Source organism: Macrosteles quadrilineatus, unplaced genomic scaffold, assembly GCF_028750875.1.
Source record: "Macrosteles quadrilineatus isolate MER2022 unplaced genomic scaffold, UCM_ALF_1.0 Scaffold_1__1_contigs__length_201487025, whole genome shotgun sequence".
NCBI classification, from domain to species: Eukaryota; Metazoa; Arthropoda; class Insecta; order Hemiptera; family Cicadellidae; genus Macrosteles; species Macrosteles quadrilineatus.
The window spans coordinates 9,186,105-9,330,283 of record NW_026542594.1 but is presented as its reverse complement, the minus strand read 5'-3'; the positions used below and the strand labels follow the sequence as shown (position 1 = coordinate 9,330,283).

Here is a 144,179-nt window from a genome sequence, read left to right as displayed (position 1 = left end):
ATATACATTTCTGGTCTTCAACTCCAAATACATTAACACTTATATTATTCTGTCTTTCGAATTTATCTATATCAGATATTTTTACGGGATATTTTATATTTGTCATATTCAACTGTGTTTCATAGGGTGCATAGCTAGAGACTCTTTTAACATTTTGATGTGTATTATTCATTGGATATAAAGCTGCTAAAATTGACCAAAGGAAGCATTTATTGTCTGAATTTTTTATATTTAGAACTGCTTTTGTCAATTTAATACTTTCTGGTGTGGGGATATATGACTTTGGAGTTAGGGGCTTATACTTATAAACATGCAGTTGCCAATATTTAGTATGATCATATATCCATCCACTGCCTTGGGCTTGATATTTGTGCATGGATGCATCAATCTTTAAAAGTGCATTTTCAATTTGGTGTATTAAATCTCTTTTCTCAATAGTTAAGGTGGTAAGGCTTCTAAAATCTGCAATACATTCTTTTTCATTAACTAATTGCCCATTTTGATCCATTGAATATTTTATAAATTTAATTCTCCTTACTAAAGTCCATTTTATCGGAAGAGGACAAGACTGAAGAGTATTTTTAAGTTCAGTTCTAATCGATTCACCAACAAATTCAATCATTGTATATGGACAATTATTGCAAGAATTGACATGTCTTTTAAAATGACCAACCACATTTTTCTTACAAAAATTACAATTCTTATGACTTTGTAATATATGCGATTTTAGAACCACATTATCATCACAGATTAAATCACATACCTTGCACAGTTTCACCTTCATTTGATGTACTAGCTTGTAGTGGCGGACCAAATTGCTCTTCTTGGACAGCGAGGCGGAGCAGTGTTGACAGGTCGGCATCACGCACGAGAATGAAATATCACCCAGATGCCACTTCTATATATAGGCTCATCCCCGGTGACGTCACAACCTGGGGATTCCCCAGTCGCATGACCGCTTCACTTGGCCCTTGTGACAGTGCCCGTAAAACTATCTAAAAACGCTTATATCTCGAAAACGGCTTGAGATACGGCAAAACGGTTGAAATTCTGGCAAACGTAGTGGGTGTCAACTTTTGATTATAAACAATATTACAACATAAAAAAATCAAAAAGTAAGAAAAAAATTTAACATTATTTTATATGGGTACAAATAAAATTTACCATGAAAAATCGTCTAAGTCCGTAAAAACTATCTAAAAACGCTTATATCTCGAAAACGGCTTGAGATACGGCAAAACGGTTGAAATTCTGGCAAACGTAGTGGGTGTCAACTTTTGATTATAAACAATATTACAACATAAAAAAATCAAAAAGTAAGAAAAAAATTTAACATTATTTTATATGGGTACAAATAAAATTTACCATGAAAAATCGTCTAAGTCCGTAAAAACTATCTAAAAACGCTTATATCTCGAAAACGGCTTGAGATACGGCAAAACGGTTGAAATTCTGGCAAACGTAGTGGGTGTCAACTTTTGATTATAAACAATATTACAACATAAAAAAATCAAAAAGTAAGAAAAAAATTTAACATTATTTTATATGGGTAGGAATAAAATTTACCATGAAAAATCGTCTAAGTCCGTAAAAACTATCTAAAAACGCTTATATCTCGAAAACGGCTTGAGATACGGCAAAACGGTTGAAATTCTGGCAAACGTAGTGGGTGTCAACTTTTGATTATAAACAATATTACAACATAAAAAAATCAAAAAGTAAGAAAAAAATTTAACATTATTTTATATGGGTACAAATAAAATTTACCATGAAAAATCGTCTAAGTCCGTAAAAACTATCTAAAAACGCTTATATCTCGAAAACGGCTTGAGATACGGCAAAACGGTTGAAATTCTGGCAAACGTAGTGGGTGTCAACTTTTGATTATAAACAATATTACAACATAAAAAAATCAAAAAGTAAGAAAAAAATTTAACATTATTTTATATGGGTAGCATGCATTTTATATGTGGGAGCACGCACGAGTTCGCGTGCAAACCTCACACTGTCAAGTTGATGATTTTGTGAATGGATGTGGATTTGAAATAGTAATAGTGTTATACAATGGTATTGAACATTTATATAGGCTTGTATAGGCCGAGAGCTGGATTTTTAAAAAAGTGGTCAAAAAAAGCTCACCATGTTATTCTTATGGGGAAAACGTGCCTAAAGTGTCATAGGACCATCATATTGCCACTACTACAGTTTAAAAACTAAGCTTTTCTTAATATTAGAATAAATTATTGTTAGCGAAACCATGGAAAATAATTTTATCGAAATACATTTTTACCGTTTGTGTGCATATAATTTCACAGCAACGGGAATTTATACAATCCTCGTTTTAAGGTCAGGTCAAGTCGTATTCATATTTTACGCTTTTAGATTGTTTGCATTGTTCATTGGACGGTGTTTAGCACTCCCATATCTTCTGTAAATTATGTATAGGCCTTCAGGGTGACCCAGAACTCCCTGGAACCCTTTTGTATATTTGTTTCATAGGCCAAAACAATGGGAAACACCATATAAACGTGGGTTTAAGATGCCTGGTTCTCGGTCTTTGGGTCTGTATATAGTTTTCACATTGGCCATACACCAATTCTTCTTGTTCCACTTTTTTTATTCTTTGACCACGATTTTATTATATACTAATCTAAAAATATGCTTAAAATAGTTTAAAGTGTTTTTGTTGTCACTATTATTAAGTTACCGATAATTTATTTCATATAAACTAACCGTTTGTTATTACTATTGGGAGTAAATAAAACCCCAAAACTTGATTGTTTGCACAGTTGGTTTCTAGCATTAAATGACAAGTTGTAAAAGTAAATTGAGCCACGAAAAATTGCTTATAACAGTGGCCACAGCCTTTTCAAACACAGCAGTACAAGTGAAAAATGTCAAAAACAGATGTGAAAAACTTCGTTAGAAACGATGATTTGTTGTGACGTTTTACTTATTTTCCGCGTTTAATTAATATTTACACGGTTTGTATTGATATGTTTGATTACCTCTCATATACCGGTAATGTAAATATGGTGACGAAAGGTGATAAAAGTGTTTACTGCTTACACGTTTAGATAAATATAATTTAACATTTTTTCAGGTAACCTAATATAAACCAAACTTATTTCCTAATTTGTTGTAGAATTACGTAACCCCACGAGAAGACAAATAGACGTGATTTAAAAGTTTTATGATGTCTTTGTTTACAGATCCCCGCAATGCGACTGGTGTAATTTTATTTGCTAACTGCGCAGATCCTGATGCGTTTTGGATTTATTTTCCTTTCCCTTAATCACGTCTTCTGCTTTCTGTCAGGTACATTAGGATAACTAATTACTTTACAATAAAAATACGACTGTGGTTATTTAACTGACTATCTTTTAGTGAATTTCCATATAGGGAAGTAGCTATTACCATAAGTGGCACGGTAAAACCTGGAGCAGGAACCGATATAATTTTTCATTTGATGTCCCTAGAAGCCAAAAACATGATTCGTTCAAATGTTATATATATATGAGAATTGTTGTGATTAGGGGTACTATTTTGAAACATGAATACATTATTAAAAACTATGTACCCGTTTACAAACTCATTTTATTGAACAATGACTAGTTTGGACAGTAGTGCCGTAGTCATGTTGTTTCTATTTTTAATTATATACAGAGTGTCCCGTAACTCTCTGGACACATATATATAGCGTTATTGCTTAGGTCAAGACATTGTGCTCAAATCTTTATAAATATAAATTTACTAGCAGAGTACTCGTCCTTCGTAAGGGGTTGGCGTATAAGCATAAGATTGTTATTGTAGCTATACTCGTACTTTGCGTTTGTACTGGAGAGGACACAGTTTAAGAAAAATTTGTCCTTTTAATTTACGGTATACTATAGTATAGCACATCTACCATAGTTATAATGTTCTACCACTGCACCTAAACAATAGAAAAACACTAACACGGTCTCATTGTGTATCTTTTTGTTTTCTGCTTAGTTCAAATTAGCTGTTGTCATTAATTCAAAAAAGTTAACAGCGCTGTACCCTGTTGGTAAACTTTATAACTGTATAATGCTATTGAATATCATAAAACAAACTTTTGTGGATGAAACAGCTGATTAAAGTCTTTAAATCCTTTTAAATATGAATACTAATAAGGTTAACATGGGAAACTTCAGAGCCACTGGGGCAGAGCCCTAAAGGAGTTTTGAGATAAGAATCCATCTATATGTTAATCGGAAACGTGAGCTATCATCGTGCCAAATTTCAGCCCAATCCGACCAGTACACTACTCCAAAACCTAGCTTAATTGCTTTGGTTGTTGATTTATTTGAAGAAACTGTTTTGACTTAAGTGGCAAGTGGCTTGTAATTGGACTGATTAATGTTTGTAGTAATTTGTTGTTATATTTTTATATTCTGAATTTTGTATGTCGATTTGATAGTGTTTTTACTTTAAATGTAAGGTATACATGAAATGTTAGGTTGGTTATCGGAAGGTCAAGTATAATTTTACTAAAACCTATTCACATTTTAATCATTTACATGTTACTTTACTTGTTGTATAAGAACATTGATTAGGCATATACCTCACGTATGAAGATTTTACTCTTTCAGTTCATAGGTCATAAAAAATAGTAGTTTAGGCAACAATCGCCTAAGGATAGGCTTAACGACAAGAACAGAAAATTAAAGGTACGAGCCTTAACGAGTGCTTCTAAAACTTCTACGAGTATCGTTAAGGCTAATTACGCGAGTTGCATACATTAATTTACCTACGACCGTTTCTTAATTACTACAAATCACTACTCCTAACTTTTGAGAGAGGTTATGTTTTGTTTATAACCGCTGTATTGCCGCTTTATTGTCCCAGCCACTCTCTCAATGTTGTATAATCAATTAAATTGGTCTTAACAGCTGATAAGTTTACGTTATTTTACCTACTTCTTTTCTCTTAATTCTTGTAATAAGTCCGCCAATTTAAATACAGATCTAAATGTTTATTTTTATTCTCCTAGTGCCAGCTGATGTACTCGTGCCATAATGGGTTACTTGAATAAGAGGCACTAGAGGGTAGTTCATTATGTCATACGTTTTTGGTACTTCTAGGGTGAATTAAATGAACGTTTTAATAAATGCCTTAAGAACTGACCAATTAATTTAAATGTCAAATATTTGTTCCAAAACTAAATTATAGTTAAGCGACTTCTTTTGTAAAATGAATAAATACTCGTGTTTCTAAACTATTATCATCACATCAAATAATTTGATTGTTTCAATGTAAAAAAATATTTTTTTACTAGCTGTCTATGCATAATTATACTGTAAGCCTCATTACCAAATATTTTCCACATTTTTGGCATAACTAAGAAACTGTGATAACGGACTAGGCAAAGTTTTTTAATAGAATTCTTGAATAAGTTTAAAACATTGCATAATATTTAGGCATGCATTATCAAAATGATCATTACGTGTAAATAATGACCCTCGTCACTTCTGCAACATTGGACTCGTCAAACTCCGCGGCGCAGGCACCACTCGGCAAGCGTGTCAAAGAACAGCACGGAGTCGTGTTTATGATGACCCAGGAGCATGACGTGAGGGAATCCTCGGGCTCGTACTTGGACCAGCCGAAAAAAGGAGGCAGCGACATGGTTAGGCAGTACAGCCAAGCGAATACGCAGGTCTGTCGGTAATGAGCACTTTAAAAATATTGTATTAGTTTATACTACTTGTACATGTACACAAACCAGTCTCTGTTTTATGGGTGGGTTTGGTGACTGGTGGCCCCTAGTGAATGTCACTGTCAACTAAGCCACTTTGATCGGAGTAGGCTTAACATTTTAAAATGCTTTGAAAGGCCTGAATGACAGGTAACAAGTAACCGTTTTTAGCCAGTTGATCTATCTAGTTAAATATTTCACAGTTGGTGAGTCAATAAAGTAATGTGTATTTAACAATTCCACGGTAAAAAATTTCTCGGAAATTGAGTTCCTGAAAACTGCAAAACACAGCTGAATCATAAAACCGGATTATTATTAATATTGAATAAAGATAAAACACTTGTAACTCTATCCATGCGACTCATTGAATGTATTAACAAGACTATTAATAAAAATTTAAATAAAATCTTTCAGTTTTTGATAGGTTAGATTAGTGGCTTTGCCGTTATCTACAATACATGTATTCTAGATGCTTTACTTGTTGCCTCTTAAAATACCATTGATATTTTTTGTTACAAACGCTTCAATAAAAGGAGAATAACCTCTGCTGTTGCCAGCATATGTGGTTTTATGAGTCTTTCCACCTGATCTTACTTCAATAACTACATTAGTACGATATTCATGGTGACCACTATTATTCTAAGTGTGCGATAATTTTGATTTCATTTACATTTAGGCCTACAACAATTGTTAACTCTAGTGTTAACAGGATCTTATTACTCCAACTATCGAAAATCGCAAGGGAGGTATAAATAGTGTTTTATTGATCCTTTACTATATTTATTGATAGGTAATTTAGACTTTGGAATTTTTATATACCATTATACCTGTATTCATTTTATTCTTAAATTCGTTCAGTAGCCTACTCCTATAAAAACTACTATCGAAAGTTTATTATGCTCAATAAAAAACTGTATTTATTATTATCTAAAATAGTTATTGAGGCCATCAAGTAGATACAACCAACAAAATTATATTGACATGGCTGTTGACTCAAAAGATGGTAAATACATATGGTAGCATACATATGGTACATATGGTAAATAAGATAGGTGGTGATCATTTTCGCTAATCGGGTCTTATCGAAATTGATCACTAATCACCATATTTTATATTTATTTGCCCGTCTTGTAAAATACATCCACAAACAAGCAAAATACAACAGTTTATTTGTTCCGTAAGAATAACATAGACATTGTAAATGTACACGTTTTAATTTTCCCTGTAACATTTAGGCATACAGTAACGCTTCAATAGACTAAATTATTTATTTGTTTAATTTTTACAAAATAAACTGAAAAGAAATTGTAAATTTGTTAGATTTTAGGGTAAAAAATGGGGAAACCCAATGTTTACCCATTAAAACCCCCTTTCCCATTGTCCGATCATGCTAGTTCGCGAACTCTTTCGATTCGTCGCTCGTACTATACTGTCATATGCAAATGTTGGTAGCCCTAGTCAGCAGAAGTCGGTGCGTGTTAGGACGTAGTTCAAGCATGACCCAGTAGAGAGCGGCCCAGGCAACGGAATTATAAAAAAAATATTTTCCAACGGTCGTTTCAAAGATCAGTCTGTAATGGTCTATTGTCTCTGGTAGAATCCACTGTTCAGGGTTGGATCCGATGGCTTATCATTTATTTTTTCCATACGGAGAACAAAGTTGGTTTAGAGGGATGTATCAAATCAAAGAAATGAATCGGTCCAACTTGAATTTAATTCACACAGATTATTCGTAAGGCAACAATTTTCTTCACTTCTTCATGCTAGAAAAACTTTGTAGCAACATGTGTTGACATGTTCACACGAATTTAAACAGAGCATTTAGCTTTCCTTAGAAGTTATCAGTTAAACTGAAAGCAGAAAGGTATGTGAACCTTCGTGACGCAATTAAAAATATACACAATAAATTTCTTAGAAGTTTTCAAACAGCTCTAAATATTTTACTACAATTACCTAAATATAAGTACAGAGTTTTCCTCGATTTTTTGTCTCATACATGGGTTCCCTAGTTATGTATACTATACAATTATTTATAATTCAACCTTCTTATTTACAGCGCGAATATCCACAAATCTTAAAGCCCTCGGAATTGCGTGAAAAAATGACGAACATTCTTTTGATGGCTCTAAAAAACATTCTTCAGTTATTACACACGGTATTTTTTAATAAAATTATAATGTTATAAATACAAATGTAAAATAGTCAGGGTGGAATAAATTATATATATATATATATATATATATATATATATATATATATATATATAGGTGAAGTATAACATAAAAAGAAACACAGCGAACAGTTTTTGAGTTAAAAACTTATAAACTTAAACAAAAAAACTAAACAAACCAAGCCATGCAATAGTTATTTTTACAAGCTATAGTCGCCGGGAATAGCTATTCTAGATATAAGAAAGGACCTGTTCACAGTTGTATCATTGCACCATAGACGTATCACTAGAGATGCATACGTCCCTCGGGGTGAGCATAACGAAGACTGCAAGCTCGACACATCAAGACTGTGTTACTGGGGCTGATGTATAACAATGGTAATGACGTGTATCTTGAGATAGTTCGGTGAAATGTGTAATTTGTTTCTACTATTATTATTTTTTAAACTTTATAAGTAGACAAATATATTTTTAAATGGTTTTACGAAACTAAACAACTGTGACATGACTTACTTCCTTGTAATATGTATCGTATGTAAATAAAAAAAAAATTCAATTAGCTGTTTTAATTTATACAAACTGTCAAAACAATGTTTATACAAGTACAGGCATAATAAACGAGTAATTTTACAATCGACTGTAAAATAAATTAATGAGTTGTGTATGGCCAGGTTTATAATTTCCATTATTATAATTTGAATCTTAAGTTGAACTGTTAAGTTGAAATAGCGTAGTAGTCATCACTAGGGTGCTAAGTAACTCTTTTCTACCCGAGTCCAAGTTTCGAGTCATAGCCAAGGTTGGAAAATGAGCGCGGGTTGAATAGAACATTTTTCCCGTGTAATGACCAATATTTTTCGTCGTGTTTTACCAATAATTAGGCAATCCAAGTTAGAAATCACACATCGTTTCACGTTAAGATAGTGATAGTAACGACTCAAACTGACTTCTTGCTTGTTTTTATTTTACGTTATGCAAACAAGCAGCTGTTAGTAAGCAATTCAATTATTCCGACCAGCCGATTAAAACGAGCGAAATATTCTTTTCACCACACTATGATGTTTTTGGCTGTATTGCATACGTTAATTGGGGGCTGAAAGTTACGTTTTGCTGGCCATGTCAGCTGTCATCGTAATTTGGGGACCGAGCAGGTTTTTACAGGCCGGGGCCGCAAAATCAGCTGTCCGCTTACTTACTTAAAACATGAATGCATTTTAAATACACAATCAAAATCCATAGCATTGCAATTGAATTGTGTTACTGTCACCGTTGCCTAGCAACTATTTATTTTTATTTTTGCTGATTCCTCAAATTATTTCTTCACATAACCTTAAAGTTGTAGTTGTGTTGACTATCAGTGAGCATTATTATAGTGGTGAATAGTGGTAATAAGTGTGGTGAAGTGTGGTGAAAAATAGCGTTCCTACCACGGACCGAAATGGCTTTACAGCTCTCGATCGATTTAAGTTCTCCACTTCCTCACGAACTTAAAAAACTATCTTGAGCCGGCAAAACCTCATTTTCGGCCCTAGGTACGAAATATACTATTTGATACCTGCGATTGCTTGCTTACAATCGAAGTTTGCAACTGTATTTACAACAGCTGACTTTACTCCCTGGCGTCTACAAATCCTCATAGGGCGGAAAGCATTACGTTTGACCATTCCCATGTCTGTGGTTTGACCTATGTAAAAATGTGCGTATTTTCTTTGTCTCGTATTGAATTTAAATGTATTATACTACGAGGAAAAGTAGTGCATTATAGTATTTACGCTAAACTACACTATTCCCACGAAAGGATTTATTCCAGAGAACAGCTAATTGCCACCAGCTTAATCAAATGGAATGTTATTACTTACTACTTACTGTACTGTAATGAATTTTTCCTACAGTCACCCGACAAAGTTGGCTTCCTTGTACTGTTTATAGTACAGAAAGCTGCTAATTGCTGCATATTTATACTTTTCCGTACGGTTTATACTTTACCGTACGGTTTATACTTTGCCGCACATCAGGATTCCAACGAAACAACACAAAACAGCGTGGTTCCATTATGCACGTAATCCGTGTACGCTTGGAAATAGGTTGGCAACACTTAAAGATAATTATACTATGAACAGCTGATTGACTATTATAACTACGATTTAACCTGTCATTTCGTGTTTATAGTTTCGGTATTTCTGAACTTTCTGGACTTTTCTTTTAAACGTTTTTAAAACCTTCCTACGATCTTAATAAACAAGAAAATACCTTTTAAGCATTTTTTTAAAGCGCGGAAACCACTTCAAATTACAAAAACATACGGAACTATATTCTCAAAACGCGGAGCACATTTCTTGCCGAGGAAAAATAGCGGAGTGATATGGACCGCGGGTACTACTTTCTCTAGGGCACCATTTGTGTTGCCAGCTGAACCTAAAAACGTGTTGCATAGTGTTTGAAGGACTAATTATTTATATGCTTTATAGTTACTGTAGGAAAAATATAATGTGTAACACGAATGAAAAAGGCCTTTGCTGCACTCGAGATCATTCCACACTCGCCTGCGGCTCGTGCGTAAACATTGCTCTCGTGTGCAGCAAAGTGCCACTTTCACCACTAGTTACACAAATAACTATTTACAGGACACCAACAAGCTGATTGTATTTGGCAAATATTGGTTATAAACAAAAACTGTTAGTCTTTTAGTCGAAATCATTTGCATTTATTTAGCTTTAAACAGTTGTTCCTGCTTATTGTCTTCAAACTATCAAATTCTACAGTATATTTTCAGTTAGAAATAACACAAACGCCATTTTACTGTAAATAGCAACTTCCTAAGGACATAAATCCATTACAGTGGAATAAAATAGTAAAATTGTGTATAGTTTAATAGTTTAAAACATGTTAAATATCACAAATAAAAATTTAAACAGCTTTGTGTTCAATGTAAAGTATTACAGGAACAGATGATATTATTTAATTTACAATATATCACTTGACTTGTATGGTAAAACTTGGAACAAAATTAGTGTAATACCGCGCAAACCTGGGCTTTTTAGTGTTGGTTATTTTATTTACAACTAGTGTCCCTGTTCCTCGAATTCGAGCAATAAATTGCTGAGTATTACAGGCGTTATTTTAAAACGAATAACAGTCATAATTTCTGATTACTTTAAGAGATTCGGCTCAAAGATTATGGAAATACTCAAGATGGACATAGCAGATCGATAAAATAACATGTTTTGTAAATATCTTATCATTTTTCAAAAGCTGATCTTGTTTTTTAGCGTTTTCTACACTCATAGCCGCAGTAGGTTGTCCATAATAACGATAATAAATTCTAAAAAAAAACATTATTTCTATTTCTTCTCATTGGTGGTGTACTATGACTTTCCTATGTTTACATAGTTTTCAAATCGGCTCTTTCAATGATTACTAAGAAATGCTAAACAGTGGTAATTTAGTTTTCTTTTTAGTATATTAATTTATCCAGGCTCTTTTCCCCATTGTAATATTGACGCCAACCCAAATTCAATAGTAAATATTTCATTTTATTCAAGTCAGTAAATGTTTTTGTAGCAAACTCTGAAATTAGCAAACTTATTGACTGTTTACAATTTACATATTCAACTAACATGTTCTTCTTCTCGTTTTTAATGTCTGACAACAGCTGGAGTTTCATAACAATGTTTTTCCCATGTTAATCTTATGGAGAAATAAGGAACTTTAAATGGTCCCAGGGCCTCACTCTCTAATTATTTCCTCAAAATGAAAGTTTCATGCACAACTTCAGGTTACGCTATTTCCAATGACACCAAAGAGTAATTGTCACAAAAAACCTGCTTGCTTATTAATAAGTATAGATTAGTAGGCATGTTTCAAGTTACTAAAAACCTTCTCATGTATGTAGATAATACATAAAAAAAGTCTCATCATGATCTGTTTTGTCGTTTTTCAGGAGTCGGCCACAAAAATGCCTTCTGGGTCATGACATACAGACAGCCAGACAAACAGATATACGGACAGAAATCGAGGTAAGACTTGTTTCGGCTTCTTTAATGAATAAAGCGTAAAAATAACCAAAAAATATATGGTTCTGAGCAATTTACAGACAAAACTCAAAATTCTTATTTTTATAGATAATTAGATTTCAAAGAGGCCAAATAAGACATGGTCCCAAACAACCCCTGCATGTTTTCAGCCAACTGGAACTTTACAACGAAGGAACAAACTTCGGTTTCAAGGGATTGTGTGGGTATATGCCAATTTTCCATTGAAATTGTTGACATAAAATTGTTTTCTTTGAATAAACAGCATAATAGTCCTCACTATAGCAGACTTGAGCAGTCGGATACCCAGATAAATAAAATTTACAGTTTAGAAGAATACGAATTGTAGATTTGTTGATCAATCACTCAATAATACAATGCTTAGGTTATACAGTTCTACTTTCATTATGTAGAAGTAACTATATGGGTTAGCAGAACTTAAGGTATCGTTAGGCTTTTTAAACATTCTTGCTCCCATAAATCTCCACTCTTCAGGTTGATAGCAAAGAAAAAGTTTTTTATCAAATTTACAAGGGAATTAATATAAAAATAAATACTTTGCAAATAATTCCCTGGTATTCTAGCTGCAGTTTATAAACGATAAATTTGAGGTTAATTCGATGGTTCTATAGGAGGAGCTATGTCAATTGAATAACAATACTTAAAAAAACAGTTGTGTCAAAGCTTAAGCAGTAAGCACTCCAATTAGGTCCTCGTAAATGTTATATACAGTTTATTAAGGCCACCTCACTCATGAGATGACGTTTATCGATTGACTTTACAGCAATGGCCTGGACTTTGCTGTGTATTGACCCATATGTTAACGTTCAATATGCAGTACAAGATTTTTTAAATTTTAAGATCAACTTCTACGTTAATGATATTAATGGTTTCACCTCCATTTTATTTTCGGAATATTAAAATAATATTTATTTTATCACTTAAATATTATTAAAGAAACAATTTTAATCAATATTCTTTCTGGGTTAAATATAGTAAACGATCCTGAAAATTAGTTTTGGTTCCCAAAGAAAACATTCAAAAAGGGATTTAATTGCATTTTATAATCTAAAAATGACAAAAAAATAACTATACATGTTTTAAACGGATGAAGATCAATACCCAACTATTATCCAGTTAAGTTACAAATTATTCAAACATATCCTGAATAGGTGTTTTTATTATCTAATATATAAAATTCTCGTGTCACAGTGTTTGTCTGCAAACTCCTCCGGAACGACTTCACCGATCGTTATGAAATTTGGTGTGTAAATTCTGTAGGTATGCGAATCGGACGTAAACTATTTCCCGTTTCGAAATTCTTAAAAGGGCTCCGCCCCAGTGGCTCTGGAGTTTCCCATGTTAACCTTATGAGAAATGGAATTAATGAATCTTAACAGCTGTTTCAATTAAACAAGTTGGTTTTGTTCTATGATGTTCAATAGCATTAAAGTTACAAGGATTACCAACAGGGTGCAGCACTATTATTTCTTTTACATTTATGACAACAGCTAATTTGCAACCAAAAGGTGAGTGAGCGTAGCGAACGAACTTGAACCTGGAGGCGAGTTAGCGTAGCGAACGAGCTAACCTGAAGGCAAGTGAGCGCAGCAAACGAGCTCCAACCTAAAGGTGAGTGAGCGTAGCGAACGAGCTCCAACCCAAAGGTGAGTGAGCGTAGCGAACGAACTTCAACCAGGACGTGATTGAGCGATGCGAACGAGATCATCTTGAAAATTAAACGTAACGGTACTTTCTTTCCATCGCTTTGTCTTAGGGGAAACCTATAACTTAGGCGATACGAAGTTCGCCGGGTCAGCTAGTTTCTATATAATAATTGAAGCCTTAGTTTTCAAACTATTTTAACCTATTCACTATTATCATATAAAGTATACATTGTATTGTTAACAATATTTGTTATACCTTAAAAAGAAAAGGGATTATTATTACTAGAATTGAACCCAACCCGAGATTATGAACCTTCATATAACAAACTTTGTGTGGGATAAAGTCTCGATAAGAAATCCTGTTGCGGAATTCCCCAGAGAGCGTCGCTATTAAAGTTCTCCTTCCTTGTATCGAACAGTAAACTACGAGATTTTCAATAGCACCACTTAATAATGAATTAAGGGGATGTTCAGTAAAAGAAAAAGGACGTTAGAACGGAAAAAAAATTTGCTACATTAATAATTACAATGACGTAGCTTATAATTCTGTTAGGTTAGTACAAACATAAATAGTTTTATGATATACATTTTTTAATTAGGCCCAAGGTTGTTTTTTACTTTATTTCAGGCTAGGCTTAAAGGTTGAGGCATTATCACTTAGTTCAAAAAAATCTATTTTCAATATTTGAACCCGAGAACTCGTGGCCGAAGTCACTTGCTTTAGCACTAGAACAGCTTGCTCCCACGATTTAAGATTTATATTTGTTACACTGATTTATATTTATTACACTGCCAGTAAAGGGGTTTTTCGTGATATAATATTAGGGTAATTTATAATACTTCTTTACGTCATGATAAAATAGGACTTTGAATGTTTAGTTGTAGTATTGATGATATGAACGCAATAATATCGAAGCCTATACAAAGTCTATAGGGAAATTATTTTCATTTATTAAACTTAATAGCGCATACGCATAATAATAAATATGCACATTAGCTACAAAGAGTCATATGCCTAATATAGGTTTTTATGAACATAATGTAACATTAGGTAGGTAGATTAATTGGCCTTTGGAACTCCTATTACGCTTTTATATTGTAAAGTGAATTACGTATTATTTAAATAACTTGTTGCATAACCGAATTGACTGCACTTTTTAGGTCATCTCATTAAATCTGAAATATAAATGCATCAACATAGATGAGAATGTAAAAGTCTACCTACATTAACGATAGTTTTTACTTTAAAATACCTCATTTTCTGTAATAAAGCTGTTAAAATTTTCCAATTGTTATTATTTATTTTTACGCTATAAAATACTCTTGAGTACTTATACTGTGCTTAAAGATAAAAAAAAACAAATGATTCAACAACGTATGGTTTTTTTTTTGAAGCTATGAACTTGTTAAGTACTATTTCTCGATATTAATAAACAAGTTGGGCTTACACTCTGGATTATCGCACAACATACCAACTGTGTGTGTGTTGTTCTATAATTTACAAAATACAGTAGATGTAGTTAAGTCGTGATTTCCTAAAAGTTTACTGTGTTTGTTCATGTTGTTAGAATGCACAAGCTTATGAAGGTAAGGACATACTAAAATGGGGACAGGATTGGAGGTGAAGAAACAACAAATTCCAATAATTTGTATTTCGAATTCAGCCAAGAGTTTTGTAAGTCGTGTACAGACAAAATACTGGAACATAAAAAAAACTCAAAGTTCCATTATATTATCGTTTCAATAACAGGTTTGTGACCCTTCAGTGATGGCAAGACTGGTGTAATCCTCTTTGTTATCAAGTTAATCTTAAAGGTTCTTTCTTTCTAAACTAAATCTTTGATATTTTCTTGATAAATCAGTAACATTTATTTAAATTTAGTAAAATGTATTTTAAATAAAATTACAAATACCTAATTGTACACATTGATAAGCAAACTGTTAGAATACAAGCGCACTATTTGTTTCCTATATTACTGATACTTGGTGCACATTGAAAAGTTAGTTAAAAAAAATAATAAAAGGAAGTCAAATACATCTACAGTTCTTCACTTAATTTATTCAGTGATTCAATAACTAAGCTAAATGAGATAACCTTTTTAATGAAAATAAGACTTAATATGACAGAAAACATGTCTCTGTTTGTCAACGCTTTAGTGAAATTGTTTGTAACTTCCACTTGACAGTAAATTGTGCTTACTGTTTTTATCTGTATTACAAAGTCGCTTTTATAGGCAAGGCGTTGTTTAAAACGTCTAATTCTTTTGCAAAAGAATATAAAATTTACAGTTTGTATAACAGTAAGTTGGCATAAAATAAGGTCTGTCAAAAAATCTTATAGTATTTAAATATTCTTTTGTAAATAGGGCTATTATATTTAAACTTTTTTCTTGACATAAAAACGATAGCAAATATTATAAGTAGCCAGTTATAATATTCAATAATATGTTACCGTTGTATAAAGACAGTACTTATTGTTTAATTTATATGTCGAGAACATGACTTTGGGAATTTAAGATATCTTATTGTCTCTAAGATGAGCGTACATGGTTTCTACCAATCCAATCAGAGACTGTGCAACGGTCTGTGAGATCATCTTCATAACTTTGAGAGTTCCACCTCTTCATTTAATTAACATAAATAAATAGCGTGGATAACGAATTTACTATTAAATAGCACATTTGATATCAGAACAGACTACGTAAATGTATTCAACGAATATTAAACGATTAAGTTTTTAGTCTATGTGATACATTAGTACCGGTAATTATAATTATTTTAGTCATGGATATCAGCTACATTTATATAATACCCCCACCACATCAAACCTGCAGACTAAGCGAATTTCCATTTGCCTTATTTGCCCTAAATCTAGTTTAACGAGTACCTAAGTTTGCTGCTACAGAGAATAAAGTGTGTTTTTGATTAGATAACATTAGCTTAGTATGATATAAATAAATTTCGCAAGACTGATCAAATTTATATCTATAAAAGAGGACCTATGTATGTATGTATGTATATATAGCCATGTACCTTAAGGACTCATAAACTGCTCGACAGATTGTAATAAGACATAAGATCAATTTATTTCCTTCAGAACTTACAATACACAAGTCATTGGAAAACGTCAAATTATAGTTCATTATTAAATATACAGGGTGTTTTTTTTTTTAACTTGCATCTTTATTTATGTAAAACCCGCAATAGATAGAAATATGCAGTTTGCGGGAATTATCTATTGACGTAAGGGGCCCAATTGTTTTGAATTCAACGATACATTCACATTCCCCCCCTTCCCCCCCCCCCTTCCCCCCCCTTCCCCCAACTTAATTTTTTTTAAATAGTAAGGTACCCCTTGTGACATATCAAATAAAAGAGCATGAAAAAAGAAAATGTTTGATGAAAAAAAAAATTAAAATCGGTTCATAAATTTGCGATATATTTCCCCCCCCCCCCACCCCGGAACTTAATTTTTCTTTGTCGCAAGGTACCCCTTGTGACATATCAAATGAAAGAGCATGAAAAAAGAAAATGTTTGGTGAAATTTATTTTTCATTTGATATGTCACAAGGGGGGGTACCTTGCTATTAAAAAAAAGTTATGGGTAGGGGAAAAGGGGGGGGGATTATCTCACAAATTCATTAGCCGATTTTCAATTTTTTTCACCAAAAATTTTCTTTTTTCATGCTCTATCATTTGATATGTCACAAGGGGTACCTTGCGATAAAAAAAAAATATTTCTGGGGAGGGGGGGGGGGTGGAAGTATCTCCTAAGTTTATGAACCGATTTTAAATTTTTTTCATCAAACATTTTCTTTTCCTATGCTCTTTCATTTGATATGTCACAAGGGGTACCTTGCTATTAAAAAAAATAAGTTGGGGGCAGGGGGAGAATGTGAATGTAACGTTGAATTCAAAAGAATTGTGCCCCCTACGTCAATAGATGATTCCCGCAAACTGAATAATTCTATCTATTGCGGTTTTTACATAAATAAAGATGCAAGTAAAAAAAAAACACCCTGTATATACAGATTTATGAATAAAAACAATTCCTTTAACATCATATAATAAGAAAAGGAAACATACATAATGTGACCTGTAACTCACCCTGCAAAGAATGAACTTAAAAAATTAATGAAACTTTCGGGCATTATTAAGCATTATTCAAGGATGGTGTGTGTGAAGGTTAGTGCAGATCCGTCAAAAAGGCTCCGCTCCAGAGGGTTTTAAGTGGGCCAATGTCAGACGTTTTGAACTACAATGTTTACAAATAAATATAAAATAAAAGCATATGTTTACTTACACCAACTGTTTTGTAGGTTTGAATAATTACAAAATTCTGTATTAGTCATGATTTGAAATAGTGCCACAATGTTTTCTCAGAGTGCAGTACAGAAAACCTTTTTTACTTTTGAATGAGTCCAAATATATTAAACCCCAATCGCAGCACACCCGTGCACTCAACAACGTTTAAACTAATTAAATTAAACTAATTAAACGTTTCTCCACTATTATAAATATGTAAACATAAAAAGTCAAAACCTTTAACCAAGTATTATAAAAAATGAAAAGGGATGGCAATGTGTTAATAATTTTAACTTTTGTTCTATACCCACAAAACAAACAATAAACAACAAACAATAACAACAATAAATTAATTATAATCGTGCTTGCTATCTCAGGTATTCTAATGCCTCTAAATGTGTCATTATTCCCCACATTACTGTCATTAAAAGAAGGAACTCCAATAATACTAATGTGAAACTTAAATCCACCGAAGCTGTGCAACGTTACCAGACTGACGTAAAAAAAATACAACAAAAATCATTGAAGCAAACATCATTAGTGGTAAGCTTAAAGGAGAAATAGTTTTAATCCCAATTTCATCCGAATTACCCTCGGAGTTTAAGCAACTACAATTCCCTTTGTGTCTTCGGAATTATAAGGCACTAGGGCAACCTATAACTATCATCGGTTTACATATAGAAAATGCATGCTTTTCATAAGGACAGCTGTATGTTGCGTGCTCACGTGGTGGTAGGCACGCCTAAAAACTTATCTATATATATAAAAGGCAAAGCCCTCACTGACTGACTGACTGACTCACTCATCACTAATTCTCCCACTTCCCACTTACCTAGAAGGCTGAAATTTGGTACACTGATTCTTTAGGCATTAAATAGGAAAACTAAGTCGTTTTTATTCTGATCGAACTCTCGGGCTCCGCCCCAGTGGCTCTGGAGTTTCCCATGTTAACCTAATGAGTACTCATATTTAAATGGAATTAATGAATCTTAACAGCTGTTTCAATTAAACAAGTTGGTTCTGTTCTATGGTGTTAAATAGCATTAAAGTTACAAGGATTACCAACAGAGTGCAGCACTATTATTTTTTTTAATATTTTACAACAGCTTATTTTAAACCAAAAGTGAGTGAGCGTAGCGAACGAACTTCAACCCGGAGGCGAGTTAGCGTAGCGAACGAACTTCAACCAGGACGTGATTGAGCCATGCGAACGAGCTCACATATGAAGTTAAACGGGGCAAAGCCCGCGGGTACAGCTAGTATATTTATAAACAAAAACATTGTTTATCCACTGGCAATTAAGTAAAATATTCAACTTTTGTTTTTGGTATACACGTTTATTATTCATTGTAAAGTACTTATTACCTATCATTTAAAATAATATCTGTTAAGGGCAGCAACGCGCACCGGGTAACTGCTAGTATATCCATAAAAAAAAACTACAAAAGTTGACTTGTTCTCTATAAAAACAATATAAGAATTTCAAATTGACAATGTTTAAATGTTTTTCGTAACCAATTATCATACAAATACACTTAAATATACAGAATAATTTGTTTTTTATGCTATTCAAAACTATTAAGAAAACATTTCGGAATTTTATATTTTGAGGGTCAAACTCTAGAAAAATCTATATTTACTCTACAAATCTCCCCACAAAACTCAGTTCACATGGTCCGATCATGCTGGTTCGAAAACTTGTTCAAATGAACGTAGTTTTACACGTGTATCAACCATAATTCCAACATATCTTGGAAACAGAATAAATATAGTAGGCGTATAATGCAGTTGTCCGCTTGCAATATAGAGCGGAGCTAGCATATTAATATAATACTTTTCCAAAGTTAATGCTACATCTCGTTAAGGTTAATGGGCGTTATACTTGAAGCACAATAAGTCACTGTTATTTCTAGTTCACGTAAATGATGTGTCTTCTTATAGTATCCAAAGTAAATTGTATATCTGCTTCACATAAATGGAATGTCTACTTGTAGTATTCAAAGTCAATGCTTCATTTGTTTCTCATAAATGAGATCTGTACTTGCAGTATCTTAATTCAATGGCACATTTGGTTAACATAAATAAGAAATCTTAATCCACTTGCAGTATCCAAAGTCAAGGGTGTATTGCCTAATCCCGGCAGCTCTAATTGGTCATTCATTATGTAGTAAAACAATCTTTGTTTTCCTGCAGGTAGTTTATATGTCATATGTAATATGTTCCGATAATTGGAGGAAGAAACATGCCATAAACATCATAGAATACATTGGTGCATTTAAGAAGTCTAAATTTATGGGAAGACAAATTGGCTGTCGATGGTTAGTTTTAAAACAACTCTTCATTGTAAACATTTTAACTGAATGGATGCGATAGAATCTCAACTATTGTATACCGGTACTCGTTATAGCCCCATAGAGTTAAGAAAGAACATGTTGTTTAGCCTTCCCATAATAGTAAACAATAGTACAATAATTTTATTTCTGATACTTATCACCCAGACATATTTATTCTACCATGTGAATACTTAAAAAAATATATTCATAGACTTTGAAGAGTGTTTTAGATATAATTTGGGATGAGAGTATGTGGGTAAAATATGATCAAACTTTATTTTATGTTGAACACATCTTTGGTCAATAATTTAACACAAATAATAGTTGAAGGTTAACACTGGCTAACACGAGGTAGGTGAAAGCAAACTCACCGAGGTGGCTTCCCTATTGTAACGTGTTATTTTAGCGCAGCCAAAATATCAACGCATCATCCATATATTCTGCCACAAGCCGGATTATTTTTTTTTTTCAGAAAAAGTGCTTTCTAGTAATTAAAAGTTTTTTTCTGAATTTTTTTATTTAAATAGGTAATTGTTTATTTATCGCCATCACTGCATTTTGAAATCAGATTGACTTTTGCATACTTTTACCACTAAACTGTATGACTGAAAATTACAACAGTAACAAAACAGGAATAACTTGATTAATAAACACAAAATTTGTCACCGTATCAAATGTGAGAATCTCTAGTGCTATTAAAGATTCTCACATTTGGTACGCTGACAATTTTTTTAAGAAATAGTGGAAATTTACTGTAAAAAATAACTGGTTTGATGTGATTGTTTAATGTGAATACAGTTTCTACTTACGTATATTTAAAATGTTTTCGATTCAAGGTATAATCTGTACTTAAGGATACGAAGTATTAACAAATGTGTTCTCCATCCAATGAATCACAATAGTTCCAGAGCTGCAGCCTAGGCTGCTCCACGAGTCAGGTGCTCTCTTCAGTCGTGTCCATTCAATTAATTAACTATAGCTAAACGTTTTACACGTTTGGATAACTAAGTTAGTTAATCAGTATCCAACCAACCAATACAATCATAAATGATTATTTCCTTGAACTTTATATCCACAATAATTAGTCCTTTGACAAATTATCATGAAATTACAGATGTGACAAACCACAGTAATTGGCAATCAGATACCTTTTGACTTAATATATGTTGTAATGCTATCTTTGATTGCAATCAGTGGCAAATTTGATTCTCGGAACCACTTAAGACTCTAGAAACGTCTATCAGATTGGTAATCGAAGTAATAGATGCTATATACTTTATATTCTTCAAATCCCTATACTCCCACGGTACATGTAATCCCTACCGAGCACATTTATGGCTACTAACAAATACTAAAATATGGTAAGAATATGAGTGTATTTATTAATTGAATATGGACACCAACCCGCTTGAATGTCGAAATTAAAAGACAACTGCAATAAAATCCAAGATTTTAATTTTAAAAGCCAAACGATCCTTATTTGGAGGTTCATAATCAATTGTAGGAAATGATCAACGGAAACAGAGTGTTGTTGCTTATGCATTCCTAATTAAATTTAAAATGTATTTGAAAATATATGTGTGTAACTTAAATGAAGCATAGGTTTACTTGTCTATATTGTAGACCCATTTATATCAGTCGGTAGCGTCACTGACATCACCCAAGGTAGCGATGTCATGGGTTCGGATTCTGGTCACTGCCACAACATTTTATCAGAACAGTTCACTTTAGTAACTGTACTGGCTTAACCATTGCTTTGCTCGATTGCTGGATACGTTCCTTGCACGGGCAGTTAGTCTATGTGGACGGTCAAATGCAAAGTTAAAAGAGGCCGCCAACCTCTTAATATATATATATATATTGCAGAATATGTTGCAACGACGTTTCTCATAGAATGTCAAAACGAGGTTTCACGTACGAATGTATTTGTCTTTAGGCTTGATAAGTAATATTCATTTAAACGGCACTTTGTAAATGAACCAAATTATAGGTAGAAAATGTTCAACTACCTTTGGTTTCACGCTAATACCTTATTCAGGGTTTTTTTTACGAAAGTGGTTAAGGCACAATTCATTATTTATATTTTTACTTAATAATATTTGGTTTGTTGTATTATTAAATTTATTTATTTTACTTATTCGGCACAACTTTAACTCATAGAATATGCTAAAAAAATGTAGGCCTATTAAACATTATCACTCCTTAAAATCGCCGTATTGAGTGACCCACAATTATAAATTTGTTAGATAGTCACCGCTTGTTAAACATCTGTGGATACGCCAACATCCTGCGGTTGAATGTTTAATATTTCATCATCAAATGTGGTCAACACCAAAGAACACCTGTCATAGCCTCCTTTGTGGATCAGTTGAATACAATGACTGTTATCCCATCATGTTGATTGTCATCATCCGACCAACATAATGTTTTCAGTTATTTGAATATTGTCGTTGAATAAATTCATGTAGTTGAAATTGGTTATTTTTGCTATAACGACCATTTTATGTAAAATGATCAACTCGCAAAACTTATATAATTTATTGTATATCAACCGACAGAACAAGTAAAAAATCAATTTATGCAGAACATATTTGACACATAACCAAAATTATGAAACAATTAAAGAGTTCGATGAAAAGTTTTTGAATATGAAGCAAAAGGAGATATGATGAATGTTAAAGAAGAATTGCACTTTTATCTAGCAAACATCAGCAATGAATGAAACCATAACCTCTCTTAGAAGTTAAAGAGTAGTAATTCTTCGTAATTTAAAAACGGCCGTAGGTAAAGTGGTGTACGCAGCTCTTGTAAATAGTCATTATGACACTAGTAGACGTTTTTAAGGCACGATACTTAAATTTCTGGTCGTGTCAAAAAGACTCAACAGTTGCGTTAACTACTATTACCTGACAGCTATGATAGAGCACGCACACTAATTTTGACACATTTGAGTTAAATTAATCAATAAGCTATTTACAGTACATTGGAATCATGGCGTTTCCTTAGATTATTTGCTATTTCTTAGTGTGATGACACTAGTCTTGTCCAAATACAAAAAAATTGCTTAAACAACAGTGCAAATCATAGGTTTCTTATAATTAGTGATAAGTAAACAATGATTTTACGATGTCGGTAAGTAGATCTGCTGAGGCACGTACAGTGCTGCCGCAACGGACAATAAATGTTAAATGCCTTGAAATGTACAGTGCTGCCTTGACGGAGAAACTTTGAGTTACAAAACCATGCAGTTGTCACAGAACATCATTCAAGTATTGTTATGTTTCACGCACTTTCATATCAATTTGTTTCTGTCGTGTTGAAATTTAAATTTAAAGATAACATAGTAAAAACAAATATTATGTATATTAATACAATTTTATAAATTCAGAATAATTTTTTTTCAATTCGGTTACCCTTTAATTCCAAGCCTTTTTAGTGCAAGTTAACGATGCAACATTGTTTTATAATTGGGGATTGTTTATTAGAAAATGCAATATTCTGCAATATAAATTAACATCGTTTCAAATAAAGCATGTGGTTTCCTACTATACCAGAGCATGTAATTCCCTAAACCCCACAAGACTCAGAGTCTACAAAATGTCCAATAAAACACATGATGCCTCCTAACAAAAGAGGTAAACTTATATAATCCACATGTTAACACCAAGAATGTATACTTGTTTCCCTTCCTTCCCATGGAATTTTAGTATTGCAGATACAGTAATTTAACTGCCACAAACGGTTCCCACACTCTGCACTGCTAGCCTTCACTACTTCCTTCACCACTTCCTACGTAGTGGACCTGTTTCCCTCCCTTCCCATAGCATTTTAGGATTGCAGATACATTAATCTAACTGACACAGACGGTTCCCACAATCCAGACTGTTTGCCTTTACTACTTCCTTCACAACTTCCTTCACCAATTTCTACGTCTTGGACCTATTTCCCTCCCTTCCCATAGAATTTTAGGATTGCAGATACATTAATATAACTGTCACAGACAGTTCCTACACTCTGCAATGATAGCATTTACTACGTCATTCACCACTTCCTACGTCGTGGACATGTTTAAGTTTGCCATTTATGAGATGGGTCATGGATGCCCATCATGGATCATGAATGTGATTCACCGACGAATTGTTTAAGATCAAATGTTATTTGTTATAGCCTTATTAAGCTACGTAAATCAAATCTGTTAAATACTTAACCTAAGAAAGTATGTTTTATCTATGACTGTACCTATTCAATCAGTAGTCGTTTCCAAATTGTGACTTTAAAAAAATGTTAGATAGAAGGGAATACCCTCTGTATTATTTGATCTGTTGTCATCATCCGATTTGTTTTCTTTTGTACTGTGTTTAGGTCTATCATATGAAATGATTCTTTGTTTTGTTTACATTTACGTCGTTATTTTGTAACCATCATGGCAATCCAAAAGGCTAATTTTAAAATTTAAAACCTTGAGTTACATTTAAATAGTATAGGCATTATAAAAATTTGTAATTGGTTACGTCCAAACCATCCAAACATTTGACAAAACAACATAAGTAAGTTTGGCTAAAATTGTTCAGCCGTTTTTGAGATCAAGTGTTAAGAAGATTGCATTGAAGTTGATCCCAAAGACCTTCGCTTCCCTCCGCTCAATAAATTATCCTGACTGATGAAACATCTAACTTCTGCTGCGGTATATTTATGACTAAAATCTGTTAATTACATATTTATGTAATTATATGATTTTAGTCAGTAACAAAGCTACACAGATCATCATACACCACTCTACACTCATCCTTTACTCATATTTGGGTTAAAGTACTACTAGGTGGCGTTACCATCTCAAAAAGTTTAATTGTATTGAAATTGAATATACTATCGATATTTCGAACCTTTGACAAGAATGCGGCAATAAGATACAAGCAATCAAGATACATGTGGTTGCTTGGAATAGAATCTTACAACTGTGTTTGAGACAGACTCTTACTCCATAGGGACAAAAAAAGGCTTTTACGCCACACTACACTATTTTGACGAACTTCCCACGCAAGGATTTAGTCCAAAAACAGCTGTTTGCCGCCATCTTAATCAAATGGGGTTTCATTGCGTACTACTGTACTGTAATGAGTTTTACCGGACACCAATCAGCTGATTATACTGTATTTGGGTGGCAATTAGTAGTTATTAACAAAAACATTACCTCTCTTAGAGGTTACGACTAGCGATTTTTAGTCCTTTAGTTGGTGGTAATATAATATATTACCTAATATAATATATCCTTATATTATAAGGATCTGTACAGATTTAGTAGTACGGCGTAAACTATCGTACGTCACTCGTCCAAAATGTGTTTACCGGACTCGTATGGTTATCCCGTAATCGACTTCGTCTCGCACGGGAACGTCTACACTCGTCAGGCAAACACTTATTTTCAGGACTAGTAACGTAATATACTATTTCGTCATACTGCAGCAAAAACAGCCGTTTTTAATGCATGCGTTTCGGGTCTAAAGTAGAATTTTTACTCTCTAGGGGGTAAAATTCATTTTTAGTCTCTAGTGAGCAAAAATCTTCTGTTATAAACAGTTGTAAATTTTGATTGTGGCTATCGTATTTATCCAAATTATTTATCGATTGATTTATTAGGTGATGTTTTAGCCTATTGTTTTCGATCGCTCGACATATCAATGGTATAATGTACTGCAACACAATCCTAATAGGCAAAACGATTGAATCACTTACTAAACAGCAGAATTTAAAACTAGCTGGAAGTCGTATTAAGAGATTATTTTACATAAACATTATTTAGTTTTCTAGCTTAGTTTGTTAAATAATGATGCAGTATGACACAATATAATTCACTACGCGGGAAAAAGTGTCACTTTAGGCCCTAGTTATGAAATATACTATTTTACGGGTCTAAAGTACCGTGTCTATTTAAGTCTGGGTTAAAAGAGCTACTTTAGACCCACAAAATGTATTAGACACTGCTGTTATCGCTGAAGTATGACGAAAAAAAATTTGCACCACACTATGATGTTATTAGCTGTTTTACATACGTTAATTGGTGGCTGAAAGTTACGTTTTGCTGGTCATGCCAGCTGTCATCGTCATTTGGGGACCGAGCAGGTTTTTACATCCCTAGGGCCACAAAATCAGCTGCCAGCTTACTTTCTTAAAACATTAATGCATATTAAATACACAATCAGTATCCATGGCATTGCAAATGTACTTGCTTTGGCAGTGTGCATTATTATTGTGGCGATTAGTGGTATAGTGTGGTGAAAAATAGCGTTCGTACCACGGACCGAAATTGTTTTGCAGCGATCGTTTTAAGTTCTCGACTTCGTCTCGAACTTAAAAACTATCTCGAGCCGGCAAAACTTCATTTTCGGCCCTAGGTACGAAATATACTATTTCCACCTCTGATTTGGTTTCTGGAACAAAAATATATTGATTATTATACATATTTAAATATAACGTTGATTATATGTGGTTATAAATTGATAAAGTAAATATCACTCGATCTATACAATGATTATGGTAAAGCACTTTTGTCAAAAAACAAAGTTTGAAATTAGTGTTTTTGGAAAAAAATTTACATAAACTTTGTAGGTTTGTAAGAAGATAGATTGCCACTTGAATATTTTTTGATATGAAAATATTTCAATATATTGGGAGATATAAAGTTTATTACAAATAATACGTTATAAAAAATATGATACAGTTTCCTTGTAGTAAATAGTAATGTTTTATTCAAGAGCAGGGAAATAGTTGCAATGTATTCCAACTACGTTGAAGCTAGTTATTTTTTCCCAGGACGCTAGGCACGAGCATGGAATTGTTTGTCAAATTAGCTAGTTAATAGAAAATTTTTGTTCTGCATAAACAATAATTAATTTACTACTATACTCACAATTTTAGTCTAAAAGTTAACAATAATTGTAATAGCGTTTGTGTGCATCGGACAATTTAGGTTCAATCGGGTTGTTAACATTGTAAATTACTTAATACATATTATATATTTGTCGAGTCATCCACTCTTGTAGTTTACTCGAAACTACGTATGAAGAAATAAATATCCTGCATTAAAAATTGTAGATTATCATCCGAAATTTTATAACAAGCTTTTTAGAAAACTAGCATTTACATTCCGCATGTTGTACACTGTTCATTATATAGAACTTACACAATGAACTGCTTCTAAGTCAATACTGTTAGTCATAACATCGTAAGATAATAACGAGAATAGTGCATGGTCAATCACTATGGCGTTGTTGGGCCTAGTTGTATTTGCAGCACGACATGTGAGTCGTACACAGGCACAGCAGCCATTTAAGGAAGCTAAGATGTAAATGTTCACTGCAACTACGTCCAGGACAACAGAGTTGCCGATCTGATAACATTGAGTACGCACCTACTGGAATTCTTTGTCTCTAAATGATATTAGTCTTTCAAATATTATACTGTCTTATAGTATTTTGCATAGTTAAATTTGCACTTCTAAAAGTTTGTGTTTTCCTTCAATGAAAATATACATAAATGGGTATACCTTGCTTATGTGTAAGGTATGTACTGTATACAAACAAATTCTCGAATATTTGTATGTACATTATCTTAAATATAAAAAAAAATGGTTTTTTATCCGAGTTAGTTTGGCTCTTCTACCCGACCGATTTTCATTATTGAGGTCTCAAATTGAAGTTATGCACGCACAGATTTGCCATCAAGCATCGGCATATAATTATTTCTAGTCTCACTCGGTTTATTCGTAAACGAAATTTCCTCTCCATGTATTTCTTATGGGAATTAAATTTGGTTTCTCTTTTCCGAGTTCTTTTGGCTCTTCTTACCAGCCAATTTTCGTGATTGAGCTCCCAAATGTAAGGTATATTCACTCACAGATTTGCCATCAAGCATCGGCATATATTTACCTAGGTACGATATTTCTCGACCAAAACGTAATTTTATTCTTTTTAGAATTCTTACCTCAATTTAAGATGTATTTAACCAGCTATATAATTTTATAATCCTATATATTTTGGTCTAAGAAGATCCTTCAGTGAAATACCGGCTTTCATTTAAGCTATTTTTTTTTTATTGGACGAGTTTCAAGCAAACGCAAGGTAAACAACAAACATTAAAATTAATTTCCATAAGGTATTTCTATGACAAAAAATCAATAGCTCCAGTATTGTTCAGGTTTTTTATATGTTTTAGACTCAAAATAATCTAATTATAGGCTGTACTTTGAGATATTAATCGTTTGAATCAGTTAAGCTCAATCTACAGTATTACTCGATCAAAAATCATTTATTTGATTATTTCTCGGATATTATATTTATTTTAACACTGTGGAGCAGCATGAGTCCTCTAGTATTGATTAAAATGAAAACTAATTTTTTTAGCGCGCTTGGTTTGTGTTCAAATACGAAACAAAGCTTTATATATGCACATTGTTAACTTTATATATTTAACTTTAGTTTGCTGTAGAAATGGCATTAAAACGCTTTTTAAGAAAGAATTATTGAGATTCGGATTTTCCATAAACAAGTGTATTGTGTTTGAATGGTAGTTATGCTCTGTGCAGCTAGTTCACTACGATTCGCTCCTGATCGTATCACTCACATTGTGTTCCGCCTCATTCATTTACAATCAACTAATTGCATTGCTTGTTGACGCGGAGTACATCTCCACTTAATTTTCAATAACGTGTTTTGAATGTGTGCGGAGGCTAATGACTAGGAATTATAGCGAAACCTTATCAACGAGTCATATAATAATTTAAGATGGTGGTATCCACTTAGGCTGCCTCTAGAAGCTTTGCGAAGAACCTTCAGAGGTATTAAGGAAAGATACACGTTTTGTTATAACTTAACTGTTAAACACAATGGCGATAGTTACTTGACCTCAATTTTTCTGGTTATTGATCTTTTGATGATGGGTCCCATAATAGGGTCCCATAATCCTTACCTATGGGTAAGGACGGCTGGTTATGTTAAAAGGCTATCGTCTCATACAATCATCACTCATCCTTGACGTTAAATATAACAGACTGCAGTTTGCACTGTGTTGGCATCTTATTAATTTAATCTAAGAGTATACAAATTTTCGTATATCAAACGTATCCATTAGGATAGATCTAGTATAGACTAGTATAATATAATTGTGTTTTTATGTTACTTTATTTATGACTAAAAGTACGAGTTGTGGAAACGCTTTACGCTTGTTAGAACACTGTTTTGAAAAGTGTTGCTAGGTCTTTTAAAAGAGTGTTATTGAATAAACGGGGTTTCAGAGCTCAAAGTGAACCAAGTTAAAGCGCTACACAAAGGCAGTGCTCTTTAAAGGCACTGACCAGTTTGTACAATAGCCATGTTTAAGTAAACCACTTTAAGTGGTACGAAGTAAATGTCTTGTTTTAACAATGAATAAACAAATGTGTTTTTTATTATAGCCTAATGTTTGATGATTTCTGTCTACACAAATTATATTAGCGTTAAAATTCATATTAAAAGCAAACAAATTAAATTTTTATCAACATCCAAAAGATGTCTTTGAGAACTTTTTCTCTGTGCGTAAGCGTCAGTCCTGCAGAGAGTACTATGTCAATTCAAAAATATTGACTTTTCATTCCATCTACATTCTAAAATACCCCCGCCACAGCAAACCTGCAGCCTAAGCGAATTTCCACTTGTTTGATTACATTTTTATTAAAATATTTCCATAAATATGACATATTTATTCCCAATTTAAATAGCATTAGATTTAACGAGTGCTTAGGTTTGCTGCTACGGGGTAAAAAGTAAGGTAAAGTTAAGTAGGATAAAAAGTGTTTTTTGACCAAACGTCAATAGTGTAGTATGAAATAAATAAATTTGCCAAATTTTATCAAAACATCTGTACATAAACAATTTATCCATAAACAAGTTTACTACAACAGTTTTCATTTTCTCCATTCCTTTTTCAATTTTTTGAAATTTTGATTTTCAATGGGGATTTTCCCATAAAAACCCATAAAAACCGAAAAAATCGGATTATCTCAAAAATGGCCCAAACGATTTTGAAAAAAAAAAACTAGTATGTTGTAGCCCTTTAAATTCTGAATAAAATGGTACAAATTCAATTTCTGTAAAAATGTTGGTTCCAAAGTTAATGTAAAATATTTTATTTTCACATATAAAAAACCCCATAAAACAACGAAAAATAGGATTTTAGAATAAAATCCGGTTTTGATGTATGTTATGGTCCTTACAATTTTAATATTTTTTCATTTTTTAGAAATGTTTATTTTCAATGGGGATTTTCCCATAAAACCCCATAAATAACGGAAAAATAGGATTTTCCCAAAAATGACCCGAACGATTTTGATAAAAATTTAATATGTTATAGTCCTTTATATTCTGAACAAAATTGTACAAATCCCATTTCTGTAAAAACTACGGTTCAAAAATTATTGTAAATTATGTTATTTTCCCATAAAACCCCTATAAAATAACAGGAAAATCGTTTCCATGGTACGATCATGCTGGTTCGCGAACTCGTTCAAATAAATGTAGGTTTACACGTTTATACCAAATTTAATCATAATCGGATCATTTTTGTTTGAGTTATCGTGCTAACGGACACATGTACATATATTTCCATATACAGTTTATGTATTAATATATATAATATATGAATTTAAATGGATGGTGTTTTTGGCCTCTACGGACCTCAAAAGGAAAAAAGTAAAATCAGTCCCGGGTCCAGGTCATACCATGAGACCTACAAATTCGCTAAAACCACACATTGTACAGTGGCATAAGGCTTAAACTAACTTCCATTATACGTTAGAACAAAGCCTAAAAAAAAAAAAAAAAAAAAAAAAAAAAAAACTGTCAAAACATCAATTGCTAAATATAACCTGTTAAAGCGTCAAAGAATTTCTTAAATATTTTTAAAGCTCTAATATGTAATTATTGTAAATATTAGGATTGGTAATTGCTGTATAGTATAGTATTTTTGTGCCATTGTGACCTGACTAATGCAAACTGTGTTATTGTTACTTTGACCCAATAAAATGATTTGATTTGATATATCATAACAAGCAAAAACTCTGGACCAACCGAAACATATTTTTACAACAATGTTAAATATAGCCTGCAGTTCACTGTTTAAACACACCATTTTAACACAGTCGTCAGCTGTTTTGAAAAGGTAACATGTTAGGCATTTCCTTTATTTATTTGGATGCTTGCCTGGCCAAACGTGACTAATATTTACTTTGTAGGTTCGTTAAGAGCCCACCGAAGAAACTTACACTTCGCCTTATTTTTAAAGTGTCCCAACAGTGAAATCCCTTACGGGAATCCAGCTAATTGTCTGCACTCGATCTGACTGTTCTCTGGTCCTTTTCTGTAAACAACGACTTGCCGTCTGCTAAGAGTACAGGAACCAGCTGCTTAATGTGTAGTATAGTGAATGAACAACAACTTGTTGCTATGACGTAATGTTTATCCATTTAAAAAACATGTTTTAAATAATTTAAACATTTTAAGATAATTGTACAGCTGCTATAACAGCTAACAAAAAATATAGCGGTCAGGTGGTGTATCCCATCCCGAAGCCGAGCCATAAAAACAATATTAAACTCTATCCTGTGACAATATTACACCGCACCTCGGTCGTCCGGTGTCTGTAGTGTAGTTCACCACATCAGCCTGTTACATTTTTACAATTACATTATAGATTAAAAACTTAAAGTAAAATATGTTATATTCAATCATGTAAGCACATCTCATAGAATATCGTGTTATGTAATCTTATGATTTAATTAATGGTTTGTAAAAATTACTTAATATCACATGAATTGCTATAAAGTATCCTAATGGTGTAAACTTTTGATACTTTATGTTACGCAGACACAGCAGATACAACAACTTGTCCTATATTCCTTATGTTCTAGTTAAAAATACTTTAGGAATGTAAACGTATTTTAAGTAACGTATATTACGCAGTACGTATTTTACTTACTACGTAAAGTAAAGTACGTATTTTAGGGTATGATATATACATAAATTTAATATTACAAATATATATTTACAAAAACAATGAATCTTCACTATTAATTCCATAATCATCATGACAAGCAGGAATATAGGTAAATTATGTTTGAGCACCTCTTTAATATCAACCATTTCACTAACCAGCTTTATACAGGGTGTCCCGTAACTCTCTGGACATATGTATATAGCGTTATTCCTTAGGTCAAGACAAACACATTTCACCATAGGAACATGGGTCTGTGGGGTCTAGTTTACCGACTGTCGGTATTTATGTGTTTTTTACAAAAAAACTAATAACTCCTAAACGGTTTGAGATACAGCTTTGATATTTTACAAAAATGTTTATCTTATTAAGACCTTTTATCGTTAGAAATTATACTAAAAAATCATTAACCGTTTCAAAATGGCGGCCATTTAAAATATTTGATGCCAAATTTCACGAAAACCGTTAACTTTACAAAAAAAGTGCAAGAGACAAAAAAGTTTGTAAATTTTATGTAGTTTTCAATGATACCTTATTTGTTAAGATTGGATAAATAATAACAGAGAAATGTCTTCTTTTCCAAATGCCTGACCACTTTTCTCACATTTAAACAATGCTAATACTCCTTTAACGTTGTTTAGCATTGTTTAAATGGAAAAAGGTGGTCATACATTACGAAAACAACTAGTTTCTCTGTTATTATTTATCCAATCTTAACAAATAAGGTATCATTGAAAACTACATAAAATTTACAAACTTTTTTGTCTCTTGCACTTTCTTTGTAAAGTTAACGGTTTTCGTGAAATTAGGCATCAAATATTTTAAATGGCCGCCATTTTGAAACGGTTAATGATTTTTTAGTATAATTTCTAACGATAAAAGGTCTTAATAAGATAAACATTTTTGTAAAACATCAAAGCTGTATCTCAAACCGTTTAGGAGTTATTAGTTTTTTTGTAAAAAACACATAAATACCGACAGTCGGTAAACTAGACCCCACAGACCCATGTTCCTATGGTGAAATGTGTTTGTCTTGACCTAAGGAATAACGCTGTATACATATGTCCAGAGAGTTACGGGACACCCTGTATAAACGTTCCCTATCATTAAAGAAATATTTAATACATTTTATCTCAACCCTTTATCCATCCTAATATTGTCTCATTACGTTTACACTAGACACTACCTATACTTGCCGTCAAAAATACACTCTAGGCCAGGTCCTTTTACGGAAAAAAATTAAAAAGTGTCATTTTAAATGCATTTAAACATTAGGTTTTGACATATTTAAACAAACGATAACTATTGGTAGTTAGACTATAAAAAACTGAAAAAATAGGTACTTAAATAAGAAATAAAAAGGTTACCAAACTATTTTTAAAATAAGTTTAATAACTTTAAATACGTTTTAGGATTGTTGTAGTGAATAGTAAAATTGTAAAAATGTGTTAATTAAAGAATACTAAGTACGAAATAATGGTCTAAGAGAAATAAAATCAATATAGTATTTTATTTTACGTAAAGGCATGTGTATGTGAACATGTAGTTTGTGAGTTCGTAAACGATCAAGTCCCTTCAGATATTATAATATTGTGACTGACAAAGTAAATACATTGGTTGCTATGGATTAAAGCATATAAATGAAGTTAGTACGTTATCAAAGGAAAATAAAAGTAAAGGCTCTGACATCAAACAAATTTACTTTACGTAATTTATTTATGGAGATCCATTTTATATTCAATCTCAGGATTGTTTAGAACATACGCTTTTCAAAGTTTGAAAAGGGCAAAGAGGATTGCAAAACCTATATCTATATCTCCAATGATTGAGGGGATAAACAAATTTTCGCCGTTAATAAGACTTTTTTTATTTTTTTCTCTCAATGTCCCACTTTCACATCCGGGGGTCGCTAGTTCTAGCCATAGATCTCTAAATAGATATATATATGGTTCTAGCCTTTAACTGTTTTCTCATTACTTCAGGCTAGTCCTCGTGGGTTGCGGCTTTATCAAATAGATAAAATCCATTGGTGATCCTCAGGCACTGAAGCCCCGCGCTCTACCACTAGACCAGCTCGCTCCCAATTTTTGAACTATATAGAAGGAGATCTATAAACAGACGCAGACAATGTAAATATCTAAAGTTCGCTCTAAAATATAAACGTTAAAAATCCAAACATAATTAATTTGGAAGGGGTTATTTTGCTAACAAACCCCCTCCTACAATTTTGAAGTGGTTTTGACATTTTAGACCAATATACTTTTTTATTTTGATGTCCCTAGAGGTCAAAAAAATATTTGCTCAAATTTGTATACGTGTGTATGTATTTTTTTTATATACGTCTGTGAACGTGATAACTTGAGTATTTTTTTCCGATTTTGATGAAATTTGGCTTGAAAGTTTATGGCGGAATAAACTTAATGGAGTTGGCGAAGCAGCATGTCCATGGGTTAGGGTCTTCTGAGGGTTTTACCGGGTAAACATTAGGTTTTTCCGTTTTTGACCCTCAAAACATACAATTTGCCAATTTTTCTTTCTAAAACATTTTGAAGAGCTTAAAAAACAAATAATTTATTTAAAGTGTCCTTTCGAGTTATTGGTTTCGGAGAAAATTTTAAAGATCGATTATTTAAAATTTTAATGTTGTTCTTATGAAGAATAAGTTAACTTTTGTAGTTAGGCTGTTAATGAATATATTTTGATCAATCTTAGTAAATTAATTAATTTTATATGAAGCTATCAATATTTTACTAGCAACACACTTTATTACTCTCCCTGTAATAGCAAACCTAGGTAGTTGTTAAACCTAATGTGTAATAAATAGATTTAATTCAAAATCCAATCAGTAAAATGGAAATTTGCTTATTCTGCAGGTTTGCTGCGTCGTTGTTTTGTGAATGTTGTACGTGTAAAAAGTTAGACTTTTAGATTAATATGTCTTTTAAAAATCTGTTTTCAATCCTAATAGACGAATTCAAGAAAGCTTGTAATATTTAATCCGTTCTGTTTCACTAAATCTTTATTAGCTGTATCAAACAAATTTGAAGAAACTATACACAAAATTATGGTAACGTTGAAAAGTAGAATTATGCCACCTATCAGAAGAAAAAGAGCTGTTCGCCATTTAAGAAATTATCATCGTACCACGAATATTGTGAATCGTACCTATATGAGAAACTAGCCGATAGACTGTGCCTTTCAACAGGATTGGTGAATGATGAACATCTAAAAATTGGTTCCTACAAGCGGGAAACGAGAATTTCTGCCGAACACACACAATTTTCATACGGAAATATAATCTTGTAATAATTCCAGTGGGAATCACTTTAAATCTGGAAAAAAACTGTTACGTTGATTAAAAGTTACATTGAAGGAATACCTGCTAAGGGACCGTTAATTCAACTTTAATGTAAACAAATCTAAGAACTACCCCATAAACATCAGATACTACAACTCCGCATTTGCGATGATGAGTTCCAAAGCACATCAAAATAAATCCGTCGTAGAAAGTTGATGTAACTTTCACAAATATTTATACACTTGTGTAATAATTAGTCTATCAAATTGGAACCCAATTTCCTGCAGAAACCCCTAAGTACCCCCAAGTAAGAATATGACCGAGGTAATACTTAAACCGATCAAAGAATATCAATCGAAGCAAATACAGTTTGTGACAGGCAGCTAATGCAGGAAACCGGCGATTTCTCAAGTGATAGTTCCTGAGTCTTCTTTTGGCCCCTCCAACTATCATCCTGATTGTTTGTTTTTATTTTCCAATAGAGGCTGATTTAATAGCAAGAGTTTTTCATTTTCAGTTAAAATAACATGCATCAGGTATTACAAAACCCTCTTATTTTGAAATGCCGTTGCACTGTTGCACACTGTTACAAACTCTATTTAGTAAGAGTTCTACTCACAAAATAATCCCTAGGAATTTAATTTTGTATCTATAAGATTTATAAATAATAATATTTTTCTTCGTACAAGATTAAAATAAGTCTTGGGGAAGGCTATGTAAATATATATACTGACGATTAATTTTAAAACAAATAATAATAATAAACAATCAAACTTAGTCTTATAATACTCCAAATTGTCTTTAAAATATTGCTCTTTTTCAAGCAAAAGCTTCCCTAGTTACCTTTGGACGATTCTATTCAATGGGGTTATTTAAGTTAACGACTTTTCTTGCTAAATGAGGATTTACCAAAAACGTCTCCTGCATAAATGAAACATTTGAAATTTTCAAAATGATTAACAACTATTATACATGTCTATAAATTTTCTTCGCCAAAAGTCAAGCTATTGGCTGTCAAGGGCATATATCAACAACGCTCTAACTTAAAATACGCATTCTATTCACAATCCACGTACAAATAAAACTTATAGTTTTTTTTTGAATGGGGTCCATCCTGTGCATGCTATCGTCCTTATCGGAAAAAACATTCTCATTACGTGTTTGATATTAAGACACTTCTTAATCTTCGTGATGGACTCACTGTAAACATATGCACTAATTACAGCAAACATGCATGTTTAAACAAATTCCCACTGGTAAACTAAATTATCACCATAGTTAATTAAAGTAATGGCAAATATTCAGAGTATTGGATAAAAGAGTTGGAATCTAATCAATCACTTGAATGCAAAACCTCACCCAATATAAAAATTTGTGATGGTTTTAACATTAATTTTGTTCCTTTGATTTGAATTTAATTTAAACGGGCTATTTTAACTTGAATTTTCAAATTTGAGTTGAAATGAAATATAGAATTCACTTGAAGGGGACTCAAAGACATATTAAATTATCATTTACTAATAACTAAATTGTACCAATCTCAATAAGAAACATTTTCGTTTTTATTCCTGATCACGTTTTTATAATCATTGGAGCAATTTTAGAAGAGCTATCGTGCCTTCAAACAAACAACTTCAAATGTGAGATTTGTTACTGAAATCTTGCCATGACGAATAAAGTAATATCTCTCTCCCAATAGAAACATAGACTCACTACAGAACTAAGACTTTCTACGTTTGAATAATCATAATATGATTTTTTTAAATCTTATTTCAATTTTAGAAAATGTATCACTACATTCCAGGTTTTGTTCTAGTTGAATGGTTGCCCCTGGACCCCAAAAAATGTTTTTCGAAGTGATGTGTGTGTGTGTCTGTGTATGTGTGGATGTGTTCATAGCTATAGACCACACCTGTAGTCAAGTTTTGACGAAATTTTGTATGTAGGTACTAATCCATGGTATCTCCAGGCGTCTTTTCAATTTTTTTTTGAAGTTTTGATTTTTAATGATGATTTTCTCATAAAACCCCATAAAATAACGAAAAAAATCGGTGGCCGGAACGATTTTGATAAAAACTTAGTATGTTGTAGCCCTTTAAATTCTGAAGCAAATGGTGTAACTCCTATTTCTGTTAAACAAATTACAACAGAATTACGGCTCAAAAGGCATTGTAAACTATGTTATTTCCCCATTGAAAATAAAAAGAAACCCGTATTTTCTAAATATCCGGCTCTGATTGAAATTAGTATGGATAATCCTTATAATTCATAACAACATAGTGCAACCCGCCATTCCTGTAAAAATTACGGTTCAAAAGTAAAAAGTTAATGCAACTTTTGTGATTTTACCTATTATATAGTTTCTCTTATCGCTTAACCATTATAAAGGTTGTTAATAAGCTAATGGGAGAGAGTATGTGACGAATTCCTGATACCATTTATTTCAAAATGCCATCAAATTTGAAAATAGTAAAGCTGAGTAATTTAAGGTCTTTTAAGAATGTAGATACAATTTACTTATTTACTCTTAGCATTTTTTCATAAAATATAGCATCTTAGATAAGAAAAATCACATTTGGTGGCTATATTAGAAAAATGGCGGCTAAAAATATTTTCTGCTTGACCAAATTTAAAAAAATCCAAGGCAGTTACAATTTAGTTTTTTTTCTCTTATAACTTTTGAATAAAAGAGCTGGCATACTTATATCAACCAATCACCTATCATACATTCCAATTAAAAGAACAGCAAAAAAACTATTTCATTAGAGGTCAAAAACAGATCAATTATCTCAGAAAACATTCTAATTACATATAAATAAAATCATAGCTACAAAAATGGCAAAATTGTCTGGAAGATGGGTAGGTAGCTTTATGAGTTATAATTTATTTTTGTAAAAAAATACAACCAACTTCAAACGCTCTAAAAAGAATGAAATAACTTCAATAAAGTAAAAACTTTTGTATTAGGCAAGCTCACGTATTTTAAGTCGGCGCGGCTCTATGATGATTTTTGATGCAAAATTGAAAGAGGTTGTCCATATTGCAGGTGACTATCTATAACTAAAGGTGTTAATCTGCATGTCTTTTTCATAGTTATGCGTTAAGTGTTATTTTATTACCGTAATCAGAGATCGGTATTATAGTGGTATTAACGAGTATCTTTAAAAAGATTATAACGCATTTAAATGTTTCTAACTTGGAAAAGTAACGTTTTAATACTAAACTAGCTTCTTTTCCCTATCATAATATCAAACTAAATTATTTTCCTATTCATATAGAACATTTGTGTGTGTTATTTTAATAATGCATTTATTCTGAAGTAAACATAAAATACAAGAAAATATTTCCTTTAATGTATAAACAATAAAACAGTTCAGTATGTTTTTTTAATATATTTATGTTATCCAGCTACAATTTATTGATTTTCAAAATACACACACATCAATCATATTTGCAGTTTGAGCCGCGCCGACTTGAAATACGTGAGCTTGCCTAATACAAAAGTTTTTACTTTATTGAAGTTATTTCATTCTTTTTAGAGCGTTTGAAGTTGGTTGTATTTTTTTACAAAAATAAATTATTTCATGATTTTTAGTGACTGTATATTTTTTTATATATTAATTACTTGAGGATTTTCGATAAGAAAAACTGTTTGAAACAATCAAAAGTTCCAGAGAACAATCATTATTTTAAAACTGCTTGAGTCACCTGTTCAGGTTACATAATCAATGGGTATGGAAATAAACATCTTTAGATATTCCTTAAGAAAGAAAGAGTTGTCCATTACATTAGGCCTAATGAAAAACTAATTGTCTTTTCTAGATACATTGAAATGTCAGACATCATCGTTTCCTGCAATCGGTGTACTTCTACATTATAAAAAGAAATACAGTAACGTCTCAAGCCTTTTGGAACAATATGAAAGTTATTCCTCAGCTACCAGCACTAAAAAATCTCTCAAAAGTGGAAAATTGGTCGTTAACACTACAGTACCTTTCGTATAGTACCTTTGGAAAATATTATATGAAAGATTGGTTCAACTAAAAGTGGTGTAAGTCATGTAGGGGGTTTTGTTTGCTCAAGATATAGAATAGTCGAAATTGCAAATCATCTTCCTCTAGGACTTTCCGAAGCAGGCATAATAGTATTGATATGTTATAGTAACTGGGTAGAGAATATTAATAAACATTCCACATCTGCAAATGAAATATGTATATGAAAGATTGGTTCAGCTAAAAGTGGTGCAAGCCATGTAGGTGGTTTTGTTTGATCAAGATATAGCCTAGTCGAAATTGCAAATCATCTTCCTCTAGGACTTTCCGAAGCAGGCATAATAGTATTGATATGATATAGTAACTGGGTAGAGAATATCAATAAACATTCCACATCTGCATGTTGCATGTTTAGTAATTAAAATATTTAACACTTTTAAGACAATTGACGATTATGCACTGTCACACTTCTTAGGTCGTGTAAGGAATAATTGCATTTGATTTATATTTAGACCTGTTTTACGAATGCTTTGGTTTTCACAATACACCTTTATTTGTCAACAATATCATACAGCTATTCACTGAAACATATATGTTTTTGTAAGTCAGAATATTCAATACTAAAAACAGAATTACTGTATACACAAATCAGATAAAACGTTAAAATACATTTTTTATAGTAACCAAAACAAAATGCATTTTTCTCAATGTAATTCATTTAGGCTCCATGGCAAGAAATAGTTTATTGATCAATATGAAGCAACTGTTTCATGAAAAATTGTCTGTAGCTTCATTTAAATGGTTTCAACTAACAGCTGTAGGAATGTTATTATGATTTATTGCCTTCTCTGCACAAATGTAAACAATCTGCACAAATGTAAACAAAATAAATGTTGAATATTTAAGGTTTTCAGAATTTTTCACCGAAACAAATATTATACTGAAACATAATATATAAGGTACCAAATAGAAACTCTCCTGGTTATTTTGGTGGTGGAACCACACTGATCGGTAAAAGAATCACAGAGAAATTGGTGAACATACATAGAAAAAAAAAACATCGCCACAAACAAATTGAGAACCTCCTCCTTTTGTTGGTAGTGGGGAAGTCGGTTAAAAATAATCTGATTACGGCATAATGTGTCTTTATTGTTATACTTTTGTTTATTGAATCAGAAATTACATAACATTGGTTTTCCTTGTTATTATTATTATTAAATTATGTAGAGTGATTGTGTTCAAGGGTAGTACAACGTAGTTTGAATATAAGATAAGCATGAGGCCACCTCATGAACGTTATTGAACGTTTATCCAAGAGGGCGAAAAGATCAAGCTGACAGATCTGTAAGTGCTTCCAACTCACCACTAAACTGTGTTTTTAGGCAACATCACAAAACCTTCCCATATATTTACAATAGCATAACATATATGAAACCTATTACTTGTATTTGATTGGCATGACTAACGATAAATACGATATACTTCAAACGTGCGTATTTAAAACTTTAATGATCTATTTATTTTATTATTGTGGTAATTATTTTTTAATGGAGCAAACGAGTTTGTAAGATAAAAGCTTTCCTTTATTCGTGTTACGTTATCGAACTAGGAAAATGTGTAAGTTAACAATCTTAAAGGAACATATCATTTAGGTCATATTATACAGGATTGTTAAACTTAATTTTAAATCTTGGATGACCATTTATGTCTATGTGCTCATTGTGCAATCTAAATGAAATAGAATCCATTTTTCATTTTGTGTCCGTTTGCCCAATGTTAGGTAATATAAGGAAAAAATATTTGAACTTATTTAGTTTAAGCAAATGTTATGAATATCTAAAGTGCAGAGATTGACTGGTTTCTAACGGGAAGCCTGACAATACAGATGGGCTCTCGTAGAATAATTTAATTTTAAGTTTCCCTTTTATACAAGTGCCTATTCAATTCTGTGAATTTATTTCCTTGAAAATATATTTTGTATTTATTTTTCATTCAATTAATCGAGCTGTATTGTTTTTAGTTATTTAATGCAATAAATTGAACTATATTCTTTGTTTTTCAAGTAGCTTTTCGTTGTTTTTCTCAATATTTATCGTGTTATTTTGTTTATATGTTATATTTATATTTATTTTAAGAGTAAATGTAACTTTGTTGTTTTACGTATTATTGTGTTGCCAACCTGGCCGACGGCACTTTTGGCCTATGTCTATCGTGTTTTGTTAGGCAGATACCCTGCGGAATTTGGTAATGTAAAAACAAAAGCAACAAGAAAGTACTTATTCATTCATTCATGCATATTATATAGGATTTATAAATATTTAAAAATGTATCATATAAATTCAACATTTGTTCTGTTATTAGCTTAAAAGCATTAATACTTTCAATGTCACTGGTGTTAATATGATGACATAGCTAATTATTAAGGTAATACCATATAATCCTTAAACCAACTATTAAAATATTTATCATATTTGTCATACTATGTTTAGTTTTGTATGTGATTTTCCGATCTTGGTAAACGGTTTTTATTTTATATTATGAGGGACATTGTGCCATCAATAGATTTGTTAATAGTTGAGGATATGATTAGCATAATGCACTTCATCATGCTCATATGACCAACTCCCCTGATGAAGGTGATTATTATTGTTTACCACGTTATGTGATTGATTGTGTACAATAAGTAACAAGGTCTACGCTGTTAAACTGATTGAATCATCAAGATACCATATAACAAAATCAAACATAGAAAACCCCTTTAGAAAACCCCCTACCACTGCATTGAAATTATCACATTCCCATACTGTCGACAGGGCTCATTTACGCTTAAGACTGGGAATGGTTATTCCCGATCGCTAAATTAGCTGATTTCACTGTTTTCGTTTCTACACAAGCCACAGCCGCGGATGCGGTACGTTAACATAAAACAGGTAAGCAAATAACATAATATATAAAAGTCTAACGTAACCTTAACGAAATTTTTTATACATCTAAAAGTTATTCCTTGTAATGTGATACGTTAGTTAGTTATTGTAGTATGAAATATCTTGAGTGTATTAGACCACTAACAGTAATTGCCGCTCTAAAAATGTTGGCAATGACGTACTTTGCGCTCTAATAGCTATACTAGTAAGTTTTACTTTGTAAACATACTAACCACGTAGGTTTGGACGGAAGTATATTAAGATAAAGTAAGGTGTTGTCTACGTTATCCTTATGGGCAGTAAGTAATAGATGCATCTTCTTGTTTATTAATATAAATTTGTAACGTTAAGTAAATTTAATTTTTACAGCTTTTCAAAACTACTGTTTTGTGTTCCTTGTTAGGGCAAACAATAAATTAGCACCTAATAGTAATGTATACATCGCTTGAAAATCCAAGATACTCATATTTTTCATAATCATACAGTTTAATATGGATTCTATAACAAATATTACTACAGCATCTAGAGGCCTAAATATTTAGATCGCATTGTATACTGTAAAACGTTAATTTTGTATCCTGTTTCATGATTTATTTGCAACAACAACTCTTTAATAATATTATAGAGTTTATTCGATGGCTCAAACATTTCATTCACGCGTTTATTAAGCAACAAATAATAATCAAATATTTTTTATTCAGTCGATTGAACTAATTCAGCACACAACGTTGTTTTAAGCATCATAATAACGTTAAAATATTTGTAAGATAAAGTTTTAACAGGGTGAGATTTTTGTATCTAAAAGTTTGTATTTAAGAGGTAAAGAACATTAGGAGATGTCGCTCACCGCAAGAAACGCTCTAGGCCACCGATTGATTCTCATGGTACTGACAATCTTATCACAGTGGGAAGTCTTCTTTCTATCTTCTTTTCAATTGAACTACTTTGTTCAAAGCGATCAAAAGAAAACTATATAGTAAATATAGTTCAATTTATAACTTAAAGTTATTCTATTATTCTACGTTGTGTATTATGTTTTATATTTTACAATAAAGTATCGACTAGGCCTACATTTAATGGGTTTAAATAAAAAGGTTGGAATAGAACAAACAATACTTACCAGATTTCTATGTATTTCTCAAATAAAAAAAATCATTGTACTAAAGTCTATGAAGCCACGAGAATGTCTAAAAATGTTAACATTAGTATCCTATATGCTATAGGCAGGCATGTTTCTTGAAAACATTTTTTCTCAGCTAGCGTGCATCGCAGGAAAAATCTAAGAATACTGTTAGAAAGATAGTTTCCTGTAGATGTGCAGAATCCCTTTATAAATTTAAATAGACTCAACAAAAATCATGAAAAATGAATTATAAATTTTAAAGAATTAACATGGGCCAACTGGGTTGCCATGCTGGTGACGAAATAACAACTAAATATAAACCGAATTTGAAACAAATGGAAGAAATTCCAATCAAATGTTTTGTTAAGAGCTGGGGGTGAAAATAGAGAAGAGTCTGTACATACAATTTTTATGGTCAGGGTTTCACCCACTGGACGACCTCTAGTTATAAATAAAGAGTAGTAAACGACAACAGATGTTTGATGGGTTGGACAAAAAGATTTGTTTACAGTATTGTGTTTTTTTACTTAATTATTTTGAAGAGAAAAATATTCTGTAAAGTATAAAAAGGAGTATTTTTCAAATATAGCTTAAAAAAATAAATAAATTATTTATCCCATTACGTACCGATATTAGCTACGTAAACATGCGCAATCCCGTAAATTACATTACCTTTCTTTGTAAAGATTTATCAGATAACCTTCAATATTCTAAGAGCTTCTGATATTCAATCAATCAAGTTTGACAAGCAGAGGGTGAACTGAGTTAGTGATGTTTTCAGTCTTATACTAGTGGTTTGTCTCTTCGGAATCTGTCTAAAGGTCTAAGTGAATATAGGCAAAATAATGTACACAAAAAACAAGAATTTGTGTGGATCTGTCTGATTAAACATAAAAAGTAACTTAGTTTCCTTTACGAATCTATACATTTATCATTGTTATCATTGTTATATTTGTCATTGTTAAATTTCATTTTTTAACGGAGCAATTTACCACAGGCTGTCACATTCAATCTAAAAAAATGGCAATTTTTTTATTGATTAATGTAAGCGTAGGCTTCATTGATATGTTAATGTTAACTCTCAAAGGACAAAATACTGTTAAAAGTGTAATAAAATTAAAAGTAAGCGATGTTTTATCTTTAAAATCGTTAGTACAAAAACATTTCGTTTACCAGTTGTACGTTTGGTCAGTTTTATACTGTAATAAAATAAGCAGCATCATCAGCAACGATGATTTGGTTCATATCATATCACAGAAAAGTAAAGTTGACAGCAATTTCCAGTTGTGTATCTATTTTAATAATTGGAATATGTTTTACATTCTATATCTTTCACCAATGTTGACAGATGTAATTTTTTATCACAAGGTTAAATTAGATACGAAATGTAATTAATGAACCTAAATAGGCATTGAAATAACTTTAAAATGCATTTTTAAATAGTTTGTTTTTACTCAAACTGTTTTCATATTTTATTCCTCTCCTCTAAAAATTCTAAGCTTACTTGAAGTTCTGAGATAAGTTTTTTTCATATTTAAGTAAAAATCTATGATAATATTTATTACTATATTTAAATGTACTTAGCCAGAATCCTTAGAAGTCCTCACAGAATCCTTAGAATTCCTAATTTAACAAAAATTCCAGATCATAAGAAACGTTTTCGAGTTATAACAAATAATTAACAAACCATTTTCGGATTCATAACGAAACACACATTTCCTAAAATGTACAACGAGCTTTTTAAGATACCTCTAGGCCTATTCTTCCTAAATCATCGTGTAGAATAAGAATAATTCTGGCAGAGAATCTTTCTAAGCTTATATGCAAGCACCACTACCTTCGTTCAGAATCTGCAGAGACAAGTCTTCGTGTAAAAATCACTCTCCTTTGAGTTGTCCTACTTTACTGTGTTACTGCTGCTTCTACTGATTCTACACGAAACCAAATGCTGGATGGATTGCCAAGAAGGCCTACTAAACTATAAGGCCTACTAACTATATTTGGTATTTCTCTAAACGAACACTGGCTATGTCCAGATTGTGTAATGCTTCTGAACTCTGGTTTTGTCTAAGCAGATTTCTATAATAGGGAGAACATGTCTTGAGGCAGATCCCTTATTAAGTTGAGAAATGGTATAGATTTTAGTATAAGGGAGGATTTAGCTAGTATTAATGATTTTTTAAAAGGATGTTTTGTAGAGATTTTAGAGCATAATTTAGTTTGTATTTCAATTTACGGCATTCCATGATACAACAATGCCCAACTATGATAACAAACCACAATTGTTCGATGTTGGAACTATATTTCTGGAAAATAAAGGAAAGTCTAATAATGTAAGCAAAAGGATTTTTGATAAGCGATCAATGGCACAAAAAATATCAAAAATATAAAAAAAATATCCTTAATTCATAATTTAAAATTAGTAGTGTTAATGCATCATATTTATCATCTTTATAATAATTTTCTTGGAAAGCTGCTTTTGAAATTTGATTGGCATTTTTCTTTAAAATAAAAATGTAAAATAAATTCTAGTAAGTCAAGTAAGTTTTTTTTTTTTAAGTACAGCATAGATTTTAAAGAACACGTTTTAAGAGATACAAAACCACGTTTAACTACGTTGTCAAATAGCTAAGTGGCAGGGCAACAAAAGTTGCATTAAGGTGTCTGACAATAAGGTAAAGGATACTTGGTCTGTAGCAAGGAGGCAGCTAGGCTTAGACAGTAACAATCAAACTTGTATAGAGCTGTAAATTGGTCATAGCAGGATTGATGACACCAGGGAAGTTTCCCAATATTTCAATAACCATTTTTAAAACATTGTAAATAAATTAAATTTCCATAATATAAATGTGATAGAAACCATGAAAGACTACGGTCATATCTTATAACTATTCAGATTTTTATATTGGTAATGTTTCTTCATTATTACATCTGCAAAACAAAATATTAAAAGGTCCGAAAAATAAACCTTCCACAGGCTGGGATGGAATACCTGTCCATTTATTGAGAAACATTCATTTATACTGGCACCGGCATTGAGTAACATCATTAAAGCCTCTATTAGCAGTGGCGTTTTACCAGAAAAACTTAAAAATGGTATTGTCATTCATGTTTTTAAGAAGGGATTAATAGTAAACATAAATAATTACCGAAGTGTAATTTGGTGGAAATATACCTAAGTAGATTTCTAGAAAATATTTCTTCCTTTCAAAATTACCAATTTGGCTTCAGAAACAAACATTAACCATCAAAAGGCTCTTTCATGTTTTGTTAATAAAACCCTGTTGGCCTTGAATGAATCACATAATGCAACTGGTGTTTTCTGTAATTTGTCTAAGGCATTTGACTGTGTCAATCATGAAATTCTAATTCACAAATTTAGCATAATTGGAAAAACAGGTAACATTCCTAATGGTTTAGATCATAATTGAAAACCCGTAAACAAAGAACTTTCATTGTAAAAAAGGGAATAAAACACTATTCAGACAGGATAAATATAGAATGCGGAATTCCTCAAGGCTTAATACTGGCGCCTTTATTATTCATCATGTAGATATCTATATCAATTAAATTAAATCAAATCAAATTACTTGAGATGACAAGATTTTGAATAAAATGTTGTGTAGCACAAATAATTGAAACTGTTATTATATCATTTGTTCTATCATATATTATACTGTATTTTATAACTATGGAAATCGTAGATATAGCTTTACATTTTTTCACCTCTCAAATAAATACCACGAGCAATGCTCGGCCCATGTTTTTAATTAATCATATTCTTTACCGGTTATTTCAATAAAAGCATTTATTACTATTATTAGATTAAGGTTGTTTCTAATTAACTCAATATGCAACTGTTATTTATCATGTCGAATTATTTTTTTACAAAACGCAATATAGTTAAAATCTTCAGCTTTTTGCAAAAGTCTGTAGCTTTAAACTACTTATTTTGAGTAATCCCTCATGGCATATTTTATACTAGTTAACAATATTTCTTTCACTCTTGCTGTATTATAACTACATACCTTTTCCAGTGTTGTCATTTTACGTATTTTTAACCTAAACAAATGTTTAGAATTATCCTGTACCACATCAATCTTTATGATCACAATTTAAAACTAATAATCGGTGAACTAAAAATATTTCTTGATCTGTCAGATAAAGATGGCCTTCAATAAAGAATATAACTCTTCTTTAATCCAGAAACGTCTTGAGACCTTTGTCAAATAAGAGTTCGACCGAAAAGAAGATTAAGAGGAGATTTCCCGTGGTGGTGCAATTGTGTCGAGCACTACAAATTAAAATACATTACCACAAGAACAAACAAATTAAACTTACCTAATGAATAATGATTAGGTTTTAATCTTGGAATTTTCACAGTAGAAGATTAGTTTGTGCTAGGTCTAGTACTTCTTATTAACATAATACTAGTGAATCTGTGTAGCACAATGAGTCTAGTATGAAACATAACGTCGAGAAACTTTGTGCTTAAATTCGAGTTATTGTAGTAACACCTTAGAGTTCTTTAAACACTTCTTAGAAATCAATTTTGAAAATCTTTAATTGCTTTGTCAAGGGTCACCTACATTTCTGCTCTCAGTTTTTACCGATTACGTTTAATGAATGCTCCTTTTTTTCGAGTAAACATGTCTGAAATATGTTTCAAAAAGGGGTTTTCAGCATTGAGAACTGAAGAAAACTGTTGCCTTGCTGATAATCGTTGTAAAATAATTTAGTTGGGTCATTTTATTTCTTTGATTTGAGACATCCTTCTAAACCAACTAATTGTCACCATAGAGAATCCTGTAAAGTGGGGGAATATCAACCACAGCCTTGTAACTATTTTATGCTATTGAACATCATAGAACCCAATTTATTAATATCTGCTAAAAAGTCTGGGATGGAAAACACACCTAACCCAGTAGAGTTTCTTTAATTTTAACTATAAAACCATTTACTATCTTGTGCGATACTGTGTTGAGAAAAGTAGCATACTCTAACCATCCAAATATGCTTCTCAATATAGACTCAGTGTCATCCCGATTACCATGAATTGATTTTGTTCATTAACGTGAAAACTAAAACATCCTCACTAGTTATTGCAAGTACCGATTTGGCCCGGCGGGTGGGTACATGACAGGTGGATGGTTGTCGGAGGAGGAGGCTACAGGTAGCCGATGTTAGCCGAGAGACACCGGGCACTGCCGAGCCGCTGCCAGGTATCTGTGTGGCGGGCCTGCAGTGTGCTGTGGCGCCCCGGCGCGGCAACATCTCCCGCCAAATATACCGCGTCTCCGCTACTGGTGGCAATTCTCTGTGTTTAGTGTTTGTGATGTGTTTATGTGTTAGGTGTATGTGAATTTGTGTTTATTCGTCTAGATAAACTCGCTAGGTAAGTGTGCATGGTCTATTCACTATCTTCGCCTCCAATGGGGAGCAACCACCTGTAAGATAGCAACCATTTAGACTTACAAACCTCAATATTTACTTAGGTGTAATTCTTATTTTTTTGTCAGACAGCTGAAACAAATATTTGGGCACTTTTATAATATATTAAAATTATCTATGTAAATTTAAATAACTTAAATACATTTTTACATTAATTTAAATATTCATTTAATAATATAGGCTATAATCCAAACCATTTTCTTTGTACGTACCTTATTTTCCTTTCTCCTTTTACTGTAAAAAAACAATCAACATTCTACAAGTTGATAATCTTTTTGATGTATATTCCCATTGTCTGTTTTGATGTATACATTGCATGGGGGAACATTGAAGGAACAAAAATATGTACAAAACATTATTCACATTAAATACAGCCACTTAAGTTTGCAATCCATATACGTTATATTACGCTTATAATCTCTATTATAACGTTAGGTATTATAAATTCTAGGATTTTGATAAAATGCAAATCAAGACAATGTTTAAAAAATGTGTTTGAGGTTTAACCGATAAACAATGTTGAATTGGACATACATTATTATCATGCACGCACGTAAGATGTAATACTCCAAACAATAACTAGCACATAGTTTGATATATCACACCAGTAAAAATTATACTTTACTTTAATAAAACATAACTACTTTAATAATATTACATTCAGTATACATTACAATAGGATAAATATGTACATATATTGTATGTGACGCATTTAAAACCAACTAGCAAAACTAAAACTAAATTAGTGTAAGGGGATGGCAATTCGTTGTGCAACCTAAATCCATTAAAATACTCCTGCAATGAATAATACAATTTGTATGTATTATATGAAACTGTTTCCAGGTACAAAATAAGATCATGTAGTTTAAGACAGAGGTTATGTATAATGTGTATGACACAGATAAAAATAAATAGATGATATTCAGTGTGTACATATATAGAAAATTGCAATAAAGAACTTGATAGGACAGTACAGTTAAATAGGAAGCATAGAAGGATGGTTACAAGCAAAACTGTTGCAAAGGACAGTGAGTGTCATGGTCAAAGTGTGTAACACAATGAGGTGTCGAGCAGTAAGGTACTTGCTGATAATGTGTAACACTGTTGTAAAGGACAGTGAGTGTCATGGTCAAAGTGTGTAACACAATGAGGTGTCAAGCAATAAGGTACTTGCTGATAATGTGTAACACTGTTGTAAAGGACAATGAGTGTCATGGTCAAAATGTGTAACACAATGAGGTGTGGAGCAATAAGGTACTTGCTGATAATGTGTAACACTGTTGTAAAGGACAGTGAGTGTCATGGTCAAAGTGTGTAACACAATGAGGTGTTGAGCAATAAGGTACTTGCTGATAATGTGTAACACTGTTGTAAAGGACAGTGAGTGTCATGGTCAAAGTGTGTAACACAATGAGGGGTTGAGCCTTGATAATGTGTAACCCTGTTGTAAAGGACAGTGAGTGTCATGGTCAAAGTGTGTAACACAATGAGGTGTTGAGCAATGATAATGTGTAACCCTGTTGTAAAGGACAGTGAGTGTCATGGTCAAAGTGTGTAACACAATGAGGGGTTGAGCAATGATAATGTGTAACCCTGTTGTAAAGGACAGTGAGTGTCATGGTCAAAGTGTGTAACACAATGAAGTGTTGAGCAATAAGGTATTTGCTGATAATGTGTAACACTGTTGTAAAGGACAATGAGTGTCATGGTCAAAGTGTGTAACACAATGAGGTGTCGAGCAATGATAATGTGTAACACTGTTGTAATGAGCAATGAGTTGCAATGAACATGGTCAAAGTGTGTTACAGAGTGAGGTATCGCATAATAATGGACCTTATGGTAATGTGTAGCACTGTTGTAACGTGCATAAGTGTCATGGTCAAAATGTGTATTACAATGAAGTGTCCAGCAATAAGGTACTTCCTGGTAATGTGTAACACTGTTGTAAAGAACAATGAGTGACATGGTCAAAGTGTGTTGCACATTGAGGTATTGAGAAATAAGCAAGCAACGTTTAAATGTGTAAAACTGTCGTAACAATCAAAAAGTGGCAAGATGTTGACAACTCTCCATTGTCGTTCTCATTACCTTGGGGACGTGCAATGAATGTCATCGTAGAAAGGTTTAACAGTGTAATAACGAATAATTAATAAAATAGTGGATATTTTCACTAGATGGTAACAAGCAACTCGTATTCATTGCGGTATGTTATGTGCACCAACATAATAACCAAAAAGAAATCCACTCTTTGTTCAAAGACGGCAATGAATAAGACACTGGATCCAGTATTGCATTTTGTGGAGATTTGTTACAAGATAGTATCACGTGAAAAAATGTCAAAATGTTGGTTATATGTGATCTGAGAAGGAAGGTACTGTAGCACGTATAGTTCTATAAAATGTTAATGTATAACTGGAATTTAACGAGCAATATGTGACACGGTCGTAATGTGTGACGGTCCAAGAATATGTGATACTCTCTGTTTGTTTACAGTGCAACACAAAGTCTGTTATTGTTATGAGAGAACAACGAAACAATAGCGATTGTTACGATACAAAAACGCCCGTTATCACGCTGAAATAACAATGCTTAAAAGGAAACTTGTACTCGTTGCATTGTTTAGTAGATGTCACTCGTTAAGTCACAATATAGGCCTACATCCAGAAGAATCATGGTAAAGTGACCTACACACTGACATTACTATACAAGATATTAAATTAGTAAATAAAGCAAAACTGAGCACCCTGAAATAATTATAACATTTTTTCATTATTATTAATTATTTCAGGGCGCCCATATGTACTTTATTTACTACTGTATTCAATACTAGCTGTGTACCCGTTCTACGTACGGGTTTAATAAAATATACAGAAAAAAAAACTATACAATGAGGAATCTTATTACGTCAAGTATAGATTCAAGCATTAAAATTTACAGTAATAATAAAAAGATATATATATGAGGTTGTTACTACCTGTATCAAATAGCATCAATATCAAATCATAAGTATTTAAATTACAACACCAACAAAATGTTCAACCTTCGTCTTTAAAACAGTCAGGCCTCTTTTCATATGGTTTGTTATAATGCACATTCAACACTATGAAAAATAATAAAAAAAAAACTCTCACTTCCTATAATTAATTTAACATAAACATAACCCGAATCTTAAAATACAACGGCAGTTTCATCAATGTTTGTAAAATAAAAAAAATCACAAACAGCCGAAACTCTATTTCATAATATTACGCAACACGTCATCCATCCCATAGTCAATGTCATTATTTGCATTTTATTAAGCTTTTAATAGCTTTGCGCTTATTCTCTTCAAATTGTCAAATACCACAGTATATTTTTTGTTAGAAATAAGCCAAACACCGTGTACTGTCTTTACTAAGAATAGAAACTTCCTAAGGACGTAAATCCATCATGGTGGGATAAAATGTAAAATTGTATCTATAAGTATAAAAGAGGATGTTTGTATATTGCCACGAAACTTGGTACATACGTGTAGAATTTCATGGAATATGTTTATACACCATCAATTTCGTGATCCGTCCAATCGGCTCCGCCCCAGTGGCTCTGGAGTTTCCCATGTTAACCTTATGAGAAATGGAATTAATGAATCTTAACAGCTGTTTTAATTAAACAAGTTGGTTCTGTTCTATGATGTTCAATAGCATTAAAGTTACAAGGATTACCAACAGGGTGCAGCACTATTATTTCTTTTACATTTATGACAACAGCTAATTTGCAACCAAAAGGTGATTGAGCTTAGCGAACGAACTTCAACCTGGAGGCGAGTTAGCGTAGCGAACGAGCTAATCTGAAGGCAAGTGAGTGCAGCGAACGAGCTCCAACCTAAAGGTGAGTGAGCGTAGCGAACAAACTTCAACCAGGACGTGATTGAGCCATGCGAACGAAATCATCTTGAAAATTAAGAAGTTAAACGGGGCAAAGCCCGCGGGTTACAGCTAGTATAGTATAATTTTAAAACACGTTAAATATTAACACAGATAAAGATTTCTATAGTTTTGTTAGGTATGAAAATATTCCAGGAACAGCTATTATTATTTAACTTACAATAGATCACTTGACAAAACTTAAAACAAAATAAGTCTAATACCGCACAAAACTGGGGTTTTGAGTGTTCGTTAATTTATTACCAATGGACGTAGATAAGTTTCAAGTAATTAAAAACCTTCTTATGCATGTAGAGAATACATTGAAATAGTTTAATCATAATCTGTTTTGTCGTTTTCCCGTAGAAGAGAGCGTAAAATGCCATCTTGAGTATTACAGACAGACAGAAAGACAGATAGACAGACAGACAGAAATTAAGATAACACGCGTTTCGGCTTTCCTATCGTATGAAATGAAAAAATAACCGAAACAGTTTTGATTCTACGTGATGTACAGACAAAACTCTAATTTTATTTATATAGATATCAGCAGCCCTATTACGTGAACACCTAAAATATAATACCAGATATATTGGTTTTGTTGAGCGAAGTGCCTTGAGACCGGACCTTATACAAACTGTGCAATCGCTTTACGCAATAACAGCTGAACATATTCTAGCCAAACCTACCTTAGTTATTTCGTCAAACAGGGATATGTTATTTACCAAACAAGTTTAAATGTCATCGTTCCAATACAATTTAAAACTAGCATAACTTAATTTGTTTTTTAGTTTTAACACTATGCTTAAAAGGATTGCTATGATGGTTATGAAATAACAACGTAGATGTGGACAAAGAATCACAGCATTTGTTTATAAGAAAACCAGTATCGGGGGACCAAGTTTTTGCTCGGTTAATTGGGTGTATTGGTTGATTAAATATGATTGTTAAAATAATATTGTAGACAAACGCATTGTGTAATTTACGAAAAACATGTTTATTACAAACCATAGGCATTTTATTGCTGAAAAAAGAAACAACTCTGTAAAAATATGCAGTTTGAATAAAAAAATGTACACTTTTATGATCTTGACTAAGTTTAAGTGCTACTCGAATATAATGTTTCTCTCCCCACTAGTCATTGATAAAAGTCATTGATATAGTATACAAAATCATATTAAATTCAAATGCTTGTCACAACGATTTTCACTTGTGCTCTACTACTTCTAATGAAATTGAGATTCTGTATGTTTTTTCATTGGGATTTAGCATAAGGTAATAGTTTTATGTCAATTATAACCCCCCAGATGCAGTTAATTTACTAGGAATATTGTTTTATTGGTGTGATCAAATCTATTCCTACCAATTAACTCCCCATAAGTGCAGTTCTAAGACTTTTAGTTACCAAATTAGATTTTTCCAGTACAGAAACATTCACAGTTCACTGCGGTAGGCATACTGGTCCACCAATAAATTTGTTAGCTCCAAAATTATCTTTTCCTAAAATTACAACCATATTCTTACCATCTTATCTTGCTAATATTATAAATCTGAAAGTTTGTGAGTTTGTGTGTGTGTTTGTGTGTGTGTGCGTTGCTCAATCACGCATAAACTACTGGACGGATTGGGCTGACATTTTGCATGATGATAGCTCACATTCCCGATTAACATTAAAGCATATTATTATCCCAAAAATCCTTTCGGGCTCCGCCCCAGTGGCTCTGTAGTTCCCCATGTTAACCTTATGGTTTTTCATATTTAAAATAAATTAATGAATCTTAACAGCTGTTTCAATTAAACAAGTTGGTTCTGTTCTATGATGTTCAATAGCATAAAAGTTACAAGGATTACCAACAGGGTGCAGCACTATTATTTTTTTTTATTTATGACAACAGCTAAATTCCAACCAAAAGGTGAGTGAGCGTAGCGAACGAACTTCAACCAGGACGTGAATGAGCCATGCGAATACTTATGAAGTTCAATGGGGCAAAGCCCGCGGGTACAGCTAGTAATGATTAAATACAATTTGTTAGAACATCCACAAACAATCAAATCTTTAGTGTAACCTTTGCTCAATACAACTTGTAGATACAACTGATTTTTTCCCTTTGTACTGTATTTTGTAATTAGCTAGTATACTGTGGAAAGCTTGTTATAAACACATGCTACAAGGGTTTTGGTTACTTTTTCCTTGTTATTTTATTCAACCAACATAGTTACTTAGCAACATATAAGGAAAATGTTAAATTAAAAAAAAAAAAACTGTGTAGTGAAATACGAATTTTCATGAGGTAGCGGCTGACGCCAATCACGTTTTTAGGGCTATAGGTCCCTAATTCCAAAATTTAATCAAAATCCTTCGGCTGGTTTTTGAGATATTTTATCTGACAGACAGACAGACAAACAAACAGACATTGCTCGTATTATAATATAGGATTATACGACTAAAATACGATACAGATCCACTCAGGTGAAAACGGTAGATCAATAAATGCAAAAAAGTTATTACATGGCATTTGGAAACCACTAGGGATCACACAGGTAGGCTACAGCATCTTACTGATTTTTTCAGTTAATCTTACGTGAAACCTTAACAAATACTAAACAAATTTAAATCATCTGTTTGAACTAACTAGCCAACTGACAAGTGCATGTTTATCCAAATCTATGTATAGGCTATTAGAAACACGTTATTCTTTTACCATTGATTGCATATAGTTGCTGGTTTTGAAGTAATAATTGAAGTTATAATTGTAGTAATAATTGTAGTGATTGATTTGCAATAAACTGTTTATTCTGTTGTTAAACTGGAAGCCAGGATATTTAATGAAAGTATCGTGTTAGTAACATTATAGTGCACCGATATTTACTTAAAACCCGGTTGAATTTGTTGTAAATATTGAATATCAGTCTATGAACTAGTTTACTTAAAATTGTAATTTCAGCTCTCTATCTAATGTTGAATACGAGTATTCCATATGTGCATGTACCTACTCCTCATGGGTCGTCCCCTGGTGGAGGTCAAAAAATTGTAATGCTTGCAAAAAGTAGTTTTCATACATGTAAGATGATGTGTCAGGTTTGAATTTTCTAGGGGATTTAGTTAAAAAGATATTAAGCCGTTTTCAGACTTTTTGTCACCCTGTATGGTAAAAATTACCATTAAGGATCGTTAAAGTATAGATTCTAGTGAGTAATAATTTTCCATCTAGTAAATTACTGCCATCAAATTGTGCTATAGAGTCATAGCTAAGCCATCATAAAGCATTGTTTTCAAAAATTAGAAAGAAATTGATTAAAATCTTGTTAACGGGAAAAACGGTCGATCGTTGGTTACAGCCAAAGCTGTGATCTAGAAAATTACAATAAAACCTCACTAACTAGACAATTTGTGGACTCAAAGGTTGTCACAAGTTATCCAGAGCATTGCTATTTTAATGGGGTTTTAATAAATGAATGCATAACAGACTAATTTTATATAGAAGTTCATAACTTTCATATAGAAGTTCATAACTTTCATGCGTATTTTTACATATTGAGTAAAAAATCTTCAAAGAAATAAAGAATATTGAACAATCTTAACTAAATATTCTGAACAATGACTTTGCGTGTTAACTGTTGACTGTCAAGTTATCAGATGTCGAGTTTGCGAAGTCTTACTGTACCGGATTTTTTAATAACAGTTAAATACGATTTTGGTTTGAAAATTAGTACAAAATTTTACTTAAACATATTTACAGTGAATCAAATATAATGTTATGCGTTACTGCTAATAAACAAAGACAAATACAATAAACTTTGTTTGTATAGGAAGCTTGCAGATGAACTGTTTAGAACACTTTTTGTGCTACAAAAGGATGATTGAAACTTTCTATTTTACCCAGTGACAAGGTGAATGACAATCAGGCTCCTAAGTGCTTGTGATAGACTATTCAAAACAACAAGCTTCTTATGTTGTTTTTTATATGGGATTGGTCTCATTCACTATGTGCAGTCACCCTACATTATCGATTATTTAAAGTAAGGAGACTGATCTTAATATGCTACTGCTTTGTTTATCATAAACAACATATAAGTTAAGCAGCATAATTTAGGAACGAAGAACGGACATTTTAACAAGAGCACGCAAGGGACAGCCTCAGTAAGTATTAGCTGTGTATTGTTTCAAAACAATGTTATAGCCCTGTTCTTTCTCAGTTTTATTTTATAAGTGCCTCACAAAACCAACCCTTTCGAATAATGTACACAACAAAACCTCTATCTCATTATTTTTATTTTTCCTTACAACAAGTTATTGTGATGTTCAATACCTTCTGTTGCAAATAATCTCTTCTCTTAAATATCAGTTTACTTGAATTATCATTGAATACGTCATTGCGACCGTTTGTTTCTGAATGAATGATTTATTCCATAAAATTTGCCACATAGTTCAAATTGTTACCATTTCTACCATAACTATTAAATTTGTCATATAAAGAAAACAGAAAGAATAAGTTAACAAAGTTTTGAACTTAAATGTTTGATGAAATAAAAAACTAACAGAACGAACAAAATAAACTTTATAATTTTTTAGCTAGTTATAATTTGTAATTAGTCTGTGGAACCAGCAGACATAAGACAAACTCGGGCGTACCGGTACTGCCACGACGTTTTATGATCATAATCCGAAACTGTCACAGCAATTATTAAGGATTTTAAGAGTGTTTTCAAGTGGCATAACAATACCAAAACTGCAACAGCGGATTCCTCAGGTAAGGGAAGTCAGTTTGGCAACATGCAGGGAGAAACTGGAATGAGAAAATCCCTCATTCTCCTTATTTATGACAATGGCGGTTTTGAAGCACAAGACTTTACATTGCTCATTACTTAGTTAAATGCTCTACATCTCACTACTTAAGAGGTTTTGCCTTTCTTTTTTTAAATAAATCAATAGAATATATCAATAGAAAAACTAAATCTATTTCCCAATGTAGGCAAAAAAAACTTTGTTCTGAAGGACTAAGATTGTAGGCCTAGTGGTTTGTAAAATTGTCCTTTTTAAAATTATTATATGTAAGCTCTTAACCCTTGATTGGTAAGATTTCTTGATTAATAGGATTTCTTTAACCCACTACTAAGAACTGGTGTTATATATATATATACTGTAAAATAGATAAACATTTTTTCATTAGATTTGTAAGTTACCTCGTGTTTTCTAAATTGTTAGTTTAATAATATACTAAGGTGTAGGTAGGCATCGTTAAAATTACACAATAACAATATTATGTAATGCATAGGATACGTGTCTTGAAGTACAACTTACTTTGCTTGTTCATTAGTACTTATTACTATTAAACCATACAATTAAATGTAAATCTATAAGTGTAAATGTATTCACACGAGACAAAGTAAGTACTTAAAATGTTTAAGTAAGGTGCAGTTCGTTGAGAACTCCAATGGTTGTAGCTCCTAAAATATGAATACAAAAGTGCCTGCACCTTTCTAAAACATTTTAAGTATTTACTAAATCATCGTATTTATTTGAAAGGAATTTTATGGTGTTAACAACATTAAATGTTAAGATAGAAATGGAAATTATAAGTCTCCCGTTTCTCCCCGTCTGCCTGAGGAATCCGCTGTGGCAGTTTCGGTATTTCTACCCCACTCGAAAACACCCTTATAATCCTCCCTAATTGCTGTGGCAGTTTCAGTACGGAAAATGATCATAAAACGTCATAGCAGTTCCGGTGACCCACACACTTTGTCTATGTGACTACTGGGTAGAGTCTTTAATGACCTAAATTTGTTAATAAGGAAATAATGTTTTTAAAGTCAATGACTTGGAACCAATATTATAGATATACATGTTTGGAGTATGTCAATAACGATAATGTTACTTGACCAATTGAGCAGATTTTTTTTCCTTAAGTACATCCAATATAACCACTGCCTTAGTACATATCGTCATCTTTTATTTTAATACTGTACTAGGGCTCTGGCTTGGCAGCTTATTAAGGCCGATGTTGGTCTTCAAAGTAACCATTAAAGGCCTTTTGAAATAACATTTAAACCGGTACGGCAATAAATAATGTTATCAATGCTTATGAAGTCAAATGGGGGAAGCCCGTAGGTAACAGCTAGTTATTTATAAAACAAAGATTTAATATCGATTGGAAATCTATGTGTTGATTGAATTGAATTTGATTAAATTTGATTGAATTTATACAAATAGTAATCTTTGCTGTTAAACAAACTATTTATACGTTTTAAAATATATTTTCTTAATTTTGGCAATTTTAACTTTGCAATATGAAGATTAGTTTTCAAACATTTAATAGAAGCCAAGGGAAGATTGAAGCCGTCCCAACAAGCAGCTCCGGGGCAGCATCAATTACACGAACAATCCCTATTTTATGGTCGACGATTTGCATGCTGGTCTCAAATAGAATCTTAGTAAATTTTATGAAATAACTTTCGCAAAGAATAAAGATGAACTAGAAAATATTAATACCTGTTTATTATCAATCCCATAAACCATTTTGTTTTGGATTTTAAAAAGCTATTCGATTCAACTTAGCAACATATTTATCATTCATAGGGGTTACAAAATTGTCCAAAAGCAACCTTATCTCGAAATAATTCTGTACTGTATTGCATGTAGCCTAACTCTCATGACTTTATAGCTTCCTCTCATGTGTGCCTTTTGGCAGATTAGGTATGCATTATATTTTTGTAACATCAGAAAAAAATATTAATGATTATTAAGACCTCTCTTACAGAAAATTTCTCACCTGCTCATCTTTGTGAAACAGTTCGATAAATATTCTTATCACTGTATTAAATATTTTAAATCCAATATTTAACTTACATTCGATAATATCATACCCAAACAACAGGTCTAATCAATCGTGAATAAATACTTAAATCTTACTATTAGGATATTAATGGAAGGATTGGGGTGATTTGATCATTACTTGTATTTTAATTTCATAAAAAAAAAAAAAAAAAAAAAAAAAAAAAAAAAAAAAAAACTAAGCACACATTAGAAATAAAATGTGGATGGAAACCGTCAAAGCTCTCCTATTTATAGAATTCAGTAAATTAGTGTACAGTAATGGATTGGCTGAGTTATAAACTCGGATCTGGTTTAAGCCTTATTGCTTGGGGATATATTTATAACTAATGGAAATAACAATTTCAATTATCTAAAGCATTAATTTATATAAAGTATGAAAAATAGTTATTTTGACTGCTCCAGGAAGATAATTTTTATAAATTACTTTTATTTTCACATAGTTTCAGTTGCATTATTGTTCTCTATTATATAACATGTTGCTCTAAATAGAGCAAAACTGCAACTTGTACTAAAAGAATAAAGAATGAAAACAAAAGTTATCAATATATCGTTAACGTCACCACATGTTTCCTGAATTACTGACCTACTTCCAATTATTCAATCTGGTAACTCAATAATGCGTTGATCATGATCATTGTGAATAGATAAACACACATCAACACATCACCAAGTTTCTGGGGGAAATTACAAAGTCCACGTCAACTTGTAAGGCATGCATGTTTGCTGTTTATTTCTTCATGTTGAATTTCTTTATGCTTGACCACTGCGTGAATGATTTTACACAGTTTTATACAGTAATGGTCTGCGTTGAATGTGTAAGAACTTGCAGCATTTGCCGCATAGTAAAAGTGTTTTCCCCCTGAAAACATGTCATGGATCTTGAAGTTGTAGATCCGATTCCTGGTTCTCTCGTCTAAATGAGCTTCGGAGCTGGCCATGACAAAGGTGGAATTTAATTGACGAATTTTATTCAAATAATTTCCAGATGGTCTTGCCGCTCTGTTTTTAGATTGGGAGTATCCAATAGGTTTCTGAAAGTATGGGGAATTACTCAAATGAGGAAATGAACCTTACCTTTATGGCAACAAAGAGTAAAACATGTAACTATCTCAGCCAATATTTTCTTGCTTCAAATGTAAGGCATCGCCATTTTACCATTAAGCTTTTTTTTTGTCCGAGGTTAGATGTAGCACCAAGGTGGGCTAGTACTGTCGCTCTGTATCCGTCAACATTTTCCATTGGGAGGTCGTTGCAAGCGGTCACGTGCGTGTTCCCTCCGGCCACTCGCAGTTCTTGGTCTCAGGTGGCATTTAATTTTGAATTTAATCAAACACGAAACAAACCAAACAAAAAAAAAAAAACAACAACAATGATACACTTTGTAAATTACATGATAAATGGTAAAGTAATTGGTACATGCATTGCAAATAAGCACGTTTAATGTACGTATTTGCACATCGACGTAAGAATACCTTTAGTTTGACACATCAAACGTTAAAATCCGTCCAGCCGTTATCAAATTATGACTGTGAAAAGAAAACTGCTTTGCGTATTAATATATAGATTAACTGTAATACATTAGTTCTGCATGAGTATGGATTTTTATTTACTATACATTACATCATACAAAACTGTTTATCCTATTCCCGCAAAAGTGTCAACAACTATTTCTAATAATAAACAATAAAATAATTGTAATAATGAGCCAATGGTTCCCTACAGAAAAGAACATGGGAGAATTATATAAAAGAATTTTTCCTCTGACCTATAGTTACAAAAAATAACACGTTTCGCTGAAGGAATTGTAAAAGAAATTATGGGAGTGTAGGACTTGAGGTACACAGAACGCGTTCTCACTCACTCACAACCTGAATGACATCTGACATCTAGAGCTCCATTCATCACGTTTCACTTGACATTTGAATTATTCGGATCATATAAGTTTAGCTACATCGGCATATTTTATATTTGAAAGTTAAAGAATCAAATAGAATTACCGGAATTTGTTAATTTAAAAAACCTCTAATGCTTATCCAAAATGCAACAAGCATCTTCTGTAGCCACGAAGCGTCATGAAACTTTATTATGAAATAAAATTAATTTGTTTTTACATAAAAAAAGATAACCTACCCTCATTTATCGATACAATATTATAAAAACAAAAGTTAAACAACGCCATCAATTGTGTACAGAGGTTATGACGGTTTTTTAAATAAAATAAAATGTTTGGCAGCTGACCGATCAAGCAAAACCATTATGGATGAAATTCAATTGCATTTGATTTTTTAAACTATTATTTATTAAATTTTGTTTTATTTGCTTGAAGCTCTTCAAGTATCAGCTGGTGAGTAAAATTAAGTTGCTCTTAGTAATAATATATTTTGTTGAAATTTTCTCTAGTGATATCCCTGTACAGTGTTGATGAAGATGTCTCAAATTGTTAAGACCTTATATTTTTTGAAACATTAGAAACAGTAGAATAAAATCAATTACATGAGTATTCAAAAACAAACAGTTTGTTATATAAAGCACATCACGGCCTAGCGACCAGGAAATCACATAAGTCCAGGCTTAGAATTTGGCAATATTTCCAACTTAAAAAATCTTTTTTGTTTCATTATTTGACTGTTTTATGATTGGTTATTATTTCATGTCTGTTTAGTAAAAAAAAAAAAACTGAAATTATTTGGTTAAATGCATTGTTGAGGTAACAATATAAATGTTTATATATGTTTATGTTAAGAAAATATTACATACGAGCTTAGTAAAGAGGGTATAGATCAAGAGGTTATGCCATTCAAACTACGGTAAGCTTCGTTAAACGTTTACATGTCTTGTAAAGATTATAATAATTGATCCCTGATCTAAGTTTAGAGTTCATCCAATAGCATGACCACCCATAGAAGGCAAATCAATATCACGTGTTTATTTCTGTTCAGACTATACGAATAGCTTATTCAAACAGGAGTAATTAAAAGTTTGTCCAGCTCTAAGTGTGTGTCTCGCAGCAAACCAGTTTTACAAATTAACAATGTCAAAAAAGTTCATCGAGTACGGTTAGTAAAAAAACCAATACCATTTTTATGTATAAAACAGGTTTCGTGTTCTTTTATAACCTGCACTAACTTATGAATAAGTTTTAACAGGTGTGGTTAAAAGTTGCCAAGCCTTTCACATCAGAAGAGCTTCAAGAGTCTGTTTCCACTCTGCCGACTGGATAATCAGCCAAGTTGGCCAAAGTCCCCCTGAATACCCCTAGTAAACTCGTGTTGATCCTTGTAAATGGATTTGGACATTTTACGATTACATTTGTAGTACTAAGATTCGTCCTATATGTTCGGTGAAACTGTTGCATTTCCTTGCCAACATATTAACTGAAAAGAGTATCTAATGAATAATAATAAACATAACCTTAAAACTAATTACAGTTAAGGCGAATAGATAAATTCGCAGAAGATAACTTTAACCTTCGTGTTGTAATGGTTTAATTTATGTGGATTATTACGAAAATATAATATGAATTGCCAATTAATAATCAATATTATAATCAACTAGAAAGAACAAGATTTTATGTACAGGATATTTTGATTTGCTTATTTACAATTTGATAATTCCTACCGGTACATCATGAAGAACTAACTAAATAATTTAAATGTTGAATACTAGCTGTATGCCTGTGATTGACAAAGGGAAGAGGACGTGAAAAGAAATATTTAATCATTAATCCTGCTGTGTAAAATAGTTGTGGGCGATAGGTATATTTTTTAATTGAGAAAGCCGTTAGAATAATGATCAGATTCCGTTAATAATGATCAAATGTCATTTTTATAATACCTACCGGGATACCTTTAAAAACAAAAGAAACATTTGTAATATTTAATACTATCTGTTTTACCCGCGCCTTGCAACAGGAAGAGATTCGGCCTTTAGCTGTATAAAATAGTTGTTACACATTCCCCAACGCTTTTTAAACAAAACTATATCCAACCGTGCCACTTAATTTGACAAATTTGTTTGGCATTTCAATGAGTAGGGTAGTAGAAACCAATAATTTTGTTAAAATTTTAAGTTTTGTATAGGCTAATATGAAAAAATCTAAAAAAATCTATTATTATATTTTCATATACTTGAGTTAACTTCATTTCCTTTGTATACCTTTTTATTTATATTTTACATTTTAATTACATTCTTAAAATTTAAAAACTACTAACTATTGAATTTAAATAATCAAATACTTATTAGGTACGTAAATCTTCTTAAACCCAAATCACAAATCCCTCAACCTCCAATCACAATAAATCATCAACCATAATCATTAGGTAAAAAACCTAATTCTAAACAGAATTAGAACTCAGCATTACAACTTGGCATTGTTACGGTAAACTGTCAGTGTTATACAAATTAACAATAATAAGTAGGTACTTTAAGGTTTCATTGAAGGGATCTTATTAATATACGGTATTAAAATAAGTAAACAAGGTAATCTTATCAATAAATTTGGTTTATAATTAAATCACATAACATGAAAAGAAAAAAAAGGAATTAATAATTTGCTCGAACGAAAGCAGTGATCCAGTAAAAACTGTTTGTTCAAAAGCTTTGACAACAACTCTGCTAATTGCTGATCGCATCAAAGCGCTTTAAACTACTTCGACGTAACACATATCTAATTGAATAAAAATCAAAATACTTCTAATGTATTGCAAGGTCAGACGGTCACGGTTAAAAGTAAGATGAAGCAATATTGCATGAGAGAGCATATTTTGGAAATATTTTATGGACTTATTCATATGATAGATTTAATATAACAATATATTGTTTGGATACCTTGAGAACCATGGACCTAATAATTATAAGAATCAAATCGTAAGGGATTTTTACCCTATTTTGTAAATGATATCATATTACATCACTAGTAGGATTAAAGAAACTCTTTTTGATTTTAGGCCAAGTTTAATAAAGGCCAGAGTGACGTTCAAACAGTACTTCTTAAGCTGCTTTAATGTTTTTTTTTTTCATTGTAAAACGTTACAAATTAATTAGCTAGCTAATTTACAGAATTAATATTTTTTATAACAGTTTGACTCTTATTTGTTATTTGGAACGTGATAAAGTGTGTTTTTAGGGTAATATCAACATCTTAGTATGAAATAATATTCTTGCAATGTTTAATATATCAATAAACAAGTAATTTACAACAACAATTTACTTATTCCCTATAAAAATAGCACGGACCAATGTAAAGTTTACAGTTCTCTGGAATTTCTAACCAACCTTTAAATGTGCATTTCTGCAAGTTTTTATCAATAGACGCCTTTGACTATTAAAGGACATTCACTGGCTTGTCAACATCTCAAGTTAAGAAACGTATATGTATATACTCGTAATGTATAAGTGTAAACAATTGATAAAAGATTAACAGGTGATGGAGGAAATCTGATGGTGGAGACGAAATATAAAAAAAAACTCTGCAGAGCTAAAGTGAAACTGTAGATCCGAGAGAGAAAATTAAGAAGGCTTGGACACATACCTTGAGGAAACCACACGATATGATAGAGAAATGGCATAAGAATGGGATCTTAAAGGTACCAGGAAAGAGCAAGACCCTGAAACACATGTAGACGAATGGTGAAAAAGAAACCTAAGGAGAAAGGTAAGATATAGGAGCATTGGAGGTAAACGCAGGATATATAATCGTACGGAGAGCTCTTCTGGATGTCCTATGCTCCCAGAAGAGATAACAGGAAACAACCGTTAAGCATACAATAACGCTCTACGATGAATTTATAATTTTAAGCTCTACAAAATATTTTAAGATAAAGTTGCAAATTTTAAGTTTTGAGGGTCAACATGATTAAACTAGTTGTTACCTGTCCTCATTAAGCTCCATTTTCATTGTCTGATAAAGCCGGTTCACAAACTATGATGAACAAACGTGTGTTTACTGGATGTATGAACAGAATTTCATAAAAAACCGTAATGTATGCTTAAGCTTAATTGTGTTACTGGATGAAATTACAAAGTCGAAAGGCTAGTTTTTTTTTTTTTTTTCTAGGGGGGACATGACAATGATAAAGTAAATTGGTCCAAGTTCTAGATAATTCCATGAGACCTAAGGTATAACTTATCCCCAATAGCAAAAAAGTAGCTAAACGATTTGAAAACTCAAAAATCCTAGGCAGCATTTATATAAAGAGGAGTTCTATGAATATCTTTAAATATCTTAAAATAGATATTTATAGAATAACCTTTCATCCAACGTGTACACCTTGGATTTCCTATTCCCGATATCACCTGAGTACCCTTATCTTACGGTAATAGTGTTTGGCCGAAGTTATGTGGGTAATGGCTAGCTATTGTGTCCTTTAATGACTATATGTTTATCCACAATAACAATAGGATATCTCTCCCTACGACATACTGATATATAATTTTAATGATTTCTGATTAGCAACTTTTAATGTCACGTACCTTGGCATTATAACTTAAAATTTCTGTGCATATATAAATATTTAAGATTAATGGTTTGGTTATGAAACCACAACACTCCCAATGGAAATGTTGGTTATTTTGGTTCTGTTTGTAACCATAGCTATTTCGTAAAGCAATGAGATAACTTCAGGGAGAGATTCTTTTCCAGCCGATTTAGTGAGTGTTGTTTTTATTTTTCATTTCTTACCAATGTTTATTGCTTATACAGGGTGAGTTTTAATTGTCCCCCCCCCAACTTTTTTCTACATTTTTTCAAATATCAATCCCAGACCACTTCCAAACATTGTTGGGTAGTAAGTACTTCATTTTGACAAGGTGGTCATTTCCGGCCGCCATCTTGGATCCGCCATATTGGATGCAAAATTTTTTTTTCAAATGTAAAGGTGGGGTTGTGACCCATTATTTCGAACTAGATTTTTACCCTGATTACAATGCCGCAAACTGTTTTTAAAAATCTTGATTCATTCTAAAGTTATGAGGGCTTTTTAAAACTTTATTTTTGGCCCATTTTAACATTGCGCATTTACAAAATAAGACCATAATCTCAAAATAGTGCTAGATAAAGATAAGTATACACTACCAGTAATTGTTGACCTATTTTCACTTGGTTATGACTGATGTATCTTTTTCGGCCACCATCTTGGATCCGCCATTTTGAAATGTGATAAATTATTTTAAATATGAAGGGGGTGTTGTGACCCATCATTTCTAACTACTTTTTTAAGCTGAACTTAATTCCATAATTCGTTTTTCATTTTCATTTTTTGATTTTTAAATTTTGACATTTTTTACAAAAAAATTGCAATATTTCATAAATAAAACTTGATAACAAAAAACGGATTGCGGCATTGAGTTTAGCTTAAAAAAGTAGTTCGATATGATGGGTCACAACACCCCCTTCATATTTAAAATAATTTATCACATTTCAAAATGGCGGATCCAAGATGGCGGCCGAAAAAAATACATCAGTCATAACCAAGTGAAAATAGGTCGACAATTACTGGTAGTGTATACTTATCTTTATCTGGCACTATTTTGAGATTATGGTATTAGTTTGTAAATGCGCAATGTTAAAATGGGCCAAAAATAAAGTTTTAAAAAGCCCTCATAACTTTAGAATGAATCAAGATTTTTAAAAACAGTTTGCGGCATTAAAGTCAGGGTAAAAATCTAGTTCGAAATAATGGGTCACAACCCTACCTTTACATTTGAAAAAAAATTTTGCATCCAATATGGCGGATCCAAGATGGCGGCCGGAAATGACCACCTTGTCAAAATGAAGTACTTACTACCCAACAATGTTTGGAAGTGGTCTGGCATTGATATTTTGAAACATGTAGAAAAAAGTTGGGGGGGGGGACAATTAAAACTCACCCTGTATATTCCCTTTATTCTATACTTAGAAAAATGAGAGTGCGTCTCTACAATGATAAGTCAAGAGTTTTTGCTGTAACATACGGTAATTAACTATTTATTAATTAACTATTTATTCAACAATTTTATGAAATATAATATGCGGTCTTATTTCAGCCTTATTCAGAAAATAATCACAGCAATCTTTCTCACTAACAATTCATAACTTATTTAACTAAAAAAAAAATCAACTTTAAATGATATCACAAAACTTATGACTAAAAAAATGTTTCCTTTACTCGCAATAATGTAATACACTGAAAAAAGAAATTAAATTTTACTCATAATAAAACCCCAATCCTAAGCTTAGTTTGCCAACTTTCAGCTCTTACCAACTCCGGCACAAGCAGAGTGTAGTATATGCCAAATGTAGCTTTGAGGACTCTTCCAGCTAAAAGCCGAGTTAACAAGAGAGTAGTCGCTCTTTATGGCAAAAATATCACCCTGCCATGACACGGCAGTACGTACCGACAAGGAAAAACTATGACGTAAATTGATGGTATTACTTCTTCTCACTCAATTCTTAAACCAGGGTACCAATGTCTGTCAACTGTCACGTCAAGGAGGATAATGATGATTGTAGATAGACATCCATGTCAAGTTATTGTTAATATGAACTTAAGCAACCTTGCGGCAATAAAAAAAATCACAACTATATTATATTTTAAATAAAAAAATTGTTAGTTGGCATCTAATAAATAATACGGCTATAATAAAAGTAAAAGCTGTGCCGGCAGACGTTATGATGTCGAAACGGTGAGGGTATTGTAGGTTATCTCAAACTATTCAGTAAATAAAATTTAAATTAAATCTCTTATTAGGGGCGTATTTATTAGAACTTAATTATTATTACCTTGAAATTGGAAAATATCAAAGAGATCGGAGTTTATCGTACAACATCCTAGCCTATTTGGAAGTTTTTTATTAGTAATTAATTGTTTTAGCCAATTAGAAAGCTTGATAGTAATCTAGGTTTAATTAATTTAGTAGGCCTAAAATATTATTATTACGGCGGTAAACTTTGGCAACGTCGTAAAACGTAGACCTAACAGTTAGTTGGAACCAGTTTGTGACTTATGCACCTTAAGAAAACAAAATCGGTAATAAAATCCGGCATCCTGCACAAAATGACGAACTATGAGTGACGTGTAATCAGGCTTGTTTACTGTTACAGACCAAATAAATGGCTGAACTTTAGCCAACAACGGGAAATTGTTCCATGAACGTTTTCCGGAGACAAGGGTCCTACTTTACTCAAACTGTAATTTTTTGTATCATTAAAATGAATAATCTGTTAAGATACAGATAACGCCAGTGAAGATTCATCACATCTTCATCATATATCATGTTTATTAAGATACATCTTATCCAAAGTCAATGATAAATAACCCCGCCGCAGCAAACCTGAAGACTCAACTTGTCTGATTACATTTTTACTAAAATATTTCCATAAATAAGACATATATCATGTATTTAGTAGTTAGTTAGTTTCATAGTAAATGCAATCTCTTGACTTAGCCAATGCAATGTATTGTTAATCTGGCTTAATAAAGGACTTTGACTTTGACATTTATTCCCAATTTATATAGCCTTAGATTTAACGAGTACTTAGGTTTGCTGCTACGGGGAAGGTAAAAAGGTTTTTTTTGACCAAAAATCAATAGTATAGGATGAAATAAATAAATTTGCCAAATTTTATCAACATATATCCATTAACAAGTAAACTACAACAGTTTTCATTTTCCCCATAAGAATAACATGGGAATATTAAGTTACACTTTTTTCGAATTTTCTCCGTGATCGTTAGGTATACAACAGCGCTTCAATATACTAAATTATTTCTTTTTTTAAGCTCTACAAAATGGTTAAGAAAGAAATTCCAATTTTTTTAGTTTTTAGGGTCAAAATTGGGAAAACCCCATTTTTACTCCATAAAACCCCTATAAATCCCTGTTCCCATGGTCTGATTATGCTGGTTTACCAACTTGTTCGAATAAACGCAGGTTTACACGTTTGTACCAAATGTCATAAAAATCAGATCATTTTTGCTCGAGTTATCTCGCTAACGGACACATACATATATATACAGGGTGACCGTTAAGTCTTAGGACGACTTTATAACTTTTAAACGACAAACGATATCACAACCACATTTGGTATACCGTTACTGGAAATTGTAAGCTACTTTTCTGTGTACATGGTGGTCGGATATCACCTTTGGGGGACGGCCCGTCGGGGGTCAGAAGAAAATCTTTAATGACAGCCTATGTTGAGTTGTACATCATTTTAAAGGTCTACTTCAATTGAAAACAATGCCGCAAACCGCACTTCAAAAGGTTGATCCTGCGCAAAATGGCAGATGTTCAAAGATTTTCAAAATTAGCCAATTTCTTTAAATTAAAACACTTTTTTAAATCTTTAAACAACTGTCATTTTTTAACGGATGGTCCTTTTGAAGTACGGTTTGCGGCATTGTATTCTACTAATAGATACCTTAATTTTGTTGTGCATATCAACCTATGCTTCCATTCAAGATTTACTTCCGACTCCTTGTGGGCTGTCGCCCTGAAGAGTTATTTGGATCTTTGAATGTGAAGTTATGGGGATCATTTTAAAGGGAATTTTAAGCAAAGAAGAATGCCGCAAACCGTACTTGAAAAGGACCATCCGTTAAAAAATGACAGTTGTTTAATGATTTAAAAAAGTGTTTTAATTTAAAGAAATTGGCTAATTTTGAAAATCTTTGAACATCTGTTATTTTGCGCAGGATCAACCTTTTGAAGTGCGGTTTGCGGCATTGTTTTCAGTTGAAGTAGACCTTTAAAGTGATGTACAACTTAACATAGGCTGTCATTAAAGATTTTCTTCTGACCCCCGACGGGCCGTCCCCCAAAGGTGATATCCGACCACCATGTACACAGAAAAGTAGCTTACAATTTCCAGTAACCAAATGTATACCAAATGTGGTTGTGATATCGTTTGTCATTTAAAAGTTATAAAGTCGTCCTAAGACTTAACGGTCACCCTGTATATATATATATAATTCACATATAATATATATGAATTTGAACGGATGAAGTTTTTGGCCTCTGGGGACCTCAAAACTAAAAAGTAAATTGGTCCCGGGTCTATGCCTTACCGTGAGTACTACGGTAATAGCTTATTCCTTATATGGGAAATTCGCTAAAAAGACCCCAAATATTTGGTGGTAATTAAAAAAAAAGTTTAAAAAAAATACATTATAAAACATTTTGTATTCGATTACATTTCTCTAGATAAACATTTCAATTTTATCTCATTTTTTAACACCTATATTTAAAGACTTTGTCCTTACAAATGTTAAGTATTTAAATATTGTAATAAAAACATACAAATGTAATTTAAGATTTAAACAAAGTAATCCACAGTTTCCACAAAACTCTATTAGGAGAATAAAGGTTATTTAAAAAAAAAAAAAAAACTCAGGTTAGAACCGAGTTTGATACAGCAAGCGTGGTTCTTTAAAAACTTTCTTTTTAGCTCGTATGCATCAAAGAGAACATTTACCCATAGTGTTAGAAAGATATTTTCCAGAATATGTGCAAAGTTCCTTTATAAATTAAAATAGGCTCAAAAATAAGCACAACAAATTAATTTTGAATATTAAAAAAATACATAGGCCTTACGGGTTGCCGAAATATTATTTAATCAATAGTTCAATGATTTTTTTTATTGAATGATATGAAAGTAGTTAAAATTTAACTAAACAGCGTGGTTTTTACAGTTTTTTCCAGCAAAGTGTTACTGTATTTCTGTAGAGTGCCTGAAGAGAAAGCAAAATAAACGCTAACTGAATTAAAGAGTTCTAGTTTGTTCTTGATTGCTCTCAAATTAATCTCTTTCTAAAATTTATTTGGAAAATGGTTTTAGACTTAAGGTATAATTATTTGTGAATATAAGCAATAAGCTATTCACCATAAATGTTTTAATATTTATTAACACCCTATATTGTTTTATCGGTAACTAATTTACTACCTCAATAGAAATAAAAATATAATTCCTTTCACTATCACTATAGGTATTTTTGTGTAAAGACGGTACATTTCATTTCATTTCATTATTTGTCATGAGAGCCGAAGCCCCCTGACTACATACCCGGTACCTGTCGTGAGACTTACCCGGGCCCCATGATGTAGGCCGAAGCTTGCGCATCAACCTTTTGCACATCATGGGCGGATGACTTAAGGTCATCAGGCTCACCGGCTGCCGAAGCAGACCCTTCGGAAAGAGGGTTGCCCCTCAATCCTAACCAGGGTTTCCGGCTACTTGTTTAAGCGTCACTCCATCTGGGTTCCACTAGGTCGGGACCTAGAGGACCATGGTAGAGCGCCCCGACGCATTTAGTGCAAGTAACACTCGGGACCTATCTAATCCCTGACAGGCAAACCCGCCATCAATAGCCAGAAGGAAGGGGACCGTCAGCACGCTGACGGGGGGAACCCCAACCTCCCATTTACACCACTACCCGATCGAGGCCTTACCCAGTTGCTGGGAAACCAGAGATAACCAGAGCGATAGATCCCCAGATACCCCTGGCGGGCTCGGACTTAGCACCCGATCTACTTCGTTTGCCCGTCAGACCCAACATCACTGCCAGGCCATCAGGGTTTCCCAAAAGGAGGCAGGTATAGAAGTGGGACCCACCCGGATGAACCTATCCACCAGAAGTGGCGACACCCTTGACTCAATTGAGGTTCCGGGAAGAACCCCCCACACTCAAGATAACCATACCGTCCGTGCTCAGAGACAGGGATTGGTTTGCATAAGTGCCTACAAACCGTTACCCTCACACTGCGGAAAGTTACGTTGCCCTTGAGTGTCCCCGTGAGCTACGGGTACTTGCCCGTTTTCACCTCCAGGAAAGGTTACTTCCAAAGTCGAGGATTTGCCACACTGAATGCTGGTCGCACACAACAAGCAGGCCGAAGCCCAAAGAACCACAGACACAGGTAGGTTAGAGAATATGATGCACTTCCATCTCTCCTAGAGCTAAACACCCCTCCATCCTGGATAAAGGAATGTCACTGGGACCCAATGCCCAGTCGTCCATGTCTGTGGCCTACTTGAAAATGCCGATACCAACACCGAGCAGTTACCTCCCCTTTGGGGGCTAGGTATTTCACCTCCCAGGACGAGGCTACTTCCAAAGTCGAGGATATGCCTCACAAAATGTCAGTCGAACACAACAGGTAGGACGAGCCCGAAGAACTCAGTCACAACCACAAGCTACAGGCAGGTGAAAGATCTATGAACTTAAAAGACGGTAACAGACATGTACGGTAAAGACGGTACAACGTCTCAATAGACTTAACAAAAGTCATGCTCATAATTATAGCTGCTAATTACGATTTTTAGTTTCAGGGATCACGAAAAATAAGGCCAAGCTGTTAAGGGGCATTTGTCCTTTTTTTTATCGTTACTTATCATCAATTTATTATTTGATCTATTCAACTTGTGGTTTAATAGGATATTTCAAGTTCTTTAATAAAAATTTGCTGGGAATTCTTTCATGAACCAGGCTATTTTTTAAAATTTAAGTTACATAATTAAATGACTGACATTTTAAAACAAAAAATCTTTTTATTGTAAATTTTTCAAATAGCTAAAATATATTCAGTATTCTAAAATAGTATACTGAATTTGATAGCGAAAACTTAAATAGTTTTTAGGATATAAATTCAAAACACACAACAAACCAAATGGTAGACAATCTTGCTAAAGAGGCGTTTTCGTAAAGAAATTATCCTTGATTTTCCTGTAAATTTTGACTCACTATTCCAGATTTTTGGAATTACTTACTGGACATATTGTATGGTAAACGTCCTATGAAAATATGATGTAATCCTATCGATTTATTTGCATTGCTTGTTGAAGCTTTGGTAAGTGACTACTGATTCGCCTGTTTTGACGTCATCAATAAAATGCAGCAGGTTGTTGAAAGCAAACTTGAGGACGAGTGCTGATAAGAGAAATCAATGCTGCTGGGAGAGGGGCAGATCACGGTACATCGCCTCTACAAGCTTTGAACTCTACACCATTTACACTGGTGAATATTGAATCATTGCCTTGCATATTTTGGTGGTGTTATTAGACACTGATTAATTAAATAAATGCTGATTGTAAAGTGTAATGTTCATTAACTGTTGAGTTTAGTAAACATTAAACATTGGTTGAGTTTGACATGTGAAAAGGGATGTTAGGGAGAAAATTGTCATTGTAACAAGTATATAGATTCGTTTATTTCAGCCGACAAATTTCATTATTTTACAATCGTCAGTATAATGTTTGAAAAAAAAACAATCAATTCTATTAATTATGTTTCAGTTTAAAAGTATTTTAATCAAATTGAACTATGTTTTGGTTTTTTTTTTACTCCAGTGCATGCATTGTTTGCAAAGTTTCCTTGAATGTTGATATCCCCAGTGGTTGTTTATGAAATCTAGTTTTAACGAGGTGAACAAATAATTAATTTGGGTGTACATACAATATACAATGTACATGTTTTAAATATTAAAAAATGATTGTTATTAAAAATAACAGCTGCCTTAAATAAATGTTCATATTAACTTTATATTTATTCTTTTTTTATTTTTGTATAGTTTTTATCAAGTGACTTAAACTACACAGTGTTAGTCTTTACATATTTTACTAGTTGTTATTGTGGTAACAAATCAACTCTAAGACACGCTTAGGCACAATGAGTGTGTTCTCATAAGTTTCTAGGTTATATAATATTAATAATGGGTTTACCGTCTATTATTATTTTAACATAACACTAGGAAAGTATATATTTGGAAAATCTGAAATAAATTAAAATAAAGTAATGAAACATAACTCTTAAAAAACCTATTATTTAAGATAACAAAAACTCAAGCGACTTGATGCACATTTTATTGGAAAACCACTCAGTTTGAAAAGCAACTTTTCAATTTTTAATTAAACTTTCAGCTACTTTAAACTCTATTTATAACTTTAAACATTTAATCAATACAGCAATCCAAACTGGTGACGATTGAACATTTATTATTAAAACTAAATATCAATGTTCAGTTTTCATATTCTGGGTTTCTCGGTTATATTTGAAATCTAAGCGACAGTGTCAGGACAGCTTACCTCAGATAGGATTATTTAAGAAAAGATATTTTGATACAAACAAAACACGTAACTTAGCGAAATAATTTATTTTAGTAAAACATTTATTGAAGACTAGCAATTGGGCCGTTCTACGGACGGGGACTATCAATCAAAGTGCTGGATTTGATTATTTATTTATTATTATTTAGTATTCGATTAATTCTCTACTATATAATTAATGTCTACTGAGGTAATAACATTATTATTATTATTATTATTAATTGTTGTTGGTGGAAACTAGAAACTATTAGAAACGGCTATTGATTAACATAAAGTTTTAATTTTTAAGATATGCAAAACAAAATAAAATACATTCAATATTTGTCACTACAATCTGATATTTTTAATGCTTTGAAAATGCTTAATTAATGAAAGTCACATGCCACGTATTCAGCCGACAAGATATACTTTTGGTATTCGAATATTTTATAATAAGACGGGAAATGTATAAGTCACTTAGACAAAGCCTTGAAGTGAAGCCTACGGGGAGCGTTTTATTTAGAAAGTTTTATCCGGTGTGGAAACACTGGATTAAGTTAGCTTAGTACCAACTTACCATTGCACACTATACTGGTTCAAAATCGTATTGACAAAATAACGGCACTTATTCAATTATGCATTACCCACAGACATACAGAACTGACATATTGCCTTATTTAATCTCTGTTAATTATGATATGTACAAACTTCTACCCTAACACTACCACAGTACCCTAATGACAAAATTATTACAGTACCCATGAAAGAAAAAAACAAAAAAACACTGGAATTAGTTATGGTTTGAACAATATACAGGATGTTTGACTTATAAATTGGAAATTCATTTCTGTTCCAAGATTTTCTCCCCCAGTTTGAAAATTACCAAAATGTTCTTGTGGTTGGAGTTAGAATAATGAAAAATTCATTAAATAATTCTTTTTGCAAAACAATTTAGAGCTATTTTAGGTTTAATTAATAGTACTATATTTTTATTAGTTTATTGTGTAGTGATTCCACCATTGATTACAACAGTATATTCGCTTAGTTACAATGTCTTAACCGAAAAGGTGTTGAAATACTGCCTAGGATATAAAACGGAGTCTTTGATATAAATTGAATTAACAGTTATTGTAGTATACATTAGACAAATTTGATAAGAACTATTAAAAGCAAACAGCTTATATCGTAAACAGTTTACAGATGATATGCCTGAAATATATTTCACTAAAATGTATTGAAATGCTTATAACATAAATTTATATTAAAATCTGAGACATATTAGAATTACTACACCTTAATGATACGTAGTTGTTATTGGATACAGTTTGAAATTACCCATTTCCTGACACAAAAAACCTTCATGGCAGGAAAAAAATTATATCTAGTATGAGAAAAAAAGGGTGCTATACAAACGACCATTCATAGAGTAATGTGTGTTTAGAACTCTGCACCTCCGGTTCTTAAGAACTATAGAACTATATGAACTAAACGAATTAAGAATATGTTTTATAGATAAACCAAATAAGCAACCTCACACATTCCCCCATTAGTTTATCAAAAACCCTTATAATGAGTAAGCGGTTGACAATAACACTTAAAGTTTTAATAAAAATCCATGGTACCGTTCCTGAAATTACCCATTTTCCGTTATTTTATGGGGATTTAGAGAATACCAATATATCAATCAATAGTACCAACAAACCAAAATTCTTCAAAATCTGATCACAGGTTTGGTCTGCATCTCCACATGAATAAACACACACACACACAACATACTAAACAGGCGATAAAGTTGGAGAATAACAAGATAAAACCATCAGATACATCCGAGGTCTCGAGTGCAAGACCTCGTTTGTGCGGCGAGTCTTCGGAAGTGCGCTTCAGATTTTTGTCAGGACCTCGCTTGTGCGCCGCTACAAACTCACACACACACACATACATAACTATGAAAACGATTTTTTTAGGTTCAGACTGGCCGAAAAATCAAACTCGTAAGTTTTTACGAAAATAATGCTTTCCGCATAGACTAAGTATAGGAATAAAAAGCAAAAAGTAAACGTCTACAGCTTAGTTATAAGAATGGGCATTGTTTGGTAACGTAGTAATGGCACGGGTTACTTAAACCGAGTTTGATTTTGTTCAGGATCCAGTTCCGACTGTAATCAAGTGTAAACTGTAGCAGTTATGTGTCAATTAGCAGAAAAAATAGTAATTTTTCATGACTGATTACTTTTTTGTTGATGACTTGAGCAAGAAAAGTAGTAAGAGAGGTTTTTAATTTCCGTGAAGTTAAAAGCAACCGAAGTCATTTTAAATTATGAATCTTGTAAATAATAAGCTAAATAAATAAAATAAATAAATTAATAATATTAAACTACTGACTTAATTTATTTTAACACCGATTCTGTGGTGTTCATTAGTAGATACATAAAACAAAGTACTAAATTAATTTTGAACTAATAATTAATTAATATTAAATAATATAAATATGTTATGTGACGATAGAATATGGTTAAATATACAAATAATTATTATTATGAATTTATATAATTAGTTAGATGGATGGAGTTTTCTAACAAAGTTAATTTTCTCTTTAATTAGAACAGGATCGGTGGACAGCAATACTGCAAAAGTTCACGAAACTTAGCTCAAAGCCGCTTTCAACTTTGTTAAAATGTTTTCAGCTCAGTTCATCGTTGTGTCTTAATAAAAATACTTCTGTTTTTAGTTTATATTAACGATAAATTTAAACAAATCATCCAAGAAAACGAAGTTGAATGTGAATTGTTTACAATATAGGAAAAATTATTATATTATAATCATTCTTTAATAAGTTAGTGAAAGGGAGGTGCCGGGTTTTATATGTGCTGCTATAATAATTAAATCATAATTTTCAGATTGTCAATTCATTAGTGTTTCGTAAAGTATTGTATCAAACTACATGATAGGTGAGCCTTAATTCTAGATTGCAGACTTTCGTTAAAGGTAACATTAGGTATAAAAACTTCCCCATAAAAAGAGCTTTAAAACTAAGTCTAATAACATTTAATTACTGTCACATAGTATGATGTAATTTATTCATAATTATGAAAAAGCATGGACACCCTGCATACTGCATGTTGCATGTAAAGTTGACATGTTACAATACATGGTGATAAAACATAGGCTAATATATAAGCGAAAACTACAAAAAGAAAAGAAATATTTTTAAAAATATAATATGAATTCAAATTGTAACCTTTAGTATATTTAAATTTAAGAAATATTTTTTTTTTTAGTTCCACAATCAGAATTACCTTGCCTAAAGTAATTGGGGATTTAAAATATTTAACTGGAATACTATTTTCTAGATCCTCAAAATTTGACCAAGGACTGGATTCCAAATCTTGGCATACTGTATACCTATATATATTTACCTATATATATATACCTATATATATATACCTATATATATATACCTATATATATATACCTATATATATATATATATATACCTATACATATATAGGCCTACATGGTGTCCAAAACCACCCGTACTCCCTTTTAAAAACGAGGAAAACCTATTCTTACAAACAACAAATAATACAGAACTAAATAAATTGGGCACGGTCTACCAAATATCTTTTCCTCAATTACTATAGTTTTTACAATAAACAGCTTATTCTATTTTTCATGTCTTTATGTAATCTTTGTTATTTTTTTTTCTCTATTATTTTTTCAAGTAACTTTGGCCGATGAATGACCTATTATTATTGACTTTTAGTAGGGGATTAGAGGTAGAAAACAAAATTTATGTATTGTTTACGTAAAATCCGATTCTGTGGTCGAAATTGGTGTGTTACATTTAAAAAAGGAAACTTCCGGTGTGAGTTTAGATCTGAAATTATCACCATTTGGTAGACCGTGACCAATTTATTTAGTTCTGTATTATTTATTGTTTGTAAGAAAGGCTTACCTCGTTTTAAAGGAGTGCGGGTGGTTTTAGACACCCTATATATATATATATATATATATATATATAAAGTAACGAAATATTCTCCTCGGTCAAGTAATAATTCCACGTTCCCACTGTCACGAGGTATAAAATGTGATGTTTTATTGGGTAATGTATTACATTTATTGAAAAAGCAATGCATATAATATTGTTTAAATATTTTCTTATAATATTCTTATAATGTTCTTATTGTTTCAGATACCTACAAACCTTGTGTTTCGTGTTTGTACCCTCGTAGATCTGGTAGGTGGATAACAAATACCACTTGTCTTTATAATATTGCATTAAGAATTACCCAGAAAGTTAGTCACATCATAATAAAATACAAATTCTTACGGAGTTTGTACACTTGTTTATTTCTTGGACCTTTTAATAAATAAAATAATAAATAGGCATGGGGTCACAGGTCCACCAATTGAGTAGATCGAACACAGATGCAAACCAATGATGTCTTAAGGAATCCAATCTGTTTTCAAACCACGAGTATATAATAGAAAAACAGTATGCTGTGAAGACTTAAGTCGTCAACTGATTAAACATACTCCTAAAACATACTTCTCACCTTATGGTGTGGAATGTAGATAATATTTTTTTGGTTGGCAAAAAAAGACTTCTAATAATATGTCTTAAAATGGGGTTAAAAGCGTCCAACTGCACCTTACTTTTTATCTTTACGGAGTGAACAATTTACTCGACATCAGCGGTCTTAAATTTTTCAACAAGTTACACTCGTCTAACGGCTTCATATTTGACAATAGGATGAGCAGTTTACTTGCTCTTGTTTAAGTCAATGGTAAAGTAACGTGTTTCTTAGCTTTGGACAAACCTTTACTTGAAATAATGGGGGTAAGTTAAAATCAGTTGATAATAATATTTGTTTTAGTTCTCATTTATGTTACGTAAAGAAAATCAGTAAAATAATGTACCAATTGGATCACTGGCAGTTTCAAAATACTGACGTTTTCTTTAACCAGTGGTCTTTACACATATGATTTTCTTTTCACTGTACATATTTAGTTTGTATAGTTGTTTCTTTATAATTACTAGCAGAGTACCCGTCCTTCGTACGCAGTTGGGGTGTATAACATGCCTATTGCAGTTATACTTGGCTTTGAGTTTACTTTGGTTAATCTTATAACTTTTAATGCTATTTTATATCATAGAACCAACTTGCGTAGTTGAAACAGTTGACAATTTCTTGAATTCCTGTTAAATATGAATACTCATTTGGTTGACATGGGAGACTCCAGAGCCACTGGGATGGAGCCCGAAAGTACTGTTGAGATAAGAAGGGTCTAATCGGGAATGTGAGTTATACGAAATTTCATTTCAATCCGACCAGTAATTAATGCGTGATTGGACTTCAAACAAACAAACACACAAACTTTCACATTTATAATGTTATAAGATATAAGATCATTTAAGATATGATGATAAGATAAGATAAGATATGATATGAATCCAACCATCTTGGCAATCCATTAACCTATGGTTAAAAATGTAAAATGTTAAGCTGGTTAGAATTTTTAAGGAGATTATAAAATTGAAATTTATTTCCTTAAAATCCTTTTAACTGTTTTAGCGAATTTCCCTAAAGGGAAGTTAGCTATTTTAGAATAACATTGGTATGTTTCGTTGAAATGTGTTGAGCTATTGTTGCGTGATAATAATACAACTTTTTCATAAGGCTCGATCTCAATGAGCTCCGATTGATTCGTTTTCTCCACTCAAAATAAATATAATCACATATAATATTAAAACTAGGTGAAACCCGTCGAAATCAACGGTTCCTTTCAAATCTTACGTTAATTCATCTAACTGCGATAAATTGGGTGAAATATACATATTTTGAGCATTTAGCATTGTTTAAAGAGTAATAAGTGTAAAAACAATAATGATATTAATTGCGTTAGTTGCCAAATTAGGATGATCATTCAATGAATAAAATATTCCCCATACCGTACGTCATCGGAGTTATTATTAGTATGTTATATGGTACATCTTCCTTTGGAAGAACGTTTAAATAGTATTAAAATCGTATTGATGGATATTTTGTAGTTAAACACTTTCGTGATTTCATCAGTGTAATATGATTTTATTTCAAAAGAAAATATTTTTTTGGGAAGACATATTCTAACTTCAAAGGGAGGTATATCTGTTACAGCGTAAGTTTGATTTTTCCTTCGCCACATCGCGTCAGTTCATATCGTACTTCTGTGCCAATGAATGAACCCCCTATCATAGTTTTGAGAAATTTTTGATTGTGGGTTTACTGTTAAAGCAGGAGTTCCTTGACATGGGCCTAGGGGATGTCAGTTAGTTGTCTCAGCCTTATCAATAACATAAAGTTGTCAATATAATCTCTCTACGGAATGTTAGGTGTAGTGGAATACTTGAAGTGAAGTTGGCTTTTATTCTTGTACTGTTAGGGGCCTCCTCGTTTATAACAAATAACAAATAATGCAAATGACATAGCAATGGGGCATTTCCAAAAAGCTAAAATATTGTAAATTGGCTGTTACGTATATATTGACGTTTAAATATTGTTAATCAACGTATCTTATAAAGAATTATGTGATCCAGTTTAAAAGGAATATGACCTGTCTGTCATGACAGTAGCTGCTTAGATAGTATTTTCTCTTTGTACAATCTTTAACAGCCAAAATGTCGTGTTATTTTCAATAATGTTACCAAACTACTGTGCCAAAGTCTTTAATATAGGAAGGTACAAATAATTTGTCAAGATGGGTACCATTTTAGACAAAGTTTCTATGTTTGGATTTTATTAGACACGATAAGAGCAGATATTTCTACATAAATATTTGATATGTGTAGAATAATATGATAAAATGTGGACAAAAGTGGTGAAAAAGGCAGACATCAACCCGTACAATCTAGATATAAGATAATTCAATAAGAAATCATTTAAGAATTGCTGTGATAAAAGGAATTTCCAATGATTTCGTAATGGAACGTTATATTGCAAAACATGACATGATAAAGAAGAAACAATTTTAAAATAAGAAAATAATATTGCAAATACTTATTTGGTAGAATTAAGTAACTCCCAATAAAAATGTGTGTTGTTTGAAATACAATTTAAAAATGAACAGCTGTTTCATTAAAAAGTATTATTCACACTGCCAAAATGTAAACAACTTTGTGGAGGGATCTTTAAAGGCTTCTGGGGCAGAGTCCTAAGGGATTTTGATTAGTTTTTCTTTTGATAACTCATCTACAGACTAAGACCTTTCTTTGGACACCTCTACCAAGTTTCTACGCCCAGCCGTTCTCTCAAATTAGTGAGGACAAAGTTTCCTATTAAATATTTAGATTACCACATGTTAATCTTATGGGAGAAACTCCAACTTTGATGGCCTGTGGGGCAAAGCCCGAGGATTTTTACTATAGGAATTTGTGGAAGGGGGCGTGTTCACAAAAAATACTTTATTTTGACACGTCGTTTGTAAAAATCCGTCCATTAGAAGTAGTGTTTCGTAGAAGTTGCCTTCACGTATTATATATAAGGTTAATGCAAACAGTAAATTCATGGATTTTATCCAGAAAAACTACATGCATAACAATTATTTTTTAAATGCTCTTGTTTTTTTGTCACAGTCTTAAATGTTCATCGATGATTTGTTTAAACATATTCTAATAACAAAATAAACAACTGGCTGCATAGCTACATTTCTGTTTCCTCATTAATGTCCATTAGGTTAAGGTGAAACTCCTGAAGTATTATGCTATTAAATGAAGACAATGTGTGATTCGATCGCACAAGCGCCCGCTTGTGCCGGTGGCGCATTGGCAGCGCTCTCAAATCCTGCTAGAGAATGACATTGTTTTAATTTGGAACTCGACCAAGCAATTATATGTTCTAATTTCAGTCGTTCATTGTTGGACTAAACCCGTCTTTGAATAGCAAATTGAAAGCATTGCTAAATATCGTAATTGCTTTCATTAACTTTTTAATTACATAAAAATTCTAGCTAGTTATTGTTTACACTAAAGAATAAACGGAATGTGACTAATCAAATATGGAATGTATATAATAAAGTATAAAAATATATACTCAATAGCATGTTTATTGGCAATTAAATACGTAATTTATATCTTTATTATGATTAATTATTTATTATTATTTAAATTTTAAAATATAAGTAAACCTTAAATATAAAAAAATATAATAAATAAATATAATAAAAAAAATATAATAAAATATATTAAAAATAAATATAAGTAAATTTTAAAATTAAAGTAAAGTAATAAGATGTTTCGCAAGGAAGTTTAGATGTGTTTAATTGTATTTGGTGTCGAATATAAACATTTTAATTTACTTGGTATTCAACCAAGTAACTCAACACTTCTCTAAAAGCTTTTAGTCCTGTTCCATTATCCGAAGCCAGCACATCGCAATTCCACATCATTAATAAATAGGCTAAAAAAACAGATGTTTTTAAATTGGTGGTTGATATGACATTGCTTATCAAGATATTCTCAACATCGTTGCATCGATTTGATTCCTATTAATTATAATGTGTGTCCCAAAAAGAATGGATCGAAATTAAACTAGCATAGAACTATTTTTAATAAGGATAAAAAGTCAACATTATTTACAATATTTATTTAGCAAATAAATCCATTGGGTTTAAAATTGTGTGTCACAATAAGCATAAAGGAGATATTGGAATAATCTGTAAATATTATTTGCATACAAAATTATATTATTTTTTATCAACAGGTTTTGAAAGTTGCATATTATTTCCTTTGAAGAGTTATTAAAACTCTGTAACCGTCATTTTATTTTTAACTAATAAGATAAAATACAATGCTTTAAACAATGTGAAATCGTGCTGTTTGATTTAAAAGTATATAAATGTTAAAAATTTTGTTGGATCTGGTAAGAGCAGTACAAGATTATGAAGGAAAAACTTAAAAGGTATTCTTGTTAAAGTATTTCGTCTTTATGTTCAAGATGTCTCTATCAACAAAAGCTCATGTTCCTCAGGGAAATAACGACCATGCGTTGTCAAAGTCTATAGTATTCAAAGCCAGGTTTACTTATTCAAAGAAACCATTTTATTAGATACAAATAATAAATGATATTTCATCAACTTTTCTCGAGTTTCTTTAATTTTTTACTCATACAAGCTTAGCTTTATTGAATATATTTAGAGTAACAAATGCAGGTATTATTATTCTTCCACATAAATAGAATAATGATGATGGTGGAAATACTTAAAAGTATTTTTTGGATTTTTTTCCACGCATTTATGTTACCAAATTACTAAAATTAAGTTTTTTTTTATCAGTATACAATGTCATTCTTTTATATATTCCAAACATTATGTTCAAGTTTTTGTTGTATCAATAAAACAATGAAATCTAATAATAAGAAAAGATTAAACGATTTTAAAATTACAGTTTAACGGTTTAAAAATCGTATATGGCCATACTATTACTTCAAATATAGTGTTCTATTTCTTATTTAGATTAAAATTAAAAGATCAAAAGAAACTAAACTGTTTTTAATCAAGACATTAATACAAGACAATATTATTAAAGAAAGTAAATAAAAAACATATGGTTAAAAAATAATTAAATAATCATAGAGGTTGAACATCTTTCCCTTTGAGTTTTTTTTTTTCTCAAAGTTTATTCAGGAAATCGTTTGGTTGGTCTTATAATTCTGCCTCTTGATGATTTTTTAATTGCAGCTTCTTGATTGGGAATTGTTGATCGTGAAAAAGATTTACTGTAATCTTGGGGTGTTCTAGATGGAGTAGTAGTTGCTTTTTCAGTAGTATTTGATAGGGACGAGTTGGTTTGAGTAACAGTAGTAAATGGCAGAGTATCTGGCATTGTATCTTTAATGGATAAAGGAATAGGATTGTTCGGTTTGGTTGTATTACCTTTGTAAGGCAAAAGGTGGTGTCGATTCCTTCTCAACGTAGTGTTTCCTGTCTTAACCCAGTATGACCTTGGCTCTTGTCCTAAGCTGATAATAATCCCCTCTCTTTTTAGGTCTTGGATCCATACTTTTTTACCTACAGGCAGCGATGGAAGTTCTTTTGTAGCGTAGCGCCTATCGTAGTTTCTCTTGTAAGATGCTCTGTAAGTATCTTCTTTTTCCTGTAGTTGGGAGGGATCGGGTTTGATTTCAAGTTTTTTAGGTAAAACAGGCAGATTATCTCGCAGTGATCTGTTGTATATTAGCTGAGCAGGACTGTATCCACTTGTGGATAGAGGTGTATTGCGGTAGGTTAGGAGGGCCAAATATGGGTCGTCTTTGTTTTTCTTTAGCACACTCTTCGCTATTTTGACTGCAGCTTCAGCTGCACCGTTACTTTGGTGGTAGCTTGGACTGCTCGTCACAAGTTTAAAGTTATAGCTTTGAGCAAACTTTTTGAATTCAGAGTTTTCAAGACCAGTGTATCTGGTAGCAAACTGTGTACCACAATCAGATCGTAGCTCAATTGGTATACCGTGACGGCAAAATACAGATTTACATTTTTCGATTATTTCAGCAGTTGACAGGTTTTTTAATGTAGCTATTTCAAAATAACGTGAAAAACAGTCAGTGATTACTACGAACCATGTTCCTTCAAGTTTAAAGAGATCAATCGCTGCCTTTTCCCAAGGACGAGATGGAAGCTCACTGGGCAAAAGGGGTTCATGATGTTGTGTTCTATGTCCAGTACATTTAGGACAATCATTAACAAATTTCTCAATGTCAAGTGACATTCCTGGCCACCACATACTATTGTTGGCTCTAAGTCGACATTTCGTTATGCCTAGGTGGCCTGTATGTATTCTTGTCAACATTTCTTGTCTAAGAGTTGTCGGGATTATGAGACGTTCTCCTCTAAGCAATAGTCCGTCACAAAAAGAGATTTCATCCCGAACTGTGAAGTATGGCTTAAGATTATCGGGAATCTTAGTTTTATCAGGCCATTCAGTTGAGCAGTAAGATTTAATTACCCTGAGTTCTGAGCTAGCCCGCTGTGCCGATGCAATTCTATCAAGAACCATGTCAGTTACATAGGCAATGTTTCTTGTTACTGTGTGGATGGCCAGTTCAACTTCCTCATCCAAATCATAACTCTCATTAGTTGCTACAGGGCTTCTTGAGAGACAATCAGCAGTTGCTAAATGTTTGCCAGGAGTATATGTAACATTGTAGGAATATCTCATCATTCGAAGTCTGAGCCTTTGAAGACGGGGTGTCATATCATTGACCTCTTTAGTAGTCAAAATACTTACTAAAGGTTTGTGATCTGTTTCCAACGTGATGTGCTTGCCCACAATATAGTCTTTAAACTTGTCACAGCTCCATGTTAGAGATAGAGCTTCTCGTTCAATGTTAGAGTAGTTTCGTTCAGTTTCGCTCAGAGTACGTGAAATATAAGAAATAGGTTTCCAATTTCCATCTGTTTGTTGTTGTAAAAGTACTCCACCCAAGCCTTGTGTTGATGAGTCAGCAGAAATCATAGTTGGTTTATCCTTGTCATAGAATGCTAGTTGAGGCGGAGATGCCAATAATTCTTTAAGTTCATCGAATGCTTTCTGTTGTTCAAACCCCCAACACCATTCGTTTTTTCTACTTAGAAGGTCGGTAATGGGTTTTAGTAATCTACTTTTGTTAGGTATGTATTTGCCAATAAAGTTAACCATGCCAAGTAACCTTTGTACACCCAAAATATCTGTTGGAGGTGCCATTTTTCTTATAGCTTCGACTTTCGTCTCATCGACTTTGATTCCTGATTCGGATAGATGGTGACCTAAGTAGGTTAAGGAGGTTTGAGAGAACAAACATTTGTCTCTGTTTAAGGTGAAGCCTGCACGTTCAAGTTTGGTAAGTACTTCTTCTAAGAAATAGTCATGTTCTTGTTGAGTTTTCCCCCAAACAATTATATCGTCCATGTGCGCAAGTGCATTCATTTGACCTTTAAGGGTTCGATTCACGCATTCCTGGAATACTTCTGGTGCAGATGTTATTCCAAAGGGTAGTTTCAGAAATTTAAAGCGTCCAAACGGTGTCAGGAACGTTGTCAAATCTTGGGATTCTTCGTCCAATGTGATCTGCCAGAATCCATTATTAGCATCCAATTTAGAGTAGCATTTTGCTTCTGAGATTTGGGCAAGTGTTATGTCGATGGGTTGAATAGGATAGTATCTTCGTTTGACGCATCTGTTTAATTTAGTAAGATCCACACAGATGCGAACTTTGTTAGAGTCCTTCTTTGGTACAACAACCATTGGAGAGCACCAGTCTGTGGCATGGTGTACCTCAGCAATCACCCCCATTGACACCATTCTTTCAAGCTCTTCTTTAGTAGATTCCCAAAGAGGAAGAGGAATCCGACGAGGTGTGTTGATTGCAAATGGATTGGCGTTATTTTTCAGTTCTACTTTGTATTTAACATCAATAGAACCTAAGCCTTCAAACAATTTAGGGTGTCTGTTATACCAGTCATTACAGGATGGCTGTATTTCATTGATTCGAGCAAGTAACTGCAATTTTTTTATTGCAGGTTTACCTAGAAGGGGTTGGGAAGTGCCCTTTGAAACATATATAGTCTCATAACATGTTTTGTGATTATGGGATAGTTTGACTGTAGCAGTTCCCAAAATTGACAAAGCTTGGCCATTTGCGCCGCTAAATGTTTTGGATGTGGGATTCAGTTTGATTTTCTTGTTAAATTTAATGTCGGAAGGCAAAATCGTTACGTCTGCTCCTGTATCAATTTTGAAAAGAACATCATCACTGTCGTTCATATTTAACACTACAGACCAAGGATCATCACGTACGGTTTTGTCAACAGAGCCAATTTGAGGGTCTATGTACTGAGAGCAAACATTTTCGGTGGGGTTTTCAAGGGGAGAATCATCATATTCAATTTGACTGACTTTGTTTGATTTGCAAACATTTGGGAAATGACCGACTTTTTTACAAAACCCACATTTGTATTGTTTAGCTGGACAGTTGAATCTTTTGTGTAAAACTGTCGAGCCACACCAAAAACATCTCTTTTCGACATTGGACAGGCTTTTATTGTCATTAATTGGCTTAAAGTATCGATTATTGTTTGATTTATCAGGAGAAATGTTTGATTTACTTAAATGTTGAGTGTTTTGGTTTATTAATGCTATGTCAGCCAAGTTTAGTGTTTGTTTCTGTCTTGTTAGTTCTTCAGATCTACGGATAGTGTTAATAGCTGTGTTAAGTTTTAATTCGGGTTCAAGTTGAAGACGATCACTTAGTGATTCGTCCTGCATACCAATAATCAAAACCATCAGAATCATCTCCTCTTCAATCTGACCCCAATCACAGTTTTTTGCATGATTGTGAAGGTCTGTGATGAAGTTCTCAATCGGCATGGAACCCTGTTTAAGTTTTAGAAACCTAGCCCGTTCAAAAATTAGGTTATTTTTTGGAAGGAAATGATCGTCAAACTTCTTTAGAACAACTTTGTAATTAGATTTGTCATTGTCATTTAACCTGAATGAGTTAAGTATATCCTCTCCCTTTTCCCCCATACAGTATATAAGCATGTCAATCTGATGCTTACCAGAATGTAGAGCTAAATTGCTAAGGGAATAATACCTCTCAAAGCGAGTCTTCCATGTCTTCCAGTCTTGAGGATTGAAGGAAAAGGCTTCAGGAGGCTTAATGTTCAGGGATACGGGTTCTTCATTCGACTGCGCCATGTTCTATTTCTTATTTAGATTAAAATTAAAAGATCAAAAGAAACTAAACTGTTTTTAATCAAGACATTAATACAAGACAATATTATTAAAGAAAGTAAATAAAAAACATATGGTTAAAAAATAATTAAATAATCATAGAGGTTGAACATATAGTGTTCATAGAGGTCTTGTAAACATGTATAAACGGAAATAACTTTACATCGTTATTGAAAAAGATAATTATAAAAAATATAAATAAATGTCTATTCCTGACCAATACTTCAACCAACGATGCACTTACACAGTATTTATGAAAATAGCTAATTGAATGCTACTTTAATGGTACCGTTGTGTATAAGTGGGATTTGAGATGGATTCTGTGCGATTTCATAGCCCAGGTCGGCTAGTTATTTTAATTTTATAGATAAAGTTGATCCTGTTTCCTCTTACTGTTGTTTCATATGTATACAACCACTGCATATTTCATTTAATAGTTTGTGGAAATTTCTCATATAACCGTTAATAAGCTATTACCGTAGGTCTCATGGTAAGACTTCGACCCAGGGCCTATATACTTTTTAGTTTTTGAGGTCCCCAGAGGCCAAAAACATACTTCGTTACAATTCATATAGGTCTAACAGTATATATTGTAATATGTGTGTGTCTAGTATCACGGTAACTCGATCAAAACAAATCCGATTTTGATAAAGTTTGGTACAAATGTTTAAACATACATTTATTTGAACGAACTCTTGAACCAGCATGCTCCGGACTATGTGTTGCGGGGGTTGGGGATTTTGTGGGGTAACAATTTCGTTTTCCCATTTTTAACCTAAAACACAAAATCTCACACTATTGGTCTAAACCACGTTGAAAGGCTTACACAATAAATAATTTAGAGTATTAAAACATTGTTATTTACCTAACGGTTACGGAACTTGTTATAAGTTTCTTAACTTTTGAAATAAAAAAAAAAACTTCGTGAAGCATAGGCATAACGGCGATAGACTTCATGATTTAAGTGAAACTAGATTGATCCTCAAGGACGAATGTCAGCGACTGGGCATAACATGATCAATACATCAATGTGAACTACTAACAAACTCAGCCCTCCTTTGGTAGTTGAAATATTAATGTGCTTGGCTTTTGCCCATTCGGTGCCAAGGACAATCTGATAGAACATGTAATATACGTTTTCTTTTTTTGTTTAGTTTTCCTGTAGTTTGAGTTTAATGCAATTTTGTATGGGTACTAATCCATTGTATCTCAGGAATTGCATTGGATTTTAACGGAGATTTTCTTTAAAACCCCATAGAATAACCAAAACATCGCATTTACACAAAACAACTCGAAAGGTTATGATAAGTTTAGTAGATTATGCCCTTTTGAAATTAACACAAAACAGTTCAGCTCATAATGCTGTAAAAATTATGGTTAAAAATTTGTTTTAATCTTTGTGATCTTACGCATAAAATATCTTAGTTACTCCCATCGCTTACCTATTATAACAGTTGATGTCAAGCTAACGGGGATAAGTCAGTGCCAGTTTGCTGATAACGTTAAAATTATGCTAGCCTATAAGAAAAAAAAATGGGAGTGGATAGTCCAAAAGATACACAATGTCTATAGTTGTTAAAAGTTATTTTGGAATTTGGATATTTTTTTCACAATGACTTCGTAAACTGGATGTCACTATTGTACTACTTTAAATTAACAACGTAAAATTATTAGAATATTCAAAATATTATGAAAAATAGTTTATTTACACCTCATTGAGAAATGATCCTTATAAATATTACATTAAACGCAATCATTAGTCTGTAACCAGGTATATGTTGTTTTATAAAGGGTAAACCATTCAAATTTAAATTTTACCCTCCTAAATCATCGAACATAGAGAACTTTAATTTGATCGTATGATTTCTATTATTTAAAAACTTCAACAGTTACGTTTTAGGATTTGTCATCAATCTGTGTTAATAGTGCATAAGGATACGAGAAATGGCATTATTAATCATTTTGATTGTTTTAGACCTTGAAACAATTAACAATAGTAGTAAAATAATTATTTTTCAAACAAATTAGTAGGCTTCTTTATTCAATCCAAAGACATAACAACTTCTCCAAAAACTGAATTAAACCCATTAAAAATATCTAACTGTGGTAATTATAATTAGTTTTAAAATGTTGAACATGTGGAAAACAAAGAACAGTTACATAAAAAAACAGCCCGAAAGGAAAATGCATTAAGTAGTAAAAACTAAATAAATAAAGTTTATAACATGAATAAGCATCGATGCTATAGAGATAGTGACGTGTATTGTGATAATTAGGAATCGATTGACAAAACCTTGACCTCAGCTGGTCCAAACGTTCAACTATTGAGAAATCTAGCTTAATGGATAACAGGTATGATAATTCTGTTACTCGAATGCGAAAGCCTAACTGAATAAATCTGCCATGACTATCAATGTTACTAGGTAACAGCATCCTAAATAGTCATGTACAATTACAATGTTCGGTCAATTTGTAATACGTTGTCTCATTGTTGTTATAGCCTATTTATATTTGGTTCAGAAATGTGGGGAATGAGTTTTGAATCACCCACCATTTTACTATAATAATTGTTTCAATATTAATTTTACATGCAAGTTAAGGTGAAACTGCACTGTAATTAAACATTACATTTAATGTTTTCTGTTTTTTGCGAAGAAAGATCGTGCGACAACATATTTTTAAACAGTCTTAAAGTAGGTTTTCACTTTGTAACTATGGATATTTTCATATTTCCTAGAAAAATAAATAACGTTATACTAACTGTCATAGTTTTGTTACTATCCTATTTTACATAGTCAGCCGTCAACTAACTTATGTTAAATAGTTGATAGTTCTAATTGTTACTTTTGTAAACATTACATATACACAACTGTTACAACATTGAATATACCTTAACAGTTAGAATAAATAAAGGAGATTGTTTTACAATGTGAGTTACCAAAATTATTGATATGAATGAATTATGTGAGTCATACTGTATTTCAATGTTAACCTTGTCATTTCGGACTACATCCAAACTGTTACTGTAGTAAGAAACTAATTTGAAAATGATAATTGGTTTTAAAAAGTCGTGGTTTAAATATACGTAATAATTCCTTAAACACCAGTTTACAAACATTAACATTTTCATGAATAAACAGTTGTAGTGGATGGATTTTTTAAAATTTCCTCTTCCATTTAATTTTTCTCCGTAATAATCAATTTATTATCTTGTACAGGTATTAGAAAGAACGACCAAACCAGTAGTTTTAAATTTAACAGTGGAAAATCAGCGGGTACATTTTTACGTTTTCTTAATGAACATATAAGTTCTACATAATGTATACATTGTGTAAACATAATTAATAAACTAAGAAGTAACAATCTTAAACGTGTATCAACAAAACGTATTCCTGATCTTTACAGGCATATATCCGGCACTCCATGCGTGTCTGTTAAAACGTATAAAACAAAACTTCTGTTTTTGTTTAACTCACATTATTCTTGTCCATTTGTTCTTACAGCCAAAACATAACAAAGAAATCCTTTATCACGATGATGTGTTTAAATAATTAAGTAGCCCACTCTTTAATTCTCTTCTAGAACTAAAAATTTTACATTATAACCAATTGGCATAGATCGTAGAATGCTTTGTTAAATACATGTTTTTCTATAGTTTCCTGACAAAGTGGGCTTCATTGCACTGATTATAGTACACAAAGCAGCTAATTGCTGCAATTTACTTAATTTTGTTGCACTTATTATTTTTGCCGCACTCTAGTATTCCAACCAAACAATACAAAACCGTGAGCTTTTATTAAGTACGTAATACGTGTACGTTTAGAAATAAGTTGGCAACACTTAAAGATACAACTACTATGACCAGCTGGTGCAGCGTTTCCTATTCCGTTTAGCACTTGGATTTAACCTAACCTAAAAATGTATTGTATAGTGTTTGAAAGACTAATTATTTATAAGCTTTTGGTAACTTTGGGAACAACATAACCTGAAACGCGAGTGCAAGGTGCCACTTCGCCAACTAGTTAGACAAATAATTATTGGGAAAAAATACGACGTTACCACTGTGCGGGGATTTCTCGACCACTAAAACCCAATATGTGCCAGCTAAAAGTCCAACAGTAGGCTAGTTCACTTATAACACAAAAATTAAAAATAATCTATAAAAATTATTGATTATCAAAACATAAATGTTAAACATAACATGCGTGTAAACATGAATGGTTATTGTGTTAGTAACATAAAACTAGGAAATTAGTATGTGAGACAAAATATGTATTAATTAACAAGATTCATTCATATGTATGAATCTGATAAATTCTCTTTGCTAACAAGTTTAAATGCTCGTAGAGACTTATGAATGAATCTTTACATAAATACGTAGTTAAATCTGGAAGATCGAAGTTGCATCAAGCCAAAACAAGAGTGGACGAGTTTACGGTGCAATGTATACAAGGCTAATGACTTGGCATCTGACCAGTCGTGTTCTCTGTGTTTATGTACCTTGTCCGGTTGCCGTATCTGGACGAAGATCGAAATCTGACCTCGATATACTGAGTTATAAGAAACCTAATTACCAAGGTTGTAGAACCTTTCCACACAAATTCGGTATTTTGCAAGAAAATTATATTTTTTAAGGAAACTGTTCTGGAAAACTAACGTCTTAAAAGTTAATTTAAACTTGTTCTCTAATATCCATTGATTACATTGATATACTGAATATGGAGTTCCTCAAATACTATTACTTTGAGTTGGTAATACGTTTACGTACGTATTTACGTTACATCGGGCTATGCATTAAATATGACAGTATATAAGGTATTATTATACAGGGTGTTTGGTACTCAGTGTGAAAAAAATTTTTTGGTGTAAGTACAAAGTAAATGCAGTATGATGATGCATATAAAATGTCCCAAGTCTAAAAATTAGCTTCCCAAAGAATTATTTTATGTTTTTAAAAAATGACTATGTTTTTAAACTTAATACAGCTATTTCTCAATTACCTGTAAATGGATTTGAGTAGACAATGTCATTTTCGTGTTCTACATTAAATTTTGAATAAGAATAATACAAAATGACAGAGGATCAGTTGTAAAAACTCCATCGTAAATAGATTCAAAGATAAAAATTAAGATGTTTGGTAAAAATTCAAAAAACATTGGTCAATTGCATTTGTTCACACCCTGTATGCAAGAAAGTGTCGGAATATGTTACTAGGTGGCGTTTGCAGAGGCATCCACAAAATTGAGCGGAGTCATCAGGGGTTCATACTATATTGGTTTTGTCATACTGCAGTAAAAACAGTCGTTTTTAATGCATGCGTTGCGGGTCTAAAATAGCATTTTTACTCTTTAGGGAGTAAAGATCGTTTTTAGCCTCTATGGAGTAAAAATCAGTTGTTGACAACTCAGTTGTAAATTTCTATTGTAAACGATTGCATGTATCGAAATATGTATCGATTTGTGCTTTGTAATCATTTTAACCTACAGTCTACAGTCTCTTCCCATAGCATTTTAGCATTGCAGATACATTAATCCATTCCCACACTCAACACTGCTCACCTTTACTACTTCCTTCATCACCCCCTACGTCGTGGACCTGTTTCCCTCTCTTCCCATAGCATTTTAGGATTGCAGATACATTAATGTAATTGCCAAAGGCAGTTCCCACACTCTGCACTGCAAGCCTTACTACTTCCTTCACCATTTCCTACGCCATAGATCTGTTTCCTTCCCTTCTCGTAGCATTTAAGTATTAGAATTGACTATATATTGGTATATTGACTATATAATGGTATTAGATACATTTATCTAACTGCCCAAACGGTTCCCCCACTCTCCACTGCCAGCCTTTAAAACTTCCTTCACCACTTCCTACGTCGTAGGGCCTGTTTCCTTCTCTTCTCTTAGCATTTTAGGATTGAAGATACATTAATCTAACTGCCACAGACGGTTCTCACATTATGCTCATACTTTACTACTTCCTAAGCTACTTCCTACATCGTGGACCTGTTTTCATCACTTTCCATAGCATTTTAGTATTTTAGATACGTTAATATAATTGCCACAAACATTGCCCACACTTCACACCGCTAGCCTTTACTACTTCTTTCACCATTTTCTATGTCGTGGGCATGCTTCCATCCCTTCTCATAGCATTTCAGCATTGCAGATAAGTTAATCTAACTGATACAAAGGGTTCCCAGTTCCCACACTCCACACTGCTCACCTTACTACTTCCTTCACCTCTTCTTACGTCGCGGGCCTGTTTCTCTCTATTCCCATAGAATTTTAAGATTGTAGATACCTTAATCTAATCGTCATAAACAGTTCCCACACTCCGAAAAGCTCGCCTTGACTACTTCCTTCACCACTTCCTACGTCTCGGACCTTATTCCCTCCCTACCCTTAGCATTATTGGATTGCAAATACCTTAATCTATTGGTTATAAACATATCCCACACTTTGAACAACATTTCCTTTACTACTTCCTTCGCAACATCCTACGTCACCGACCTGATTCCCTCCCTTTCCATAGCATTTTAGGATTGCATATACCTTAATCTAATCGGCATAAACAGTTCCCTCACTCCGGACAGCTCACATTTACTGCTTCCTTCACCACCTCCTACGTCATGGACCTGTTTCCCTCCCTTTCCATAGCATTTTAGGATTGCAGATACCTTAATCTAATCGTCATAAACAGTTCCCAAACTCCGGACAACTCGTCTTCACTACTTCCTTCACCACTTCCTACGTCACGACTCGTTTCCCTCCCTTTCCATAACATTTTAGGATTACAGATACCTTAAACTAATCGTCATAAATAGTTGCCACACTCCGAAAAACTCGCCTTGACTACTTCCTCCGCCACTTCATACGTCGCGGACCTGTTTTCCTCCCTTCCCATAGCATTTTAGGTTTGTAGATACCTTATTCAATTGGTCATAAACAGATCCAACACTCCAGACAACTCGCCTTTACTACTTCATTCACCACTTCCTTCGTCACGGACCTGTTTTCCTCCCTTCCCATAGCATTTTAGGTTTGTAGATACCTTAATCTAATCGTCATAAACAGTTTTCACACTCCGGACAGCTTGCCTTGACTACTTCCTTCACCACTTCCTACGTCGCAGACCCCTTTTCCTCCCTTCCCATAGCATTTTAGGTTTGCAAATACCTTAATCTAATGGTCATAAACAGATTCCATACCCCGAACAGCTCGCCTTTACTGCTTCCTTCACCAATTCCTACTTCTCGGACCCCTTTTCCTCCATTTCCATAGAATTTTAGGAATGCCTTTAATATTACCTTTATCTAATCGTCATAAACAGTTTCCACACTCCGGACAGCTCGCCTTGACTACTTCCTTCACCACTTCATACATCGCGGACCTGTTTTCCTCCCTTCCCATAGCATTTTAGGTTTGTAGATACCTTAAGCTATTGGTCATAAACAGATCCAACACTCCAGACAACTCGCCTTTACTACTTCCTTCACCACTTCCTACGTCACGGACCTGTTTTCTCCCTTCTCATAGCATTTTAAGTTTGTAGATACCTTAATCTAATCGTCATAAACAGTTTCCACACTCCGGACAGCTCGCCTTGACTACTTCATTCATCACTTCCTACGTCGCGGACCTGTTTTCAACCCTTCCCATAGCATTTTAGGATTGCAAATACCTTAATCTAATCGCCTTAAACAGTTTACACACTCCGGACAGCTCACCTTGACTACTTCATTCATCACTTCCTACGTCGTGGACCTGTTTCCACCCTTCCTATAGCATTTTAGGATTGCAGGTACCTTAATCTAATCGTCATAAACAGTTTTCACACTCCGGACAGCTCGCCTTGACTACTTCATTCATCACTTCCTACGTCGCGTACCTGTTTTCCACCCTTCCCATAGCATTTTAGGATTGCAAATACCTTTATCTAAGGGTCACAAACAGATTCCATATCCTGAACAGCTCGCCTTTACTACTTCCTTTACCACTTTCTACGTTGCGAACCTGTTTCCTTCCCTTCTAATAGCATTTTAGGATTGCAGATACCTTAATATGATCGTCATAAACAGTCCACACTCCCTACAGCTCGCCTTGACTATTTCCTTCACCAATTCCTACGTCGCGGACCAGTTTTCCTCCCTTCCTATAAATCTTTAGGAATGCAGATACCTAAATCTAATCGTCATAAACAGTTTCCACACTCCAGACTGCTCTCCTTTACTACTTCCTTCACCACGTCACGGACCTCAAGCTAGTGTCGTCATTTGATTATATTTATGATCCATACCGTTTCTGTTCTAATATCTGTGGATTAATGCTATCTGCTATTTCTTTTCTACTGCATTCAAAAGTCAACAGCTGATCATATGTTTTTGTTTATGTGTCAAATACAGCTTCCATAAGGATTACATTGAAACTTTGAGACCCAGTGGGGCGGATTCCTGAGAGACTTTTTTAACGCCATATAGATGTTGGCACTCACCGATATGGTCTCTATCACCATGCAAAATTTGAAAACGATTGATTCATCCGTCTAGGAGGAGTTTGCGTATTACGAAATGCATAAGAGTCGACGTATAAGAGCTTCGCTCGCTTCGCTCGCTCCGCTCAAAAAACTGCGCCATTGTATAAGCTTTCCAACCATATGCTACACCATTGAGCTTTCTGTCTGCTTATGTACGCTTTCGTGGTTTGAAGACTACAAAGCATGGCGTCTTTATCATTTAAAACATAGAAAGTCAGCATGTATTAAGCAAAAGTTGTATTTTTGTTTCAGCTTGAACAGTAAAAACAGTAAAAAAGTTCCCTGTTTTCTGGCATTCAAACCACTAAAATAAACAAAAAAATATCTAAACCTCAATAGTGTAGCATATGGTTGGAAAGCTTATAAAATGGCGCAGTTTGTAACATATTCCGACACTTTCCTGTATACAGGGTGTGAACAAATGCAATTGACCAATGTTTTTTGCATTTTTATCAGACATCTTAATTTTTATCTTTGAATCTATTTACGATGGAGTTTTTACAACTGATCCTCTGTCATTTTGTATTATTCTTATTCAAAATTTAATGTAGAACACGAAAATGACATTGTCTACTCAAATCCATTTACAGGTAATTGAGAAATAGCTGTATTAAGTTTAAAAACATAGTTATTTTTGAAAAACATAAAATAATTCTTTGGGAAGCTAATTTTTAGACTTGGGGACATTTTATATGCATCATCATACTGCATTTACTTTGTACTTACACCAAAAATTTTTTTTCACACTGAGTACCAAACACCCTGTATAAAATAGATATCTGAGATGATTTAAGAAAATTTATAGTCCCAGTTACAAACAAATGTTTTATAATTCAAAAGTTTGGAAAATGTATATATTACCGTGAGATTTAAGTGTTTTTATCCCACGGTATTATTAAATAACCCCATACTTATTTTTTGATCAAAGTATTTACCTAAACCTTCAGGAAAATAAAATAAAAAATCTACAAGAAATTATATTCCTAGTTCTACCAATGTTAATGAACTCGCCGATATAAACACAATTGAGGTAGGCATACTACTTAATTGCCTCCTAATTATTAAATATTATTAGTCTCATTTTTTAGACATATTTTTATTTAGATTTTAAATGTTAAAGATAATTGCTTTGATAATGCTTGGATGAATTGGTAAAAAGTAACTTCAAACTTGTACTTTCTTGCTCTTTACATAGTCCAAAGTTTCAATTAAAACACTATACTAGACAGTACTGTCTAAAAAAAAGAATCAGTGAATCATACGATCTGGTACTACAACATAAGCATTGCTGTAAGGGTATGATGGAAGGTAAATGTTTAAACTGAGTCCAAACTGCTGGGAGAACTGAGTAACTAGTAATATCAATACTTTTGGAAGGTCATCAAACTCAATAAATGATGCTTTACGAGCTCCATTATTACTGTATATTGAATGACTTGGCTTGAACGGCTACATACATGAAATGAGTAGACATTTGATCAATGATACATATTAAACCAAAGAAAAAGTTATTGTTTATCTTGTTAAGGGAAGAATTTACCGTTGATCCTAATGCTACCTTTTAGATTGAATTTCTCCTGATGATTTTCTCATTATGAAAAATAAGATGAAATCGGTCAAAGTAAATACATAAACCCTTACCATAAAGAACCTTTCATAAAGAAATATTGATCTCTCAGAATAATGGTGAACTAGTTTCACATTGGTTTTACTACCTAACATACTAATATTTACATTTGTTTATAAAAGTAAACACAAAACAAAAAACCACTAGAAACATATGATTTAAATAAATAATTCATGATAAAGTCCAACCAATGCACTTAGGTTAAAGTTACCAACCTACATTCTTTTTACATTTGCGCCCATTAAAATTACACATTAAAAATATAATACCCCATTCTTTTAAACGTTCACATACTATTATTTAAACCGTTATAATACATGGTTGCATTTATAATGTGGCAAAAATATTGATATGCAGATAATTAGGAAAAAACTGCAAATATATTTTTAAAGAACTTGCTATCCATAAGCCCAAACCAGATAAAATTTATAACTAAGACTACAAAGTCAAACAAAAAGATTTGTTAAAATGAAGCCACGTACGCGTAAACACTGGAACCAAACGATGAATAAATACCGGATCAGGTTGAATAACTCAACGATCCATCTGATGTGCTGAAGTTCGTGCAAATAGCAGGAATACACTCTTTTAATTTATAACATACGAACATTTAAGTTCAAGAAACATTATTTTCTATGTACCTAACTGTACCATTTATTATTTTTACCATTTAATGGAACTAAATATCTATAAATTATATAAATGTTCCAGTAATATATTGTTGCTTCCAACATTTTCTTAAAGATGCCACTGCTAATTTTTTTATTGTTATTAACTTAGGTTTTATTAAATTGATTCAATTGAAAAAAAATGATTGTCCAGTAGGCTACATTATTAATAGCAAAAGCATAATAATGATAAAATATTGGACACGTATTATAACTTATATACATCGAATCAAGCATACAGTATATGTATTATGAATTTATTAACCTAAGCCATAACCTTGTATAAAGCAAGCTGTATTAGGTTTATTATAACACCAGTTTATTCTAAAGCTTACGCTGTTATTGTTACACAAATGCACCGTTTACACACTTCAAATATTGTCTATTAGCTATGGGACGTCAAATAAACCTTAAAATATCTCCAAGTGAGGAAAGTTTTAACGACTAGTACATTCAATGAAAAATGCGTTCGGTCAATTTGTTTTACATGGTATACATTTATGGGCATTACTGATTGGCTCCAAACAATACATGAATCTAATAAATTATGAAAATTGAATTCCTCTTATGCTTCCCTGAACGAAATGAAACTCTATTTATCTTGTGAAGTCCCTGCCAAAGCTTGGTTACGGGAAAAACTTTTATCATTTACCTTTCTTAAATTTAAAAGTACGGTATGCATTATTTATCCTTATATTATTTAAAGTTCATGTGTTTTGATTGAAAGTTAAAGCTTGTTAATTGTGTTATAAAACGTTATTCCGGTAGTTAATTACGAATAAATTAACCAAGAAGTTTTTTATAGCTTTATTATTTTTACTATCCATAACCATATTTATTTTAAGTTTATTTATTTATTCTTCCAAAGTAACTTAAAAAGTTAAATAACAAATGTAACAAGTGGCTGACGAAAAGTAACAATAAACAATTAAGCGTAACAAAAAATAAATAATATTTAGCAGCTAATGTACCAATATATCTCTAAAATGGTACAACCAGTTCAGTTAACATCTTAAACAAAACAACAAACCATTGTTAAAAACTAAATCAGCAAATCGATGAAAACAATCTCAACAAAACATTTTTACTGTAGGCCTATTGTACGTATTTTCATAACAATAGTAACATCAATAAATATCTGAATGAGCTATAATAAATAAACGACAAGCTACAATAAACTGAATAAATTAACAAAAATAACAAACAAGTAAAAACAACAACAAATTATTGGCTCCAATAACATTCAAATGCAACAAAAAATCATTCTATGAACTACTAACTAGCTGGTTGAAAAACAGTCATCAGAGAGCCAGAGAGAAGTCGACAGAAGCTGCAGTCACCACCAACCCACAAAAGTATTTTCAAGCCGCTGTCATAGGCATTATTCGTTAGCTCAAACCTCCGACAGAGGACAGCCCTGGACCTGTTACCTCTTAGGATATGGAAGTCAATCATGCTCAGGATTTTGGGTTGAGTTCAGGTTTAGTAATACGTAAAGCTATGTATTATCAAAACATCTTATAAATTAAATAAAAATTGTTTCTCTTTTCCGAGTTCATTTGGATCTTCTACCCGACCGATTTTCATGATTGAGGTCTCGAATTGAAGGTATGCACGTACAGATTTGCCATCAAGCATCGGCATATAATTATCTATAGTCTCACTCGACATATAAGTAATCGAAATTTGCTACCCGTGTATTTCTTATGGGAGTTAAATTTGGTTTTTCTTTTCCGAGTTCGTTTGGCTCTTCTACCCGACCGATTTTCATGGTTTAGGTCTCAAATTAAAGGTGTGCACACATAGATTTGCCATCAAGCATGGGCGTATGCACTTTAACCCCTCTAGGCTTATACGTCAACACAATTTTCTCCCCATGTATTTTTATGGGAGTTAAATTAGGTTTCTCTTTTCCGAGTGCGTTTGGCTCTTATACCCGACCGATTTTCATGATTGAGGTCTTAAATTGAAGGCATACACGCAAAGATTTCACATCAAGCATCGAACATCGAACATCGAAGTAAATGCATCGGCATGTATTTACCTACTGCATTATTTGACCGAAAAACATTATTTGATTCATTTTCAAATTTTTACTTCAATTTAAGATGTATTTCACCAGTTATAATTTACTAACCCATAACCACCACTAAATCTTAGTGCTTAACATAATACAGCACCCGATCTATAATAAATTTAACTCCATCCATTATCATAATGAACTAAGGCCAAAAAACTGAAAAAATACTGCTGAAATGCGGTTGTTTAAATTGTATTAATTTAATTTCCTGTTAAATTAATTTAGTATTTGTATTTTGCTGAGGTATTTAGCGTTCACTTCACCTAGGCGTGTATCAACGTGGGATTGCAGCCTTGAAATGGAATAACTGTTTACTAATCTAGTAACAAGATATAACAATTTGTAAAGTATTTACCTGGCTTATGACTATACGGTAATTGACTTGCAACCACATGCCTTTGAACATCACTTGTAAAGCCACACTTTTGACAGGTTACTTGTACTAAGAATCACACATCGTACAAGTATCACATTTTAATGTAAAAAAAAAACAACTTTATTAACATAGATTTAGCAAGCATTCTTTTTTAACCTGATACTGAGGACTTTACTTCATTTCGTACAATTATCCTGGAAGTTGTAGAATTATTATGTCATAATATTCATAGACGTCAAACTGTTAACTCCATAAATGAAAATGTTTTGAGAGCAAGTCGTTCTCTTTGTCTATAGTAGACAACAAAATTCTTAGTTGCAAATTGTAAACAAATAAAAAGAATAATGTAACTTATTTTATTCTTATGGGACAAATATAAAAAAGTATTTTTTTTATAATTACTACTGAGTGGAATTGTCTAGAATATTAATGGTATCTTCCCAGTGGTGCCGTAATTATTTGTGAAAAATTTGAACACTATTAGTGCAACGGTTCTTGAGTTGTTTACCCTTACACACAGACAGAAACACAGACAAGCGGACAACTAATCCCCAACTCCGCTATACACGATACATAGATTCGTTCACACATCTATTACATTTCTCTATTCTCTTTCTCTTTAAAATGGCCTTTTTCCATTTAAGTTACCAACAAACTGCATCCCGTCTACTATGATGTCCTCATGTTGTGGAGGATAAACTGAACAATTTCGTGTTGGGGGGGGGGGGGAGGGCACCGGTGTTGACACAATAAAAACAATGTTTTCAAACTATGCGGAATTTGTTAACTAGTACTTGATCATTAGTAGTGAAAAATAAATCATTCAACAGCACAATTTTGATCGGTCACGTACGCCTAAATTTTAATTTGTAACAAGTAAATATTCACCTAATGATGAGATGAGTTAGTAACAATAAATTTTAAATGATCTTGGGGTTATTATTTTTGTATCTTGTTTACAGAAATTTACGGCACTCAACCACTCCACAAATATATTTTCGTAGCTCAGTGTATTTATAAAACAAAAATACGTTAGATACCGTTGCGATTCTGAATAATAATTATTTACAATGCCTGTAGATTAGAACAAAACTTTTTTTATAAAATGTTGTAATTAGTGCAATATATGAACTGCATTTTTATTTATCTCATTAAGGAAATATGTGGTTAATATTAAACTAGAGACCTGCCTGTTTAAATAAAGATTGCTAAACAATGTTTTCTCATTAATTATTCATTCTGAGACACGATAAGGGATCCATAAAACTAGTCTTCTCACGTATAGGCTATCTATTTTCACTGACAGGCCCTCGATTAATCTTCATTTATACGAGTACTATGGGTAAAATGTTTATATACGCGAGGCTGGCCACCAATTCATTTACTTGTAACTTTTTATTTACTGACTTAATATAGTTTTCGATGATTATAGTAAAGCTATCTATTTTTTCCCTTATAAAGCTCAACAAATGTAATAATAATTACTAAATACATTAAGTGGACGTTCTGCAATGTTGTTCATTTAAACAGATCTACAATCGCTTCTCCAAAAGCAACAAGCAGGGTGTCTTACAAGATTCGATGAAGTGCCTTTTCAACCTGAGTCCATAAAATAGGGTACGTTATAGGGTGACAATTAAGTCTTAGGACGACTTAATAACTTGAATACAAAAAGATATATCTCAACCAAATTCCGCATATCATTACTGGTAATAGTAGGCTAATCTACATTATTGTGTACATGGTGATCGGATGTCACTTATTGGGGACGGCCATAGGATGTAAGATGAAATTCTTAAAGGTATGGATAGGTTGATATGTATATAAAATAAAAGATCCTGTTAAACTAAAAACAATGCCTCAAACCGGACCTCAAATGGACAGTTATGAACAAATTACAGCTGTTATAGGGTTCATTGAATTTGCAATGGTATTATACGCTACCTTCTTAGGGGGTGCCCGCCAGTAGGCGGAAGAAAATAGATATGCATTTAACATTAAAGGTCTTTATTATTTTGTAAAATACAATGCCACGAACTTGAGCTCAAACGAACAACTGAGTAAAAAATGGCAGCCGTTTCAAAATGGCAAAATGGCAGATTCAAGAAATCTTTTAACAGCTACCATTTTTGACAAGGTTGTCTATTTGAGATTTGGTTTGCGGCATGATTTGATGTACATATCAATATATGTTTACCTTTAAGATTTTCAACCTACTCCCTGTGGACACTAGCATCTCATTTTCTCCTTCCAGAAACTGATGAGAACCTTTTCTGCGAAGGAGTGGGGGATTGTGGGAGAGCCCCTCACGTCAAATTAAGAAAATCTTTAAATTTATTTTATAATGTTTTAGTTAGAAATTTACCTTTTTAATTTTATAATATTAAAAAAAAAAAAACTTATGAAATTAAACCGTCATAACCTAACCTAACCAACTAAACTTCCTGGTAATATAAAAAATATATAAGATAAAAATCAAACGAATGTTTACTTATAATTTGTAATTATAAAATTAATTTAAAATTTTTTTATTATAAAGTTAAACTGTCATAACCTAACCAAACCAACCAAACTTGCTGATAATAAAAAAATGTAAGATAAAAATCGAATGAAGGTTTACTATAAAAAAAAAAAACAGTTATGTTCATGAATAAAATTTTTAATGCCTTAAATTCTAACAAAAGATGTACAGTATAACAGTGTCTCCGCTGGGATCCAGTGGAGACCTCCATATCGCCAGTCCGAGACGCTATCAACTACGCCACGAACACCGATGAAATCATATCGTCTCGTTACGGTACTAGTAATGGTGTTCGCTCAAGAGAAGAGTGACGTCACGCCCCCCACTCCTTCTCTAAAGAGGTTCTCATCAGTACCTGGAAGGGGACAACGAGGCGCTATACCTGTAGACTTCCCCCATAAGTATTATCCGATCACCATGTACACAGAAAAGTAGCCTTCTATTACCAGTAATGACGATCAAATTTGGTTGTGATATCTCTTTTAGTTTGAAAGTTATAAAGTTGTCGTAAGATTTAATTGTCACCCTATACAGCATTGTGTCGCCAAAATTGTTGTTTAAGAGTTTTGGCCTAAGCACTCGTTTTTAGCACTTAAGGCCAATCCCATGAAATAATTATATTTATTTCATTTGTAAATTTGCTGAGTCGTCGTTTTATCATATTTTTATACTAATAATATAAATGGAAAAGTTTGACTATGTAGGTTTCTGTATACTAATCTAAACAGCATACCAATATGAACATTCCCTACAGATAACCACCCTTTTACGATAACATATTGCAGTTTACTAGGAGTATAAATCGTGTTTTCTTCACCTTTTCTTATCCCATAACTTCACGAAAGGCCTACAGAAGTAGAGGACATTTAATGAAAGCCAAATTTCATTGCAAAGAGTCTTTAGGGGCATGAAGTGTTCTTCATCCCTAAGCACTCGTTTTTAGCCCTTAAGGCCAATCCCGTGAAATAATTATATTTATTTCATTTGTAAATTTGCTGAGTCGTCGTTTCCAATACTTTCATACTATTAATACAAATAGAAAAGTTTGTGGGTTTTTTGTTTTAAGTTCATTCACGCATTAACTACTGGTCGGATTGGACAGAAATTTAGCATTATGATAGCTCATATTTCCGATCACCATATTAGCCTATTGATAACTCAAAACTCCTTTCGAGCTCAACTCTAGTGGCTCTGGGATTTCCCATGTTAACCTTATGAGTAATCATATTTAAAACAGTCGAAACCCCTGTTTCAACCAAACAAATAAGTTGGGCTCTATGAAATGAAATGAAATGAAAAATGATTTATTTAATCAGGCAAAGTTAGGGCCACATGGCCCTCTCTTACCCTTAACCTGTTTATACAAATCTAAACATATACTGTACAATATAATCTATTTACAATAATTAATGTAAAAAGAAACAATGCTCTATGATTTCCACTACCATTATAACATTACGAGGCTTAACAACAGAGTGCAGCACGTAGAGAGACTGACAACAGTGACAATACAGAACAGATATAAGAAAACAGTTTTAGGGGTACTTTTGGAATGGTAGCGTTATAAAATATAACCCTCACCAAAGCAAACCTGCAGACTAAGCGAATTTTAATACGTCCGATTGGATGTTTACTAAAATATGTCCATAAACAAGTCAAATTAGATTTAGCGGTTACTTAAGTTTGCTGCTACGTTGCAGGTAAAAAGTGTTTTGACAAAAAGTTGATAGTATAGTATAAAATGAATAAATTCACAAGATGATTTTAGTATATGACAGCGTTTAAAATTATAATAAATATTTTTTTTTTCAGAAGTCTATCAAATGTAAATACATAAAACTTTGTCGATTATAATTATAATTATATATATTCACGTCCGTGCCGAATTCAATTCAGATATTAGGTTGTAATAAATATCAATACAGCGTGTAATTTCAGTCTTGAAACAAATCTGTATTTTTCAAACCGAAATAGATAGAAATATTCAGTTTGTGGCGTTGACTGTTAACAAAGGTTCCGTATTTTTTTACAAAAATATTTTTTAACCCCCCTAACAGGGTAGGGGTAGGGCACTCAAATAGCAACTCCTATTGAGTGACCCCTCATTTTGAAGGATTTTCAAAGGAAAAACAATGACGCAAACTCGAGGCAAAATTTGATTTACTGTATGTTAAAAGCACAGATTTCACAAATATGGAAACAAATCTGTATTTTTAAAACCGTAATAATTTCTCTTTGTTGTATTGATTGTTAACATTGGCTCCGCATTTGTTTTAAATCAACAATATTAAAAACCCCGTTAACAGGGTAGGGGATGGGGGTGATTTATTTTTTTTAACAACCCCTGTTGAGTGAACCCTTATTTTGAAGAGCTTCTTCAAAAGAAATACAATGGTGCAAACCCGAGGTAGATATTTCATCCCTAGCCTAAATGGTGGTTATTCCAAAATTTGATTTATGTGAAAAAGCACCGATTTTGGAATACCCGCCAAGTCACCCCCTACCCCCTACCCTGTTAGGGGGGTTATACAATTGTTTCGGTGAATAGCTGGACCTTTGTTAAGAATCAATGCTACAAGCAGAATATTTTTATCTATTTCGGTTTTAAAAATGCAGATTAGTTTCAAGACTTAATTTACACACTGATATGAAAATACAAAAGTATACATATTTTTAATCACTAAAGTAATAAAAAATAAACCCCAAAATAATATTTTGCGCATCTGCAAAACGATAATGTTTTTTTGATATTTTTACTGAACGTTTTAGGGATACATTTGTAAATAACTAACTAATTAAGATAACTGAATTATGAATAGCCACCATAATAGTCACTTCATGACAGTCCCTTTATGAATTTGAAATACAGTAACTTATTGTTTACTATATCTTTGCCGATTACCTTTGCCAGATAATGTATTTCAGCTATGTTTTTTTAAGGAGTTTGTGTTTTGATAATGGCAAAGTGGAGTCACAAAAGTTTATATTACTGAAGTTGAACGAAGTTTTCTTTAGAAAGGGTAGGCAGCTCGACCTGTCGTATATTGTCAAACTTTCTCTCTTTGACGGTCTGCAGGTTTTATGGCAGAAGTACCGGTACATACAAATATTTATTTCCCATAAAATATCAATACACATCACACTTTAAGTTTTTCTTTATTTAGTAAAAATATTTTTGAGCCCAATTAACCTGTATAAGACTGTGGTATTTTATTTAAAAATTAGCAATTGCACAATCTCTTACTGTTTCTTGATCTCACTCGGTTTTACTCAATTCAAAACTTGTTTTAATTTTGTTATATTCTATGTATAATTGTAAATATTTATTATTGATAACTGTCGCTAGTTTTTTTTTAATTTCTTTATTTTTTCTTGTTGTCAATGTAATTTTCTCCTGTACACCATGCCAATGGAATTAAATAAATAAAATAGATAAATATATATAAATGGCAATGTATGTAACTTGGGGGAAAAAACCATGTGGTGTGCCTCAGGGGTCGATACTGGGCCCTAGTATGTTCATAATCTATGTTAATGACATACCTCAAGTCTCCAATATGGAACTCTTTCAGTATGCAGACGATACAATGGTGCTATGTACGGCACCCAGTATCGACTCCCTGCGACACACACTCGACAGGGAGGTGCAAGCGCTCAGAGACTGGGTCCAGATGAATGGGTTGGTTATGAATGATGATAAAACTCAGCTTATAGAGTTTAGTTCTAATAATAATCAATATAAAACAGGTAAAATTACAACATCAAAATCTAAAATGCCACTGCAGCAAAATGTGAATTTTTTAGGTATAACTGTCAATGAAAATCTTAACTGGAAATCACAAGTTGTTAATTTGATTAAACGATTAAACCGCTGTATTTTCTCTCTTCGTGCAATCAGACAAGCTGTTGACTTGAAGACTCAGCTTATAGTTTATCATGCTTATTTTTCTTCAATAATGACATATGGTATTCTGGTTTGGGGAAACTCATGCCACTCCAACAAAATATTCAAACTTCAACAAAAAGCAATTAGAATTATTGGGCGAGTTCCTCGTAGAACTCCTTGTAAAAGTCTTTTTCAAACATTTTCGGTTTTAACATTTTATGATCACTATATTTTAGAAATTTCAAATTGGGTTAAAGACAATCTCTCCTCATTCATGAACCAACCCATTCATTTCCACCACACTAGATTTAAGAGTTATATTAAGCCTGAAACCCATAGATTAGAGAAATTTCATTTATCTCCCCAATATATAGGCCCACAAGTTTACAATAAGTTACCACTCTGCATAAAAAATATTGATAGTAAAACACAGTTCAGATCCACCCTGAAGACCTGGTTAAAAACAAAAAAAAATTTTCTATAGAATGTTATTTAAATAGGGACGTTAAGTTAGATTAATAATTTAGTAAGACATTTTTATTATTTCTTAGTTTTAGTATATCCTGTGTATGACTTTATGTCCTGTCAAAAAATGATGTAATGACATGTAGTAAATAAATAAAAAAATAAATAAATAAATAATGTAATGTGATAATTAGCTTACATAGAATAAAAATTCCCCCGCCGCAGCAAAGCTGTACACCAAGCGGATTTCTATATGTCGAATTAGATTTTTACTAAAATATGTCAGATTTATTCCCCGTTTTGAAATTACATTCAATTTAACTAGTTGCTGTTCTGATATATTACCGGAACAGAATAATGCGGTTTTTAAAGTCTAATATATATATTAAGTCTAATTTAACACTTGCAAAACAATTACGAGGGTTAGTAGAGGCAAAGATAAATCATTTCCAGACCCAGATAACAATTTGCCATTGGGTTATGAATAAATAATCCTATCTAACAAAAAGAATGGCGTTAGATAGTAACAAGACTAGGGTTTAAACCGCTCCCTTTCAAAAGGAAAAAATGCTACTGGTGTAGAAACACACAAAATGGTGAATTGTACCTTTGACTATTAATACAACAACATTGTACTTAAAGATCTCATATGCATTTTTAATCAGCTGTGAGGCAGAATCAAACAATCTATATATATATACTATTATAAAGAAGAGGTGGTGTCTGTGTGTTTGTATGAGCTAATCTAAAAAACTACTGAACCTACTGGGCTCAAATTGCACACAAATGAAGCTACAGCTCCGAGGATACATATAGAACTATTCCCGCTTCGATATTGTCCTAGGGCTCTGCCCCGTGGGCTTTCAAAAATTTGAGGTGAGAGATTTAAAAGTAAATATTGATTTATGGTATCCATGGTAACAAAAAACAAACCTGCAAAGTTCAAAAATGTAAACAAGCAGAACTAACTGTCAAATGAATTTTGATTTCACAATTCCACACAACTGCTTCAAACATATTAAATACTGCACGAATATTAGAACAGAGAGGGTAAGGATAATACATTTTAAATAATGATGTCACTAGCCCGAATGTAAACATTATTTAACATTACTTAAATGGAGCTGTCAAACCATATATATGTTAATGTAATTTCTTAAGTTTATGATTCTTTCAGTTACTTCATTTGTTTATGTTTATGATCTATTATTCTGAGTTTGTACTAATATTTGTGAAATGCTGTAATAATATTTTAAAGGGAATAATTCGTTGTAAAATAAATCATTCATGGATATAAGAAATAATTAAGATTCTATAATCATTGCCAGGCCATTATCCTGAGTTTTATGAGGTTTATTTTTGTATTTATTTCTGTGTAAACAGCAATATAATCCCCCTGCCGCAGCAAGTCTATGGACTGAGTGAATTTCCATTTTCCTGATTATAATTACACTAAAATATTGTTGTATAAAATTACCCTATTTTCCATAATTATTTATATTTTCCATTTTTTTCTATTTTTCGGTTTGTAACTGTTGTGTTGGTTTTTTTGTTTACAGTGCAAACCATTAAACACGTTCTTTTACTGTACCTTAAAATCTATCATTGGTTTTGTATCGTAGGTAGCCTAAATAAGTATGAACGGTATTAGTTAACCAAAACGTACTATTATCGAGTTAAGTTATACGGTTATATTTTGTTTCTGAATTAAATGGTAGGAGTGATACCATTTGGCATTTTCAAATAACCAACATTGTCTCTTTTGCATGTGACAAATACACTTAAATAAATACTAAACCGATAAGGTTGAAATTTGGTGTGATGATAGCTGACATTCCCGATTAATATATAGACATATTCTTACCTCAAAAACACTTTCAGGATCGGCCCCAGTAGCTCTGGCTCTGGATTTTCTCATGTTAGCCTTATGAGTATTCATATTAAGGGAATAAAAGAATTTTGTCAGCCGTTTCAACTGAACAAGTTGGTTCTATGATATTAAATAGCATTAAAAGTAAGGCTTACCAACAGGGTGCAGCACTATTATGTTTTTTGCATTTATTACAACAGCTAATTTGAACCAACTAGCAACAAAAAGTTGTGGTACACAATAAAAACTTTAATTTTTCCATGGTTTAGGTGCAGTTGTAGAAAATTAGGGCTATGGTAGATGTGTGCTACACTATAGGATAACGTATAAATTTAAAGACCAAATTTCCTTAAACCGTGTCCTCTCCCGTAACTGCAATAAGCATTTTATACTTCCATGCCAACCCAGTACGAAGGACGGGTACTCTGCTAGTTAATTATAAGTTTTTACTTTTCCATAGTGGAGAAGGTATCGTTTTCGTAAACTTTTTTGAGTTTGAGTAATAGGTGGATGTATCCGTGTTGGGTTCCCCCTGAACCCAAAAAGTGGTTTTCAAAGTGATGTCTGTGTGTGTGTGTGTTTTTTTACCTCTGGGGAAATGAAAACATGACAAAGTAAATCAAAATGACAAAGTAAATTGGATTGTCCCAGAGTGTAGATCTTACCGTGAGACCTACGTTGATAGCTACCTCTCTATAGGGAAATATTTTAAAATTAAATTTTGTTTTGAAGGTGTCAAAAATATCAGTAAACGTTCTCTTTTAATTCAGCAATATGAGCACTTTGAACACAGTAAGTATAAGCTAAACCTCAATATCTTATTCTGTTATGAAGTCCCAACACTAAATAACATTTTTAAAGACAATTAATGAGCATAGAATATAAAACATCCAATTATGTTAGATATTATCAATCAAATTATACTTGTTTGTTGTATTCTATTAGTATTTAGTAGTAATAGATGTTTTTTTAACTGCTTATAACGCTGCTTTAAGATAGATAAAATGTGAAACATTTATTTGAGTTGTTTAATTAATTGGAAATGTTTGTCATGACAAATTTGAATAGTTGTTGATTTACAATTTGGAACAGGAAAAATAAATATAATTGTGTAAATTTGGAACTACACGAAATGTGAAATGCTATATTTATAAACCAGTAGTACAATTTGCTACAAAGAATGACACTTAGAAAACGTAAGGAAAGCTATATTAATATTGCATGATTTTTTTAATGGAAAAGATCAATTGTTTTATATTCCTAGCCCTCATTTTGAAGGAAAATTCATAAATCGGTAGGTAGAAATATCAAAATGCCAACAAATTTAGTATTTCTTTGACAAGCCTTGGTGTAAAAGCTATTGTTTCTGAGACGTAGTATCTAATTTAGATCAGTAGTTTTTGTGCGATAGAGAGCACACTCAGACATACTCAATCACTTTAATTATAGATTATTGAAATACGATACATTTGTATGTGACTTGTGCCATGCACCACACTGGATCACCCTGATGAGATAGACGTCGCAATCAATCCTCACACTATTAGAGAGGGGGCATTAGAAGCTAGGTCGAGCAGTTTAACCAGGCCATACTTTGCCTTAAAGCTGTACATATTTGAAGGTTTCGGGGTGAACAATTTTAGGTAGGAGTAATGTGCTAAACAGATCCAGACTAGGGTTCAAAAAGATGAGGAGGTTTCATTTTCTTCAGTAGTCATTGTGCTCACAGGAGTCAGGCACTACCAAGAGACGTTGACTGCAAATTTGAGACCATTGTGCCCTTAAATAGATTTTATTCTACGTCTTATCAAAAAACCCTTTACTAAACATAACAAATAGTCCATACTATTTCAAGTAAGTAAAAATTAATAAATAAGGCAAAACCATTCATAAAACCAATATAAAGCATTTTTAACTACTCAACTCGGTGACCAGTATTGATATCAAACAAACCCTTACCCTTGTTTCTCACTAAACCAACCTTAAAGAATAATGTTTGCTTTACCAAATGTCATGCAAATCAGACAAATTACCTGAGATGTCGTGTTCACTGACATATACACACCTTTATGTACACAAGTATAAGGTGGGGCAATGATAACAATACAATTTATTGTATCCAACAGATATTGCAACAATTAGTGACTAGCTGTGCTCATAAACAAAATTGAACGATACTATTTTAGTAAACATGGCGTTTTGGAACCCTGAACAGCGTGCTTTTGCTGTGAAAACGTTTTTTTTTTAATAACGATTATTTTATAAAAACACAGAGATTGTTTGGGAAGCATTTCAATCTTGATCGAAACGGGACTGTCCTGAGTTGGTTAACGATAAAGAACTGGGTACCAATATTTAGAAGAAAAGCGTTAACCCCAAAAAAAGATTGGTGGAAGTTGAGGTGGGAGCCATACAACTGTTCGCACACCAGCCAATGTGGACTATTTCCGAACCGCAGTCACTCAAAGTCTAAAGAGGTTCGCCAGGAAGCAGTCATTATCACTTAAAATTTCAAGAAGATGTCTTGGAAGGATCTTGCATCAAGATCTCCATTTCTACCCCTACAAGATATAAGATGCCTGCTCAAACTCAGGCAGAGAATCGCAGAAGAGGTTTAAGCAATTCCTCAAGAAATGAAGAAATGCTTAAAAGCGTATCCGGTGGTTTTTTCAAGCGACTCGAAGAATGTCAACATTTTCAAGGACGTCACTAGAATGATGTTGTTTTCAAGATATGAAATATTGACTTATCCAAGATAAAATGGTATGAGATTACCTTTCTTATGTGTTTTTTTAAATATCAGTAGTATAACAATTTTAGGTTTTGTGTTATTCATAAATTGTATAATTCTCATTGTCCAACCCTGTGTATTATATATACAAATATAACAATTTGAACGAATAGTGTTGTTGGCCTCTGGAGATATCAAAATAATAAACTGTATCAGCAAACTGACACATACTTTCTCACATTAGCGTGTCAACAACCTTTATCATGGGTATGTGGTGGGAGTTACTATGATATTTTATAAGAAAAACCACAAAAAATTGCAACAACTTTTAAACCGTTGTTTTTACAGCTATGTTAAAATTTAAAAACATTGAGATACTTTAAACTTATATAGGCAATAACGAAAATTGAAATTGGTTTTGTCTAAACCTTCCATATATTTGACAAATCGACCTTCGTAAGTTTGGCTTAAATATGTTCAGCTGTTATTGGTGTGTTAGAAAGTTTGCATTGAGTTCGATCCCAAAGAGCTTCGCTTCGCTCCTCTCAATTTAAATTCGCTTTTACAAATTTGTATTCCTTTTTTCAGGGTTCCAGTTACAATGTTGTCCACCCAAGTTATACTGGTCACAATTGGTAAGAAACATTTATTTAATAATTAATTCATACATCTATTACTTATACTACTATTATTTCGTTTCTTCAAAAATTGCAAATTATATAGTTCATAATTCAGTGTACTATTATACTACTATTAATAATGATTCTATTTGCAAGTATCAACACTTTTTCAATGTGTTTTTTTTACCTTACTTAATAAAGCGTGCCAAAGCATGCAGAGAATAAGAAAATATATAAAAAGACTGAGTCGTAGTTTGTAATTCATTAAAAAAATTTAGGGTTGACGTTAATATTAGTTACGACTTCAGCTACTACCGTAAGTGGAACAGTAATACTTAGACCCGGGACTGGTTTACTCTTTCATTTTGATGTCTCCAGAGGCCAAAAACATCATCCGTTCAAAATGTTGCATGTGTATATTTAGTGTACTTATTTATTATCTATTTGATGTTTTAGGGAATTCAAGTAAAATATTGTAATGTTTGTTTAAAATGTAAAGAAGAAAATGACTTACGTAAAATTTTGTGTTTTCATAGTATGTTTCATTGGTATTTGTAATTTTTCTAAGATAACTTTAAAGAGATTGCGCACTCACTGATAATAAGAAGGCTTGCAATGCAAATAACATGGGTATCCCTGTTTTATGATAAGCATAATATGATGATCATATGATGAGCAATAATCGTTTCCACCCTTATCAACTATATATAAAATATATCACGGATTTTGAAGTAACGAAGTGACGTAGGATGCTAATACATATGTGTGTGTGTGTGTCCGTGAACGCGATAACTTGAGTAATTTCCGTCCGATTTTGATGAAACTTAGTTTGAAGGTGAAAGGCGAGATAAACTTGAATGAGTTCACGAACCATCATGGTCGAACTATGGCAACGGGGTTTTATGAAGTAAAAATTAGGTTTTCTCAATTTTGAATCTTAAAAGACAATTTTCCCAATTTATATCTAGACCATTTTAAAGAGCTTAAAAAGAATAATATAGTATATTAAAACTGTTTATGTACGGTTATTGGCTACGGAGAGAGTTCTGAGAATTGTTAATATAAATTCCCCATGATAAATTTGTTCTTTAGGGGCATATTGTAAAATGTTGTAATGGATATATTTTAATAAAACTTGGAAAATTTATAAATATTTTTTCAAAAATGCCATTATTTGCAGCCTCCCTGTAGCAGTAAACCTAGATACTAGTTAAACCTAATTTAATTATTTAAAAGTTTTTAATTGAAAATCAAATTAGCTCAATGGAAATTGGCTTAGTCTCCAGGTTTCCTGTGCCGGGGGTATATTATATTATTGTAGTTCTTTTTTAGTTACTTTTTTATGTACATGATTTTTTGTTGGTTTTACTAATGTTATGCCTTTAAATATAAACATAAAGGTACTATAGGTGGTATATACCTTCCTGAAATATTTGTATGATGCATTTGACTTCTTGAGTATTAATAAAATCAAATGTAAAAATTTCAATCTCCCGAGCAAGAAGGGTTGCAACAAAACTTTACAGCCTATTAAATGTTTTGTTTAGGTTTGCGAATTGCATGAAATTTGCATCAACTGTAACATTAAGGCTGTATCAATGTGTAGGGTAGAGATAATAGCATCAACCCCCTCCCTATCTTCTGGCTAATGAGCTTACCTCTGTGATGTACCATCTTCCATTTACTCAAGAACTCCGTCTCATACCCCAACCTTCAGTTCCACTTATAATACCTAAATAACGAAATATAAATCGTTTAACTGACTGAAATAATTAATCATTTTTAAGTGGATTCTTAGATCGCGTATCCAATATCGTGAAATGGGAAAACTGAAACACATAATGCACATTTTGTAGCAGTATTATTGTTAACTAAAGTATTCACAGTATACCTGGGTTTGGTAAGCAAATGTTGATTACGTGATGTTTTCGTCACATGCAGTTTTAACTTTGTGGTTCATTTATATTCTTTACAAGCTTATCAATATTAATTTGCTATGTAAAATTTTTAATTTTTGTTTTGAAATTGTAGAAATAATAGGTAAAGGAACCTATGTTACTGTGTGGAAAGTATGATAGAACTCTACTAACCGTTAAGATCAGGATGGTTCAACACTATCTCACTGTTTCGTTGCTGTATTGACCCATTTGTTATAGTATTAAATAAATCCATTTCCAGTTAATTTTTTTAATAAATTAAATGCCGTGATAGAACAAGATTTTCTTCTACCAACAGTTTGTTATTTGTTGTAATTTAAAATATTTTGCTTTACGAATAATCAATAATAATTACCTACAACCTATAAACTTTGCCAAATATACGTAACTAATAAAGTTTACTTAATAGTTTTCATTATTTTAATCAAACGGCTTGTGATGTGAACACCTTCATAGTTTAAACAGTTATTTTATTCATTAAATAATTCATCCAAAAAAAGCAATGTGCATATACATCACAGTTTTAACAGTACAAATTATTGCATTTTATTAAACTGCAACAACTGAATAAGTAACTGCTTCGATGTATAACCCCTTTTCCCACATTACCTTTGTTGATTATTAATTTTATCCACACCAATACTAGTTTGTCTTTTAAAGCAAAACGTGTTTCGGATCTGTTATGTTTGAAGTTTATTGCCGCTATTGATAATTTTCGTTTTATTTACTGTTTCAGAACACCGTCATGGAAAAACTCCCACCGTCGAGTATACCGCAACATTAACAATATTAAGCATTACAATAAAATCCACAAGATCAATAAGTTAAGTGACATAGAGCTTAGTACAAGATAAATGGGAAACTTTACGCTTCGTTCGCAGTAGCCCTAACCGAGTTACCTCTCTAAACGTTTAGAAAGTGATAGATTACGTACCTGAATAGTGATGGAGGTCTATATGGCAAACACGAGTTTTTACTACCAAAACAATAGCCTGAACGAAAGCCTTTACGACCCGAACACCACGTTGCCAGAGGAACAGTCTACTTGGGAGTTTCTTGTCATCATACTGGTCAAGTCGATGGTGATGGGGTTCATCATACTGGCGGCGCTGTTCGGCAACTTACTTGTCATGGTTAGTGTGATGAGACATCGCAAGCTCAGGGTGATCACCAACTACTTCGTCGTGTCCCTGGCATTGGCAGACATGTTGGTAGCCATATGGGCCATGTGTTTCAACGCTAGTGTAGAACTCACGGGAGGTCGCTGGCTCTTTGGCTACTTCATGTGTGACGTCTGGAACTCCCTCGACGTCTACTTCTCTACCGTCTCCATACTGCATCTGTGCTGCATCAGGTGAGAATCAATTGCTAGGCTATAAATATGATTAGCTCATCTTAGAGTTACACTCATAATGAAGTGTAGATTATCATTAGAGTAAATAGGAAACCAGGAGGAGTTTTCGGTGTAACTGAGAGTTTTTAATAACTGTAATTTTTGAAACTAATTACACAATGCAAATTAAATTATACGATATGTTCATACACATTTTTGTTGCCATCTAATCTCTAAGAATAGCCTTTGCTCTAACATTATTTAAAAGTTTTTAAATCTGGCTTAATGGTTAAAGGTTTGATTAAGTTCCTTAGAAACACCAAAACACGCATCACAGAACCATAGAACAGTGGAGAGCGCAACACATTTGACAAAAAGAATGGTTCTGGAAAATCTTTTTTTATTTTAATTAAGTTACAAGTATTTTTCCCCGCAACGGTTATTCCGTACAACATGTTGTTTCTTAGTAGTCCTATATTAATTATTTTAGTTTCAACGTCAAATGCTTCTAGTCCAATAATGTGGCTGGTTGTTAACTAAAGCCAAACATACATGTATAATTAATTGGAAATTCTCCTCATTTCCAAACAGTGATCAGACCACAACCGTGGCTAATTTACATCCGTCAATCCTTACTGGAAATTAACCACGTTCAACTATTGACAACTATTGACAATTAATTGAAATAAAACCACAAGGTCAAAAGCGATGATTTATCAGATTGTTACCATTATTAAATTTGACTTTTCTAACATTTATTGTGTTTAAAAACTACACAACTTTTCTGGAGTCGGATAAACAAGAGTTGAATAAACTGCTCCGTCATCAAGTGAAAATTACTAACTCTACGTTAAACTTGATTGGCCCTCAAAAGGTGGCCAGTCACAAAAAACTGAAAACCACTACGAGTATTTATAACCTCAATATTATATACAACAACAATTAATAATATAAGGTACATAGTGAAACAAAAAGTTAAAAAATTGGTTAAAATACCTGCTTCTTGTAATCCAAAATTTTGCTGCTATGACGCAACTAGCTTCAACTTCTCACGAAGTCATCTTCGGGCGTCCAGGGGATGTCAGATCACTTCATCAGAAGGTCGTCAATACACACATACGTTCATACACGAACATGGTCTCGGTTACGAACACGAACACAGACACGAACATTGAAACGAAAAAGTACAATTTAACGAGTAAAAGCTAAAAATGGTAACACCAGTGAGGATGATGCGTCACGACCGGATGGATGTAGCGTCTAGACTTTATATCTGTGATTAGCTTTATATTTGTGATTACTTTTAAAAAGTTAAAAGTAATCAAACACTATAAAATGCTAAGAAGATGTTTTATTACAATACCAATTATTATTAAACTGCCGATTAGTACTTACGATTATATATAGGAATTGAAAAAATATTTACCAACCAAGCACATTTTTCATTAATCTTTTGAATAACATAACTTATAACGTATTAAGTGACATATTAGATTCACAGAAACCGAAATATGGAGATATTTTTCTATTTCTCAAAAAATTAAAGTTAGGTTTTTAAATAAAATATTTATATAGAATACTACAAAATATTGCAGGGTGTATAATTGTTATGGGAATATTGTATGGAGTGAAATAAAAAAATTCAAACTCTTATCGGGCTATTCGTTTGGTTAAGCCAGTGAATAAATCAAACCTATCCTTTATTATAAAAATTCCCAATTTAACCAATTTTATCTGTACGTCTAGGGCATATCATGGTGTACTGTTGTGGTACACTCTTTTGTAAATATGTGTTGCAGATGCTGTTTATTCTTTTAAAAAGTAAAGCAAAGATTTTTGTATGAGGTTGACAGTCTCTTTCACCTTAATAAGGTTAAAGAGACTGTCAACCTCATACCAGCAAATATAATATTTTGTAGCTCTCTTATTTATTGATTTATTTATTAAAAGTTAACTTTTATAGTAATTTTATAAAAAAATTCCATCTAACATATTGTAAACCTTAGAATAATACTACACAATTTAATAATTGTAAAAATCAATAAATAAAATAAATAAAATAATATACAGGGTGCGGCAAAGAAAACCGATTTATATTATGCAGCGACAGGTCGTCTGAGCTGGTATGGTTAGGTTCATTGGAAAGCCTACACGATGCTATTATCTGTGGTCCTATGACCCCTGCTCTGTAGCAGTGGTCACCTGAGCAACGTGCGTTTGTTGTCAAGTCGTATTTAAAAAGTATTGATTCAGTCATTGCAACTCAGCGGCAGTTCCGCGCATTCTTTTTATTAAAATATGGTGACATATATTCCGTCAAGTAGCACAATAATGTGGTGAGCTACCAACTTTAGAACAACGGGTTCTGCGTTCAAAAAGAAGCTGACAAGCCGTCCAAAGAAGATCGTACGCTATACAACTAAAATTGGATAGAGCTTGTGCTGCTGTGGAAAAGTCCTCGTAGGCAGGCCGAAAACAAGCATCTGCCTTGAACATGTCTGACCCCTCTAATTTTGAGGTTCGATCTTAATTATTATCTTTGCAGATTAATGTGTGTTAATATGTTTAATTATGTTGATTATCTATACAGATAACCGTGACGGATCCACTCCATGTCAACATAATTTAAGGAATGAATGGAAATGCCACTGAGATGCAATGACTTTTAAATCCACTCTCAAACGCCCGTCTCTCATGTGACAACTGTTCTATGATCTACAGATAATGGCATCGTGTATGTTTTCCAACGAGCCTACTAGTACAGGTAAAATAGGGTTTTATAAACAACAAAATTTGTACATTCATGAAATTTCACCTGTGAGTTACTAATAATATAAGAAATAAAGATCCGATGAGTCCCAAAAATTTTGGGTGTCTAAGGCCCTTTTTGGGACCTTTTTTGATCCGAAGGGCCCTTGTTCCTGAATAATTTTGTTTTTACGTTTAAGGTCGAGTGAGGTGTGGTTTTCGATGGTTTTAGTTATTTTAAATCGATTGGGACTAGTTTTAAGTGTATTAAACCACTCCATACAGGGTGTTTCGAAATATTATTACTTTTTACGATATTTAAACATTTATTCATAAAGTAATAAAATTAAGTAACCTCCATGCTCTATATAAAAGGGGATTATTGAAAATAATTGTAATTCTTTACTACGTAAGGGAAAGGATCACAAGGAGTAGAAAATATTAAAAACCTCGGTCAAAGCAAACCTGCAGACCTAGCGAATTTCCTTTTTACTTACTTGATTTTTAATTAAATCTAAAATAGCATTGCGTTTAACGATTACCTAGGTTTGCTGCTACAAGGAGGCTAATAAAGTGTGTTTATAGTAAAATATTAATAGCCTAGTATAAAACAAATAAAATTGACAAGTTTGATCAAGATATATCTATTAAAAAACAAACAAAATCATTTTACACTATTCTACATGAGAATAAAATGGGAATTTTAAATTTACAAATTTAGTATTTTTATCCGTAACTAATAACTATACAAAAACACTTTAATATACTAAATTATTTGTTTTTAAGCTATTTAAAATGTTCTAGAGAAAAATTGGGAAACTTTGTGTTTTGAGGGTGAAGTAAATGAGAAAACCCAATTTTTACCCCATAAACCTCGTTCCCATTGTTCAGGACAAAAATGCTTGTACCGACAATGCTGCTCTGATGTCATAGTGTTGTCCTGGTCGTCATAACCACGAAAGACAACCGTACTTGTATTGATTGAAAGTAATTTTGAGGAAATTAAGATACAAGTTGCAAACTTCAGTATGTATGAAAGGTGTTTTTGCACCACATTGCTCGGCTTTAAGATTAGTGTTGCCTGTTCTGCAATATGCAAGCTTTGTAAAGGGGAACCCTGCTTGAACACCAACTTGGACAAAATCAGCAAAGATGTACAAGTTGCTAAGAATAATAAAATGTTTAATGAGTCGTCTGAGAATAATTATTGTGATGATGAAATTGTAAAGAGAGATACTACGGAAATTGTAGAAAAATAGCTTTAGTTTAAGTATTAAGTATAAATTTAAGTAGTTTAAGTATTATTTTAATATGTAATGTAAGGTTTTATACAAATACAATTGTTTTTTTTTACAAATGTAAAAAAAAACTTAAATAACTACCTAAGAAAAATACATATCAATTTGAAATTGGTCTTAATAGATTTGCATGAAAAACATATTGAAAGATTATTCACACCACCTTTAAAGTTGAAATTTATATGTGTTTATATACATATATATATAATATAATATACCCATGTTATATACGTGTCCGTAAACATGATAACTGGAGTAATTTTGGTTCAATTTTAACGAAACCGGCATTATCGGTCCTTGGAACAGGGTTTTATGTGGTATAAATTTGTAATCTTTGACCCTCAAAACACAAAGTTTCCCAATTTTTCTCTAGAGCATTTTAAAGAGCTTAAAGAAAACAAATAATTTAGTATATTAACGTGTTTTGTAAGTGTATTAGTTACGAATATAATTCAAAAATTGTAAATTTAAAATTTAATGTTATTCTTAAAGGAGAATAGTGTAAAATGATGTTGTTTGTTTGTTTATAGATATGTCTTGATAAAACTTGTCAAATTTATTTGTTTTATACTAGGTTATTAATATTTTACCATAAACACACTTTATTAGCCTCCTTGTAGAAGCAAACCTAATTATTCATTCATTAAACTCAATGCTATTTAGTTAATTGAAAATCGGGCAAATTAAAACTCGTTTAGTCTGCAGGTTTGCTGTGACGGGGGTATTTAATATTTTTTCTTACTCCTTGTGATCCTTCCCTCTTATATAGTAAAGAATTACAGTAATTTTCAACAATCCCCTTTTATATAGAGCATGGAGGTAACTTATTTTATTACTTTATGAATAAATGTTTAAATATCGTAAAAAGTAATAACATTTCGAAACACCCTGTATGGAGTGGTTAATACACTTAAAACTAGTCCCAATCGATTTAAAATAACTAAAACCATCGAAAACCACACCTCACTCGACCTTAAACGTAAAAACAAAATTATTCAGGAACAAGAGCCCTTCGGAACAAAATGGGCCCCAAAAAGGGCCTTAGGACGCCCAAAATTTTGGGGACTCATCGGATCTTCATTTCTCATATTATTAGTAACTCACGGGTGAAATTTCATGAATGTACCAATTTTGTTGTTTATATGGAGTGTTTTTGTATTATTTTACCTGTACTATACCCCCACCACCCTCAGACGATCTGTTGCTGAACAGTTCGCTGCAGGAAATAGGTCTTTTTTGCCACACTCTGTATTTGCCTGGGTCACAGAAGCCTGTGTGTAACGTATCCAGCAAAACAAGGGGTAAGTCGATATAGTAAAGGGTAAACTGTCATGATAAAAATTAGGGGCAGGTACAAAACCTGAACCTACGACATTGTTGCTTTTGGTCCGAAGTCCATGGCGGTACTGACTGAGCCACCGACTCGTATTATGATAGTAGACTCGTTTTTATCTTTATACTTTTTTTTATTTTGTGTTTTAAAGTGTCTGGATAAAGAATTGTTATTAGAAGTGTTTGTTTGTTTTAGTGTGGACCGGTACTACGCGATCGTGCAGCCTCTGGACTACCCTCTGATCATGACTCAGGGCCGCCTAGTGGTCATGTTGGCTGTAGTCTGGTGCTCCCCAGCTCTACTAAGCTTCCTGCCAATCTTCATGGGCTGGTATACCACAGACGAGCATCTCAGGTCAGTGCAACATCTGTAACTAATATGATAAGTATCTTGAAAAGCACCACAATATATAAATCACAGTTGCCTTGCCCTCTAGAGACAGGGTACTCTATTTATTTTCCAAATAGCCATAAAAATCAACATAACCTACCAACAAGTGAAAAATCTTTGCTATGATTCAGAATGTTTAATGTTTGAACTTTTAACATTTTAGAAAGTATTTTCCAACAATTAAATTTCGTGCTAAACATATTGACAACTATTTGCTAAGCACGATCACATTTTTTTCCTGAAAAATTGTCGATGGTAAATATATATATATGTATATATATATATATATTGAATATTAAGAAATAAGTGAAATTTGTCAAATAGTATATTTTGAAAATTACCTTTTTAACACGTACAAATAATTGCAGCTAGGGTTCATGTTGCTCGAGCTTGAGCAATTGCAAAGTATTACAGGAGTTATTTAAAACGAATAACAGTCATAATTTCCGATGAGTTTAAGAGTCTACTCAATGACTAATGGAAATGCTACCGAAGGCCATATCAGTTCGATATAATCAATATTATTTCTTGTAAATATTCTATATTTTTTAAAAGCTGGTCTTGTTTTGGGTTTTCCCGACTTACTCATAACCACATTAGGTTGCCCATGTTTACTCCGTCCCTGTACGATACCACCATTGTCACTGGTGGTGGTAGCCTGTACGATACCACCATTGTCGCCGGTGGTGGTAGCCTGTACGATACCACCATTGTCGCTGGTGGTGGTAGCCTGTACGATACCACCATTGTCGCCGGTGGTGGTAGCCTGTACGATACCACCATTGTCGCCGGTGGTGGTAGCCTGTACGATACCACCATTGTCGCCGGTGGTGGTAGCCTGTACGATACCACCATTGTCGCCGGTGGTGGTAGCCTGTACGATACCACCATTATCCGGTGGTGGTAGCCTGTACGATACCACCATTGTCGCTGGTGGTGGTAGCCTGTACGATACCACCATTGTCACTGGTGGTGGTAGCCTGTACGATACCACCATTGTCGCCGGTGGTGGTAGCCTGTACGATACCACCATTGTCACCGGTGGTGGTAGCCTGTACGATACCACCATTATCCGGTGGTGGTAGCCTGTACGATACCACCATTATCCGGTGGTGGTAGCCTGTACGATACCACCATTGTCACTGGTGGTGGTAGCCTGTACGATACCACCATTGTCACTGGTGGTGGTAGCCTGTACGATACCACCATTGTCGCCGGTGGTGGTAGCCTGTACGATGCCACCATTGTCGCCGGTGGTGGTAGCCTGTACGATACCACCATTGTCACCGGTGGTGGTAGCCTGTACGATACCACCATTGTCGCTGGTGGTGGTAGCCTGTACGATACCACTATTGTCACTGGTGGTGGTAGCCTGTACGATACCACCATTGTCGCCGGTGGTGGTAGCCTGTACGATACCACCATTGTCACTGGTGGTGGTAGCCTGTACGATACCACCATTGTCACTGGTGGTGGTAGCCTGTACGATACCACCATTGTTGCCGGTGGTGGTAGCCTGTACGATACCACCATTGTCGCCAGTCGTATGTCCACAAATTACTGTCATTTTTAAATAGGAATACAATCCGTTCACATTACTACAACTACCTAAATGATTTCCTGCATAACCTGTCTGTCGCATTTTTTTCTTTCATTGGAATTAATTTGGTTAGGACAGTAGCTGTAATAACGTCAATTATATTTACCTGAGCAAATGCAGGGTTAAAAAGCCCGTTAATTGTTCAGTTGTTTTTTTTTTGTTTTCCTTAACTGTGAATAATAATGTAATCCTTCAATGAAAGTTTTAGTGAAGCTTTCTTAGACGTAGTCATATAGTCATATTCTCCTAAAATTTCTTGACTTTTATGGAAACATATATTTTATGTCCTTGCCGTACTAACTTTATTTACCCTTATCAGTACCAAATCCGTAAATAATTTCAAATTAAATATTAACAACAATTAAATTATCCAAATGATGATCGTGTAAACAAATATAATGGTCTTCATAAGGATTCCATGGGAACTTTTAAGCCAACGGGGGCCCAAGGGACTTTTTCAAAAAATTAAGATCAGTTTGCAAATCTATGCGACACAGTCTTGCCAATGAGACGTAAATGGTCAAGATCGGAAATGGTGGGGGAGTTCAATGGACAAATTTCGTGTTGGCGTATTAATTATATAGAAGATATCTAATTAATGTTATTCCTGCTTTCCAACAGATTCCGTATCAACAACCCAGACATGTGCACATTCGAGGTAAATCGGCCGTATGCCATCATCTCATCTTCTGTCAGTTTCTGGGTGCCAGGGGTCATCATGATCTTCATGTACTACCGAATATACATAGAAGCCGACCGTCAGGAGCGGATGCTATATAGGTGGAGTAATGCTTTATTTATTGTAGTCCTACATTTAGTATAATTTAGTGATGGTAGTTCTTATATTATAACAGTACTAAAACAAGTTTGGATTTTGTAATGTTGCCGAACATTATGATCCACTTTTGATTTTACGTATTTGTCATTTAGGAATATACATCGTATGGACGTACTGTCATATGCTCTCTCTATGTAAATACATTAAATTAAACCGTTATCTATGGATGGCTTCAGAAAGCATTTGCAAAACATGGTTGGTAGGTCGAAATAGTTTTTTAAAAGGAGGATAATGTAGTAGCCCATGAAATAGGCATGCTTATATCTAAACAAAAGATGATAATGTGCTAATAAATCATTCGGGTTTTAGCTCCATAATTTCTTTGAAAGTAAAAATAAGCGCATGCAATTATCTTATTTTTTTAATGGAGACAGAATGTCTGCCCTCGCCCTAAGGTTGTTAAAAATGTCAATTTTTGCTTTATAATGTAGATACCCAAGAAAGAATGATCCTTGAATAATAATTAAATTTAGAATAAAACAGTCTAACATCAAGGGTCACAACCTTCATATTAATCTTTTTTCGTATCCAAAATGACCGATCCAAGATGGTGGTCAATAACTTTGACTCTCTTAAAATCAAGAAATAAGTTATTGATTTAACAATGTTTTTTTAGTGGTAGGCAGTTGATATGGGAAGTGGTATTTGTAAAATATCATTAAACGTAAAAAGAATCATGTCAAAAATCTTTTCACAAAAATGTTAATAACTTAGGAACAAAAATGTAGGCCTATATTAAAAATGGATTTCAGCATTGAATTCTGAATTTAAAGCTAGTGTAGAATAAGGGGTCAGGTGCCTTTCTTTACATGAAAACATTTTGTGTCCAATGTGGTGGATTCAAGATGGCGGCCAAAAATTGGTAGGGCCTACCCACAAAAAATGAGGTACTGACTATCCAACAAAGTTTGGGTGTAGTCTAGGATTGATATTTTAAGAAATTTAGAAAAAAGTATGGGGGGGGATGGCATTTAAAACTCACTCTGTATCAAAATAAGCCCCATTTATTAACATCAACAATTACAATAAAATGCGTGATTATTTTACTGAATTATCATTATAATAACTGTTATGTTGATTATTATAGTATGGATCCTTATTGTTAGATGTTCGATAGCTATGTATCAATGTATGTAGGATTAAATTAAATATTAAAATTCGGTTAATATTAGTGGATTAAATATTAAATATTATATAAAGCTTATCCAACCAAACTTTATGTTTATACATGTTAATATAAAAGTTTATGAGATAATAGATTTGTATTTTATTTATTATGATATTAAATTTTAACTAAATTATTATAGAGTTCATAATGTATTTGCGTTATCTGTAACAGCCCTTGACCTACATTTTGGTCAAAACGTAATTTATTGAAAACTTATATCATTGTGAAAATTCAATCCGAAGCTTTTACTCAGTCATTGAAGAAATCATTTAATACATTTTGTTTTTTAAAACTTAATCCATATTAAAATTTTTAAAGTGGTACGCAACCATTGACTTAGGCGACAAGCTATTGTTTTTCATTCATTTACTTTCCAATTAATAGCTTTTACAGATTATTAAAAGTACCACTTTAAAGTCTGAAGTTTATAATTTGTAGTAGATTTTACACTTATAAACGTATATAGGCCTACACAATTATAAACTTTGCTTTAAGGCTACTGATTAAATAACACTACATAATCTCATTTGTAAAATCGTATTTTTGAAATAAAGAAATGTACTAGTTTCATTACACTTTGTGAGCTATTATTTTAAATTTATTTATTTAATTTTTTTTTTTAGTTTTTTAAGTATATGAAACTGAAAAAAAATTTTACTTATATAATCATTATCCCTTCGATAAAGTTGTATAGCCATGATAATGAAATCCTTTAAAGCTGAGAGCAAGTATAAAAGTTATGATATTGTTCACGTAAACCAGACATTACGTTGTGAGTACCGCTCGTCTGAGTGTGGGAGAAGGGGTTGTAGGGTTGATTGTTTCAGAAACAGAGGTAGGACGGGGTGGATTATGAGCACCTGAAAGCTTACTTTCCCTAAACGTTGCATGAATAACTTAGAGTGGAAAATACTGCGTTCCTCAACCAGCGGAAGTATGGCATTGAAAAGCTTTCTCTCTCTCTCTCTCTCTCTCTCTCTCTCTCTCTCTCTCTCTCTCTCTCTCTCTCTCTCTCTCTCTCTCTCTCTCTCTCTCTCTCTCTCTCTCTCTCTCTCTCTCTCTCTCTCTCTATCTCTCTCTCGAAACAAACCTCTTCAAATACAAAATCAATCCCAGTGAAATGTTTGTGGAACGGTTGCTTTGCTGTTTAGGAACTGTAAACATATCCAGTGATACTTAAGGTTTGAAAATTTAAAATCCATGCTCTATTGAAAATCGTTATTGGTCTATTAGCCTATGTGTTGTTGCATGAATAATATTTTAACACGATCATCCGCTGTTACGTATACATTATTATTTTAATCACACTAACAAAATTGCAAATCGAATTCACTTTGACCCCGTTGGATAGGAAGCTTTTACTTTCTACTTGACCTCTGTTTGTAGCTGTGTCAGAGACTAAGACTTATTGACAGGTTTGTAAATAAAACTACATTTACCCTGATTAATTTAAGTTAGAGTGTAATAAATTGCGATCGATGCTACACTCAACACTCAAGTAGGAGAGGAGGGGTGTACTTACTCGGATACATGTTTGCCTGGTATGCTAATTTCGGCTTGGCATAACCTTTTAGTATTTTAAAACTCAACTTATTTTCAGCTCCATTTACTTTTTTATTTAAAAAATAAACATGAGAGATATGAGAGGATTAACTATTTTCAAACGTTTAACGCACTATAAGATAGTATTAAAATCATGACAGCCTGTTTTACTAAAAGCGATGTTTATTCATAGAATAAACTGTTTCATTTGAAAACCGATATTACATTCTTGCTTGCTGTTTAAGAACAAGTACTTTGTACATAACCGAATACGAGTTGCTTACACCCGTTATTCTAACGGGAAAAAGACGCAAAATATAATAGCGCGGTTCTACTCGCCCATTGTTCATTTGAGAAAATAAAACTCTCATTTTACTACTTATTCGGGTAAGGAGTTTAAATTTCATAGGCAACCAAGTACGGCGTAGGCCTTACGTGTTTAAAAATACTGTAACTATATCTGAAAAGATCAACTTACCTAAATGTGTAGACCTACTTACGTTTGAACCCCTACTTATTTTTAAGGGAAACAGATCCGAAACAAACAAACAACCTACCGTAGTGTAATAATATAAACCGATTAGGACTTTTGAAATTGAAAAAGAAATATATATTTAACTCTAATTATCCAATTACCCCCCGTGGCTCGTTGTACTAAGTTCACAGAAAAACGCAAGAAAACGCCTACAAAACTTGTAATACCTTCCTTTAATGGAATACTTCCGGAAGTAGCCTATAATTAGAAGCTAGATGCAAAAATTAAGGAAATGAAACAACTGTTAAATTCAACCCTAGCCATTATTTGCGTGATAATAAAAAAATGTTTTTACTGTGAATAGGAGCAAAGTAGCAACAGCTCTACTAAACAAACATCTGCAGATCAACGGTATCAGCACGAGTGGTCTGCCTGCAGAGCCTTCGTCACAGGGTAGCGCCAGCAGCAGCAAGATGAAGAGAGAGCGCAAGGCAGCTCGGACACTTGGCATCATCATGTCGGCCTTCTTAGCCTGCTGGCTGCCGTTCTTCCTATGGTCAGAACAATAAATAAAACTAACTATAGAAAAGCAATTTCATCATTGAACTAACAAGTTGACTAAAGAAAAATTGTTGTATCTAAACAAAAATTGTGACTAAAATAGTGAAATATATCAAATTCCCTGTTGCTATTAATATAAATCGAGTACAAATCCTTCCTAGAATATATGTTTGCATGATGATGAACTAAACACAACAACCAAGTCAACAAGTAGTCTTGTCCACAACAATCATTCAACAAGGCTTAACTGAAATATTAAATTTAATACATACATTTTTGACCTTAACGAAATATAAGTCTCAAAATGTTTTATGAGAAGTACATCGACAAAATATCCTATCTAGCCGGCATATAATGTTGTTTCATACATAAGTACATACAAATGTAATATAAAAGAGTTCAATCAAACCGACTCAAGATTTGCATACCTTAACGTAATAATATAATTTAAAATAGAAACATTTGATTGTACAAAAAGGGGTGAAATGCAATCAAACAACACCATCACATAAACTGTTAGGAACTGTCACATAAGTTACTATATATCTTTTTTCATTTTTAAGGCGTAGTTTAGAGTTATAAGTTAAAATCTGTGTAGTGTAATGTTGTAGGATTTGGTGTTGTGCTACACGCCATACACATTAGTAATCACCTCACACACGATAGCAGCACTGCACCACACTCTATACAGTACTTACATACTAGTACCACATAATCACATACTAGAGTGTAGTTTAAAGTAAGTTAAAATCTGTGTAGTGTAATGTTGTAGGATTTGGTGTTGTGCTACACGCCATACACATTAGTAATCCCCTCACACACGATAGCAGCACTGCACCACACTCTATACAGTACTTACATACTAGTACCACATAATCACATACTAGAGTGTAGTTTAAAGTAAGTTAAAATCTGTGTAGTGTAATGTTGTAGGATTTGGTGTTGTGCTACACGCCATACACATTAGTAATCACCTCACACACAATAGCAGCACTGCACCACACTCTATACAGTACTTACATACTAGTACCACATAATCACATACTAGAGTGTAGTTTAAAGTAAGTTAAAATCTGTGTAGTGTAATGTTGTAGGATTTGGTGTTGTGCTACACGCCATACACATTAGTAATCACCTCACACACGATAGCAGCACTGCACCACACTCTATAGAGTACTTACATACTAGTACCACATATATTACCAACATACTAGAGTGTCGTTTAAAGTATTAAGTTAAAATCTGTGTAGTGTAATGTTGTAGGATTTGGTCTTGTGCTACACGCCATACACATTAGTAATCACCTCACACACGATAGCAGCACTGCACCACACTCTATAGAGTACTTACATACTAGTACCACATATATTACCAACATACTAGAGTGTCGTTTAAAGTATTAAGTTAAAATCTGTGTAGTGTAATGTTGTAGGATTTGGTCTTGTGCTACACGCCATACACATTAGTAATCACCTCACACACGATAGCAGCACTGCATCACACTCTATAGAGTACTTACATACTAGTACCACATATATTACCAACATACTAGAGTGTAGTTTAAAGTATTAAGTTAAAATCTGTGTAGTGTAATGTTGTAGGATTTGGTCTTGTGCTACACGCCATACACATTAGTAATCACCTCACACACGATAGCAGCACTGCACCACATTCTATACAGTACTTACATACTAGTACCACATATATTATCAACGTACTAGAGTGTCGTTTAAAGTATTAAGTTAAAATCTGTGTAGTGTAATGTTGTAGGATTTGGTGTTGTGCTACACGCCATACACATTAGTAATCACCTCACACACGATAGCAGCACTGCACCACACTCTATACAGTACTTACATACTAGTACCACATATATTACCAACATACTAGAGTGTAGTTTAAAGTATTAAGTTAAAATCTGTGTAGTGTAATGTAGGATTTGGTCTTGTGCTACACGCCATACACATTAGTAATCACCTCACACACGATAGGAGCACTGCACCACATTCTATACAGTACTTACATACTAGTACCACATATATTACCAACATACTAGAGTGTAGTTTAAAGTATTAAGTTAAAATCTGTGTAGTGTAATGTAGGATTTGGTGTTGTGCTACACGCCATAGACATTAGTAATCACCTCACACACGATAGCAGCACTGCACCACATTCTATACAGTACTTACATACTAGTACCACATATATTACCAACATACTAGAGTGTAGTTTAAAGTATTAAGCTAAAATCTGTGTAGTGTAATGTTGTAGGATTTTGTGTTGTGCTACACGCCATACACATTAGTAATCACCTCACACACGATAGGAGCACTGCACCACATTCTATACAGTACTTACATACTAGTACCACATATATTACCAACATACTAGAGTGTAGTTTAAAGTATTAAGTTAAAATCTGTGTAGTGTAATGTAGGATTTGGTGTTGTGCTACACGCCATAGACATTAGTAATCACCTCACACACGATAGCAGCACTGCACCACATTCTATACAGTACTTACATACTAGTACCACATATATTACCAACATACTAGAGTGTAGTTTAAAGTATTAAGCTAAAATCTGTGTAGTGTAATGTTGTAGGATTTTGTGTTGTGCTACACGCCATACACATTAGTAATCACCTCACTTACGACAGCCGCACTGCACCAAGATCCATACTGTATTTACAATATAGCACCAAATTATCAATTTCATAGAGCGTCATAGTAAAGTTCAAGTTAGTTAGTTTAGGTAAATATGAATAGGAACATTAATATGATTTGCATCACGCGTGAGCCAATGGTTTCAGTACAACGGTAAACTGTGCTAATAAAAAGTAGTTGCATTGACCAGGATCCGAACTTACGACATCGCTGCTCTGGTCCTGAAGTCCGTGACTCTACCGACTGAGCCTCCGACTCACCTAAACTATAAATCGTAACGTTTTGAAGACATATTGTGTACTACTAAGTGTTTGCTATTTTGAATTAGCACACTAGACGCTTAGAAGAAGCTTCACACTTGATACTTAGGGAACAACGAACATAATATGTAAACTTGAGCCATCAAATTCAACTTGATTCCAACCAATCTAAACAAAACTGATAAATATCAAAATAACAATTTTTTATTGAAATAATTTATTTTCCAAGCCCTTCCAAGTTATATCTTTGATAGTTTACTTTGTTACTTAAGTAAATAAAAATGGAAAAAATATAGTGATTGAGTGGTTAGAGAAGAGAAAAAAATGTTGTATACGAGTATATAATCGGAATTCATACTCAAAAATCTCAATGCCCATTAGGGTTTTCATCAACATTTATTTGCTGATTGTGGTTGTAATTTGGTTGTTCCCCCATTGTATTTTGTAAATTTAGTATTTAAAATAGTTCAGTATTTAAAACACTCGGGGGAATTTTTTTTGTAACGACAAAGTTTCAAGAGTGTATTTATTTGATAAGTCTGGTATATTAATTTAAAAATAGCGACCTCTTCGTAGTACCTCCAATATACTTTTTAAATTTTTACTGTGTTACGCATACAATATTTGTATTAATCATGTGTTACAAATTGGCTTATTTTCTTTTACATTCACGTTATCAGTGGACATATTTGTTCATGTTTAGGTACCTGATAACAACACTGTGTGGACCGCCCTGCTACTGTCCTCATGCAGTGGTTGCTGCAGTGTTCTGGGTTGGCTACTTCAACTCTGCACTCAACCCGTTGATCTACGCTTACTTCAACCGCGAGTTTCGAGTTGCGTTCAAGAAAACTCTGCAGTCTTGCTGTTACCATGTTCTACTTGTCTTCCCTTCGAGGTAGTTTGACTTATTTATTAATAATAAATAAAAATATCCTAGCATTTCAAGGACATGATAAATGAATAAATACCTTTTACAGATTAGGTAAAATATAAAATCTTATATAGAACAATAAGTTGTTAATGTTATTGAAACATATTTTTTCGAATGCTTTTAGTATGAATAACTGTGCTAAAAATTTATTGCTGATTAGAAACCTTGCATCAAGTAACTCATTAACAATACTTTGTGCACACGTATCTTACTTGTAACTATTCATTGATAAAGTATTAAGTGTTTCCTGTTGATTACGTGTAACCTAGATCAAAGAACGTGAAACGTAATCAGGCACAAAAAGAACATAACAAGCAAAGTTATTTCATTTCAAGAGAATACATTTTGTGTATTCAATCATGGGCTGAAGTTTAGCTTTAATACATTTGCAGCTTCATTTTTATCGGCGTTTTAGAGGAAATCCTCCAAAACATTAAATCATCTTAAGGGGTTATCGTCATTTTAACAAAAATTGAATTCTGCTGAAACGTCAAAATAGTGGTCATCTAATTACTTGAACAGTGCTAAAAATATCGACACTTGCCGGTGAATCAGCCAATTTAAAACATCGATTAGAGAATTATGCAATGGCTAATGAACGGCACATCAAACTCTTGTAGGGGTATATTAATGTTGTTTTCTTTCTATTGATGTAGTTTTCATCAGTATTTGTGCAGTATGAAGGCCAATAAAAATATGTAAAACCTGACGATTTATTTAAGAACAAACTGTCGGTAATTTTAGAGCTATAGTGTAAAATGTACCCATAAAGACACGAGTTACTTCCTCTAAGAGTTTTGTATTCTTTCACCCATACTATAGGTTTATCATGCAAGATACAAAATGATATTCTTCTAACTTTATCACTGAAGTGTCCCTTAAGAGTTGGATCCAACATTCTCAAGTTAATTTGCAAGAATAAAGAAACAATACCTTGTGAGCATAACAGTTGCTATGATATCTACAATTGTAACAACCATTGAAAGTCATTTTAAAATGATCACATTTTACTCGAGAGTATAAGTCAAATTAATGTTAATACAAATTGTCTAAATTACCTATGTTATGTTTGTTGTTTATAATATTGCCAAACCTGTCCTGCTGCAGGAGACATTCACGACAGAGGTTCCAGCCCCAGTCCAGTGTGACGCGCGGGAGTCGCCCCATCATGAACAGCAACGTGTCTTCGTCTGCAGAGATACATTTCCTCAACAACTCGTCCATGGTGCGCATCAACACTCCTGACGATCCCACTCGCTCCTTTCCTTCCAAGAACAACTCGGAGGCCGAAACTCGTGTGCTGTCTGAGGCCGTCATCTAAACCGTTGAAACGTAAGATCCAGCTTACCGTCTAAATACTTATTTACTAAACATTTTACATTTTATCATACATTTTACTTACTTATACGACATGCTAAATCGCAACGCTCTCTTATTAATTTGTGTATGCAAAAGGATTTTAACTGTTGGCTGTAGAATAATAGTCTGTATTCGCTCCGTAGTTCATTGGGTTCTAGCATGCTCCATGGACAAGAATAAAATAATTTGCTGAGTATATAATATGATACGTCTTAAAAAAATTGTATTGGTCAATAAAGGAATACATAATAGAGATCAATTGGAATAAAAAAAAATTAAGTAACACACACTTATTTTAAAATATTAAACTATTTTAGTAATACTAAAGTAAGCTAAGTTTTACTTGATGATCGTGACTTTCATTTTGTTCCTACTATCGTTTCCAAGCTATAATCACATACTACTTATTTGCTATGAATGTAAGTATATTGCGAGGGCTAGGATATTATAATATAAACTATACTCTATATCATAAAAATTTATTCTTTTTACGATTTTTTTGTGGTTATAGGCTTACTCAAGGCCATTATGGTATACATTGATACATTTACTTTTTTATTGACTTTTTTATTGTTATATAAAGGGGGTTTATTCACGCTCTCACTTTTATATTTGTTATATAAGAAGCCCTAGATATATGGTTGATAATTTAAATAATTTTAAAAGTGAGTTCACTTTTCAATGTTTTGGAGTTGAGTTGGATTTATATTAAATACCTCACAAACGACAAAATTTGGATTGATCGTTAATTTAAAAGTAAATATATCAACAATGTATATGTTTACAGGAACAAGAGATGTCTTACCGCCACTCTCAGCAGGCAGACCGACAATCATTTACTTCCATAGGCATAGTTTTCCAAAATAAGATATATTTTTCTAAGATAAAAACCATAAAATTGGTATGAAAAATTGTTATAATACCCTTGGGAAATAAAAATTGATCACGGAAACAAATTATATTTAACATTTAATATAATCACCATTTGAAAAAGCTAAAGATTTCCTTTTTTAAGCATAACAAACTAAATAACTTATACATGTTCAATTTAATGAAACATTGCTACTTGACCATTTATAAAATTTTGTTACCATTTTTCTGTGATATGTGAAGAGCATAGATAATATGTTAATATACATTTATATGTGTAAGTAAGTGTTACATTAATGAGATTAAAAGTTAAAATTGATTTATAACTGACTTGGTTAAATAATGTTGGTCGACGTTCATTGTTTAAAATAAATACTATTTTGATGTATTTATTTCGTTTTGACTTAACGTTGTACATGCATTTCGTTGAATGAATATAACTGTAACATCCATATTTAAAAAAGTACAATTAAGGGAAAAATCAACTCCAATCTTTGTTTTAACTTACAAGCGTATTATTGTCTTTTAAATTAGTATTTAACAATTTAAGGACGTTGTGTATTGCTGTTAACTGTTTGCTGTTGACCTAGACATTGTTTAGTGGTCGTCGCGTAGTGAACCTAATGTTGGATTGACATTGAAACCGTTGTAAAAGACTGCCAGATCCCCAGCCAGTGATGATAAACCTTTCGTCAATACTGTCAGGGTATGAAGAAAACAAAACAAACTAGCAGGAGCATCACGGAACAACACGTATGTGTGATGTTTGTTGGCTTAATTATTGATTCGTAACACTTTTTAGCTATAACTATTCATAGTATTAGTATACAATTAAAAGTATTGAAAAGTAATAAACATACATAAAGTTGTTTACTAAAACTCTACAACAAAAGTTTGTTCTAAAACAGTGTTTGCATTTCAAAATCAAATAACTCTTTTGTAATAATTTGTTATTGTAAATTATTAATTAAAGTATAACACAATTTCAAAAATGAAAAGAATATCGTTAGATATATTATAAATACAGTATGATTGAAAAGTCCGGAACGGTGTAATTTATTTGTTACAATTATAGATAAATTAATGAGACTTGGTATTTCAATAATAGTCACAAATGCCTATTCTTTTAAGCCAGCATTATCACGTTTTTATTCTTTAAAGGGAACAGCCCACGAGGAGTTAGACAAAATTCTTAAATAGCTGCATAGGTCAAGTTTGGTATCAAATTAAAGGTCTTAGTTAGTAGAATACATTACCGCAAGCCCGAATTCAAACTGTATACTAAGTCAAAAATGGCAGCTGTTTAAATATTTCTTTAGTATGTATGGCATTTTGAATTTTTGTACGGCAGCCATTTTATTGTTTTGGGCTCAAATTTGCAGCATTGTATTCTACTAATAAATACCTTTAATTTGATGTGCATATCGACCTATGCATACGTTTACGATTTTCTTCCGACTACTAGTGGGCTATACCCTGGAGGTAGCGTATAATAGCTTTGCAAATTCAATGAATATTTTTGTTGGTGGCTCACATCAACTACAACGATTTTGGTAAAAAAAAAAACTGGCTACAAATTTAACATGGGGATGGAATGTCTAGTTGTATTAATAGTCAAAGTTTGTACTAACTAAGACCTTTAATTTGATACCTTAAGAATTTTGCGTGACTCTTCGTGGGCCGTCCCCTTTAAGGGTTAAACAATGTATAATAGCTTAAAGTAGTAGACATTTATGGCTATTATTGATATACTAAGTCATATTACTTGATCAATAACGGTAAAAACAATATTGCACCGTTCTGAGACTGTTCAATCACACTATATAAGATGACAATAAACTATGAAAATACGGTTCACTACTAAGTGAAGTAAAAACCAAAACAACAAAAATCAAGTCAGTAGGTCAAAGAAATCACCACAAATTATTTTTATTAATAAAAAAGTCACGAAAAATCCCATTGCTTAGCCATTAAAATTTATGTTTAAGGCTTTTATATCTACCTATAAAATGCAAACTGTAACGTTTTGCAGCTTTTTAAAACACAATGTTAGTAATCCGATTAAAACAAACTGCAGTCTGGCTTAACTTTCTTGTCAATTCCAATCTACACAACAAAATCTTATCAACACGTTATAAGTATTTGTAAGTGTATTAATTCGATGTACAAACAAACATTTATGTCGAGAACCAAAGACTACACTATTAGAGGACACACAGAGCAATACGATAGCCAAGTTTAGATTAGGTTAGGATTACGTTGTTTTGTTGATACTTTTTATATGTTTTTTTGTACAGTTGAGTGCTATATTTGTACTCTGTGAGTGCACTTTATGTCAATTACATTTCATTACTTATCTGTCGTGTTAATATTTTAAAAAGAAATCGAACAATGAGAAAAATAACTGCTAAATAAAAATTGTTAATTATGATGGAAGATTTAAGTTTTAGTATATATTTATTCGGGTTACTTTTACCAATACCAAGATAACTTATTGATACGTATTTAAGAATGTTGGTATCTTACTTTTTTATTAATATATATATTAAATTCCCATGTGACGTATTTGTGTGGGTGGATTATAAAATGATACCTCTAATGCTAAAAGCCAACTAAAATTACAAAATAATAAAACAATACGAGAACATGTCTCTCTACACTATCGTTACATTTAAAACGTGGCAGCTTTCGGCATGTTATACGTTATTCATATTATAATGGATGATTTATAAAACAATGATAACAACAAAATACAGGTGTCAAACTAACCATGATAAATGGAGTACAATATTTTCTACAACTCATAATGTTCATTGATAAAAACATACATAAAATGTTAACAAAAATATTATCTAAAGAATACCGGTTGTGCAATTTCTCATCGTTCGGGTATCTTACAAACTTTTCGCAACTTTTCTTTTAACGAAAAAAAAAATTCAACAGTTTATTCCCTTTATACAGTTTCCAATCTAACTCTTCAGGGCGCCTCCCCTTTACAAAATATTCGGAGAAACAGACATTTCTATTAATTTCGTCACTACTAGGTTTAGATTAATGTTTGGTGTTACCCAACGCAATGTGTTAGGTAAGGTGTTAGTTCTGCAAATGTATATTTGTTATTATTATTACGTTTGATGAATTCTGAACGTTTTATATTTGAATGTAAAATAAATTATTTATTTGTTCTACACTGTTTTATTTGTGTATAACTATCACTAATATACCTTTTGTGCTACCAAGTAAACTCTAGAACTTTCATAACTATTACATTACTTAAGGGTTCCACTCCAACACCATATAACCAGTTTACCAAAAGAGTTATTACAACGTACAAATATGAATTTTACGAAAAGATAATTCTTCTATACTCTTAAGTGAATCATCGAAATATTAAAAAAAACTATTGCTTTCTTTGGACCATACTAAAGAGTGAAGATTCCAATGGATTCTCCAAATAACTAAATAACAAATAAAATAAATGAAAACGGGTAGGGTATGTTTAAACTAGATTAAAATATGAGTAAGACGTGAAATGAGGTTTACATTTGTGGTAATGTTAGCGTTTTGTGTATAGGTCGACCGCCAAGCACGTGATTTGTGTTGAACTTAGTAAGTCACCAATCCAGCAACTAACTGTTACGTGACATGGGGGCTTACACATGGATGGTATTAAGCCGCGGCATTGAAACTGGACCCGGTTGCCAGTAAGCTCATTACAGCACGGGTGGTGTAAAACGCAATGTGATCTGAATGCAAGTGTATAAGCGTAAATATGATCACGATAATGAAATTAAACAAAGTTAAAACTATGAAACTTATATAACTAAAAGTCACGAATACTAAAAAAGACCCGGTATGGATCATAAACATAAACAAATGACGATTTTGGCCCAAAAATAAGCATTATTTAATATTGCTTGAATAGAAATGCCAAAACATATGTTCAATGCTATTAGTACAGGATTCGGGCCAACATCGTCATTTGTTTATGTTTATGATTCATACCGGTATTTTTTCTAGGATACGTGCTAAAAGTATAGCTGGCAAAAATCAAGTTAAGGTATAATAAATTTTAATAGTTTTAACTATTTTTTATTCTCACGGTTGATTGTTTTCTCCTTGTCAAAGTAACTATTTATTAATGCAGACATTAAACCATTACATCCTCTTATTAAACCTAAGAAAACAACTTTATTTCTGCGCATAGAAACTATTAGTATTTCTTCTACTAATTCAAATTTTAAAACATGATTTGGCTCTCTCTCTATACAACAGAGAACTACACGAAATCCTAGTAACTTTACGTTGCTATTAATATTACCCCCCAATAACTGGGCTTTTAGCTTATTTAAACCAAAATATGAACAACGATGAGTGTGCGTGGATGACACGATTTTTGTTATGTTGCTGACGAAGAACATCTGCTTCTCTAGCCAGGACTATTTGCGCCAAGCCCAATTATTCAATACAGTTTTCCTTTATCCTACGGCATGGTATAAAGCAGGCAAATGATGAGCTTCAGGCTACTACAGTGAGTATATTTTACTAAATCCATGTCCACTAGCAGCTTGAAGGTCGCAGTAAGGCATAGTACTAGTAGACCATGAGCCACCAATATGAAACCCTCCCCCCCCGTGGGAATTTATGACTTATACTTTTTTTTGTTGGTATTACCTACCAGATTAAGAATTCAGTTGTTTGCCTCTTTTAAATTACAGCGTATTCCGGAAAATAAAGAAAAACTGTTCAATTTAAAAACCGTTTTATTAAAATTACATAAGGGTTAGCCTTCGTTAATTACTGGTGAAATATTTTTTATGGACTTCTTCAGTATGTATTCAAAGGCTTCAAATGAAAATAAAAAAGTTAAAAAATACCTCCCGCTGCAGCAAACCTGCAGGCAATGCGGATTTCAAATTGGCCTGAATTGATTTTCAATTAAATCTATTTTAATAACATTAGATTTAAAGAGTACCTCTAGGAAAGCAATTTTAAGAGATTCTAATTAAATTAAATAAATTTTATTTGAGACATTTTAGACGTAAATTTTATTGGAATGTAAGGTTCCAGTAAAATTAACGCCTAAAACTTCGTTTTCCTCGTATCAAAATCGGATTTGCGGCAATAATTTTATTTTTTTTTAATCTCTTTAAAATAATGTGCCGATTGATATGGGTTGCCATTTAGAAAATTTCAACCCTGTTTGTGGGTGGGGGGTGAATTTCAAAATATCACCAAAAACAACCTTACATTACCCTAGAAACGTGTATTGAAGCTTGTTTGAATTTATGAATATTTGTGCTGAGACCATTCATTATTCAGCATGTTAACCCATTGTTCTTTATTTTTACCATTAGCTAGGATTTTTTTCCAATCCCGTGGGATCTTGATTTTGGACATCTCATTAAGAACGTTTCTCCAAATCCTCTTCTCTCTTTCAATGTTTTAATAGTTACATCTAAATAGGTATCCGCAATAAAGTATATCCTGCTGAGTTTCGGAAAACGGCTGAAGGCAATCTGTGCTAGTTCACCAGAGGTTTCTGGAATATTAGTAAGAACCTAAAAGTAAGCCATACCGTCAATTACATACATACATTATTCAATCTTGAGAGGTTCGTCTATACCCTTGTTCTCCAAAGCATGGAGCAGTTTGGCCTTTTCTGTTTTGGTTGGGCATCCATCGACAGTGGCTGATGCCCATGGTACTGGATCTAATGGGTATGTCATCAGCTTCTCAAGGTTAATATCACGTTCTTGGGACAGCAGTAAAACTCCAGAAAAATATTTTTTATTGCTCTTATCTCAACTAATCTGTTTGCATGCAGCTTTCCCTATATTATCTACATTGAGTAAATTGTCTTCCACCGATTCGGGTACAGGTCTTCCAGCTGATAAACAGACCATCTAGGAATTCTGATCACAGTTTTCAACTTCAAGCAGAATAATGCATTGTTCAAAAGCATCAAGTACAGTACTTGCAAAATACTTTGCTCACTTATTTTCATTTCATTTGCTTGCATGTCACTGAGAACAATCTGATGACTTCACCATACTTGCACTTGTTGTGGGCCCGTCCTACGCACAGGAATCAACTAATCAAATCAAAACAAACTAAAAATCTATACTAAAGGACCCATGCTGCACTGCGGCGTTAAAATAAATATCATATCCGAGAAATAATCAAATTGATTATTTTTGATTGTGTAATACATTATCTGAAACTTAACTGATTTAAACGATTAAACGATCAATAGCTAAAATTAAAGCCTATAATTGACTGATTATTTTGAGTCTAAAACATATAAAAAAAACTTAAACAATACTGGAGCTATTGATATTCAATCATAGAAAAACCTTATAATTTTTTTTATGTTGGATGTTCACCTTGCGTTTGCTTGAAAATCGTCCGATTTGAATAACTAATATCTTAAATGCAAGCCGGTATTTCACTGAAGGTTCTTAGACCAAAATATATAGGGTTATATAATTACAAATGGTAAAATACTGTACAATTTAAATTGAAATACGAATTAAAAAATATATCAAACCTATGTTTTTTGGTCGAGTAATAAAGTAGATAAATATACGATGATGCTTGATGTGAAATATATGTGTGCATACTACTAATTTAAGACCTCAATCATGAAGATCGGACGTGTAGAAGAGCCAAAGAAACTCGGAAAAGAAAAAAAAAACTAATTTAACTCCCTTTAGAAATACATGGGGGGTAAATTTAATTTACGTATAAGTCGAGTGGGACTGTTGATAAATATATACTGATGCTTGATGTGAAATCTGTGCGTGCATACCTTCAATTTGAGACCTCGATAATGAAAATCGGGTGGGTAGAAGAGCCAAACGAACTCGGAAAAGAAAAACCAAATTTAACTCCCATAAGAAATACATGGGAAAAAATGTTGTTTACGTATAAGCCGAGTGGGACTGTAGGCAACTATATGCCGATGCTTGATGTGAAATATGTGCGTTAATACCTTCAATTTGAGACCTCAATCATGAAAATCGATCGGGTTGTAGAGCCAAACGAACTCGCTAAAGAAAAACCATTTTTTTAAATATATATATTCATGATATTTTCGTGTTTTCCGGAACATGCTGTAATTCACGAGTGGCAAACACCTAAAACCTTAAAGTACATGTCAATACAAACCAAAAAATGTATATGTCGAAAATTCCCACGGGGGGGGGGGAGGGGGGGTAAACGCCAGCCTCCGCTCTATAGGTCATAAAGCTCTGCTTATGCAGCCTCATCCAATCAAGTCAACTTCTTAATGTTAACTGCTTAAGACGTTACATGACAACTGATAATTTGAATTAATGGTTGATGTTATATTAAACATATGGAATATTTGTTAGCAGCTTAGTTTCATGTCATATTGGGAACAATAAAATACACATAATATTTCGTTGAAACTTAATCAATCTATAAACTACATTTTTGTAATTGTACTGCTATCACAAGATAAATGTTAAATATAGTAAACATGGGGATGGCTAAGTGGTTGATACATTTTGAAAAATACCAAATCAAATCGAAAAATCTATTTGAATCAAGTAAGTTCTTAAAGTGATGCTCAAAAATGTTTAATTTTAATAACATCTTAAAGGGCAAAAACATGGCATATACCACGAGTTCACAATGTTGAACATGTATTTACATTGGCACGAGTAGAGTTGAAAACTATAAATTAAGAAAATTTTTACCAGAGTTATTAGTAATATATACATTTTATTTGTACATCGTATATTTGATCATGTTTTAAAATTGTGCTTATACATGTTTTACTAGTATCAGTAAGTAAGACATAGTGAAACAATGAGAGCACCCCAATTTTATTTTGTTGTCACACGATAACTGATCGTTTGTACCGAGTTTCATCGTTAGATCAACCACGTTTGATCAACATGGAGGAAAATTATGTTTGTTCAAGATCGGGAGATGATATGCAAATGGGTACAGATGTATAACAGCTTAAAGCCTAAAAATAATCGGTGAAAGCCCCTTTACTCTGCTTACACCCAGCAAATGTGGAAAGAGTGTGAGTTGTAGTAACTGGAAGGTCAAAGAGGGTTGGCCTTCGTTGTTGGTAGCTTTCCGTTGGCTTGTTTGTTTCTTTGGGTGTTCTCCCTATAAAACACCCACAGTTCAACGTTTTTCAAAGTCACCTCAGATATTTTCTTGAACTAAACTAAGAAATTGCCCAGGAACAAATGATGATTTCTGAAAAAGTTCTTGAGCGAGTAGGCATATTCGAGGGAATGTCAAGTAGGACAAAGATGTCACTTGAAGTACGTTGCTTTCAAGAAATTGAAAAATGATTCCATCAAGTTAAAATTGTTAACAGAAGCTGTGTTTTGAAGTACCATTTAATTGATTTTTTTTTAATAAACTTCATTTAGTAATTTATTATGTTTAGGTTAAATAGTACTTATTTTGTACAGTTTATAAATTTAAGCGATCTCCTTGCCTAACCCTGTATTAACGTCTGAATTAATGAATGAAATAACCACGGTAATCATTGTTATTGTAATTCATGACAGCATTTGCATAAACAAAGAATTTTTGCAGGCTGCAATCCAAAGAATGCGAGTAAACACGCAACACGTTTAGTCAATACTCCGATCATGGCATATTAGCAATTAGCTTTGATAAGAACAGTAACAACAGTTGCAAAGAATAATCACACAATTCACATTAGCAGACATGGATACTGATACCTGGTGCAGTAATCTAATAAATGGTCTGACTTCGTAATAAGCAGTCTGGTCTGGTTGGATTGCTATAAATTATATTAAATTTAAAAGAAAGTTTTGCTCCTTGACAGAGATATACGTTGTTTGTGGTAGGTGATTAAACATGAATTATTTTATCGAACTTCTCTATTAGTGTACTT

General features: G+C 32.7%; 1 protein-coding gene across 3 annotated transcripts; it reads left to right on the top strand.

The window, feature by feature from the left end:
• The first annotated feature begins 48,843 nt into the window (after positions 1 to 48,843).
• On the top strand, positions 48,844 to 138,455 carry LOC129002891 (octopamine receptor beta-1R-like). 3 transcript variants are annotated; one of them, XM_054431006.1, is made up of 10 exons: positions 48,844 to 48,978; positions 79,021 to 79,065; positions 113,920 to 113,966; positions 116,625 to 117,242; positions 122,796 to 122,954; positions 125,212 to 125,370; positions 128,978 to 129,169; positions 132,806 to 133,000; positions 134,144 to 134,368; positions 135,183 to 138,455. In XM_054431006.1, exons 4-9 carry the CDS (start codon positions 116,833 to 116,835, stop codon positions 134,355 to 134,357), a joined length of 1,329 nt encoding a protein of 442 aa, XP_054286981.1. In that variant the 5' UTR covers positions 48,844 to 48,978; positions 79,021 to 79,065; positions 113,920 to 113,966; positions 116,625 to 116,832; the 3' UTR covers positions 134,358 to 134,368; positions 135,183 to 138,455. The 3 variants fall into 3 exon arrangements, with proteins under 3 accessions (XP_054286981.1, XP_054286989.1, XP_054286997.1); XM_054431014.1 differs by lacking the exon at positions 113,920 to 113,966; XM_054431022.1 differs by lacking the exons at positions 134,144 to 134,368; positions 135,183 to 138,455 and having other exon boundaries at positions 132,806 to 133,004.
• The last annotated feature ends 5,724 nt before the right edge of the window (positions 138,456 to 144,179 follow it).

Bases quoted from the DNA above. Each gene is read 5' to 3' on its own strand.
- LOC129002891 (XM_054431014.1), top strand. From the start codon at position 116,833: ATGGAGGTCTATATGGCAAACACGAGTTTTTACTACCAAAACAATAGC. The intron at 122,955-125,211 runs GTCAGTGCAACA...GCTTTCCAACAG, and splicing joins ACCACAGACGAGCATCTCAG to ATTCCGTATCAACAACCCAG. The intron at 133,001-134,143 runs GTAGTTTGACTT...GTCCTGCTGCAG, and splicing joins CTACTTGTCTTCCCTTCGAG to GAGACATTCACGACAGAGGT.